Source organism: Larimichthys crocea, chromosome XVII (genome assembly GCF_000972845.2).
Source record: "Larimichthys crocea isolate SSNF chromosome XVII, L_crocea_2.0, whole genome shotgun sequence".
NCBI lineage: Eukaryota > Metazoa > Chordata > Actinopteri > Sciaenidae > Larimichthys > Larimichthys crocea.
Window position 1 is genome coordinate 19,017,412 of NC_040027.1, and position 144,179 is coordinate 19,161,590.

Genomic DNA, 144,179 nt, shown 5'->3' on the forward strand with positions numbered 1-144,179 from the left:
GTTCATATATTCAAGAATTCAACACCCACTTTCACTGAAATGAATTACAATGTGTTGTTTCTAAAACTGTTTGTGTAGAGACTTACCATATACAAAAAGTGTGTAAGAGTAATTCTTAAAACCATTCATAACAGTTTAGAAATAATATGTTAACCACAAACATTTACGGCATGAATTTCTACTCGTAAATACAACGTAATATTGAGTTTGTACCTGTGATACTGCGCCTGGAGGAACTGGAATTCCTCCTTGATACGGTCCAGAGTTTCCAGGACTGTAAACTTGAAAGACTGGCCAGGCTGCAAGGGGACCTGCGCGGGAAAAAGAGAAAGAGAATAAGAGAAAGGCAGGATGAAAAACAGATACTGAGGTGTGTGTGTGCGTGTATGTTTGCGTGTGTGCATGTGCGTGCGTGCGCGCACCTGCTCAAGAACAGAGATTGTACGCATTGTGCCTGTAATGTATTTGTGTAGGCACATGTGCACCTATATGCACCATATAAGTTTAAGTGTGTGTGCATGCAAGCACGTGTGTGAGTGCGTGTGTGTGTGTGAGAACCTGTGCGTGTGAGAGTGTGTGTGTCAGGGAGCAAGGCAAGGGGAGAAAAAAAGCCAAGATGAAAGTGAGAGGGAAGGTCACTTCCCCTTCCCACACATCATAAAGCCGTGTCCTCTCTCTCTCTCTGTTCTCCTCCTCCTCTAATGACTCTGCCTCCTTCCCTCCACTGCCTCTATCCTTTCTTCCTCTCCTCTCCCTCTCCCTCGCTTCCACATTAGCATCCTCTCCACTCTGCCAGGTTGCTAATGTATTCCAGCCTACAAAGAGCTGAGAAGGGAGGAAACGTCAAATGAATAACTTATAGGGAATCACGGCACCGTCTCTCACCTGCTAAAAGCTAAAGAAAGCCCAACAAAACAAGCATCTCCCGGGGGTCCACCCACCACCACCACGTACACCCCTCCATGTCTGTCTAAAGCGCTTTCGACAGCCTCCTTCTGCCATGGTCTTCATGAAGTTTAGGAAACAAGGGCATTGTAGATGTTTTTGGTTGGGGGAGGCGGCTTAGTTTGTAGTCAGGCAAATTTAGAGTAGTATCTAAAAAGACACCGATGTTTTTGCATTCATAACTCTTTTTCTACTAAAAAAATATATAATTGGACTGGCTGATTTTCCCTGCACTGCTATTATCCTGGGGAAGGCACAGTCTAGATGTCTCCGCCACTTCTTATCACCTGTCAGTGATCTGCCTCAACAGTATGGAGTATTGAGGATCACACTATCCCGCCTAGATACCACCTTCCTGTGGTGCTCTGACGCCGCTGGTGCAGAGACAAGGACACCTCATCAGCCTCATCCCACCCTGCAAATGTTGCCCACTGTGTAGATAAGTGCACCCAGCCGTACCTGAAGCACCACAGCTGGGGACTGAACCCAGATCTTCACAGTGGCAGGCGAGTGATTCTTCCTCTGTGCCACCTGCATAACCTATACCAGGATGGAGGAAAAGGCGCCGGCCAGGACGTAACATCTGACACTGATTTCAGCTGATGAAATGTTAAAACATTTCTTTTATTCAGTGTGTAATGGCTAGAATTAGAGAATGTTAGAATCACTTTAGGCCTACAACAATGATACGTAATACATTAAATAAAAGACCATTATTTATCTCCATATAAGCCACTGGAGAGGGGCTAAAGAGTTACATGTGGTGCTGGAGCCGCAGGTTGCTTCCCCCTGACCTACACCCATCTTTTTATACTAAATTAGAAAACTGATGCAGCGAGCAGAGAAAACGGAGCTAATCTAAACCTTTAAAATTTACTGATATCATGTTACATTGGCTACTGTGGTCCGCAAACTATACCTTAGATTTTCTTTCAGTTTAATGTGTCCTGTCTATGTCCTTCACATGTTTTGGTTGGCATGGATGCACTCTTACAGTTTTATAATACCTCTGATGATACTGTGACCTTTAGTCCAGTACCTAAAGTCATAAAACATATGGAGTGTGTCTTATTTTAACCATAAATCCATCCATCCAGCCATTTGTTCATCTGTTAACATATCCATCCATCCGTTAGTCCATCCAAACTGAACAACACGGTGCAGTCACTACAGCTGGGTGGTTATCGGCCTGTAGCTACGGCTAAAAGATTGGCGGTTTCAGTGGCGGGGCTTCATTAGTCTAGACAAGCACAATTCAATTAGATTTCAATTAGTCCGACGATGGAGGTCAGAGACGCGGTGGGTTCCCCAGTAATTAATCCACGGAGTCGAGCTGAGCTGAGCTAAACTGAGCTGAGGCAGGCATAGCAGGGACATCTAGATGGCTGGATGGGCAAAACACACACAACCCCTCTGGGTGTGCGTGTGTGTGTGTGGGAGGGAGGCGTGGAGGGGGTGGGTGGGATAGATGGGAAGGGGGGTGCCTGCCAACAGATCCCCACTGACCTTGATTCACACCACACACACACTCAGCAGGGAAGGGGAGGAAGGGGTTTGATAGTGATCTGGCACACACAAAAAAAAACCCACAAACACACACTACTGCACATGCAGATTCACATGGGCACGCAGACAAACACACAAACCCACTGTGGGATAGGATGGAGGGATGGATTGACGAGCGGGAAAAGAGGTGGAGGAGAGATGGATACTCATCTGACAGACAGAGGGATGGATGGACTGAGGGATGGAGGGAGTGATAGACTGGTCTGACAACCTTACAGAGGAATGAAAGAACGAACAGAAAGACAGATGATGAAAGAGCAACGTGGCTGCTGACTGAGAGAGATAGCCAGCCATTCATCCATCTGACACCAAGGGGATGGGAAGAAAACGAAGAGACAGCGAGAGAGAACTGATAGAGGAGGAGGAGAGAGAGCTGCTGTCTTTGCTGTAGTCAAAAGAGACGAGTCGCTCTATCCTGTGCACTGTCCATCGGTCTGTGGTAATACTGCTCCGACCATCTGCTGCCATAAACACATGAACACACAGACACACACTCATGCGGATGCACACAGACAAAGTGCTGCTGGAGGGTTACATCAGCACCACTAAGTCGTATAACAAAGCCCATAGTCACAGATCAGACTTCTACAAGAGATCCGCGAGAGACAACCGCCACCGTCAGTGTCAACATGGCGTCCTCAGTGGCACGCTGATGAGAGCGATTTGACTTTTTTTTTTCATCTGGTGGACAAAAAGTCCAAAATGTCTTCCTTTTGAATTGCCAGTTGCACATTTTTGAATGAATTTCATGGACCCCAGAGCTATAAAACTTCTTATGAGCAAAAAGGAAATGAAAAATACACACACCAAAAAAAAAAAGAAGAGAGAAACGTTCTTAAGGTCCTCAGGCAAGAGGAGAAATATTCTCTGCATGTGCTGAGCTCTGCCTGTCAGGATAAAGAGACAAGCATGGATGGAAAGCTGGTTATCAAATGAGTTCATGCTTATTATTAATAATAGGAGACTTAATGTGATGCTCAAGGACACTTCAGCAGGTAAAAGCAGCACTGAGCTATATACAGGTGCATCTTTTACAGAGATGGAGGCATCATCAAGTCATGCTGTATGTACACCAGAGCAAAAATTTGTTGTTCAAGTGTGAGTGTGTGTATGTGTGTTTGGTCTCTCCTGTATTGTGACAGATGGCGGCCCAGACTGTTAGGGGTCCAATAGCGCGTCATGAAGGGCCGAAAAACAGCCTACTGCCTGTGTTTTCATGTGTATGTATGTGTGTGTGTGTGTGTGTGTGTGTGTGTGTGTGTGTGTGTGTGTGTGTGTGTGTGTGTCTGAGCAGCCAGCATAGGGGATCCTGAAACCCAAAACTGATCCGGTTAATCTAGGAGGTGGAGGTGGAGGTGGAGGGGTGGGGTTGGAGGAGGGGTGGGGTGGGATTCAGTTGCGCGCAAACAAACACTCCGCACACACAGACACCATGTGGGACAGCAGTCAATCACAATTTGGTCAAGCTGGCACGGGCAAGCAGAGAATTAGGAGGGATTATCTATGGTGGTGGAGGGAGAGAGAGGTGGGGAGTCGGAGGGTGAAGCCGAACGCGCTGTATCACATAACAGGGCGGAGGTGGGACCCACTGGTCTTAACTATCGCCTGTCTGTCAGTGTCTGTCTGCCTGTGTGTTCAACTGGCTGTCAGTCTGTCAAGAGTTTGATTGTACGACTTGATTAAGTAGCAGTACAGAGGGATGTGATAACATGCAAACACATTGATATGATAATACGATGAAATGACAACAGATATCAGATGACCAAAAGAAAACAACCTTTTTTTGGCTTTTGCGTCATCGTTATGGCCACTTCAGACACAACGCGACAACCACAACATTGCGCTCTGAAGCCCATTATTTCCAATGGCTTGCACAGTTTTGTTTTTTTTCTACTTGAGTAATGCGTTGCAACACAACACAGAGTTCAATCAAGTTGAACTTTGGGCAAAGAGTTTACTGAACCAGCAGTGAACGCACCATGAATCACCATTATGTCTGAAAGGGTCGCAGCTATGTAGGACAAAGCAAACTAGTCAGTACAATGTGTTATAGCTCGACTGATCTCAAACATATCCCTTGGCATTTTTTCGTGAATTATCAGCCAACATACACTCCCTATTGTTAGGACACCCAGTTAGCTCAGTAGAGGTAGAGAAAGGTCAGTCCTTGCCGCATCGGCCCAGGGTTTAAATCTGACCTGCTGCCCTTTGCTGCATGTCATTCTCCCACTCTCCTCTTTCACGTCACTCTTCAACTGTCTCTATCCAATAAATATCCTACGAAGCATGAAAAGCCTGAAAAAGTATCTTTAAAAAAAAAAAAGTACACTCAGTTGCCAGTTGATTAGAGACAGCTAAAACTACTGATGTCTAGTACAAAAGTCTTGCAATACTTCATGAACACCGATATATCTGTGATGCGATCCGATGAACCTTATTTCTGGTATCAATATAAGACGTTGCAGGTGGAAGTGCTCAGACAGCACTCTGCTTGAAATTAACTTGTTTATCCCAAATTTCTAACAAAACATTTTAACCTGGAGAATCGCTTCCTTGCTCCAATTAGCACCAGTAAATGACGTGGGAACAATCTTGCTGTTTGACTTCATCTAGTTATTTCCAGTCACACTTCAGTTTCTCTCCCTATTCTGTCTGAATATCAGGTCAGTCTGGTTCTATCTGTCTCTGTGTCAGTCTCTCTGTCTGTTTGTCTGGCTGTCCGTCACATGGAAGTCTTCTGTTCAAGCAGCTGCTTGTTTTTTCACCACTGGCAGCAACTGTATGAGAGAGACAGCGACTGCAAAACAGATGCAGGTCTGGGAGTGATTGGAAAGGGAGTGATTCTATCTGTCTTCTCCGTCTATCTGTTTAGCCCCTGGCACACTTTGTACCAACGCATGAGTATTCAGACAGTATAAGCAGGCATGCCTATGCATGGATGCATTCATTCAAACAAAAACACCCACAAACAAAACATTTTCTCTTTCTTGAGCCCTTTCCCTTGCTGCTCCATCTCATTCATCCCTCCCTTTTCTCTCTCTTCGTTCTTTACTTCTCCTCCTTAGACCCTTTGTTCTTCTTTTTGCCAGTGCGTCTCTGAGACAAGCAGAGACACATTCAGATAGCGCATGAAATAATAATTGGCTGGTGAAATATTTAGGAAAAAGGCACATGAATAGATGAGAAATACCAAGTGTGGCAGAGGAGTGTCAGTGCCCCTTGTGTACATCTGTGTGTGCGTGTGTGTGTGTGTGTGTCTGCTGAAGTGAGCATTAGTGAACATAAGCAACAGCTCATTGGTTTGGACTGTGTGTGGATGAAAGACTGGAGAAGAGCTTCAGGGAAGAATGGAAATAAAACGTACATATCAGCCATCTTTTTTACGGCACCCTCACATTTACCTCTTTCTTTCTTTCTGACACCACTGCCTGCACCACTCAAAGGTTTTGATTACTTACAGAGAGCCACGCTGCTGGCTTCCCAACAAAAGAGAGCTCATTTAGAATTAGTGATCCTCTAGTTGTGCTGCAAACCAGTGAATCTTTACCACTCACTCATTCAGTCTGCAAGCCAGTCAGTCATTCAGTCAATTAACAAGCCACCACTCAGTCAGTCAGTCATCCAGCTAGCCAAACAAAAGTAACATCAGTCAGTCAGTCCGGTGGTTAACAAGTCATAGAGTTAGTCAGTCAATGCAGAAGCTCACCAGTCAGCCACAAAGCCAGCGGTGGATTACAAATCAGGGAAAGACTGGCAGCCAAAAGAGTCTCTGGACTCCATCCAAGCTTCGCTCTGATCATTTCTTTTAATGACAAAGAGAAGAACACAGAACACAGGATTTGAGGATAGGAAATGGCCCGTTTTCCTTTTCAAATGAAAGAGCAGACTTAATCTGGGTGGCTGATGATGAAGTTGTTGGTAGCTTGTATGAATTGCTGCTTGTGCTGTGGGGCGTCTCACTGCAGCCGTATTGTTGTTACTTGACTTTTTGCCATTTTACGGGGTTGACTTTGAAATGCTGTAGGAAATTAAATGTAAACAAGATGAAGACAAAAGGAAAGGAGGGGAGAATGTCATCTGTGGGAGGTGACAGCAATCCGCTGTGCTGTTTACCATACATGCCTTTCATTACAGCCACAAATGTTGGGGAAAAACAAACTGTCTGACACAGCTAGATGCCCCAAAAAAAAAGGTTCCAGTGTGCCAGAAAGCAAACAGTCTCCACATCCACATTAGCAAGCACACAATCCAACACCTAATAATAAGTAGTTAAGCATGTCCTGCCACTGCAGCTACAAAATTAACTCACAAATTCCATCTCATGCACATCAAAATCCAACTTTGGGTCACACAAACACTCTTATTGTGGCTCTGCCCTCATTAATGGAGCATATGTGATTTCTGTGGCCACATATTTGGCACTGGTTTATTTACTTGGCTGTAAAAATAAAGTGTTACCCTACTCACGGCCAAAGGAGAAGGAAGCCTCCCCATGCACACACACAATTATACATTTTCCTACTCAGAATGTACCACACACACACACACACACACACACACACACACACGGATACACTTGTGTCGTCAGTTCTTCTTCAGCATTTCTTTTCCTCTTCATTCCTCAATGCACTCACACACACACACACAGCTGATAATAATTCAAAAGAAGCTCTATGGTCATGAGAATTGCCATGAAAAGTGACTGAATCATGTCCACTTATGATTTAATAATAATAATAATCACAGCAGATTTGATATAAGACTGCTGCAACTGAGGGATAACAATCGACACCTTCAGTGGAGCCAAGTTCAACTTCCCCTCCTTTTCTCTTTCACACACTTGCTGGATAAACTCTGTCTGATCTTCATCCTCTAGACATCAGCCACCATAACTCTTCAGTCTGGGGAAAATTTTATAGTACACACACACACACAAACTCACACAGTGCGACAGCTTTAAGAGTAGACTCACACAACGGCCAGACCTTTCTAGACTCTGGAGTTTTAAGTAAACATGAGAGAGTGCGACAGAAACCTGCACGATTGTTTGTAAGGGTGAATGTACTGTGTGTGTAGAATTTAGTTAAATACACATGTGTGTGCATGTGAGTGTGAGTCTAATCAGTCCTGTTTGCAGGCTTGCAGCTATAGACATCTTTCTTAACCATGAAAACACAGTAAATCTTCTCTCTCGCTCTCACTCTCTCTCACTGGGGTGTGGCAGCCAATCAAGGTCTTGTACATTCACAGCAACAGTCGAGGTCGAACTGGAACATTATTTATTGTTATTGTTGTTGGCACACAGTGCACACAGTGTGCACACACACACACACACACACACACACAGACATGCACAAACCAACACTGCTCCCCTTTCCCATTCCTCCAAACACACACACACAAACACTTTTACAGGAACACAAGGACAAATACAAACACCTACATGGTACACACACACACACACACACACACACACCAACATATACATGTAATTACACACAAAGACTCTTAACACTAAAGAGCAAAAGGTACACATAAAACAAAAGCTGAAGCTCATGCACGAGGTGCACACACATATAAGTCAACAAACATGGCACCACACACACACACACACACACACACACACACACTGTTAATACAAAAAATGCGTAAGCTCACAAAGCACTAAAGAGACACACATAAAGAGTCAAACACATGGCAAATGCACACATTAAGCAAAAACACACAATGACACATCTCAAATATATCCACGCACACACGCACACAAACACATTCACACAGTTGTGATAACGCTTGCCACAAAAATCCAGTGGAACCAATTACAGCTTTGCTCGCCTGGCAAAGCAGCCCTCGGTTTTAACCTTTTCCTGCCAGAGAGCGACGAGAACAAAGTCGGATTCTCGGATAAAAAAAATAAATAAATAAAAACACCGCCCGAGTCTTGGATGCACCTTTTATCTATTTATACTGAAGACACCTTCTTTATCGTTTCTAAAAGCGACACAAGGTGGGGTTGAGAGGAGCGGCATTCAAGACGTCTCTGTCCTGTCTGACAGGAAGTAGATCATCATGTTTGACTGACACCAGTAAGGGTACAGCATGCACGCTGAGTGACCAGAGGCAAGCCCGTTCACTGGGAAGCCACTTAAGTAACAGATGCGTATTCAAAGTTTAGATTTTGACTACACATCACATCTATGTTACATTACTGCTTACTATTTTAACTCAAATTATTATATTCAAGCTGGTTTCCTTAATTTTAAAGTAGCCAGTCAACTTAATTATGGTATGAAAATTAAATTCTATGTTTGCTTCACTAACGGTGAACAATTCATCACTCCTACTTTTCTGTCAGTTACATTTTTTATCTCGCTGTAATGCAGTTGCAAGAGGAGACTTAAAAAAAAGAAAAAGAAACCTGTCACTGTTGGTGCAATCAAGAATGAGCTGACATCTGAGGTTTGACTGCTGAAACGCACAATGCACCAAAGCTCATATTGCCCTTCTCACATCATCCAAGTGTGCTTACGGTTTGGCTTCTGATTCTGTTTTCTGGCAACATACATCAGCTCTTTAAGGCAATGCTTTCTAGCAGCCAACTATGATTTTGGAAATATTGGATCTTCCTTGAATGCACAAGAAAGGAGAGTTTTTTTTTACAGGGGTTATATTCCAGCTGTGTGTGTGTGGGGGGGGAAAGAAAGTGTTCTGAGTGTATCAGGACATACACACATGTATGTAAATGTACATGCAGATCTACGCAGAAACACAGTCTGTAACCACAAACACACACACGCACGCACACACAACTGTTCTTTGCGCCCTCACACCTCTCCACAGATCACATTTCATAGCAACACCAGAAATAAAAGTTCCACTGGCAAAGGAGGGCTGCAGAGGAAGGAGAGAGGAAAAAGACAGAGGGGGAGAAAAACAGAGGAGAGACAGAAGGAGAGAGACAGAGGCTATCGATCGGTTGGAGTTGGCTCAATCTGGGATTGAACTTTATCACAAACGCAGAGCTTCGCAGCAGGAAGCTCTCTGATACGCCTCTAAAGGAGAGAGCAGAGAAATGTTCACACTCTATTTTTCCTTTGCATCTCTCATTCATTTTCATTTCTCTTTCCACCCCCGGCCGTGCCTTTTTAAAGAATTCTTTCTCACTTCTTTTTTCCTCCTTTCTTGGCTCTTACATCTTTCACTTTCTCCCTTTGTTTTTCACTTCTCTTTTTCTTTCTCTTTCTCTCTCTCTCTCTCTCCCCTTCTATTCCAGCGGCTGGCTTATTAGCATTCTCTCTGTACATATAATTGATTCCTCATGCCTTCCTCTTGTGAAAATGTCATTCATAATTCTGTGTGATAGCTAGCTGGCTGGCTTGCTGGCTGACTGAGTGGTTGGCTGTCTGTCTGGCTGGCTGGTTGGCTGCGAGGCAAAGTGGCCACTGACCCATTTGTACCAGATACAAAGAAACCGACAACCAAATCTGATTATAGCAACCGGACCGGGGCCACGGTGAAACGAATGGCCTAAGCCAGACTGAGCCTAAGCTGTCATTCATCCTTCTGTGCTTTTTACTCTATGTATTTAACCTTTATTTTAGCCTGGCAGGTGAATTAGCAGCACATTCTCACTGCTGATGAAGGGTGAAACTGAAAGAGGGAAGGAACTTTAAGGAGGCATTAAAGGGGAAGTGCTTATGCACTCATGACCTTTCTTAGTAGTAATGGAAATCAATTAAGTAGAATTTAACTATCAATTAAATGGTGTGTGTGTGTGTGTGTGTGTGTGTGTGTGTGTGTGTGTGTGTGTGTGTGTGCACACAAGTGTTTGCTTAGCAACAAAAATGAGCAAATGAACAGCTGATCGTTGAACTGACCAATTTACACACACAAACACACACATCAATATAGACAGATCTACTCTCTCACACACACACACACACGTCGCCACACATGCACAGACCTAAAGACACACTAATGGGCAGCACACATACATAGACACGCGTACGTTCACACAAGCTGACAAGTGCAGATTCACTTATATGCCACCTACACAGCTAACCATCAACAAGATCTCAAAGGCACCTGGTTGTAGCTGACAGAGAGGGTGTGTGTCTGACTTTGTGTGTGTGTGTGTGTGTGTGTGTAGGTGTGTGTGTGTGTGTGCATAACAGGGAATCTCTTAGCCCAGACACCCCCTCCCGCCCCACATGTCTCACTCCTCATGTTACAGTACAGTCCCTATAACTAAACAAGAGAAAGGGACAACAGAGAGCAGCTGAAAAAAAGACAGACAGATAAAGACAAGAAGAGACCAAGAAGAAGCGGTAAGACATAAGGAGGGACACACGAGGAGACAAGAGGACAGAGGCAGATAGAAGTGACAAGGCAAATCTGAGGCATAAAAAAAGCGACAGAGAGAGAGAGAGACTGGAGTTGAGAGACAAGACATAGAGAGATGATAGAGAAAGAGTCCGACAGACAGGAGAAAGAGACATAAGGAGGTACTTACCGGATGCCTGCCCTGAGGGTACATGATCCCAGGAGAGGAGAGGCTGCCAGTCCGTTTGATGGCCAGGTTAGTCCCCTGGCCCTCCACTCCTCTGCCCTCCACCGGTTACTCAGCCACACACACACAAACACACAAAACACCCCCCAACACACACACACACTCTTACACTCTCACACACTCACTAAGTCCAGTCCCTGCTCCTTAGCTGGGTTGAGCACAGCAGTCTTTACTCTTCCAGAGTCTCCTGGTTTTCTTCGTGGCTCTTCTTCTTCTCTCCGGTCTTCTAGGGCGAATTCCTGTTGACACACAACTGAAGAGCACTCAATCCGTCGGTTGGTTTATCCAACGATGTCATGATAAAACGAAGCGCCAGACTTTACCTCCTCCTCCTCCTCCTCCTCCTTCTTCTTCTTCTTTTCCCAGTGTAACCAAAGTCTCAGTTTTTCCTCCTCTCCTATTCTCTCCACCTCCTCGTCTTCTTCTCAGTGTCTTTTCCTCACCCTGTGATCAGTCAAGGTCCACACATAGTGACATGACACAGAGCATTTCATCCAGGCAGGCTCCTTCTCCTTCTTCTCCTCCACCACCTCCTCCTCTTCCTCCTCCTCCTCCTACTCCAACTCCACCTCTCCCCGTGCCCCCTTCACCCGGCCGTCCAATGGCGAAACACACAAACATAAACACACACTCAGCCTGCGTCCAAACAGTCTTCTCCTCTGCTTTTTTCCTCCTTTTCACCCTCTCTCTCTCTGACACACTGGAGCCTCTGCCTTGACTGCTGCTGCCGCAGAAAAGAAAAAACAGGGATAAGAAGGAGGAGAAGAAGAAGAAGAAGAAGAAGGAGGAGAGAGGGAGGGGGGATGAGAGAGAGAGAGAGAGAGAGAGAGAGAGAGAAAGAGAGAGAGAGAGAGAGCTTTGTTTTTAATCTAAATGTGGAAAAAAACGCAAGAGGAAAGCAGGAAAGAACAGCAGGTCAGTGGAGGATCCAGCGGGCTTTTCAGCAGCAAGCCCTAGACTGTAATATATTGTGCCTGTTGGCTTCAACACAAACACGACAGGCTGCTAAAGCTCCTCTTAAGGTGGAACTGAGTAGATAGAGACACAGAGTCACACAGATAGAGGCAGAGGGAGGAGAGAGAGGCAAAGAGAGAGATGGATTCCTTTTCAGTTGTGGTCAGACAGACAAAGCAATCAGTCATGCACAAAGACTCAGGCTCAAACTGATATGAATCGAGATTCACACACACAAACACTCCGGCACTCATACACAAATTCATGACAGCTATGTGGACACACTTGTTAGGCAGCACACACACACACACACACCATAGTTGCACATACACACACATAACAGTTACTCTGAGTGATAAGTTTATTACTCAGTTTACACGTTGCATTAAAAAGTGTCTCGGATGATTGGACAGCTATCCAGTCATGCTTAATCGCGTATAAATCCAGGTGTAAACAACACACACACACTGACGTTAGCCACTGATCCGATTGCCTGGGCGTCCTCAGGAAGTGGTGTCACAGACGCATTGCATCCAGATGTTTGCCAAGTGTAAATACATCACCATGTTCAACCACATGCATCAACTCATAGCTCCTTCAAAAACAGAAAAACTTCAGGAAAGGAACATCACCCCCAGTTACTCCGATTGATGTCCGGTCCAAGTCTACAGTACATGACACATCATCACCACAAAGTAGGAGAAAGAAAACTTGTATGTGTGTTTTGTTTGCATGGATTTTAGCATAGATTGTTTTAGTTTAAAACCACATCAAACAGCTGTTTATGTATAAAAACGCCACAATGTATCCTGGTCGTCGTAACAACTCAGCTACACAGAGAGCAATTATTACAAACATTAACAAGTAACCGTGATCTGGTAATCAAGTAACTTCAGCTCATATCAACCAGCAATGAAATCTCAGTTGCAATAACCAGATTGGTTAATTAGTAATTAACACACAGGCTGCATAATTTCCCATTTTTACAGTGGCATAATTACATTACACATACCTACACATAAGCGTGTGCAGTGTAGCCTTGAGGTTACATGTGCCAAAGAAACGAAGGGTGATTTCTCTGACATTGTTATGCATATCTACAATGACTGTGATGAAGCGTCTCGCTCAGAAAGACTCGACAGTCTCTGTAAACAGTAGGCTCGTCGCCATCAGACATATATTAATAACCATAACGCTTTATTTTACTTTTCTCTTAGTAGCTTCAGTGGTTTGTTTTTAATAAACAGAAAAAACCTGCAAAAAAAATAATCAATAGCCAAGAAGGAAGCGTGCCACCTTCAACAGAAATCCCCTGGAAATGGACATTAAAGACAGGGCTGCGCATTGTGTAATGATATCTGGCAAAAGTGCAGTGCACAAACACCACAGCGACGTCCACTTACTGCCAAAGATTTCATCAAAATCAATAAGTAGAGTATCTTGAGGATTACCACTGTAACACCCCACAAATATCCCCGCTACAGTGAGATAAAAATGTCTGCCTGTCTACTTTTGACTGCTGGCTTTGGTGCAAATGTTATTTACAGGACTGGCCAGAATGGATCTGGACCAACTAAGACCTAGTATTTAAACGGCTGTCTATGTACAGTACACCAGTCTGGCCCAGCCGTCTTTTGGCGCTGTTTATAATGAGTTTATCCAGGGCAACTCTGCCTTTGAACTTGATCAAACAGCCATTAATCCGACACTGTAAAATCGGACACAGTCAGTCTTGGCATTCATGGAGGGATTCCAGTAAGACAGAAACTGCATTTGATAACAAGTAGGTTAGCCAAAGGGCAGCCCCAAAGCCTCAATTAAGGTCACATACAGACATCCAATGCAGTCTATTACCAAACGCTATAGGGGAAACCTAATGCTAACTTTGAATTTGCAATGTGACAAATTTGGCATTTTTCCCCAGAGTATCTCATCTGACTCTAAGAAACCATTGTGCTATTTTGAGTGGGAAACTACATATGTAACAACTGGAACTAGAGGAAAAGGGCGTGGAGGAGTAACTTTGGTTGATTTATACAGTACTATATTAAGTTGAGGTCATGATACAAACACTAATGAAGGCCTTCTATTAACAAGACCATGAGATCACCGCTACTAAGTAGGCTGAGACAGTGAGCAGGTTTTAAGAATCCATTTCCACAAAACTATACATTCATTTGGTGGGGCAGTGTTGATTTGATCAGTGTTTATTATAACTAACTAACTTTGTTAATTAATCAATAACAACCAATATTTTTAGAGTAATTCATATTAAATGAGTGATTATACACTAAGTTATGCATAATATTTTCCATTTCTGTCATGTCAGAGAAACACACTTTAAATTTTAAACTTTGGACCTTTAACTTAGAAAAAGTTGTAATGAAACATACATCTGTTTACAAAATAAAATTTTAACTTATAAGAAATGACACACAGCCTTAATTGGTTTGGTTTGATCAAGAGCTTGCGGTGGCTAATTGGCAAATGTTTAAATTATATTGCTGAGTAAAACATGTTACTAAATCAGATCACTCACTTTAAAGTTGGACATACACTAAAGTTTCTGAAAGCACTATGGGGACACAATGTGTCATGTTTTTACTACTTGTAATCTCTTTCCACTCGCTGTTATTCATGTCACCTAATGATGACGTCTCTAAAGCTACTAGTGTAGAAGAATCCTAGAAAATGTGTGAAAATTCAACGCCCCACTATCCTACAATTATCACTTGTGGCCACAGCGATGGCTGTTTAGCAAAAGTTAAACCTAATCTACAATAAATTTCAGTCTTGCGGCATCAACAGGCTTATATCAAACTTGAGAAATTGTTTTAAAAAAACATGTGTGGAGTCAGAAGCCAACAGCTGGCTAAAAAATGTGTAAAACATAACACAGCCATCTGCCTAAAACTTCCATTTGTAAGCATCGATCAATCCAAATCATTGACATCCAAGCCGTTTGTTTCTAGGTTACCTGACTTCGGTGTATTTAGTGACAAGGAGCGAACATAGCAACTTCACAAAGGAAGTCACAAGCTGCCCAAGATTCAAACCCAGGGACTTCACTTGCTGACAGTCACTTGCTGAAAAGAGCCATTACAGTCCAACGGGTAGATTGACCATGAAATCTAGTGAGGAAATGTGTGTTTCCCAGAGGATGAATTTTTTCAATCTTGGACACTCTGAAAGCTTTTTTGTACATACTTTTCACTTCCCATCTGCTTTCATTCAAATCTTTCTTTCAGCTCACATTCTCACACAAACACAGACAGACTGTAAACTGTCATTCAATAGTGCTCCCACCACCATCACCATTCCCCATGTAAGCCCATTGTACTAATTTAGCATTATCTAATTGTCTTGAATGGATTATGCAGGTAATTATTCCCCCGACTCCTCACACTGGGTTTTATAGAGACAGATGGGCAGGCATACAAACAGACAAACACAGACGCAAACATCAACAGAGTACAGAAGTTACATAAGTTCAAAGCTTGCCGTTCTATCTACTACTAGCACTCAATCCTGCATTGATCTATAGCATGTTTCCACAGCAACACAGTATGTGCTGAGCCTATTTGTCAGGTTCCACCTGCCTATGTTGACAGTGTGAATGCCAACCAACTTCCACATTTATTGGTATAGTTTGAAAGTGCAAGACGATACAGTTTCCAGGTGTAAAGTCTAAAGTGTGCATGATGCATCTGGATTTTGGGTTGGATACAGTACAAAGAAAAACAGCAAAGCAAATATTCACGTTTGCCCTCAGTCCCTGCATTTTATCCAAAAATATTTCTACTGTAAACGTTTCCTAAACAAGAGATGATCAAAATGAGCAAATATACTGAACTCTATGTATAGATTGTAAATGCATCAAGGAGAGTTTCTTTCACTGACCTTCACCTTTGTAATGCAGGAGTGAGTTCCAGGATAAAGGCTGACAGGATCCACGGAGGAGAGTCAGCATCTTCAGAGTGATGGTCAGCATCTAAAACACAGGGGAACAGACACGGGTACAGTAAAGACACTGTAATCTCAGCTCTCAAAGCCCTGAACAACAGTACCAGATGATATTAGCTGACTACTAACACATAACAGCAGTATGAAAACATTTCTAGTAGAGGAACAGCACTTACATACATAGCATTTAGGCAAAATAACAACAACTAGTCTTCATCAGGCCTATAAATGACAAGAGCCGTATTATATCTAAGCAACACTCAGGATTGAGGCCTATAGTGAAGAATCCAGGAGGTCCCCGAAATCAAACTACATTGGACAGTTTCATTATAGTTTAAGTGGTATCTTGCTGTGAGGCTTCAGACTGCAACCAACTGAATAGCCATCACCTCATCCTCCCCTTCCAAACAATGGCCACAAAACTTACAAAAAATATGAAGCAGAGCCAGTGTTCAGTTTATCTGTTCTGGGCTACTGTAGAAACATGAGGGCGGACTCCATTGAAGAGTGAAGCCAATGCAGAGGTGCCAATAACTTCAAATTCCTCAAACAACCACTTGAGGCTGGCTACAGAACGAGTCAGTCTCCATAAGCCCCCATATTAAAAGGTCCAACTTCACAGCAGAAATAAACATGTTTACAGCCTAAAACAGTTTTGGTCTCTATAGCTGATTTCCCCAATCATGACAACTGTACTGTTCAAATTATATTAAGGCTTAAAGTTATGCATGAATAACAGCATGGCTGCTTTGACTGACAGGTGGGTGCCGTTACAGATGGTTTGTTGGAGCACCAAGACTTCTTTAAGCCTTCCTCAGGTCCATCGACTAACCACGTCTTTGCCGGTTTTTAGATTAGATGGAGGAGGACTATAGATACGCCTGCACAACAGACTGGACTGGAGATGCAACACTGAGTTTGTCTACAGGAAGGGACAGAGCAGACTCTACTTCTTGAGGAAGCTTAGGTCCTTTACCATGGACAGCAAGATGTTGCAGATGTTTAACCAGTCTGTTGTTGCAAGTGCAATTTTCTTTGCTGAACTGAAACTGAATAAACTGATCAAGAAGGCTGGCTCTCTGACTGCTCTGGAGCCTCTGGAGCTGGTTGTTGACCAGGATGTTCCACGAACTTCTCAGCATCATGGACAATAACTCACATCCACTACATGACCTGATCAAACAACAGATCAGATTCAGGCTCCTGCAGCTCAACTGTAAAAATGACCACTACGGGAAGTCACCCCTGCCCAGTGCCACCAAACTTTATAATGACTCCTCTCTGTGCAGCAGTGTCACAGCTGGTATTAAACATGAATGCACAATGTACATTTTTGCACAAGTTAAAATAACAGAGTTTAGAGAACAATATGTTCTTCCATCCCTTGTCCCATCCTTGTTCTTCCCTCGTGTCTTTTCATACACACTGTATGCCTGTGTTGTGTTTGTAATGCTTGTATATATTTAGTCCATTCTTTATACTGTCAATAAATCTGACACTGGATGTTTTAGATAATATTAAAAACATTTGAATGTGTATAAAAGTGATACTTTTGCTGATACTGTAGGATAATACAAAAAACTTCAGGTCTTGTGTTTGTCCTTAAGTGACAGAAGGTCATCATAATTAAGTAACTTTGTGTTGTTTATACCAAACTGTGCAACAAAACCACTACAGTAAAGTAAACTTAGCCTACCTACGTTAAAGACTTTTAAACTAGTTGACAGACTAAAGACTATCAGCACCAGAGAAGCACCTTTTTTTTTTTTTTTTTTACATTACCTTGAGTTACAAAATCAGAAAAAAACGGTCGTCTGAGACGATGTGACTTACATTCAAACGGTAACCTGTCAGTTAGGTAACTTGTATTTTTTCTAACATCGACAATATTCAGTAAAAACGAAGAGAAACTCAAGTTTAATGCGTGCACGTCTCAATTTAGACTGAGGGGAAATGATGCCAGCAACTCTCCGGTTCCACCTTAAACGCCCTTCCTTGTATGAGGGCTGCCTCTGCGTTCTGATTGGCCGAAACGATGCCTCAGTCTAACCAATCGTTCTGAGGGTACCCCACGTTGGGTCCTGATGTCATGAGACAATCGGACCAATCGTAAGGCGACCCGAGCGTTGAATGGGTGTGGGCGGCCGGCGGGGGACGGAGGGGAGCTGAGGAGTCTGTGGGGATTGTGGGCATTGAAGTCCCAATTATTCTGCGCACACACACACACGCACAAACACGCGCAAGGCCACGCACGCTGTCAGTCACGCTACATAAACGCTCAGTAAATTCCGCCGTTAATTTCAATCTATTTCTACTGCGCACACACACACACACACACACACACAATGGGTAAACACCTAACTTGTGAGTGAAGTCCGGTTCGAAATTAAAGGTTTTTTTTTTTCTTGCCAATTTTCTTTATTCCACTTCAAACACTGAAGTAAATGGGTGGCCTTCACATGCCTAAATTAAAATAATGAGGCATATGGAAGAACATAAATCATAACCTGCAGGGATATGAGAAGTCAGCTGTGCATGCATGCAACCTGCAGTGATTCTGCTTTGAAATACCCGTTTTATTTCTTTCTTTCTCCATATCAGGGAAAGTAGCTCTATGGTTTCAAATACTAAATTGCACACAGTCAGAAACACACGAGCAAACAGGCTGCTCTGAAGTCCTATACCTCATAGTAAACACACACTCCCTCTCTGAGCTCCTTGCATGTTCCATGCATCTCATTCCAGGGTGATATTGTGATATGTGGTGTGTCTCAACACGTTTCACCATGCTAACTTTTTCTTTTTCACATCACCGCTGCTGCAAGAATAGAAATAAAAAAACCCACTGACTCCTACTTTACTCGCTGTCTTGTCTTTTCTTGTGTGGAAAGCCTGATGTTAAGCTTTATGGAAGGGGTACATGCATTTCTCTCAAAGAGGATACTGTCATATTCATGAATGTATGGCTGTGGGATGCAATATGCATGGGTGGGGAGAAACAGGTCCTGACTGTTGGCTACCTACTTAGCAAAGGAAACATCCATGCTGAGGGCCGCGGTGAGATCATCGCAGACTGCAATGCTCAGCACATGAATATGTAATTGGCATATTCTGTGTACCTACTCCTCCTCAACCTGCCTCATGCACAAGCACAGCTTCACTTAGTGATTTTGAGTGTCCCTTCATGACGGTGATTGTATGCAAGAGTGTTTTTGACCCGATATGAAATCAGTCTCTCAGTATGCTTTTAAACCGCATGTGTGGCGGCGTGGTCTGCATGCTCTGTTGAGGCCGCTGTTAATGGAGAAACTGGCGTCTCCATTTCTTCTGCTGAAGGTCTATCCCCGATTGTTGTCTGGAAACAATCACTTGTTCTTTGACTGTAAAAGTCTGGCACCAGAATCATCTGACATTCACCATTGTTGTTTTAGATTATTAGAATTGAGACGCACGTGATATCAAACTGCTTTGTAGCTTTGCGTGACATCTCTATTTGATTTTTTTCAGTTGTATTATATGCTCATTAACTTTTCTTTATGTTATTTTCTCCTGCTATTTTATTCTATTCAATTGACTGTGAAAGTTACTTTCAACCGCATTTCACCAACCTCATCAGCAGATGGAGTTTGTCCAGTTGTCATCACTGATTAAGTGGTAAGGCTCAAAAGAAAGATCAAGGACGCCAAGCACATGTGCTGATGAAGACTATGAGGTGCAATGAACAGCTAACTGAGTTAAGTTAGTCGATATCGCTGTTCTGCTCTTTTATAAAAGGATATATACGGGCATGAAATGAAAGATGAGGACAGAAATCCATCACCAACTGACCTCAGACACACACACACATACACACACACACACACAGTTGTCACTCATGTGGTCAGTCAGTGAAATGGTCTGCAGATCTGCAATGACTAATCCATGCAGTAATAGGAAACGGCAGAGAGGGAAACCCCATCCCTATGATGTGGGACTCTGGATAAACTCTGGTCTGGTTTGATGGAGGATAAATAGACGCCTATTCACAGACTGGCAAACACACGTACAGGCAAACACACACACACACACACATAAAACTGCCATGTGTGTGTACCTGCAGTGTGTTACAGGTCCCTGAGCGCCTGCAAACACATGTGATCTCCTGACCTTGTAGTGCAAACATTTGGCTATTCTGTGTATGTATATATGTGCCTGTGTGTGTTTTCTTTTGTATGTCTGCTTGTGCGTGCTTTGACTTGCCTGGGTGTGATTGTGTATGTTTTTGCAAGATCAGTGTGACTTCCTGGCTGCGTGCATAGCAGGTCCGTATGTGTAGAACATGTGCAGTAACACTCTGCGCCATAATTAGCTTCATCCAACTTATTTCCTGCTCCTGGCTTGCAGGAAAATAACTGTGTCAGTCTTGTGCTTGTGTGTGTGTGTGTGTGCATGTGTGTGGACAGTGACATACTTCTGTTGTTTCAGCTCTGCATTCAGACACACTGTGTGTTAGTGTAATGCTGTGTTTCTGTATATGTTTTAATACAGTTCACCAGTTTTAGGACAATGATCCTGAACAGGAAACTAAAGCAGCTCTTCCTGGACAAACACTGTGATGTTTGGAGCTCAGTCTAACTGATTACATGATGCATTCAAATCCAACCAGACACAAATGTTGATATTGGACAATTTAGCACAAGAGAAAAAAAGTTGTAATTGTTCTATTACAACACAAAAAAAATTCTCCAGTATCTGCACATGGCACCTACACCATGATTTATATAACAGAGAGACTGATGTTATGGCAAAGGAAATAGGGTTAGACTGAAGCAGCTAGCTATTTCTTCTATTGCTAATGAACATTTGCATTCGGCATAATAATCAGAGAGGTGCAGAACCATCCAAAAAAAACGAAGACGTAATTCTTCTACTGAGCTGGATATATTTGTTGAAGAGCAGACTGAAGGCAAAAAGCTCAGACAGGAAATTAAGCTGGCTTCGGTTCAGATCAGACAAAGGATCACTAAAGAAGATACAAAGTGTCTGCTGATGTGTTCAGGTCAGAGACTTCAGGCAGCAATTGTATCTTATATCTGTATATTTCTTTAATTAAACTGCAAATAATTTAATTGTGATACAAACTAGTGGTGCAGCAAACACACAATACTTCTATCTTATTGTTAACTTGTCCAGTTAAGTTTGGCACCTTAAAATCTTCAGTGTGTCTACTAAAAGGGTAATTCCTCGATTTACCGGATGTGAATATGAATAACCTTGAATTAAAGCTAATAGATAACATTATTACCTCATGGTCATATTGTTTGATTTCAAGTCTAATGTGCGAGCCAAACACCAGGAAATGTGTTCCCATCCTGCTATTAATGAACTGTGACACATCAAGATCGAATCTCCAGAAAATGAGGCAACTCAGCCTAATGATGTCAGTGTCAGTCACTGTCTTACTCTGACGTACGTGGACGGTAAGAGAGGGAGCTGCATGATGATTGGTACATGTGCATCCCGGGAGACTTGCTCTATGAATCAAGTTAGCTCTATGGCATTTCTATGTATGTGCATACGTGTGTATGTTTTTATATATGTGAGGCCATGCTCTTGCGTACATCAATTCTGTAATGTTTGTGTTTGCCTGTGTGCACTAAATTTAGTCAGAAGTGAATGAGTGTGAATGCATGTGGACACTGTAAAATATATTATTGTACATTTACAGTAAGCTACTGACTGATAATTGCAGTAAATTCACAGTAATATATAGTCATTATTTTACAGTTATATATGTGAAAAATTCAGTATTGTACTGTGTTTCTACAGTAATTAGAGACAATGTTACTATAAAAGTAACAGTAACAGCATTTCAATGTAAAATTACAACATGGTATTGTAATAACAACAGTGTACAGTAACATTACATGTATGTACTGTGTTTCTACAGCAATTCAGATGCAATGTTAATGTAAAAAGACAGTATATCAATGTAAAATTACAATACTGTAATAATCATCTGTAGTTACTAGATCACAACAACTTACATTAACATCACAGCAATGTACTATGTTTCTGCAGTAATCAGAGACAATATTGCTATAAAAAAAAATACAGTATTTCAACGAAAAATTACAATATGACACGTAACCACACAACAACATTACTGTACAACATTACTTCATTGCTAAATTACAGTATGGTGCTGTACCTAATCACAGTACTACAGTACTTTACTATAATAATATTTAGTATTTACCATTTCAGTGTGCATCTCAGTAGGCAGTAAATCCACATTAAAACACTGTTCCTGTGGTTGCTTCAGAAAGCCACTTTGATTTGAATTCAAGAATTTTAACAACTGTCTGTAATATTCCAATTAATTACCCATTATGCATTACAAAAGTGTCATTACAGTAGTCATTGTGAGAATTTATTGTGATTTTGGTGATAATCAACAGTGAATATATGTATGCAAAGTATTCGTGGGTGAAGTATATTTTTAGACTTTGAATGTTGTGTGAATCATACATGTGCCATGTGAGGAGGGTCGGGGCGTTAGTCTGTTTCTTTATGTGTGTGTGTGCGGTGTATTCTTGTGTCTGTACAACATATGCTTGTGTGAGTCAGTTGGCGTGTGCGTGTCTGAAAGTATGAGCTATTCTAAGAGTAGTTACACATGTAAGCGTGTGTATCTGCAGTAGTTTGTGTGTGTGTGTGTGTGCGTGTGTGTGTGCATTTTTCATGCATAATTTATGTGTGTTTGTGTGTAAAGTCCCTCCAGGCTGTAGTTGACTGTGCTGTGATCAGCCTGCTTGGCACAAGACAATTGTGTGACTAATAGAGACTGAGGCAGATTGCAGTGAATAAAATACCTCCTCCTCTTCAGTCATCATCATCATCACCTCTCTCTTTCTCTGCTTGTATCGCTCCTGAATGCATATAACAAACATACACATTCAAAAAATCCCCAAAACACACAAAGATGCATTTTTTTTCATTTACTAATACTGCTGTGTTTTCAAAGTCAACAGCATAAAACAGGATCCTACTGTGATAATACTTTCAGTGGAACAACGACATTTGTGTGTGTGTGTGTGTGTGTGTGTGAGACCTCATGCTACTTCATTTGTGCCTTTGCGTTTATTCTTTTCTTGATCATTTCCACTGGCACCGGGCAAATAAATCCATACAGCTCTTTATTTTGCGATAGCTGCTCATTTATCCAGCAGCAGCAGCAGCACAGCAGAGTCACTGTGTTTTGTTTCCCGTCTCTGCATGTTGCTCTATACATCCTGCATACCAAATACACTTTCCCTCGATTTCTCACACTCACACTCTAAATGTTTCTAAAAGTCGATATGCCTTATCGGACCAGAAAAAAAGAGCTTTATCAATATTACTAATCAACCTTTCGCTTTCTTTTTTCTGTCTTTTCCTTCCACCTCCCTCTACCTGTCTCTCATTTTAAACATTTTGACAGTAGAATGCATTATGTAAGTGTAAAATGTACTGGCAGAGGTTCTTGCGACCAGATGCAGAGTGTTCGGAAACACACACAGAGGAAGAGAGAGAGGTGAGGCAGCCTGAAAGAGAGCAGATGCATGTATGCGTGTGAGGAATGCTGGATTGGTGTGTGTGTATGTGAGTGTGTGTGTGTGTGTGTGTGTGTGTGTGTGCGTGTGCGTGTGTGTGTATTGGCCAAGGTGCAGATGGCGGATGTCAGTGCTGAAAAATTCATGATGCCATGTTTGGAGATTCCTGGGGGATATCTTCTTGTTCAACTGGCCTTACAGAAAAGACATGCACTATACACACTCACACAAACATACACACACTGGACCTATGAGGCCTGTGCCTCATGCGTGCATGTGTGTGTGTGTGTGTGTGTGTGTGTGTGTGTGTGTGTGTGTGCTAAAAGATACAGAATCAAAGAGTTGGCTACTAGATAGATATTGAGAAACCAATACAGACACAAAGAAATAAAACATCTTTTTGTTATTTTGATTTTTCCTCTTCTCTTTCTGGTTTTTCCTTTTTGGAAAACATTTTGTGAGCCTCTCAGGAATTTCTTTGTTTCACAAAGTTGCCAGATCCATCTAACTGTCAAGTGAATATTTCACAGATAATAACATCTTATCTTCCAATAAATAAAATACAAATGCACTGACTTCAAACTAAATCTATTGCCACAAAAGTCTATTAGTTAATACTATGGGGCAGTTTGATAGTTACATTTCACATTTGATGATACATACAGCTAGAGTGTATCACTGTTTATTATGTTAGTATAATTATTAATTGGCAAATCAAGCAATAAGGTTAAAAAAAATTCTTAGTTACTTAGTTAAATTATTATAAAAAAGAAAATTGAAATTTTGACGTGTTGATGGCACTAGATGAAAAAACCAGAGGATCACAAAAGTTCATCCTGAGAAGAACATGAATGTCTGTTCAAAAACGTCTTGGCAATCCACCCGCTAGTTGTTATATTTCAGTCTGGACCAAAGTGTATATTGAAGGATGTTGAGGGCAATCACTACAGCTAACGTGGCTGAAAAGCTGCAAACAAATGAGTGCAGAGGAACAGGAACCTGGAGATGGTTTTCTTGCATAATGTAGAAGCTCTGCAATTTCTCAATATTAGCACTTTTATTCCTCGTGATGTTTGTATTTGTATGCACGTAAAAGATAGAGATCCAGTGAGAAAGAGCAAGGGAAGATGGGAGAAAAGTATACATGCTTTCCTATGCGTGTACGAACAAAGTCATCTGAACTCCCCATTACACACATTACTCCATGGCTGCTCCCTTGACACAGTGTTTGTTGAGTGAGGTGTGCTACACATTAGCGTGCCAAGACCATTTGAGCAAACAGAGCACTCAAAGCCCAAGTGGAGCGGGTTCGGACTCTGTACTAGGTAATGGAAACTGGCAGCGACTGGCGTGACAAACCCAGAGCCTCACACAGAGCTGAATATGAACCTGAGTTCTCATTACAGCCCCATTTTCTACTCTATTCCTACTTTTTTCAGTCAGCCACTGCAGCTTTGTGTGTTTAGACGGAGCTGTTTACAACACATTGGCTCAGTAGTACCATACTTTTCTTTGGCTATATTTATCAGTCTTCTTGACTTCTTTATCTTGCTTCTCAGTGCACAGATCATGACATGACAGAGGTTACATTTTATTGTTGTTTTACTTGGTTTAAGTCTAGCGCTTTGCCAGCTTTGTTATTTTTCAAACATAAAAAGGTTTGAGGTTCGGCAAGATGTTTTGTTTCAGTGATGAATCTATTAAAAAGACGTTTTTTAGGATAATGTTTTGAGGCTGGAATACACCAGCATGTTTACAGACATTAGCACATGACAATGAGTTTTCAGCTGACTTACATACTGTGATACCTCCGACCACAAAATCTGCTGTTTCTGTTCCCAATCATCACAGTTCATGTCATCTGCATTGCAGATGTGAATATAGCCCAGTGTCAGCCCCACTTTTAAGTGTTCAAATGGCATCCTGGAAAGTTGAGTTTGACTCTTAAGATGGAGATATGCTTTGGAAAATACACATAAACGTTTGTGTGAACCAAAGCAGAGAAGGCTGACCTATGGCTACCCATAGCGCTCTTCTCTGCAGACGCTTGAAGAGCAACCGGCATGAACACCTGCAAACCTCAACAGCACTTTATGCAGATTGTCCTGGTGAACCGAATTCTGGAAGAAGGCGGTTTGTTGCAGAGAAGATAAAAAGCATAAACATAAACATAAGTATTAAAAGAAAACAGCTATGTGAAGATCTCCAACATGGCTTTGAACTGACTGCTGCCAGAGATAGAGACATTAGATATTTTTCTACTTGTGGCGTCTAATGTCTTAATATATATCTTGTCATGCGTCTCTGCGTCCGCTTGACAATAATATATTATATATATCATAGATATTAATATCTATTATAATATATATATCTATCTATAGTGAATTAGCATACCCACACACACATGTATAAATATAGACAAACGTATATCTACAAATGGAAGCACAACCATGTACGCGCACACACACATGTGGAAATGAGTGCACGTTTGTCACTGCAGGCAAATGTGCACACACATATTAAAACAGGTGCACATATCATTGAACACACACACACACACACACACACACACACACACACACACACGTACACACACTTGGCAAATTGCCAGGGGTGTGTCACACCAATTAAGTTCAGAAACTAAAAGCGTTCCACATGGGATTTTCACCCCAACCCACATTATTAACCCTGTCCTGAACTGAGACCAAACACACAGACACAAATACACACACACAAACACACACACACAAACATACCTTGCTGCATACCCTCCTTCACACACAGTTGAAGCCGCCAACAGAGTGACCTTAGTAACATTAACCATCTGAGAGACAGATCCACACCGAGCCAACCAGCCATTAAACTCACCCAATTTACCTCCTCACACATTAACCTAGTTTTCTCTCCTGCCTTCGCTCCAACATTCCTGTTTGCCGCAGCAACCATATCTGTGAAGGGATAAAACGAAAAAGGAGGAAACGGTATCATCGGGAGCTAAGAGATATAAACTGAAAAGAACATGAATGTAGAGGAGGAGGCTGCTGGAGGAGGTGAGAGGTGAGCTCAGGAGTTGTGAGGAAACACGCAATTTTCAGTAGACAGTTCAGGATGTGGATTATCTGGAGTAAGTGGGAATTTGCTTGTGGAAAAACACCTGCATGTTTTCAAATGTACATTTCCCATAGCTTTGAGGAATAACTTGTATAATTTGGGTGAAGTGACCATTTAAATAACTTGTTAGGCTAGACATTTCTGCAGGCGAGTGGAGCAGAGTAACCTTGTCAGGCCAAATGACACCATCTGGCAGGAAGCTGGGACACCATGGTCAGCCAGGGAATGTTTGTGTGTGTATGTGTGTGTGTATGTGTGGGTGTGTCTGCATTATAGAGATTATGTTGAAAGGTGCATGTACACGTGTGTCTGCAAGAAAAATAAGGTTAAGACAGAGAGAGAAAGGGGCAGGGGGGTCATGTGTTATTTTTTATGTAAATATAGGCGTATTTGTGTGTGTGTGTGTGTGTATAAGTGTGTGTGTGTGTGTATGAGTGTGTGTGCATGTGACAGAAAGCGATGCTGTGTGTGTCTGGCTGGATGAGCTTCTGGCAGCAGACACGGGACCTCCAACTAAAACAGTTGTGTAATATGTTCCACATCCATCACTTTGAAAAGGGAAACTATTAACAGATCTTAAAAGACACGTAAACTTTGACTTACAGACAGACTGAAACTCACTTAATTCAATCCGCAGATTAAACAGTATACAACATAGCTGCTTTTTATTGCATTACTGTGTATGTGTACACACTATGAGTAAAAATTTGCCTTCATTTTATGACACATCGTCCTCAGTGACAGCAGAGTTCCCTGAGAGAGTAAATGTCAAAGTGACACTGAGCGAGCATCAAGCCAGTCTGGGCTCTGTGTGTGTGTGTGTGTGTGTGTGTGTGTGTGTGTGTGTGTGTGTGTGTGTGTGTGTGTGTGTGTGTGTGTGTGACCTAGTCTGAGTGTCCCTTGGGACTGGAGCTGGCTGGCTGACTGTTCCCAAGCTGTCACCAGACATTGACTCAGAACGCTACACTCACCATCGACACACTGACTCACCGAGCTCCATCCATCCATCTATCCATCAAAAAAAAAAAAAAAAAAAAACAGTAAACACATTCGGTGGAACTTTGAATCCCACACTGAACTGAATTAAATTGGTTTCCCTCAACTGAGTTATGTTAGAAAGCAATATTTTTCAAATCTCTTACTTGTTACGCCTGGAATTGGATTTGTTTTCAGGAAATATTTGCTTATTGAACTCTCTACCAAGAAGCATTTGGTCCTATTAAGGCTTCAGTGATTTCACTGCCAACATTGTGCATTCAAGCCACAAGCAACCACACGGCTGCATCGCTGTTCTCTCCGCCTGTGTCTGCTAAAAGATTGGCTTTTGTGTTCATGGCGTTTCATGGGTAGAAGATATTGTGTAACACATAGATATTGACTGGCTGTTAACTGCACTACAAACACTCATCATTAACTTTTTTAAGCCTCCTGTTCTGAGTTTTGTTTTAGGGCCCTCGCTATGCTTCAAATAAAGTGCTTGTTAGATTGTCTGAGGGGTTGAAACAAGCAACGCACAGCTACATCTATAAAGCAAAACAGCCACACTCAAAGGTGGAGTGAAAAGTCAGGTGTCATCAGCGTCTTCCTCTTCTCTGCGATTAAGGAAAATAAGGACAAAGGTGCACATAGACTGTTTTTCATGGTAGTTTCTCACTTCCAGGCACCTGGCCAATTGTAAAAAAATGCTGAAAAGTTTGAGAAATTGTCAGCCTCCCAGTTCCAACGACAGAAAGGTATTGAGGGAGGAGATTTCAGACAGTGTTAGGGCCATTTTAGGCTTCAAACGAAGTGCTTGTCGGATCGTTTAACAGCATACAACGAACACCTTTGGGGACAGATTGTCTGAGAGGATGCACCATTATCCCCATTTGAACAATTCACTGTGTCAAGAAAATAAAGACATGCAAAAGACACAAAGGAGGCAGTGTGATGCAGTGAGGAGGAGGCTATGACGACAGTGCGGATTTTCAGGACATTTTGGTGGGATGACACATATGGACTGGTTTATTGTTGATAATTTGACTTTGTTTGAAGGATAGTACAGCCTTTACAGTCACTCAACAGCAACAGGAGGTGGAACTGGTACTACTGCTGCACAATGAGCTCATCAAGGCAAGTCCCTAACAACATTTTTATCATGGTAAGAGAATAAGCTCAGTGAGCTCAAACTCAACCAAAGGGCTGAGATAGACAGCCAAGTTACAATGAAAGGTGCATGATGGCAGAACTGAATAAAGGCTCTACCAGTGCAGAGACTAAATATGAACTGACCTCTATATGTGTGCTGTGAACATGATAAACCAACTGTAACAGAAGATCAGATGTGATCTTTCCTGGCAGCATCCTACATCGAGGATCAGCACAAAACATCCCTAGCTACCACGTGATTAATAATGGGATTCATAACAGAGATGAATTCAAATTAAAGTGATTTTGTGTTTTTGGTGGATTGACATACACTGTAAAAACATCAGACATTTTTTACAGTAGTTTTCTGTTTTTTAAAGTTGTATACAAAACTCTCTGTAAAATTACGGACATTATCGGTAAAATAACCAAACTGTTTTAAGTATTATGATGTCTCCGCACAACTATTAGTATCATCACTTTATTGAATTATAGTTATATAGTTAAATAATAATACATTTTAGTAAATTTATAGTTTTTGACATTTATTTCAATTCCAATGTTTTGCTTTAATATTAGTTATTAGTTTTGTTGGTCACAAACAGTCTTGTTTGCTCCTGAGCTCCATGCTAAGACTTAACTATCATCTTAAACTGTTGTTTATCTTTCATATTGATGTTATTTTGTGTATTCTGATATGTTTTACTGTATCTGTACGATGGCTTCATTGGCATGCTGTGCTGAATGTTGTCTTTTTCCTAACTTTTAGTTAAATGGAAACAAAGTTTTTACCTTGAACCTTTAACCCTCTGCTTGGTGATTTTTTTACCCATCTACACTATCACTAATGTTATCATAATAATTGAAAAATACTTTGTGTAAATCACTGTACTGGACACTAAATGTATTTTTGAGCTGCTTCAAGTTCTTATTTTCACAGTTAGGTCATGCTAGTTATCTCTTCGTACGTCATAGTAAATATCTCAGTGTGGGCCCGAGCAAAGGAGCAAACTAAGGACACGTGGATTAATTTGGTATCAGTGGCAATGGATAAACCATAAAACTGACAAACAGGGCTAATCTCCACAGAACTTGGTGTATCTTTTTTTAAAAGTGCTTTTCAGAGCCTTAATCCCAGGCCTCCCATTCTCCCAGAGATCTGTGTCGGTTGTTAAAACTCAGCAGACAGCACTGTACAAATATAGCTGAGTAACTAGGCCTACTGCAAATAGAACAGAACTGAATTTAATCAAATCAACACAGCATGCTCTATGTTCCAACATCCACCCTCTGGCAGCACCCCTCCTCCTGCTTCCTCTCTCCCTCTCTGTCTGCTCTCTGTCTGACTCTCTTGCCTCCTCGCAGACGATGAAACACGCATACACAAACACACATTTAAGCTTAAAAAGTACAACCTTATTACCGCACCTTCCCCCTATGCCTTACCCCAAAACCTCGTACACTAACTTTCTCTCTTTCAGAATATAATTTCTTTGCTCCTTCTCTGTTCATCTCCTTTCCTTTTGTTCATTTACAACTTCACCGTATGCAGAGCTACCTTTCTGACAGCTTCGCTCTCACCCACATACAGATACAGTCTGCACCTTCTGCCTCTCACAAATATATCATTATTCCCATCAGCCGGACTAACACATAAAGTACCATGAGTCATCGTGTTAATCATTCTCAGCTTTATCACTGACCAGCTTTCTGCAGGTTGCAATTATAGGATGATAAATGGTGTTTGGTGGTATTGTCAGAGTATTTAGACAACAGGGAACATTGAGCTGGGAACAGAGCAGCAACGGGACACTGACGGCTGGTCTGTGTTTCCAGTGACACAGGAGGATAGTTTATGGCAGGCTTGTGGTAGTGGTAGTGTGTGCATGTGAGTGTGCAAGCATTTGTGCTACCACCTCAATTACGCAGTAGTCAGTCAGTCAACCATCCACCCGGCCAGCCAGGCAGCCAGCCGGGTCCAGACAGGGTGAAGCAGCAGGCTGGTAAGCATAATGAACCGCAGTGGCAGTGCAAACAGACCACAGTCAGACCACATCACAACCACACAAGCACACTGCCATTTACAACCCTGCATATGGCTGTCTGCAGGGTGGGAGGTAGCAAAGAGAGATGGAAAGAAAGCAAGGAAGAAATTGCACGATGGAAGGGAGGGAGGACTGGTGAGATGACAAGGAGGGTGAAGTCTTAAGGAGGAGGAGTGAAAAAAAGAAAGGACACAAAGTAGGAAGAAGAAAGTTAGGGAGGAAGGACAAGAGAAGGAGAGCCGGCGAGAGGGATGAAGTGCTGTTGAGAAGACTGTCAAGAGAGAAAAAGGGGAGGAAAGACAAGCAGAGACGCAAAGTCCAAGGAGGTAGACGGTTACACCGACCAAGAGCCCAATTTAAGTATTTTCAAAAAATGTAGTCTTCTGTCTTCATCCCGTCTGTGTAAAACCTGCTATACTTATGACTGACAACTGAGTAATTCAAGTGACAGAGGATTCACTGTGGAGAAACGATTTACTTTAATAGCCACCTAAACGCAATACTTACTGTTATATTGCACAGGTAACCAGAGGTAGCGAGCTAAACGCACATACATTTTTAGGATCCTGTTTCACGTTTAAACAGCCATGAAAATCTGACAAAAACACAAAATAAGTGGTTTAGATTTGACTTTCGTACCTCTCATTCATACCTTTTTAACATCTCTCTTTTTGTTGACTTTATCATTCTCACCTCTGTATATAAGTGAATCTGGAGCTCATAAGAAAACCTCATTTGAAATTTAAAATCACATTCACAGCAACACAAATTATTCATTAATTCATTTTCCATAACCCCTTATCCTCATCAGGGTCATGGAGGGCTAGAGCTGTTCCCAGCTGACACTGGGTCAGAGGCGGGCTATGCCCTGAACAGGTCACCAGTTCATCATTACAGGGGCGCTGTCACGGTGGTGGTTGTGGTGGGGTGACTTACTGGTCAGGAGATGAACACAAAACAAACCGAAAGGCGGCTGAAGGTCCAGGCAAAAATACAAACACGATCCAGGACTAAGAACAAAAAGAGACACAGACACATGCAGAATAATCAGACACATAACGGACAGACAAAGAAACTAAGGAAACAGAGGAACTAAATAACCGTAGAGGACACCAGATGAAACAAATGGGGGGCAGGTGCATAACCAAAAACAGGTGGAAAAAAACAAGGCCAGAAGTAGAAATGCAAGACACAGACAGGGGAGAACTACAAAATAAAACAGGAAACACAAAATAAACTGTATCAGCCTGGAGGTAGGTGGTAGAGCGGGTCGTCCACTAATCAGATGATCGATGGTTCGATCCCTGGCTCCTGCAGACTGCATGTCAAAGTGTCCCTTGGCAAGAAACTGAACCCCAAATTGCTCCCGAAGGCTCTACCATCGATGTGTCGCTTTGAGTGCTTGGAAGACTAGAAAGGCGCTACATAAGTACAGTCCATTTACCATTTATCACAGAGCTGACACAGAGAGACATTCACGCTCACACCTATGGGCAATTGGACTGTAGGAGAAACATGAAACATGAACATGAAAACTCCTCAGAAAGGCCAAAACATGCTTTGAGAGAGACTGAGGCTGGCTACCGAATGAGTCCATGCAATAAGCTCCATATCAAAGTGCCCAACTTTACAGGGGAAATAAATATGTTTACAACTGAGTTTTGGTCTATATAGCTTAAGTGTACTGAGTCTGAATTTTTTCAGATTATATTAAAGCTTAAAGTTATGGATAATTGACAGCATGGCTGCTTTGACTTACAGGAAGGTGTTGTTACAGGTGACTCAGGTCCATCCACGCTCCACGGCTTTCTTCTTCTTTTGGAAGAATCCACATTGCATGGGTGACGCTACGGACATGACATCCATATTTTACACTGATTAACTTTGAACGCAAAGTAAAACTGAGGGTGATGAGAATGTCATAATCCAAAGTCTTGGACCATTTATTGGCATCATTCAATTGTCACACATAATCATACAGTCATAGGGAAATATATTAATTGGACAACAGTCCTGTGGTTGTGCCGCATGCCCACACCAAGCCGCATGAAACTTGACCTGATGATGGCACTCAATGAAAAGTCAGCGGCTTACAATTCACCGTGATGGCAAAATGAATTTATGTACCAAATTTCACATCCAATCAATAGTTGTCAAGACACATAATATTTCATTTTGAATTAATGCCGTGGATCAACTGTCCAACCAAAAGACAGGCATTGACATGCTGCTAGTACGGATTAAAAAGTGTGGACAGACTGAAATGGATTTCTAACTATGAGGATGCGGGATGGAAAGCTAACACTAGGTAGCATATCACAGATGACAGCTGGAAACACGTGTATCACAAAAGAATCAGCATTCCAGCAAACCTAATATTTTACAGGCCATAAAAAAAAAGACTTTGAATGCTTCCCGTAATGGACAAAACAAAAAATGACTCTTTCAAAAAAAAAAAAAAAAAATCCAAACGAGGATAAACACCTTCTGCCAAATGAGCAGCAGTTCACACTGTTCGCAACCTTGATCAGTGTGCAACAGTGCTGCAGAGCAGTCATATAAATTTTTAATATGAACAACAAAGGACAAAATAGAAAACCAACAAAATTAGAATTCTGAAGTACATGTTGGCAGGAATATATTTGTGAAGCGCAAAGAGGGGCTGAGAGGATCTAACATTAGCATTACTGTGTTTAGGAGAGTAACTACAAACAGACCATTATCTTGTCATTGGCACTCACTGTAATGCTTTTAGGGGCAAGCTCGGATAAATGCAGCCAGAAAAAGAAAAGCAGAGAGGGGAAAAAACGAAGCAAAAAAAAAAGAAAAGGAGAATATACAAAGAATACAAGAGGCAGAAAAAAGGCAGACAGAAACAGAGAGGCAGATGATGAAAAGGAATTGAAGAAAAAAAGGTGAGATAGAGATTTTTTTTTTTTTTAGGTCTATCAAAGGAAAAAGAAAAGAAGCAGAGTGTGTTTCGTGGCAAGAGGAGGAAGCCAGGCCACTATTGTAGTGAGTTAGCCTGAGGTGTTTTCATACTTGAGCTAGCGCTGATGGATGGAGGTCGTAAGAGGATGAATTAGTGATGAGGATCAGGATGAAAGTGCTTTCCAGAAACTACAGGGCCGACCAGACAGAAGCCAGGACACGTGGGATAGGGAGGTATGCCTGAGGTGTGAGGCTGGAGTGATAGACGGGACAGGCCCGGCCATGAACCCATGAACTGTCAGCACATATCATACATGGTAACAACACTTCAATACAATCTGTAGACCTGTCAGTGTGAATGCTACCTCATTTTAACACTATCTGTATTTCAGCTGCAGGTTTTTTCACAGTTTTTCAATTTTTATATTGTGAAATATAAATTGAAGTTATTTTAGGAAGGTTTTCAGCTTTGTGTTGACAGTTTGGTACTAATGACAGAAGAGAAGCCAACAAATTAACCACACTCTAATGAATTAGTTGTTGCTGTGGTTGCACTTTTTTAAGCTTAAAATAGACAACACAAGAACAGAGGGAATATACCGTAGACGTAATGCAGAAAAGATGAAATCAAATGAAGGTAAAAAGACGAAAGAAAGATGCAAATGTTAAAATAAAAACCTTTTTTAAGTAAGTCTAAAAAGCCCAGACAATGGCCTCTGGTTTTTAATCTTCAGTTTGGTGCTGACCGTGTGGCTCCATTGTATTCTGGTATTTGAGGTGGCTCCTGATGAATTCTTACTGTATGATTGTTAAATACTGGCATCAACTGATGAGCTTTGACCTCACTCATTGTTTAAACTCAACAAAGCATCAAAGTCGGACGTTTACTGTTGACATTTTAGGCAGCTGAAAAGAAATATGCTGTCAGACACTGGAGCCACACTGGAAATATGTAAAGGGTAAGTGTTGTTGCCTGCACTTCGACAGTAAAACAGAGGAGAAATGGCATATTTTCAAAAAAAAATTTTTACACATTTGAAACATGTATTTATTGCAGCAACAAGACATAATAGGTTACTTCAAAGAATAAAAGGATAATTAAAGAAACATTGTTGAACTTTTCTACTATAAAATACATTTTTTTAAAGACTATTTTTTTGGCCTTTTATGATAGTACAGCTGAAGATAGACAGGAAGCTGCCAGCTGCAGCAAGGACTATAGCCTCTACACATGGGGCGGCTGCTTAACCCACTACGCTACCGACTGCCCTGGGCACAGGCTGTTTGACCAAGCATCACTCTTAAAGTTTGGAGCTTTTGTCAGTCAGGCTGCTGTGTTTGTACAACAGGTGTTTTGGACCACCGGAAAAATTAGGTTCTCAGGCCCAGGGCACGAGTAAATGAAGAGCCAGTGTTGTGCCAGAACAGGAGCTGAGCAAAAGTTAGACAGAGGAAGATAAGAAGAGAAAAGGAGAGAGACTGTCCAAGAAGCTGCTGGACAAGAATAAATCTAGGACTGACTTTTAGTTGTCGGTCAGCGCTTCATGGAATAAAAGACTGGAAAAGAGATGCCGAGCCTCCTTACTGTTGGACTAGTAAGTAAAAGTCTTGTGTTGTTGTGTTAGCTTGACTGATGTTTGGCTCTTAGCAAAGTTGTAACTTGCTGGCTTTAGATCATACGTATTATAATCATAACAAATACACATGTACAACTGCTGCACTCTGAAACTTCTAAGGAATGTTGCTTTAAAAAGAGAGCAGTTTGTACAAAAATGCTCATTTCAAAACTCACAAAACATGTGGAAAGGTGGAAATATGTGAATGAAAGACAGCAACCAAGCAAAAAAAAAAAAAAAAAAAAAAAATGAATGAATAATTAATCCCAGCATTATTAAATACTCTCTGGTTGTATTTGTAGTAGCGAAATCTACTGAGACACATTTAAAAACAACACAAATTGATCAAAGCAGATCACAGCGTTAAAGGGAAGGTTAGAAATCAGCTGTGTAAGAACATACAGCACAGATACAGAACACACACTGGGACATAACATGGAGTTTTGCAGCTCCACAAGCCAAAGAATAAAAATGGTTTTCACTGTGTGGGGGCGACTCCTAATATTAAGACGGAGGGAGCCACAGCAGCACAGGCTTGAACCCCCCTTTATGTTTCTGTTTCAGTGTCGACCACAGAGCAGCCAACAGCCTCAGGGGACTGAACTACCTGAATGAAACGTTTTCACAAATGAGGAGGAGTTCATATTATAACAATACATGGCATGCAAGAGCATAAATATATGTGTATTTTAAAAAAATATCTTAACTCAAGGTGCACTTGAAGAGTTTTTGTTCATATGCAAAAGACAAAGAGTCTCCATGACAAACTCCATCTGTCGAGGACGACCACGAAACGCAGCTGATAAACAGTATATGTTTGTGTTTCAGCGCTGCTCCACATAACTGTGAGAAATAAAGGAATAAGACAGGGAGAGGGAAAAAAAATGTGAAAACAAAATTAGAAAAACAGAAGATAGAAGAAGAGAAAAAGAAGAGCCGGTTTCTCCTCTGGCAGCCAGGAGACGGAGAGGAGGAGGAGGAGGAGGAGGAGGAGGAGATGTGTGGCAAGCTGCAAATAGAGCTGGAGAGAGGAGAGGGGAGAGAGCAAGGGCACTTGCTAAATGAATTTGGCTTTCAGCGATGGGGAGTCTACTCCACTGCTGGGCTGGTAATGTGTGTGTCTGTGTGTGTGTGTGTGTGTGTCAGGCATATTTATATATGTATATGTATATGTATGTATGTGCATATCCTCCATATATATACACATATATGTATATTTGTTGGTGTGTGTGTGTGTGTGTCTCCCTGCACGTGTGCATCTGCAACTGAATGTGTGCCTCTGTATGTGTGTGTTTGTGTGTGTATCTTATTACACAAATGGTTTTGCAAGTATGTGTGTGAAAAACATTAGCATGCGTGTTTATGCATATCTTTTGGACAGGCGACTGCATAATGTTCCTAAATGATGGTGTGTCGGAAAAAGACAAGGTGAGTGTGTGTGTGTGTGTGTGTGTGTGTGTGTGTGTGTGTGTGTTTTAGGCACACTGTCACCATGATTGGAAGTGACAGGCAGGAAGTATCAGAGGCAGCTGGGTAACAGCCCACTAACCACACAGGGGAGGGCTCTACACTGAACAACATTACCAGTGGGGGTAGAGAGACTAGAGAGAGAGAGAGAGAGAGAGAGTGTAGTGGGATATAAAAAAAAAAAATCAAGAAGAAAATGAAATAGAAAGAAAAAAGAAATGTGTTTTGCTGTTATAAAACCAAGAAACTTCAGAGCATCTCTACTTTAAATGAGTGTTATGTAACGTTAAAAGAGCAGCTCAAGTTTTTGAGAAGTTTGTTGGCTTTGCTTCCAAGAATTATACGAAAAGAGTGATATCAACGTCCCCTGAGGTGTCTTCGGTCACTAGTAGCACTGCAGATGTTTGCAATGTTTCAATGAGGAGGTTTTTGTGCTAAGCTAAACATCTGCTGCTTTAGCTTGATGTTGCTGCATTCATCTTCAGGGCACAGACTGTTCTGGTTTTTTTTTAGATTATTTTTTTGGCCTTTTAATGATAGTACAGCTGAAGATGGACAGGAAGGAGGAGTGACACGCAGTAAATGGCCGCCCGATTCGAACCGGGGCCAGCTGCAGTGAAGACTATAGCCTCCACACACGGGGCGGCCGCTTTACCCACTACGCTACCGACCGCCCCGGGCACAGACTGTTTGACCAAGCGTCACTCTTAAAGTTTGGAGCTGGGGTAAAGATGTGTTTAGCCTAGCTTAGCATAAACTTTTTTTTTTCTAAAGCTTTTTTTTTTTTTTTGACAGAGACAGCTGAAGAAGTGACAGGGATGTGGGGAGAGAGAGAGACGGGGAATGACAGCTCGACAGCAAAGGGCCACGGGTCGGATTCGAATCCTGAGCTGCTGCAGCAAGGACTGAGCCTTTGTACGTGGGGCGGATGCTCGACCAACTGAGCTAAACAATTAAGCCTTTAAGTCAGACTAAGCCAGGCTAATGATGTCCTTGCTATACATAAAGCACAGATGTAAGAGAAAACAAACAAAGCGCACGTCTGGGAGAGTTGATAATTTATTTAGCCAAGAAGAAAGAAAGAAAGAAAGAAAGAAAGAAAGAAAGAAAGAAAGAAAGAAAAAGAATGAGGGCTTGGTTGAAGAAAGCAAAGTCATTAGGCAGCAGAACAAGAAAGATTCATAGACGGAAACAGGCGACAGAGATAGATGGTGAGTAATGGAGATAGGGCGAGAGCTGTTATGAGTCAACATGAAGACGGGATGAGAGATAAAAAAGACGAAACCGAAAAGGAGGAGTGAGAGAAAAAAGGGGGGATGAGATGATGAAGGGAATAAAAAATGAGCGAGGAGACAGAAGGTTAGAGTGAATTTTAAACAAAGATGAAATTATCAGAGGAAGGGAGGAGAAAGAGGGAGAGGAGGAAGGTCAGCGAAGGAGAGGAGGAGGAGGAGGAGGACAGACAGAGAGGGTGAAGAAGGGAGAGAGGGGTTGTTTGTATCTCATATGACTCCATTAAAGTTTGAATAGTTCTCATCTCGCTTTCTGTTTCCTGCTGCTGGAGAAAACCAGCTGCTACACACACACACACACACACACACGTTACAGTAAAGCACACAGTTTTCACACACATGTGCACACAGCAAACATGCATAAACACACACACACACACATCTCACGAACACATAAACAAACACACACCGAGGAATATGTGTGTGTGTGTGTGTGTGTGTGTGTGTGTGTGTGTGTGTGTTCAATGGGGAACTGCACAAAGAGAAGACAAGATTAGAAAAGCAGGCCAAGAGACGGTTTCCCATGGTGCATCTCTGGAAGCATCTGTATTAGACCGGGTTGTGTCAACACTGACTGCTCCTCCAGCTGAGGCCGAGAGAGGGAGAGAGAGGCAGCAAAATGAGAAGTAAAAAACTGTGTGTTTGCTTTTTTTTTTTTCCATTTCTGTGAGTGTGCATGACAAACAGTGAGAACGACTGAACGCAGAGGAGGAGGTGGGCAAAAAAAAAAAAGGAGGGCGAAGATGAATAGAGGGTGCCTTTGAACAGAGAAAGAGAGAACATTTATATAAAAGAGAGTCTGAAAGTGGCATGAATGAGCGAGACAGAGAGAGGAAAAGAGGAACGAGAGTGAAAAGAGTGACAGTGATGGATGGGAGAGATAGATGGATGGATGGAGGGATAGATGAAGGGATGTGTGGCGGGTTAGAGGATGGAGAGGCGGCAGACGGAGATTGACAGCCTCCTTTCCTGGGGACGGATGAATAAACCGTCACACGGGGGGGGGATGAGGAGGAGGTGGGGCGATGGATGGAAAGAGTGAGAGAGAGAGAGAGAGCGAGAGAGAGAGAGAGAGAGAGGATGGGGGACAGGGGTGAGGGATGGAGGAGGGGAGGTAATGAAAGAGTACGTCTCTCCGTAATCAAGCCATAAAGGAGAGCGGGAGTGAGGGAGCGAGGGGAAAAAGACAAGTGGGCTCTGAATGAGTCAATCATGATTAATCAAGACGCTTCTCGCTCTCCGTCTCTCTGTCTTTTTGCTCAGGCTCATCATCATCATCATCATCATCAGCAGCAGCAGCAGCAGCAGCAGCACACAAAATCTTGTTTCCTAGTGTAGCCCCCCCTCCCTCCCTTATAGTCCTATCAGGACTGTGTACACATACTCAGATTACATGCATTCATGTATTTTCAGGCCTGCAGACTGTCTTTAAAGAAAAGATTGGTTGGCTCGTGATCCTTCAAAATGAAGTTCAATCAGCCAACTCACACTGAGAAGGTTATAAAACAACAGTGTGAATATGTGCAGCGCTGATATGCGGCGTCTAGGGTCTGACCTCATCGCTCCCCGCGAGGAGAGCAGCAGGCTCAGCACAGCAGGAAGTGGGAAGTGACATTAATACTCAGAGCCTACAGGTGGGTGGACGGATGGATGGAGGCCGACAGCACAGCTTTCAGGTGAGTGGTGTGAAGTGCGTGGTGGGAAAAGAGTGAGCAGGGCACCGACTGTTTGAGTACACCGCCATTATTCAGAGAGGGAGGGGGGTACTGGATATATGTTACAGTGAGAAGAATAAGCTGTGTGGGGATCGAGGTGGAATTAGCTCAAAGTTTTGGTTATTTGTGACCGCTCATCTCAGGTTGCAGACATGTAAGCAACATTGTGCAACATGTATACCATACAATAAAATAATTTTGATGCAACTCTGATGTGTAGAGGTGAAAGATGTCTTTTTTTTTTTTTTTACTGATTTTGGTGAAACTGGATCATATTTTATGGAGAAAATGCCTCAACTCTCTGTGATTTATAGTTTCATGGTGGACAGTAAAGTAAACTGCTGTCAACTGTAGCTGCTGTTAGCTCCGTTTGTAAGCTGGGATGACTGCAAGCTCAAAGCACTGGGGGAGTGTTAGTGTTTGTACCACAGGCATGCATGCTGATGGGGAATGGAGCCGGTGTCATGCCAGAATCTGAGCTTAAAGGATAAAAACATGGAAATTACAGTGCTGCCATCCTGATCCTGATCAATAAAAGTTGGTTACCAAAACATAGGAAATAAATACCCTTAAAATGACACCATAGCTATAAACAACATAACAACAATTATGACCAAAAAGATGTCAGTCCATGTCTTTTAAAATATTGTGACTAAAGATAGACTTCTTTTCTTTTTGGGTTTTAGCAAATGTTACTCACACTGGGTTTAATAGTACATTAAGGACTATTTTCAGATGCGGATTAACACACATTTGGTACTTTAGTATTTATCATGGCAGGTTGGTGTGAATGGTGTTCAAAATAAACCACAGGACTCGTGTTTTTTTCAATGAAGGGACATGTCCCAGTTTTTTTGTTTTTGTTTTTTTGGACAACAGTGGATGTCTATGGCACAGAAGAATATCAGGCAATAAATATTAGTAGAATAGATTCATTGTCTCAGGCCTTTTCACTGGATTTGTTGAAAAATACACAATATCATCAGTGTCATGCTTAAAGGTGCCACTAATTAAACAACTTGAGTGTAATTGTGGCACTTTATCTTTTTTCCACAGGCTCTGATATGCTCTATAGAAAAAGACCGGATGAGAGAAAACCTCCACTCTGCTGCCTCTGCGTCGCTCCTTGTGAGGAGTGTGTGAATCCTCAGACAGAAAGAGAAAAAAAATAGGCCACTTTCATATTCATTCAAGTGTCAGATCCAGAGCTGTCTATAGGGAGAGAGAAAGAGAGAGGAAGGGAGGAAAGAGAAGAAGGAGGGCTGCAACCACAGGAACTCTGAGGTTTCACAAGCCTTCCTCTTTCTCCCCTCTCTCTCTGAACACACATACAGACACACACACACTCCTGCATGAAGAAAAAGAAAGTTAGAAGATAGATGAGGCAGTGAAAAAGGATGTGCTGTCATTCACACACAGGAAAACAAACAAAAAAAACACATCTACTGCCCGTGCATCAATCAGTGTGCATGTGAGTGAATGAGGTGTGAATGCAACAAAGCAAGTTATGTCTCAGGTCTTAATAGACAGAGCATCTAAATGAGGATTATGTGCTCGTGCCAAACAAGCCGTGATCCGCAGTCTCCGAGATGTCACATCAATTCTGGGTACATGCGGCACTGAATAGATAAACGTTCATCAACGCAGCCAAAAGAACAGGAAGCTCCCTGTCCAATGTGACACAAACACTGAACGCATACGTGAGAATACCTCAGAGCAATTACCTGCTGGTTTCACCTCAGCTGGTAAACGTAAATCAACACTTCCTCCTGGTGGATCTGCTGTGAACTACAGGGACCCTCGGGAAGTCAGAAGGCTGCACAACCTCTTCGAAATTCTGCATTTATTTATCTAATATGTGAAGTAGTGTTTAGCACCGTCACCTGACAGTAGTTTGTGTGTGGAGTTCGACTTCCACAGTCTAATGTCATGCCAAATGACAGTGTGAGTGTGAATGGTTGTTTGTCTCTACGTGCCCTGTAATGAGCTGCCGACTTGTCCAGGGTGTACCCGGCCTCTTGCCCAATGCCAGCTGGGATAGGCTCCAGCCCTTGTGACCCTGATAAGGACAAGTAGTTAGAGAAAACGGATGGATGGATCAGTAAAACCATCTGAGAACGCTCTCATTTATACCTTGATGTTAGGAAGATGCATACACTCAAGTTAGCATCAATCTAAGTTTGAAACACTCTTGTGCTCTCATGTTGATCACTAATCCAGAGAAAATACTGTATGTAAAGTACTGAGATGTTCTGTAACTAAACAGGCTTTCTTACAGAAGGTTTCTGTTTTTCTGAAAAGTGGTACAAGAACAGTTCAATAGCAGCACGAGCTGTGAAGGGACAATTTTAATGTCTGTTTCAGTGGTTTTGCATGTTTTACCTCATTAACTACAAATGTTATACTATTTTCCAAATGGTTGAGATTGAAGTAAATAATTAAAAGTTTAAACAACGTACATTAGTAAAAACTTCCAACGATTCTTTCAACTCAGCAGCTTCCCCTGCTGAGGAAGGTGTGTGATGATCAAAAGCTAATCATAGACGCTAAATGATAAATATTTTGCACTTTTTTTTCTGATTTCCCAGACAGTCTTGTTTCCCAGTCATTTTCAGATTTCAGATTCCTCGTCAAAGCTGATCCTGCAAAGGGCGAGAGTGTGTTTAACACTTTAAAACATCCAAGTAGAGTCACAGAAGAGCAGAAAAGTGTCTTTATGATTTGATTGACTTTATTTGTAAGGCACCAGAAGTCCTTCCTTACTGCAGAACATTTCATATTATTTATAGTAAATGTTTGTTGTACTTTTTTTTATAGTTTCTTTTTTTTGTTGTTTCAATGAAGCTATGATTTCAGACACAAAACATTTTTTTTTTTTGCCAAAGTACACACTTTCAGGTTTTACATTATGCACAAAATAAGTATTTAAAAAAAGACCTTTACAAAGCTCAAAACGCTTACAATGCTTCACACTATGGGGGCAAAAAGTTGGGAAGGTAGGATGTGGGGGACTAAAGGGGATTGGGGGTAGGGGGGTTCAGAGAAGAAGAAAAGGGACAAAGGGCAAGAAGGTCAATGTACTGCAGTTTCCCCCCTGGTGTCACATCAGTTTTGTAACACAATAGCACAAGAATCATCCAGGACAGACAAGAAAAGATGCAGCTATATACACATAAAGCTTTCTATGTATAACTGTATACAGAGGCGAGCGCCTCCAACTACTTTAACAAATACATAGAATTTCATTTGTATGTTTATAACGTCAGCTTTGTAATTCTCGTTCTAGTTCATATTGATTAATATTTCAAAACAAAGAAGAGAGAGGGAAAAAAAAACAAGTGCATTGATCACAGAAAGTTTGGACCAAACATTCTTTGAGGAAAAAAAAAAAAAGAGAAAGAAATCAATCTCGGTTCCCCCGCAGACATGCATTGATGTATATGTGTGTGTGTTTGTGTGTCACTTTGTCTACACGCTCTGCATAACACTACGACAAGTACAGTATGTAGCTAGATACATACGGTATGTGGCTAGATGGGAGACAATGTGCTGCGAGCTTATTTCACAAGCAGAGTAGCATGATAGCTTTAGCTGGAGTAAGAACGGGAACGCATTTTATCTCTGTGGTTTATAAACGACGGCCAAACCTGTACATCTGTTTATACACACCTTGTTTATGTATTCGCATACACACATACACACACAGCAACAGGTATCCCACCAACATCGGCAACAGTAGGTCTAGTATCTTTTCTGAATGACTTCGACGACCGAATGTGCTTCATCATCATCATGCCAAAGATCGTTCTGGGTTGCGTCATTCCAACTTATTTTAGAATGAAACTCTTCATAGCCATCGCGTAGCCATTGAAACAGAGAGGAGGATACGAAAGGGTGTGTGTCTGCGTCTGTCCATATGTGTGTGTTGTGTTTTGAGGGGGGGGTTATATAAAACAAGTTCATACACAGGCTGACTTCAAATCAACACTCACACAGGCTGCCACCGTCGACTCACAGTCGATCAAACAATCTTTGTGCCACTGAGGGTACCTTTGCTGCTACTACCCTCGTTAGAGCCCCCACACATACCCATACTCCACCCACACGGGTATTTTCACTCATGTTGCCTGATTAGACTTCTTAGCACTCTTTGGGTGTTTTAACAGACATCTCCCACACACACACACACTTCGATTGGTAATTAGGACTGATTTTGATATATCTGACTTGGCCCCTTAATTATACAGAAAGTGCCTGAAAGCCAAACGAACATGGATGCCTCATGTCAGCCAAAGTTCATCGTTAAGTAATTAAACCCGGGTAATTAAATGGGGCATTAGCAACTGCAACAAAGTTCTCCTGCTGGGATCAAACTAGGGATTCTGTCGTTATTTGGTGTGTGTGTTTTAAAGTAGTGGTACAGTAGGATTCCCCTTTGAATGAGGCAATTTGGTGACAGATTTTAAAACACAGTCAGAGTTTTGTGACGCCGCAATACTTCCAGCATCGCTTCTCCAACTTCCACCTGACTAGAGGCCTAATCGAACAAGATAATTGAAAACAGCTAAGTAGGTGTGCGGGGCCTTGTGAGGCTGAGAGGGAGTTTGGTTTTATTACTCATCAGAGCAGCTGTGGAGGATGCTTGTGCTTCAGCTATGTGATCTGCACTGATTTAGGTAGGTGTTCAATCATCTGTATAATGTGGTGTTGTGACAGACCTGTATATGTACAGTGAATCAAAATGTACAGTATTTAAATCTGAATGTACAGACGGATCAAAAGCACGGGTCCGGTTGTGTGTTACAGTTACACGCTAAGACGTTCTTTAAAATAGACCAAAGACTATTTCTCAAGAACTGGATCACGAGAGAGACCGGGACTGACCGCATGCAGAGATTAATGTCACCAGTCTAGCCTCTGCATATTAACTTTGTACACAGAGAGCGGATAAATAAGTCATTCCCCTTTGACACAGCCTGTACTCTGTCATTGTCCTGTCCTTGTTTTGCTCGGGCCTGAACGCAGCGGTGAGGACTGCTCAAAGACACACACTGCCCTCTGCTGTCAAACGCACAACATGCACACTCTCTCCCCCCCTGTGCCTGCTCTATTATTAGTGCATATTTAAGAAGAAAAAGGTGGTGGGAGGGTGCAGGAGTCAAGTGCCATCTCTGTTCATTTAACTACTAATGAAAATGTTGCCTTTCAGTTAAGGTGCTGGGTGGATTTATCTGACGTATCTCACAGGGTCAGGCTGGGATCGTAAGTAGTAGGAGGGGATTAGTTACTAAAGTGGGTTTGTTATCTAGTTTGACAGCTCTCAGCATGAAGATTGCTCTAAGAAGGTGCTTTTCCTTTTCAATATAAATTTAGGATTACACACAAAGTCTCTAGTTTGTCAACTGGAGATGTCTTCTCATCACAACAATTCTGCTCTAAAAGCAGTTTTCGGTCAGGGAGTGTGTCTCTAACTATGGCATGATGGCACTATTTAAACACTTGATCGGATCTGATCCATAAAAATCCACAGTTTAAACTCAAAGCCAACTTTTAGCTCGGAATGAACGCATGCAATGTAAACTGCCAAAAAAATATCGACACTACTGATCTCTGTAAGACCTCTTAAGGAAAGTGAAGTTTGTAGGAATCCTGTGTTGTGTCTGACAAGTTTTACGGCTTGCCAAAGAATCCCTGTGTTTAACATTTAGCCTGTTTTTACACCTCCAGTACGGTGTGTTCAGTCTCGCAGATCAGTCCTGTGTAACAAGGACATGTTTGGAACAGAGGCAAGAGGAGAGGAGGAGAGACATGGAGGGGGAAAAAATGTTTAAAAAATCAGAAACTAAACAGGAATAAAAACTGAGAGGCAGAGCGACAGGAAGGCAGGAAGGAACAGAAATAGAAAGTAGTCCTGATAAAAAAAAATAAACCCCAACAAAACCCAGAAGCTTAATCACATACAAAAAGGAGAGGCTGTGTCTGGAAGAAAAGACACAGAAAGGAAAGATAAAGAAACAATCCAAGTATGGGTAAATATGAAGAGATCTGGACTAATCTGACATGAGGAGCAGGTGCCAAAGCTCTCCCAATAATGGGAGGTGGTTAGGGGTCTGTAGCTGGAACTGTGGTGATGGGATTGAAGCCCATGTTAGCTAAGGTCAGAGAGAGGGAGACCAGGGGAGAGGCTGTAGGCCAAAGGGGGCTCAGATCTGGGGATTCAGGGCTCTGGATCAAAACAGAGCTGAATGGGGACACAATCTAATCGGACTTGTCTCCGTCCTCCTCGCGGTGGCTGTCAACTCCGTCACGTGACGCTTTCTCCTCCTTGGCCAGCTGGGCTTGGGAGGCCAGCAGGGAGGAGAGGGAGAAGAGACCGGAGGAGGTGGTAACGGCAGGGAGGGTTGGCTGGCTCAGGCCCAACGGCAGAGGGGTCATGGGCAGGGCCAGACCCTGGAGCTGAGACAGCTGGTGAGCCTGGAGCTGCTGCTGCATGGAAGACAACCAGACACAACTTAGACACAGCAGGACAGATCCAGCACACAAATCACTGCAAAACACTGAGGGAAATGTAAAATCTGCAATGCACAGACCTATTATACATCACAAATTATGTTTAATATATAACCCCTGAGGCACAGCACTAATAGCTCAGGCACAATAGGATAGATGGAAGGCTGAAATACATGCTCGGTAGGAGATGGAAAATCTGCAGCGCACACATAACTTATTTATAAAATGCAATTTTCAATACATGCAACCGAAGAAAACAAACACAAAAAAACTGAGAAAAAGGACAGAGATGGTCTAAAATAAAAACAGAAAAATATACATGTAAGAAAAAAAAACACACACACATACACACACTATATATTTCATCTTAATGTAGAGGGAAAAAAATTGTTACTGCCAAGCCTGTGCATTTTTATCACTCCCTGTTGAACACACACTCACATCAGTGGGTTGATTTTATGACAATCCTGACTGACTTCTCATAAACAGTATCTAACAGCCCCAGTTTGCACAGACTGCACCTACAAAGTCGACGGCTCTGCTTAACATTCACAACCACAGCTCAAATTCTCTATGCCCTTCAGGTACTGTAAAAAAAAAATAAAAAAATAAAAAAATGTGTGTGTATGTATCGTACTTATACATACATACATACATACATACACACACACACACACACACACACACACACACACACACACACACACACACACACACACACACACACACACACACACACACACACACACACACATGTATATATGTATGTGTATGTGTATGTGTATGTGTATGTATGTATGTATGTATGTATGTATGTATGTATGTATGTATGTATGTATGTATGTATGTATGTATGTATAAGTACGATATTGACGATATTATCAAAGTAAGATATTGTTACGCATAAGAAAATTGACCAAATTGTACTGTGGAGAACAGGTCCAGTCCAGAAAATGGCCTAAGGAGACCACGCTCTGTATCTAAAGCAGCGGGCACAAAGACAAAGGCAAGGCACCTCTTTGAATCATACATCACAGTGATAGAGTGGGTAAGCTAGCTAACACTAGACCCATAGTGAAATGATGGAGTGGCTCGGCTAGCTAATGCTAAACCTCTGGTAAAATGATGGAGTAGCTAAGATAGTGGTACAAGTCTTATAATGATAAAGTGCAGCTGGCTAACATTAAAGCCACACAGATGAAGGATTGCAGTACCGTGTGTATTGATTTAGTATTTTAGCTAGCTAAACTTTATACTCTAATTATCAAAATTGTGCCCATGTAGTGGAGGATCGAGGGTATCGTCCCATTTATCCTGTGAATAGGACTAACAACTACACCGACACCCAAGAAAATAAATGTAAAAAAACAAACAAAATAAACTTTCAGCCAAAAATGTGTCTTAAATCTGAGGAAACAACCCTGATGATGTCATTGTGATGTCATCAGGGTCACCTCAGCTTAGGTTCAGAGACTACAAATCTATAAAGAGGAAGCCTGCGCAAAAAAACTTTAGGTATGGAGTTTGAAAGATGCGTGCATTTATCAAGAGAGGCTTGACCTGTGCTGGAGACTAAAGGTCAGAATATCTCTGCTGCTTTTTTATTTTTTTTCATTTGTCTCTCACCAGTTCCCAGATTTATTGAAAAGTGCGACACTAAATCAGTGCAGCACTTCTTCTTAAAATTAACAAACCTTCAGTAGAATTTATAAATCTGGTGTTTATTATAGTCCTGTTCAATTGGTCACTTTATGTACTGTATACTGTATTTTATTTATGAGAATGATGACCAATACTAATGTTTTTTTTCCCCACATTGAGAGAATAAACTGTCCAACTCGTGTCACAAAGAATAATCCAATAACTAAAAAGGTCATTACAGTAAACTATAGCATTAGTGATAATGATCAGTAATTGTGTTTTTCATCACAAGACTGTGACGCGAGGCTGGGGGCTGGAACATCATACCCTTATGATGGAGTTCATCTCTGGGGGGGTGACCTGCTTGGCCCTCTCTATGGCCGCCAGGACCTGCTGCTGGTGCTGGAGATGGTGGGTGAGGGGTGGGGGGGTGGGGGAGGGGTGGGGGGGTGAGACCCGAGGGAAGGAAAGTGAGAGAGACAATAAAAGCGAGACACAAACAAGGGGAGGAGAGTTTAGGGAGGTGGGGCGGGGTGGGAGGGGGTGGAGAGGTTAGATCAATATCAATAGACCGAACAGAGACCCGACAACCCTCTCTGGTGATGCATCCCCCCCCTCCGGGCATTCAGCTATTCATCCAGTCATATATACACACCCACACACCGACACGCACGCACAAAAGCCTGGTGTGACACCCGTGAATGGATGGTTGGCGGGTGTGCTGTAATGGGTGGAGGTCAACGCCCTGGTGGGCAGATAAGAGCATGGCTTATCTGAATCACACAACCATTTATTATGCTGCCACACACACACACACACACACACACACACACACGTATAAAAAGGAAAAGAGGAGTAGGATGGAGGAGGTGGCGGTGCAGGAGATGGAGGAGGAGAAAGGGAAGAAAGGGAGTGGAGGAGGAGGAGGAGGTCAAAAAGGGAGGGGGGAAGGAAGGCTGGGGAGGACAGATTGAATATGACACAGGAGAGTGGGGGAGGGAGGAATAAAGCCAAAGTGAGGTGGAAAGGAACACGGGAAGCGAGCGATGATCAATGACGGGAGGAGAGAGGTGGAGAGGAGAGAAGAGGAGGGAGGGATGCTGAGCGAGGGGTCATGGAGGTGGGGAGGTAATGAGGCAGGAATGAGGGTGATCTCATTCCAGGATGTAAGGAATAGGACGGAGGGTCAGAGGGTTAGTGACGTCCTCGCGTCGGTGTATGTGTGCGCTTACCTCCTGAGACAGGTAGGGGAGGACTTGGGCGCAGATCCCGTTCAATCTCTTCACGATCTCAGCCTGTGGAAAGAGAGCGTCTTTAGTTTAAAGGAGAAAACTGGCGTTATTGTACATTTTTGGTTTTGTCAACAAATCTCGTGATAGGGTTAGACAGTCTCCATGATTTCCAACATCTGTGGCACGATTCCTGTTCAGGATAAATTGGTCACGGATATATAATTTTAGTTCCTTGGCTAACTACTTGGCTAAAAAAGCAGGGCATTGTAGTCTTAAGAAAACATTGCACAAACTGGAGCAATTAGTGTATTTGTTGGGAACTATTTTCACATGTGGATGAATACACATTTGGTGCTCTAGTGAGAATTCACAACAATGGAACGACGTACGTGGGACTGATTCAAAATAAACTACAATGCCCACGTTCGTTGCAGTGTAGGAACATGTCAGCTGTTGAACAGTGTAGCTCGCTGATGTGTTAAAACATACACACAGCTCACCCACACAGGTGGACTACGTGGGCGTGTTTGATTGACAGCTCTGTGATTCTTGTTAGATTTGTTGCATTATCAATGACTTCATTTGGCCGTGCCAGCACGGCTGGGGAAAACCAAAACTGTGCTGTTCGGGGTTTGAAGCTCATCCATTGGAGGACATTTTCGAGATGTCACAGGAGCAAAAACACAAATAAATAATGAAACAAATTTAGCTGCTATGACCTCCATAAACTAGGGCACACGTATCTTGCAGCACAAACTCACGCATCATACATATCAGCCTCCTTTTATTCACCTCATTAATTAAGTTGCTTGTACTTAATACTCTTTCTCAAAAACTCTTGGACAAACACACACACACACACACACACACAGACACAGAGAAAGATTCACCCACACACGCACACACACAACCGTTCCTTGTCATGCATATTCCCTATCTTTCTCACATACAGGTCTAGGCTATTATCACATTTGGTTGGTAATCATCCAATCCTTCTGAGATATGCAAAGCAGCAGTAATTGTGTTAGAGCGTAATTCGTGGCGCAATGAGGAGAGATGGGCCCTCCTAACAGTCATTAGGCATGCAGAGCACAGTTCCCCATCAAGCGCTTCACTCCTATCCGCTCATCATTACACATACACACTCCCTGACATATCTAAAATGTCTCTCTAAAATGTCTCTGCGGGACTCGCTCCATGCTAACTATGGCTCTTCCTCTTTTTCAGTGCCCTTTACGCTGTCTCTCTATCTTTTTTTTTCCCCCAACCCAGCTTCTGTCTCTTCTTTTATCTCTGCTCTCTATTATCCTCTGTGTCTTTTCCTTCAGCTTTTTTCTACCAGAACATGTCTTTCTCTCTTTTGTCCTCTCTTTACATTTTACTCTGCTTCTTTCTAGCTTTCCTCAAGTGCCACTGGAACACAGATGAGTGTTGAAACCTAAAATAAAACTGGGCGAGGACACTGGGCAAATACGTCCAGGATCTGCAACAGACTAAAATCGTTGTTGTTGGATATGTCTTTGCTGATTTATGCCAATTTAAATAAGCTTTATCTTATTTAATTTGAAAATGTAGACTCGAAAGGGAAAGCAAGCGCAGAGACAAAAATGTGTTCCAGTTGATTTAAAATGTGTGTCAAGGAAGCGTGGAAGGCAGCCTAAACAAACCTAACATTTCACAGACTTCCTCTGGGTGTCCTGCTTTTGTCCCTGAATCAGCTTTAATATTTGAGTGTCTTGGTTTGCTGCTTCGCTCCAAGAATACAACAGGACATGATACTTCATACTTCAATTTTTCACATTCCACAACATTTCTTCCTTGCACTTTCAAATGCCACAAGTGGATCTGAACCACACGCATGTTGTGCACACTTACAAAATCTGACACATAGTCAAAGAAATTTCACTGTATGCTGGACTTGTAATGAATCTGTCCGATTATCTTCGAAGTATTTGTCTGGTCTCAAAGAAGTCATCAAATAGTGAAAAATGGCTATCAAACCTTCCTATAAAGTCCAAAACCAACTGATATTCAGCTTACGATCACATAATACAGAGAAAAGCAGCTCACCTGGGGGGAAAACAAGCTTTAATTTTTGCTTTAAAATTACTTAAATTATAGTGAATTATTAAAATAGTTGCTGATTTCTGTACATTGATTAACTGTACACAAGTCATCTCAGCGTAGATGAATACGTTTATACAGTATGTGTGATGACAACCACTTGACAAGAGAAGCGCACGGTGAAAGCGTCTACATAATATACTACGTGAACAAAACATAGGTGCAAGAGTTGCGTTGTCAGGTGGGACACGACGTAGAGATTAAACGCCGGGGGAAGAAAAACATGGTGAGAACACAGAACAATAGAAAGACAAAGAAGACCCCGCAACAATGCTGCTTCTCTCAACATATTCCCAGTTCAATCCACAACTCAACCTTGCTTCTCCTCACCAAGACAAAAGCAGAGAGAAAACAGAGAGGGGGGGGGGAGACAAGAGACTGGAAAGAGAGAGAGGGAGAGAGTGGAGAGGCATTTTTTGAATTGAGTAGGACAGAGTGATCAAGAGGGAGCAATTGAATGTGTGAGAGTGCGAGAGAGAAAAAAAGAGGGAAATAGAGACAGAGGTGGAGAGGGAGGAGGATGAGGAGGAGGAGGAGCAGAAGAGCAGGAGGAGGAGGAGGAGAGGGGGACTGCTTGTGCACAATAGGCCTAGACATGAATGCTCCTCGACACTCGTTTCCACACATCCCCTTCAATTTCAACTCTCTAATAGAACTAGCGACTCCCCGCACCCACTCATGCTGTGCACAAAGAGAGCACACACACACACACACACACACACACACACACACGCGCAGCACAACAAGAGCACACATGAACAGAAACACACAACTTCTTACCAACGCACACACATACAAAAATATGAGCATATGCCCTAACACATGAGGACACATGCATGCACATACACGCATGCAGTCTCAACCCCCCCTCACCACACACACACACAAAAAAAAAAAAAATTGCAGACAGCCAATCGGAAAGCACATGAGAACATGTACAATATCACATACACACACGAAGAAGAAAAAAAAAACCCACACACACAAGCTCACACTCGTGACTGTGAATTTCATCCCTGTCAGATAAAGGGTGCGATGAGCTGCACACACACAGCTCAGTGTTTGTGTGTGTCTGTAACAGTTTGTGTGTGTGTGTTTGTGTGTGTGTGTGTTTTCACAGCATCACAGTGCTCATCTTGTGCTTCCTACCGCAGAGTTTGTGTGGGTGCATATATGTGAAGGTCTTTAAATCACGGAAGCTGCTACTTCTGTGTTCGTGTGTGTGTGTGCGTCCATTTGTCAAAGCATATTCGGTTCTCCCAATATGGCTGTCAGTGTGCGCCGTCAATCATAAGACAGGGTGCGTGTGTTTGTGTGGACGGGCAGCGCCAGACGAGGTCACAGATAAGGGCTGGCCCTTTGGAGGCCCATCACTCTCTCCCTCCTACAGGCTGAGCATAAATTACTCCCCCAGCTTCAGCCACACAAACTGATGTATGGATATCGGCTTCCCACCCCTCCCCTGCCTGATTGAGGGCTTCCTCTTCTTTTCTTTTTCTAAAATGGCCATCTGATTCCAACTGCACCATCTTCACTGGACTTCAGGGAGATTTAAGGAGAGGCTGCACCTATGATTTTCTGCTGATTCATAATGGAGCTGTTGCAAAAGTTATCACTATGAAACTTTCTTTTTTTTGTTGCCGCATCGATATTCACAATGTATGAGGTCGGAACTTTCCAAAACTTGGAAATAATAAAATTCACACATTTCTGTGCTCACCATCACCATGGAATACGCTGTACAGAGTGAGGTGAAACTGATTTGGCGAGACCCCTCGGCGCCTGCATTTTAACACACCCTCAGGTGACATCATTCAAATGTCTCAGAACACTCCCAAAGTGATGGGAGATTATCTCTGCAATTCACACCTGCCAATCAACGAGCTGCAGGTGCACAGCGGGGGAACGGCGTTGGGAATGCACAGCTGTGTCCGCATCAACAGAATAACAAAGCGTGAGGAGTTATTTTGGACGTTCAAGGTTCTGGTATTAAAAAGTCTTCTTTCTTTTTTTCCTCCAACGTTTGCTGACTGACAGCTGGAACACCTCCAAGGTCTAGATGGCCATGAAACTCTCCCCAGTTGTACCATCAGTACGAACAACAAACAACTGCAATGACAGACTGCAATGAGGGACTCCTAGGCCTTGAGACTTTGTCCAATTACCAAGATTAAAATGTTGTTTGCACCGCTAATGGTGGGCAGAAGTAAAAAAACAACAAAAAACAAATAGAAAAACTCACTTCTTTACTCTAAATTAATGTTAGATTACACGATGCTTTTTCTCCTGATTGCAACCATAAATTGTTTGTTTCTCCTTTTCCCATAAGCACAACTAGAGGACAGGTGCGTAGGAGCATGAAGTTATGCAAAACAAAGTAGTAAATATCTTCTGACTGTCAGCACCAAGTTTAGTGAAAAAAGCAATGTTTCACTCAGACTTCCCTTCCCTAGCAACAGTGTCATGGCCACTGTAGTATTCAAAGCCATTTTCCACAGCAAAATGTTCCCTCAGAAGTATTTCTGATGGCCATAACATAACCCCAGTGTGTAGTTACATGATCCAGGAGATCAATAGGAATGATAGGAATGTACCATCACTTAATGCACTGCACACACAAATGTACACGAGCACACAGAGTACGAGGACAACAGAGCATCAGCTATTATCAACTACAGCAACATAACCACTATAAACACGCCAGAAGACTGCGGTGCAATTTGCAGGCAGACAACAGTTTTTATATGTAATGTGATGAAAACATTAAAAAAAGAAAGAATGGGGGCTGTCGGTAGCGTAGTGGGTTAAGCGGCCGCCCCGTGTGTGGAGGCTATAGTCCTCGCTGCAGCTGGCCCCGGTTCGAATCCCGCATCGGACGGCTAATTTACTGCGTGTCAGTCCCCCTTTCTCTGCCCCCTGCTTCCTGTCTATCTTCAGCTGTACTATCAATAAAGGCATAAAAGGCCAAAAAAATAATCTTTAAAAAAAAGAAAGAATGTAGACTCACCTGTTTGTGCATCTCAATATTGAGCCCATAGGACATCTCGTAGTACTGGAAAGGGAGAGAGGAAAACGTTACAACACAGCATCAAAAAGCTGTAACTGTTCCCAGAAAATCCTCCACACAGGAGCTCGTCGCTGACATTGCAGTAAGCACCATTTGTGTGAACTGTGTGTGTGATGTGCATTTGGATAACACTGTAATTGGAAATTTGACTCTTTTTTTTTTCCATTCTTAACAGAATAAAAGATTGAATTAGCGATTGCTTAGAGTTGTTAAAGACAACAAAAGTGTGCGTCATGCACGGTGCTCGCTACAAACTAGGTGGATAAATATGAGGCACAGTGTTCAAGATTTAAAATCATGAAGCTAAAATGTAGTTATGAAAACCCAGGTTGACAATTAAAATTGTCAATGTAATGTAGACGCTAAACCTAACTTGATACATAATGACAAACAAACCTATTTCTACTACAAACACGCCTGCATGCACACACAAAGAGCAGAACAGACACACGGCAACAAATAGGAAAAGGAACTGAGAGAGAAAAGGAGACAGTAGAGAAAGAGCCTCTGTTGTAAGTGTGTGGTGTGTGTGTGTGTGTGTGTGTGTGTGTGTGTGTTCAGTGTTAATGAGAGGGCCACCCTCTAGGCGTCAACCCTGTTAATCACCCACTCTGTCTGCAGGGGGACTGGCTCTGTCACTGGAAAACAAACAACACACACACACACACACACACACACGCACACACACACACTTCTGTCTCACGCTTGGTCTCACTCACACACGCACACCACACACACACCACTGTCGTTTTCTGTTCGATCTCACACTGACACTACCTTGCACGTGAATGCACATGCACATGCGTGCACGCACACACACACACACACACACACACACCAAACAAACACATACACACACACACACTCCTTTTTTCTGTAGCTGCTCGGGCCCACGCGGAAGCTCCCTAAAGTAATTACAGCGCTGGGGAAATGGAGGTGCTGCCGCTGGCCGGGGGAGTGGGGCAACCTGATATGCTATTAGAGGAGTTTGTGTGTGAGGGGTGGGTGTGTGTGTTTGGGTGTGTGTGTTTGTGTGTGTGTGTGTGTGGGAGGGGGGGGGGGGATACAAAGGTGGGCCTGCCACTGATGGAGTGGAAGTGCAATTGAAAGCGTGCGCGTGTATGTGCACAGTGTGTGTCTGTATGTGCGAAAGCGAGCGAAGGCCATATTGCATTCATAGTTAATTTTATCGCACCATTTTCAGTTGAAGACTGTTTCGACTAAAAAAAAAAAAAATAATCTCTTTTAGATGAAAATATAAAAAACACTTTTGCTCATCTGCCCCATGTACAAAAGCTTAGTCCCTTGCCGCTGTGGCCAAGGGTTCTTCTGATTTGATTACCTGATTTGATTACACTTAGAGCAATACCTGTCTTATACTGATGCGTCACAGTATTTCATTCTCATTTTTGTGCAACAGAAATATGTAGCAGAACTGATGTTCCAGTTGTGTTGCCTCTGTTGCCTCACTGACTGACATCCTGACAGGTGACACCAGATTTGTTGTCACCGGAGATAATCATGCTGTAGACAGTTGCGGTGCCACCTTGATTTGGGATTTTTTCCATCTGTGGTTTTAAATCCAAAATGCTTCGAAACATTAGCGCTCAGGTGGTTGGGTACCATGATTGTTCATTTAGCATAGCTTCATTTTATGTTTATTAAGGCCAGTTAAGCCTTTGCCTCCACTGGAGTAGGCAGCATGGACTGTTCAGATCATGACAGATTGAATATTTAATTTTACACTCATTCAAACAGTTTGAATTTCTAATAAAAAGTGACAGTAGCTTTTGTGTGTCTCCTTGTAATGTAATGTAATGACAGCCACTCAGCAGGATATGTGACTGGTCTGCTTGGACCGCTTTGTGTTTTCTCTTACACATTTCCTGTGCCAGTAATGTTTGCCAATAGGTAACACGTCGAGGAGCAGGCTGATGAAAAAGCCTGGGCTTTGACAAAGTGGTGCTACAACATTTAAAAGGGATTTAAGTTAAATCCTACAGCTTGAACCACCCATCAAACTTTCAATAAATCAATGTTTGCATCATTGTCTGGTTTCTTTCAGTGTCTTAATTTGGCACATGCACGCACTGACTCATCGAGTAGAAGCAAAGCCGTGTTCTTTAAAAAGCTAAATGTCGATAGCTCGGGGAGCAAAATCAAAACAGCTGAATGCCCTTAATTTCCCTTTCCTTACATTGTCACGATAATATCAGCCCGTAAGCTACCACGCATCCTGCCGGTCATTTACCCAACCATCAAAGAAATCACGTAAACTTTGATAGTTGGGGAACATAATTAAAGTGGATTATTTACAGCAACTAACTTAGATAATTTCTGAACAATGTCAGATTTTTTTTTTATTACATCTGTTTGTATGATTGTTCTTTCTGTCATAATACGTGTGTTTATGTGTGTGTGCGGCTGCTATCAGGCTGACAATGCCTGCGTGTGTGTGTGTGTGTTTGTGTGTGTGTGATTGTAAGCACTCACGCCTGCCTGAAATAAACGGGTGGGGGGGAAGTGTATGTGAGTGTGTGCATATGTGTGTGTGTGCCTCCTGGCTGGCTGATGGTGGAGAGAGCAGTGCGGCGGCACAGATTAGATGAGATTAAAGCCAGTCAGAGGATCAATTAGAGGCAAAACATCAGACGGCTACACAGCCACGGCCAGCAACAATGAGATTAGCCCCGAGGTGGAGCAGAGAGTTGGCGAGCACATCTGTGTGTGCGTGTGAATGTGAATGTGTATGTGTGGAGAGACTGGGAGAGAGGTGGGGGGGGAAAGAGAGGAAATGATGGGGGTTGGTGAGAGAAAAATCGCACATATAGCTCCTCCAGAAACACAATGGAAGTGGACAATCAAGGACAATTCCAGTTTATTTCACTTGTAGCTTCGGCTGTGCGATTCACATAAAATAAACAACTCTGAATCGACTCACACAATCCAAAAATCGATTTTTACGTGACGATTATCACATTATAGTTTCTCTTGCTATGTTGATGGAATGGAAAAAGGTTTTGCCAAAGAGTCCCTCGAACCAAATTGCAAAATACATCATTTGTAACTACGCCAGAGGAATCCTCTGATGTGACGTCCCTTTCAATGGGATGACAGCACTTTGGAGTGCCTTCCAAAACTGTTTCTAAACGCTGTCGGGGAAAAAAAATTATTCTGTTTTATGATCCTACAGCGCTGTTGTTGAGGGTTTGGTTTGAGCACAAAAATGATGGTTAAGGGCAGGGAACGATTGTGGTCATGGTTAAAAGAAACCAACATTGCCACAGGAGACTGCTATTCGTTTCCTCCTGACAGTCAAAATCTTCCCTCTGTGGACTTTGTGGCTCTGTAATAACATCACCCGACTTCCTTCTATACTCCTGATGGACAAACCCTCTATCGCTAGAGGGTTTTGTGACTGAACGCAGACAAAAATTGTTTTAGAGCATTTTGATAAACTGACTGTCCTTTTTCTTGGGTGGACGGTCTCAGTCAGGTTGCTAGATCACAATGCAGCATTTATCTAGAGTTAATCGTCAATTAAGGAAATTGTTTAGGGGCGTAATGTCAGTAACAACAGAGTTGAGGTCATGTAGTCTTCTAAACAAAAGAACTGAGATATAAATGCACCCCTTTTTCTACTTAGTGAATCAAAGCTCAGCAATGTTCGTGTGTACAATTTTTGCAAACACATAAGAGAGAAATTTTGAAATGAGCAGCAACAAAAGAGACATGAGAGAACAACTGCACTGCAAAGGAAGGTGATGGAGATACACAGAAAGAACAAATACATGTGAACAACAGTAAGTCATACCTACTCCAAATATTACATTGGTCAAACACACAGCGGAAAAAATAATATTAAAAGATAGACAAACCATCATCTCTGGTGCACAACACACACACACACTCACCATGATATAATGGCGCTGCATCTCTGACTTCTCACTGGCCAACTTGTCACACTCAAGCTTCAAACTGCGGAGAGAGGGAGAAGAGAGAGCACTGAGTCAGACCTTGTTAGTCAACTCGACAGTCTTCCTTCTAAAGTGCTGACACCAGGTGACTTCTGTCCCCTTCATCATCGTTACCTCCACTTTCACCAATGGCACTGTCATCGCTTTCATCATCACTTCAACCCTCATCACTGCCTTCACCTCCATTGTCATCATCTCGAGCACCATTACAATCTTTATCATCATCATTACCATGATGATACCTGCATCATCATCCTCATTTTACCAAGTCAGTGGTGCCCCCCCCCCCCTTCCCGAGCTTGACAAGGTGTCAATTGACAGGAGGAGGTCAAACTCATTCTGACCTCCAGAGATGTGTCTAGTCAAAATGTCTGCTTTCTAAATCAGACACGAGGCAGAGGAGCACAAAGTCTAAATATAGTGTTGGAGCGTTTCCTGCGACCCAGTCCCTGCGACAGCCATTAGCTGTAATCATGTCAGTGCTGATGTCACACGAGGCGACAGGACAAAGGAGGACGCGTCAACAAGTCACCCTCATCGCCAAATGAAAAAGACAGAGGGGGGGAAAAAAGGGAAAAGAATTCCCCTCGATGCCTTTGATTGAAGCAGCCAGTTACAACGTGCCAGCCTCAGAAGGCATCATCCGATGTGAGAACTGGATAAGACTCAGATCAAATAAAGATATGCGCAGGCACACGGTGGATAGTTTCAGATTTAGGATAAGTCTGAATCCTGTTTGATGGTGTCTGTGTATTTATGCTGGGATGTTCTTTTCAGCTGTCTGCACGAATGACAGCTCGATTACAGCGAGCGCTGTCGGAATCTTCACCGCTGTCTTAACTGGGACACTGAACACAGTGTGTAACACGGCCAATAATGTGAGCTTACTCGTACACACAGTATTGCGCTTCTTCTATAATTATCGCAGCAGCTGCAGCATTAACTTGAACTTCAGTTTTGGCTGGGTGTTCATTCTTGTTTGACTTCAAAGTCTTTGTTTCTGATGGACATTATGGTACTGAAACATACATACATTAAGCTCCAGGCTGAGTTGGTGTTTTTTGACGTGATATAATTGCAGGTTTTTACTTTATCTCCTTTGTTCTTCTGCGCAGACTGAAATCCATCTTTTTTTATAATCACCACAGGGTAAAGGGAATATAATTCAGCATGGAATGGACAAAAGAGAGGGAACACCTTTGAGGTTGCCAGTTCATTGTCAAGCTAAAGAAGGCAAACATTCACATCACAGGAAGATCTAGTGACAGTGCCACCATGCTGACCAGTTTAGAAACGAATGCTTGACATATTTATTAAAAAAAGTGTAACCGTCTCAAATCATGCTGTATTTATTTTGCGAGGCAAAATCCTTTTTTTTTTTTAAAGCGGTGACATCATTGTTTTTAAGATGTTATTGCTGTGACGTTTCTGCACCACACTGGCTAGAGATTACTTGGCAATAATGGAATGTAAGCAATATCCCCTCTGAGGCATGAGCGATGTTTCCTAAGATACACCTCATGCTTCATGCATCAAGAATCTGAATTACTGGAAGGACCTCGCTGGAAAGCAAAAACACCATTTTATGTTAAAGATATAAAGTTGACAGACAGAAGCCATTATTAAGGTGCGGATGTCTTCTGCTGTACATAAACAGAGACGCAGGATGATCATGGTTGCATATGCCAAGGCACGCAACAGATATCCAACCTGATCAACAGCCATGGGGGGGATGGGTTGATGTTTCTTTGTTGGGGGTGATGGGCAGGTTTAGTCTGCCACCTATTCCTGTGTGTGCATGAGCAGCCTCCACTTATCCAAAACGCTCCCCTTCCCTCCTACATAAAAGCCTTCCTGCTATCCCTGTGTACATGCGTAGGCTGTGTGGTGGGTTGTCATGACGACAGGCCTCCCTGCTGCCAGCCTACCTGGGATTGGCTTTGTGCCTCCTCTGATTGGTGCTCAGCAGCCCCCAGGCCTGCACCGCTGCTCTCAAACGACACTTTGATGGAGTTTTATTGCCGATTCTTCCGTCTCTAAATCGCTCCTGCTGTCATCTTTATTTTGATTTATGTATTCCCTGATCTATTTATGCATGTGAACGAGGGGAGGGGAGAAGAGGTGGGAGAAGTGGAGGTGCGGGGGGGTAGAGAGAGGAAGACAGCGACAGCTACAATGCTTGCTACTATACCCAGGGGAACGCCTGCGGTACATTTGCCTTTTAAAGGCTTCAGCAACAGACAGGCACAGCACAGCAGCAGAGTGCTACAAAGCCTCGTCTGTGGATCCCGAGCCCCCCACCACTTCCCAGCCCCCCTCCTGAGTCAATAGGCACTGTATGCATGTTCTGTACGCTCAGACAAAAACGGTATTCTTTCAACTGCGCCCTGGCTCTCTGAAGAGGGTTAAACGGTGCTGCTCACCGTTGAGGGAATTACAAAAACCAAAGGCGAGGAAAAAGACACGCAGGGTGTTATTGCTGCTTCAGAGTCCTCCGCAAACAAGAGCGATCCGACCAGAGAAGGGATTCTGCACACAATTTGCCAGGCTTTCATCTGCCTTCGTCTGTGTCTGAAACCGGCAGAGGCAGGCCTCTGGAAGGTTCTGGGAGAACAGGTACAGAGGAACAAACCAACCTCCTCAGGAAGGAAGGCGGGCTTCAAAGACTCCACTCTCACAAAGAGAGGATCTCTCGCTGAGATGCAGACCCCGTGGCGTCCCCCCTCTTTATAACTGCTATCAAACAGATCAGATGAGGTCGAACCAGGCACTTTGGATGTGCCTCAGACTTCTGGCACTGTAGCGGTATTTAAGCAGTAAAGCGAGATCAATAGCCTAGGGTAAACGAGATTGATTTAGGTATGAGTCAATAAAGGATGTTTCCTCAGTGAGCAATGTGGTGGTGGAATTGAGGGATAGCGGAAGAAAGGCAGACATCTTTATTTTATCAGAGCTGATTACAGACACGTCCCCCAAGTCTAAGCTATGCTTTTCTGATTCCAAATAATTCTGATTTCCCAATAATTTCCAAACAATTGTAAGTAATATTAAAGTCTTTTGGATCTAACACACTTCATTTTAGGAAAATAGAGACTGTTACATAAGATATTTAGTTGTGTTGAGTTTAAAAGCCTTGAATAAACTGCTCCATTTAAAGATTCAGGCATTATTAATTTATTATTATGAACTTTATTCTTCAAATAAGTTGAATTCTGTGCTTGTCTATGGACAATTTCCCCATTTTGGATGCACGTTCATCTGTGCTGCTGTGCACTGACCAAAAAGTTGCAGCCATTAGCTTAGTATCTAAAAGGAGCGTATTAATTGGAAGTGCACCAACTGAACATTGCCTGTCTAATTAATGCCAAATGATATATTTAGTTCCAGGCAAGTTCACAGGAAATTCAAAGACCTGTCATATAAAAAGTGGGCTAGTTTCCAAGGGTAACATGTGACAACTTGGATGTAATATTAGGTGGGGGAAAAAAGGGCCATACATTCACATCAAAACCCATTTTGTCCAAAATATAAGTCTTGCAGCCATATTGCAGCTCAGTTCTACAGTTTAACATTGTAGCTACCATTACAAATGTGTTCAATAAAGAAAAACACTAAGTGATACATGTACAGCCTGGGGATATACTCCTTATTACAAAGAGCTGCAATTATCAGGCTGGGGATTGCTACCTTTTATTGTAGTGTGTGTTTGTGTGCATGTGTTTGCACCTGTGGTATTGTGCTTGGAGGAACTGGAACTCATCCTTGATCCTGTCACAGGAGTCAGAGGTTGTGAATTTCAGCTGCTGCGATGAAGCCTGGCAAAGAGAAAAGCACAAGAGAAGACGGGGTAAGAAAACGTGTGGAAAAAAACCCAAAGAGTAAGACAGATAAGGAGGGGCAAACCACAGAGAAAGAGAGCAGAGGGAGAGAACTAATCAAAAACATGAAATCAAGCAGTTTTCAATTTGATGCAGTCCAACTGGTACGACATTACGAAACTGTTTGCCAAGTAATGTTTCCACACACGAGGGGCCAAATGCATAAAACTTTGTGGAGACTAAATCGGCATTCACAAAAGCAGAAACATTGTTTCTGCCAGATTTTTAAACCTGTGCACTGTTCTGTTATGGATCTCAATCACTGAGAAATTATGCGCCTGCCCCTGAGCCTAAACCACACACAGCCACAATTAGCCATAAATGGATATCGACACACCCCTATTTAACCTTCTATAGACATAACCCAGACGCTTTCTGTCCTTGGTCTGGTACCGGCAGCTTCTTTACAGTGCTGAAGCAACCTTAAGGAGTTATTACCCGTGGCCAATAAGAAAAATAGCATGTGTTGTGAGCCATAACAGCCTATTGATTGATGACACATGACTGAGTCCAACTTACAGTCTAATGTGTGTTATTATTTCAGCACTTATGGTTATTCCAACATTCAATTTGGGTGACAATACATAAACCTACTTACTCAAGCTAGAATAAATCTTGCCAGTATAAATAATAGCGGCAACACACATTTATAAATATTATTATAAAGAACTGAGTTGAGACTGTGTTGAGACTTCAGGGTGTTGAAAAGATTGAGCTCCAAATAAAAAGTCTCTTAAATTCTTTCACCGACGTCATCTTTCTCTTTGGCAGCATGTTCAAATCATTGTGGAGTAGAGGTGATGTGATTAAAATCTTCTATCACAATACACTGATACAATTATTGCCACAAGATTTATGGACAACACTGCTCAGGACAACCAGCTAAATTCAAGTTTCACAAGAAGGAGGACTACAACAAACACAACGCCTGGTTTGTTGTACAAATTTGGATATTACCGACAGCCAAACTCAAAAAAATGAAAAGAAAAGTTGGAACAAAATGAAAGGAAAAATAAATGCCTACAATGTGCGTAATGGAGTGGGTTGAAACAGAGTATCTTTGGGTTTTGGACTGTTGGTTCAACAAAACAACACATCTGAAAACATTATCCTGGACTATGGGAAAGTGTGGAGAGCAATTTTCCCGGTTTTGTAACATTTTATTGACTATTGATTTAAAAAAAAAAAACTATCTTTATAAAATGATTTTTTTATCAACTTGTGGGATTGAATCATCTTAAATGTTAAAGAAAAGTAACAATATCAACTTTTGTTATCCAACATTTGCTTGTGATATTAGTCCCACTGTTGATTCATCATTTCACACACATGTTACAATTTAACTTACCATTGAATGCAGTGAAAACACAGAAAGCACCAAACACCAAAGCTTTACTAGATTACTCGAAGGTTCGTGTTATGGGAAGTTGCTAAATTCCGGCAGCAAAAAAGCCAACATATGGTCTTACCCCATAGATTGTGTAACCGAGCACTAACCTAGTCAGGGTTTGTGGTTCATTTCATAATATGGCCTACCATACTATAAATGTTCACTGAAAGGCACTTTGGATAAAACTGTGTTTGGGCCTCATATAGCAAGCTACATCATCGTTCTTTCGCCTAGCCTGGATGTTGCTATTAGCCCTTATTGTAATTCTGTCCACGCTACATTCCCCAGGCAGCGGTGGATGGCCTGGTTGTGTGTTAGAGCACAGCAAGCATCAAACCCAAATAGGGACAAAATCTCATTATTTCTCAGCAGGCCGCATAATGGTCAGGTTGGGGGGGGTGGGTTCGACATTTTTCCACTACGATTGAGCAGACATAAAAAACCATCAGAAATGTGATTGCAGCACTTACGGGAAGCTAGCTTGCTGCTGTTGGGAATGACCTGACGCTTTGCAGCCTGCTCCCAATGGCAAGACGCTCAGCTTCATGTTTAACTACAAAATAAGCTACCTTGTATTCACAGAACCGTGGCCTGAGAATATGTTAAGCAACAGGGCTGCTTCAGGTTGTAAGAACAGACCTCCTAGCTTCAAAGGCTGACTTTTTTTTTTTCTTTGTAGCTCAGTAGGCAGTGTTTTCAGATGGTTACGTGTCGGGGATGAATTCCTAATACAACCTCCCATGTGCTATCATATCAGTTTGGAAGTTAGTTAAATATTTTAGATTATGGACACAAAAACTGTTAACACCTTCAAAAAGGACATACTTAAAAGGGTTGGGGTTGGAAAGATGTGGTTAGGTCATTCAAAAAAAACAAAAAAAACCCCCCAAAAAACAGCACTGTCCTGCAAAACAGTGAAGAGCAAAGTGACCCAAGCCATTACACTTTCAAATGTCATGAGAAGTGCTGACATTATCATGCTGCTGCCGCCACACACAGAAACCCCCAATCCACACAAACCAAGCCGCTGCTCAGAGACAGAGGCTCAGACTGTAAAGCAGAATAACCTTTTCCCATTATCTCTCCAGCCAGTATGGCATGGACCAAACTCGGCAAACAACAGCTCGGCTATATGGGTCTGTGCCATACAGAGCCTGTGTCAACACAAGGCACTTAGCTACAGGCAGCCATGCAACTCACACTGCAATAACTGTTCCCTGCACTGGCACGGTTTCTGAACACTGCTTGTTTGTGTGAGTGTGTGTGTGTGTGCCTACAGGTTAGCCCTTGTGCCTGAGGGTAGAGCTGTTGCCCTAGATCTGATTTCCTCTCTGTGTAGCGTGGTACGCAAACGTTTAAAATACCAAAGTTTCGCTCAGTCAACAGCCCCAGGTAGGGCATTCGGTTCCACAGGGGAATATAGAGGGAGACAGAAAAGACAGACAGAAGAAAGCAAAGACAAGGGAAAAGAAAACAGGAAAAGGAGAGCAACAACATCATAACACCAAACAAACATAAGGCCAGGAGGGACATTTTAGGAGTTTTTTGGCTTAGTTTTATAACTTTATCCGAGTAACTTCCTCAACTCTGTGTAGGTCAGGTTCAATATTTAAGTAATTTTGGATGTGTCGTCAGCTCTGAGAGGATATACTTCAGGTACTGTGGTCCTTCAGCTAACATCAGCATGTTACCATACTTGTATAGCACGTCGCTGTTTAGCTGGTATAGTTTACTATGTGTGTTAGTATGCTAACAACAGCTAATTGGTACTTAACACAGTCCAGCTAGGGCTTAAATAATTTCCCCCTGGGATTATTAAAGTATTTCTGATTCTCATTCTGTTTCTGATGGGAATCTCATTAGTTCTGCAGGTCACAAACTAAAGTAACGGATTAATAGATATTTTGACATGATGGTGGCACAACTGAAATGTCAGGAGATAAAATCATCAGTCATCCCAAGGGCAACATGAGTGTCTGAACCAAATTTAATGGCAGTCAGTCAAAAAGTTGTTGAGATAAATTTGAATAAAAAAAAAAAAAACTGCCATGTCGTGGCACGAACATGGCCAAAAAACTCTTTAACAGATCAAATTTAAATTAGATCGGATCACTGGTCATCATAACAGTGGGGACTCGTAATCAACAATTCTGTCTTAAAGATTGTTGTGATCTTAATATGCATCATTAGAGCTGGAAGGAATTGTAGAAACTATTAAGCAGGGCTTGTGGCCATCAGCTTTTGGTTGGCTAAGGTGACAGACAGAATGGTTGAAAAACGTTTTTGTAATGTTAGAAATATAGACTGTACACGTAAGTTAAATGTTATTTAGATTTTGTAAAATTTGCATAGTAACATGTTAGTGGCGTGAATTACATTTCAAATTATATTTAACTTTGCCAGCCTAACCAGGAATGTGTCATCAGAGCTGTCTACATGTTTGATATGGAGATGCAGTGAACAAATAAAAAATTTAAAGTCATCTTTTGTTTGAGAATACAGTACACTTGTTTCTTCAGGAGCATGAATTGTTCCATTTATTTATTTTCACAGACATGTTGCCCATTGTTCGCCTCCTGCTCATCGCCCCTTTTTGACTCCAAACCTTTGATGATGTTTCTAAATGTCGTTTTCTACGGTTACGCTTATTTGGTGTTGGTAGTTCTGTCTCGTGGATTATTAATGCTCATCAGTTGTCATTTGGTCTTTCTCTACGCTTCAGTTTTACTCTGCACTTCCATTCTGGAGTAAATCATTGTGACAGGCACATTCACATTCATGCAGGCGATTCTACACTAAGGGCAATGGACACGTGGGATTTTTTAATGCGGGAATCGTTGCCAACAGCGGCAATCAGTCTTGAAAAAGTGGTTGAGTGGTCAACATCTGGCTGCCTGGGGAGGATAACTGTCACACTTCACCTTCTACTTGAAATGTTTCACAGATTTCTAACATAGATCAGAACTCTGCAGCTAAAAAGGATGTATTAACTGACCCCAGATCAAATGTTACCATATTCGGCTGATGGCTGGCAACAATTTGAAAGCAGCTTGTGATGCTGCAAACATGTCTGGAAGGGAAACGGGACAATTTAAGCCATGGGTTTGTTAGACCACATCAAATATGAAATCCCGGCACCCAGGAAACATGCACCATGAAATCTTGTCTAATGTGGAACACACACAACTCGTGGAACAAGTCTTATGAAATGTTTTGGTTTGTTTAATGATGTAAAATGTTAAAATGTGCCAGTAATTTTCAAATCAAGGCCATCGCGAAAAAGCCTAAACCCTGGATAAAAACATCCAGCAAATTAGAGGAGTTTCAAGGACGGCTCTCACCGCGCTGCCCTGATACTTTTGCCACCGCACAACCAGACAATGCAGGTTTTTCCCCACTCCATGCAATATACACAGCTAACAATGTTTATTATCTCTCTCTCTCTGTCACTGACCAAAACAAGGTGCTCTATGGGGGCCTGAGAGCCCACAACAGATGGATGCCCATAATGTTAATGAAATACTGCCGTAATATTGTGACACATGCCATCTGCTGTGACAAAAAAAGGTACCTACACGCTGTGAGTGAAAATGTGTTTGTGCAAGACAGCGGCTAGGCTAACACGTGTACGTGAGAGTGTGTGTGTGTGTGTGTGTGTGTGTGTGTGTGTGTGTGTGTGTGCGCGCATGCGTGCACGTTTCCGTTTGTGTTACGGAGAAATAGCCTAGACAGTGTGAATGTGACAGAGTAAGATATGTGTGCAAAACAGAGAGCCTCAGCACTGAATAGGTGTGTGTGAGCGACAGATTTTGCGTGTGTGCATCTGTGTGTGGGGTGTGATAAGCCTCTATGCATGATGCTTGGCTGCCAGAGGAACAAATATTCCCTGCCATGAATCATACACAAGGAGACAACAGCGCCCACACACACACACACACACACACACACACACTCCCTCACATGCAAAATTTGCATAGCACACACACACGCACATGCACAGCACCTAAATGTAGGACAATCTCTAATTTGATTCTGCCCTGCTCCTTTGAGACGTAATTAAAGCATTAAAAAGCTTTGTGCGCTGGTGAGGCAATTGAGACAGTCTTCAGCGAATAAATGGGATTCATCGTTTCAGGAAATTGCTGCCCCACCCCCACCCACCCACAAATCCAAATCCCACTCATCGTCACTCCCCGCACACCCACCCTTCCTGGCCTCATCATCTGGTCCAATCCATGTGAAATCTACTGTGAACCATAATGTCTATTTTAAATAAGAATCAGGCTAAGGCTGTTTCTGCTCCATAGAGACGGTGGGAAGCGATGGAGATTACAGGGGAGGGCGCTTGGTTTCACACACACACAGGCCACACTACAGTGATTATACACACCGACAATACATGAATACAGTACATATATGCAGTGGAGTATTTAGACACACAGGCAGAGCACATACACAATGCACACAGGCACACACACACACAATAACAGCAGGATACATTGGAAAACATCATCCACAGTATAAATCCTGCCTGAGGGTAGCGGCAGTAGGGGGATTGTATTTCCTGGAGCACTGCCTGACTGTTTACATCTCAGTTGGAGTGTGTTTGCGTGCGGTACGCGTACGTGTGTGTGTGTGTTGGGGGTAGGGATGGAGCCTTGGCATTGTAATCACTCACTAATGACTGGATGTTATCTCACTCCCACTTTTAAATGAATGCAGAAGATCTACACTGACGAGCAGTTGGCCTATTTCTCGACGGCAGGCTGTCTTTTTGCTCCATAGCAACAGTCCCAAGGATGCCATTTGAGCCAGCCACCTCCGCTGTCCATCACAGACTCCCGTTGCTTAGTTTGAGTGCGGCGGTAGACACGGATACATTTTTTATTATTCAAAAAGATAACAGAAGGGAAAGTAAAGTTCCTGTTGAAAGCAGAATAATCATTTGCGCCTGTCAGTTGAGTTTGGTGAAAAGATTAGAAATTGTAGGGGTCTAAATTAAAGCCTAGATGTGAGTCAGTACGTGCGTGATTTAGAAAAATGCCTTTGTGAAAAAAAAAAAAAGTGCTGAGAGTGGTGTTTAGATGTGATGCATTATTGTGATACATTAGGAGTAATTCAACACAACTCTGCAATGGGAGCTGTCAACGCTCCCATTTTCTGGGCCCATTTCCTCTAAAATATAAGTTTCTAGATTCACCCTATTGAAGAGGATAATTATGTCCTGCTGTGTACACTCAACACAACACGTGAGGTATGTGTTTAACATGTAGGCAAAACTCATGACATGATTCACTGAGCCAGACTTTTAGGGCTTAAGCCTTTTGCTAATACACCAGCACCAAACAAGATCACATCCTCCATCTAAGAATAGCTCCAACCAAACAATTCCATCTAAATATCCCAGATTAGTGTTTGGACTAAAGCGTATGTGCCCAGTGATCTGAGAGAAGGACACAGCTAACTGGCCCGCATCCAAGCTCACCCCCAGCCAACGCTGTCTGGGCTAAGCGAGCCTCACTATGTTAGCTGCTCAGTGTGTGTGTTTAGTGTGTGTGTGTGTGTGTGTGTGTAAGAGAGAGAGAGACGAAGCTGAGGAATAGGATTGTGTCTTCAGCCGCTCTGGACAGGGGCTTTAGAGCGCGGGGAGAGCCTAATCCTGTTTGGGCCAGGAATTTGATTTTGATTATTATCTCTCACGAACCAAGCCAAAGCTTACCCCCATTTCTGCAGCGTTATCCCCACAACACACAGACACACACACATAAACACACACCAACCCCCTTGCAGCCCAACAGATTTGACCTCGTTAAGACGCTTTAAAGGGGATTATTCCACTTTTATCACTTCGAGTGAAGTGCCCTTGCTAACATAGGCTTGGCATGGCTCGGCCTCCCTCCATACTCTCCAGAACTATCTTGACCCAAGCGCACAGTACGTACACACACACACACACACACACACACACACACACACACACACACACACACACACACACACACACACACACACACACACACACACACTTAAAGCAAACTGCCCTGCAATGTGCGCAGATACACAAAAATGTAGTACGCTTCACCCACACCCACACACAGGCATATACGCCAACATAGCAGACACAAGGTGGGGACAGGCATACTAAAACACAACACACGTGCACAAAAACACACACACACACACAGGAAAATAGTGCAGAGATTGCAAAGCCAAGGGAAATGGGCAATTTGTCAAGAGCGGGGAAAGTGGTGAGGCCGACAGGGCTGTGGGTTTGGAGACCATGGCTGAGATTAAAGCCAGCCTCGCAGAAGGGGGGCTTTAAGATTACACCCAGTACGGTTGTACAGATGATTGATGCCTGCTTGTAAAAACCAAGGTTATTACTTACAACAGCGAGCAAAAGGAGGGAAGACGGGGAGGGAGAAAAGGAAGATTAGTCCCAAAGTTCACAACAAATAAGTGGACAATGAAAGCAAAGCTGAAGTGCCGGCATGTTGCCGACACCAGGGAACTCCTGCTTCATCTGCTCCAGTGAGGAACCGGGAGTAAAGGTCTGATGTGTGCTCATTATATGTTTAAAAAGGTAGAGCTAAATTTTCCCCCTTGACTCCAAGACATTTCATTTTGTTTAGCGACTAATGAGTCCCAACATAAGCTTTATATCATGCTACATTATAACAAAATTTAAGCATCTTTGCCCCCTCCTCATGCACACCGGTGCATTGCCAGTGAGCTCACTGTGCGTTAAGGCTTCAGTTTACTTCAACCTAAGTGCTTGTCAGATGGTTCAGACACTTTCAGGCAACTTCAAGCAGCAAATGGCCAGCAGTGCACAGAAGAGAAAGCACACAGGATTTGAACTGATATTCTTTTTTGTTTTACTTCTGACACAACTACCTCTGTCGTTTTAAGCATGTACAAACAGGTGCATCTTTATGAATGCCTTGATAAAAAAATAAAGTCTCAAAGTGTGTGCAGTTATCCCTATATGAACCTGTCTCACCCCTCTCAATGACCTCCCTCCTACAAGTTTGGCAATTTGGAACAACTATAAGACATGGTTGGGCAATACATCGAAGAAACTTTTAATTTATTTCAAGTCTTTAGCATCAGACTCTTCTGTTTGTGTCAACACTGATGCTGAACAGCCCAGCCAGAAAAATACAAGATCATCTGACAAAACAGTAACTTTCCAATCTGGACTTCCAGGATACATTATGTGTTCTCGCTGATACATGTGGTAAGAGTCCCACACCAGTGCAGCCACCAAGTGGTTTTTACCAGGCTCCATTTTTAGTCTTACCTGCTTAACACTAACAAAATTTCATTAGTCTGTGTGACACAATAGAATAGTCCTGTTGCAAATATCAAGTATGTTTAATAAGGATGGGACTGGTTGCACTCATGACTAGCGAGGCGCTGACCCCACAGCAGGGTGGTGACAATACCTGCCAACATGAATACAACGCAGCTTAAAAAACAGTCCTGTCTCTTAGGGGACGTCTGTCCTCACCAAATCCCCCCCTCCTGGACAAACAGAATGAACGAGGGAGGTTTTCATTGCCTTGGTGTGAATCCGCATGGTGTGTGAATGAGATCTCTGTGGAGATGAGGTGGCATATTGTTCCAGTCCGGGCGTTATTGCTGTTAGGCACGCAAATAGAGCAGCTAATTCTCTTGTCTGAACTGGTGCAGTGCTTTGAGTTTTGGCAGGTCTTGGGGCCCTGGCTGGGCCGGGCCAATCAAGCAGCCCCCCGTCGTGCCGCTTTGTTCCAGCCCATCGCACTGTTCTGCTCTGAGGAAGGGCTGCCCCGCCCACCACCACCACCACCATCCCTCCCTCCCTCCTTCCCACCTCCCACACACTCCTCACAGGGAGCCACTGCTGAATACTGATGCAGCCGCTCCACTCCACACCACCCCCCCACTTCCACTCCCACACAAAAACACACACACACACACCACCCGATGAGCTCTCGACTGTGTGTGTGTGTGCATGTGAACGTGCATGTAAATGCACAAGCACAAACTCATTACCATTCTACTTTTTTCTCTTCACGTACAGCATCCTTCAGTGCATGCATGGGCTGCCACGCTCACACAAATCAGCACACACGTCCATATGCGTCGCAGAAATACACGCACACACACACATCGGTGAATCCACATAGCTCCTGCAGACTTGAGCAAAACCAAAAACATGGTACGACTCAGTTGACATCTGTTTTTATTTATATTCATGTTCTTCCCGGTGAATTTGCTGCGGTACTTTATGTAAGGCAAAGCGGCCCGAGCAGACAAAGAGGTACAGATACAATTCAGCTAGTGAATCTTATTTAATTTATTTTTTTTCAGCGGAAAAACCTAGATGTTAAATCAAATATTTTTAATTTTAACAATGCATGGCAAGTTCAAATGCAAGCATATTTTGTATTCTTAACCCTTGATTTCTTGTTTCTGTCCAAAAATATCAATTTAAACAAAAGCACAGTTCTTTATAGCATATTTTATATAGTGACTGTGATCAACTGTCTTGTATTCTCATCACTTTGCCTGTACACTATAAATATACCACTGCTTGTTCAGTGGGTGCATTTAGATTCTTCTTCAGTTTTTTTTTCAGTTAAAGTAACTGACTGACCTAGCAGGGGACTGCATCATTCATAAAGTGATGACATCTTGTCTGTCGCTTTGATTCAGTATTTCCATCGAGCCAGAGGCTACTCTGGTGTACGCTGTGAACTCCAAAAGAATATTATTCACACTACTGTGAACGCAGTAAAAAAAGAAGACACATGACTGTCATATATATGGCATCACAGACTCTGAGAATCGTTCACTTTCCAACATCTCATCTTACCGTGTTTGCTTTGTACAACAATTAATTACATTCTGAAAAGTGTAAACACCCACTTGACAGAATTTTTTATAAAAGAATCATGTTCACACTCATGTTTCCAGATAATGTACTATATCACAATATATCTTCATACTAGGCTTTAAAAGTACATATACTGTATGTAATTGAATCTATATTTCAAACTCCTATTTGGTGTTCTTTGAGTCACATAATTGTATTCTATCGATTTTTTGGTGTATGGGCCAAATACTCAATCTAGTGTAATCGCATATTACTGTCTAATTTGGACCTTATCTGGCACTTTAAAAGAAAGGGAGGTACTTTAACAGGAGATTTTTTTTTTTAAATGAGTGGAAAGACAAAAAGCAAAAAAAGTTTTACGCTGAAGTAGAAATAGTGCAAAGTGGATGGAAACGACCATGATGTAACCGTGACTCAAACATCCACTGATGCTTCTACAGAAGAAACTTAAAACACAACTGTAACTTTCCTCCAATTAATACATGAAACAGACACAAATCACTATTTCGATCAGATAATATTTGCAAAATTCGCATAATGGTAGTGAATGGAAACACATAAAGTGGCATTGTCTTCTTTGGCTACATTTTGTGCAAAGTTTGGCTCAGGTTGAGGTTGAGTTTCAGGGTTAAGATGCAGACAATGAACCACAACATCCCCTGTTTGAGGCAGAATACCTCTGCTGCGTTTCCTGTCATCTCTCTACTGGCACTATGTAATAAAAGACTTAAAATGGGCCAAAGGTTATGTAAAAAGAAAGCATGCTAGCTTGCACAGATCTTCTGTGTAAAGGGGGTGTAAGTGTAGAATGTGTATTCACATGTATCTTCTCTGCCTACTTGATTCAAATCAGTGTGTGTGTGTGTGTGTGTGTGTTCAAGACTAGAAGGGCTGCACCAGTCTACACCCCTCCCTTTCAGCCAACCCCAAAGCATTTTGACAATCATCCACTGTGGCCCTTCACAAAAATCAACATCACCTGTGACCCATGGCCTCAACTCGGCCACTTAAAAAGGAGGGCCTCCTGCAGTGTGGGGGAGATTTGGAGGTGGGGGCTGCGGAGCTCTGTTTGTCATGCTAATCAGCTGGCCTAACCTTAACGACCCAGACATCTGCTGCCCTGCATGTGTCAAGCCCCACATTCAATTTGTTCCCCAGATACAAAAAGCAGGTAAGACCCTTGAGGCTGGTAAGAATGTCTGCGTGTGTGTGTGTGTGTGTGTCTGTATGGGAGAAAGGAGAAAAATCCATTTATTTCTATGCATCCACTAGAGCAAAGATTACCAGCAGAGAACAGAGCTAAAGTGTTTGTTCTGTGCTGTACTTTTTTTTTTTCTGTGTATGCACGCTTTAATGTCCGATACCCCCCACCAACACGCAGACAGAGCCAGGCTTGTTGCACGCGCGCGCGCACACACACTCAAACACACGTGTTCGTGTGTGTGTGTGTGTGTGCAGCAGAGCGACGGAGCAGGGGTGGGCGGGTGTATTGGGGGGGGAGTTTGTTTAATGGGCGAGACAGGGGACCATGGGGATTAAGCTCCCCCCAGCTGGAGGCTTTAGAGGAAAGGCTGGGGGCTGTCCTGTTAATTCAAGTGGGCTTAATAATGCCTGTGCACCCTCTGCCCCTGACCCTCCCACCACTACATAAGATCTGGGAGGAAACGCATGATAAAGGGAGACAAGCACGAGGAGGAGGAGGGAGTGTGTCTGTGTATGTGTGTGTGTGTGTGTGTGTCTGTGTGTGCGTATACAACCTGTGGCCATTGAGCATGTGCTCAGGGGACTTGAGAGATTTCGCCTCCATATTACTTGCGCTACTCTCCAGCTTTTGGGACCAGGCCTTTCTGTTGCTCCACTTTCACGCCACAGCCAGCTTTGTTGAAGCTGCATTAGGATTAATCAACACCCAAACAATATGGCAAATGCTATCAACTGGGTCAGGCACTGTGCCACTATCAAATAAGACTCCCCCCCCCTCTTAAACCAATGAACTGTGGCCTTAACCTGTGACAGTGGATTAAAATGCAATCATTGACATAAAAAAGACACTCGACTCCCTGTTAAACCTTTGTATTGTAAGTGGGACAACTATCAAAAACAAATCACTGCTTGTCGTTTTTGTTTTCCAGATAAAGTAATAGTAAATCTAGGAAGTTAAGCACCAAAAGTAACCACATGTGAACTGTGGAAGACGGTGGAGTATCTCTGGAAAGACAACCACCCAAATGTGGAAAAAACAAAAAACGAACAGGAAGTTCTTTTTCTTGTGTCTAAAAAAATGAAGCAGCTAAAAGCTGATTATCTGCTGCCATATGACCCTTTCACATACACTTTACTTAACATTCAAGTGTCCAGGCAGAGGCATCTCTTCTGCAACATACACAGGAAATGCCTTTAACATTATTTTAATGCAACGTGACCGCACATCATCTCCACTACCGCTGCCGATATATAGCTTCCTCTGCAAGTCCCCGCGCAGCTTTAATTTAGACACATTATACATGAGGCGCGCCTTGATTGTGCGTATCCAGAAGTGGAAGGCTTTTGTTCACATTATATGCCCGTATGGAAAGCGAACGCTAATGTTACTACAGAGTCAACAAAGGAAAAAAAAAAAAAGGGGAAAGCAGATTCGGTGGTGAGCTAGTCACTTTGAGAGATCCATCATCTGTCATTATGAGGCAGTGCTGTTACTCTCTCATCCTCCAGCTCCTTATCTCTGACACTCATATCTATATGGGTGTCACACATTCTTCCCTTCCTCGGGCCCCTGTGACAGCAGCAGCAGCAGCTGAGGAGAGAGAGAGGATTTGAAGAAGGGAGGATGTGTGTGTGTGTGTGTGTGTGTGCACGTACACACAGTATATTTATGTTTAAAGCGGAGGGTGCGGGGGGGTCAGTACGCAGGTGTATTTGTGTGTGTGTGTGTGTGTGTGTGGGGGGCGGCTTGAAAGTGGCTTGTTGTAGCAGGTTAAGACGGAAACAGCTGCAGCACGGATGAAGATGCGTGCTATATTCCCAAACCCCCGTTTTTAATCCTGTGTGTCGGGGTTTTAATAGTCCAAACAAGCAGCATAAGGGCACTCAACTGGATTAGAAAAATAACCTCCTATCAGACAGGCAGGAGTGGAGTGGCCCAGCTGCTCTCACCTTGGATAAGGTGACTGAGTTCTCACCCCATCAGGACGTGACTCCATCACCACTTCACCCAAAGGAAGAAAAGGTTGGGGAGGTGAAAGCACGGCTCTTAAGTGACACCTCGTCCCAGTAATTCCCTAAAAAAAAAAAATCTTAATGGGCATTAAGAACTGGTACACCTACTTTAAAGCTGAATAACAGTGTATAAAAACAGAAATCACAGCTACACTCATGACCCGCTGGAAGTGCACTAATTGCACGACTTCACCTCCGCCACTTTGCGCTCATTAATGTGGGTGTGTCGACGCCGACAAGCTAGCTAGCGGCTTGCTCGTTAGGAGCGTTTGCGTAAATGAGCAACCTACGACTCTTTCCGATAATTAACGCAACACTGTGACAAGCAGCGCTTTGTTTTTGTTTGCGTCTGTAATCAAAAGGAGTGATGCCACAAAGGAGGGATTTCCACCGCCGCCTTTTTTCTACAAAGCTTCCAGATTTTTCCGCCTGCTTATCCCACAGTGCTTTGCGTCAGATACAAAATGAAACGGGATGAACCCGATTCACCAGGTAAATACTCCACTTTTACAATCAAAACATTGAGAAAAGTGATCTTGACTTTAAAAGAAAGACAGACAAAAACACTGTTAAACCACAAAAAAAAGAAAATGGTTACTGTTGAAGGAGCAGACTTATGAAAAGCACAGAATGGAGTCCCTGAAGTCTTTTTGTATTCAAACTGTGTGTTTTCTCTTCTCTTTTAAAAAGCAGCCATGATAAGATTTTATTTAATACAATGCCAGATATCTGATTGAGGATACATTGACAAAGATCACATCTTTCTAGATCAAACTTTTTATACCATGTACCACCTCAGAAAATATTCATCTCTCCAGGTATCACTATTTTGACAGGCTGTTCAACTATGGACAGTTCATGCAGGAGGCAGGTTTATTACTAAGAAGATGATTATTTTTGTTTACTGGGGTTCTCCTGATCCAAATTTCTAATATTTCCTGTTTGGAGCCACTTTTTTTGGAGTTGTTGAACCATTCATTTCACTTAAGCTTACTATCTTATGTCAGATTTGAAGTAATCATGGATGTAATCGGCAGTATGTGAATTAACATACATAGGCTGCAATTGAAGCAGGAAATCAGGAAATGCGAAACTTTCTTATTTTAAATGACATTCCAGCGATCCCCTAGTTTCAGTTTGTTTTTAATTGTTGTAGATGGTTTCAGAGAGTCCTCCAAGTACCGCTACAGGACATCAAGTACTACCAGTGGTACTCGTACCACAGTTTGAGAACCATCACTGTCAGAGCACGTAAGCTGAACTTAGTGGGACTCCCCGCTTACACGGGATTTCGCTCATTTGACAAGCCAGGCTACGACCAGAGGTTCCCAAATCCTCACATCCTGCTACCTAGTCTGAGAACACACATCAGCTGGCTCACATCAGCAGCAGCAGCAGCAGCACAGCATAGCACAATCAGGCTGCCACACAGACTGCCAAAGGGCAAACCATTCATGTCACAAAAAGACATTCAGGTTCTAGCTTCAGCAAACAACACTTCGCCTTTCAGCAGTAAAAGAACCACTGGTGGCGACAAGACGTTGCCAGGGAGAAGCAGAGGGCACAATCCCTGGCAACATGACAGTCTTCTTGCTGACGTGTTTACCTGTGCTGGACTTATACAAGTGATTTTTTTTTTTTGTTGTTGTTGTTGTATTTGCCCTTGCGAGGACAAGGTGAAATGGCAACCAAAAATAGGAGGTGAAAAATACAGCTAGGCCATCAAATTTCAGGCAGCTTTCTTATGGCACTCTGAGAAGCCAATTGAGATTGCTTTAATTTGCAATTTGAGTCTGGGTCCCATCCAAGAGCACAATTCTTTAATTCGAGTCCTCGGCTGAGAGAATGACTCGGTCCAAAGCGGTGCTGACACTACTGTATATTTCCACAGTGACAAGTAACAAAATTCAGCCAGTCACTTAACATAAATGTTTGACCAATGGGCTCCGAGCCCTCATCACTGATGAATGCAATGCCCTGAGTTTCTGTTACCATGGAAACTTGAGATTTGGGGAGGACACACAGAGGAGATGTGTGCTTCTTTTTTTTTTTTTTTCATTGTCAGTCATAAAAAACACAACACCCACCTGCGCACGATAGTGAATTTTGAACGGTTCAGTAGCCATACCATTAAAACGAAGCAAGACCAATCCTATTATGTCTCCCTCTGTGGAAAATAACAGGACTACAAGCCTAATAAATGCAGGCAAAAAAAAAAAAAAAAAACACACTAACTAAACTGACACAAGGGTGCAAAAACAGTCATGTGGCTGTGAAATATGACAGCATTCGTTAGAGATGTTTGATTTGGAGGGTGCACATCTGGAAAAAGTTTTTTTTTTTAAATACAAGATACAAAAAAAAAAAAAAAGGGTTTTATACTTTTCTCAAAAAAAAAAAAAAAAATCACAGCAGAACTTACTAGAACTAAACACCGCAGTTATAAATCCCACACCTGTCAAAAAAAAACAAGTTACATGCACAATTTCTACAACTACGCATAAATCACGCTTTAAAAAAAACGCCAAAACAAATGTCAAATAAAATAATACTAATAATAAAACACTTACTGAGTGTCTTGATTGTGGAAACATCATGTCAATTCCTTGTTTGTTGCCGTCTTTTCCCCCCAAACACGACCAACCGAGTGCCCCGTGTTTATATTTCTCCTTGCGTTGGTCCTTTGTCCAAAGCTAGCCCAGCCTTTAACGGGAGCTGTCCAGCGTTAGCACGGATGACTAGCTAACGGTAGCTAGCGGGACCCCCCCTCCCCCTGAAGCCGAACGTGAGTAACACTTTTCCGCCGTTAGCGACGTGAAACAGTCGGTGTCTTGTCTTGTGTCGACACAAGATCATTCAGCTGTTACCTGTCCCGGTATTTCACTGCGTCCGCGAACAGGAAGCCACCATCGGCGCTATAAAAAAAAAAAAGCTAGCTAATTCTTCAAAAGCTTGTCAGTCAAAAATGATCCATCGCTGTGGCGAAGAAGAAGCTTTCCGCCTCGACGCACAAGCGGCAGCGGCGGCGTGAATTAATAACGTGAGGAGGACACGGCGGTGGATGTAGCTAAGAGCGGGGGAGAGAGAGAGAGAGAGCGGCAGGCAGGCAAGCGGACGGTGGGGGTAATGGTTTCTTTCCTTCGCCTTGTGGTGGTCCTTTTCCTCTCTTCTTCAAACCAGCTGCGACTACACTGGTGAGAAAAAAAAGTAAGAAGAGAGAGAGAGGAGGAGAAAAAACTGAAATAACAAAATGTCTGCGGGTTCGTTTAAGTTGAATCCCGTCTCGTCCAACGGCTACAAATAAGTCTCGCGAGTGAGAAGGGGGGGAGAAAAAAAATAAATCTGCGTTGTCGCCTAAAAAAAATGACAAATCAACTTTAAAAAAAGAAAGAAAGAAAGAGCCCAGGCTTGAGTTAAACTCGTTTGTCCCTTGAACACCGAAGAGCGGTGGAGAAACAGTGGATTTGTCTGTGGTGGTGAAGCTAGAAAGTCAGTCCATTCCTGGAGCTGGTAGGTAGACGCGACGCTGCCGAGCTGTACGCCCCACACAGAAACACAGCGGCTAGAGGAGGAGGAGGAGAGCGGTGCGGCGCGGATCTACACCCCGAAGATCTACCTCACCAGCCGGCTCATGTCTGAGCAACTAGCGCCCCGTGTGGACACGTCCCAAAACATAGTCCCCACACTGTATCATAGGAGGGATCGTGTGTGTATCAGTGCAGTGCAGTGCAGGGGTGCCCACAACTTCAAACACAACCTCTCACCCTACAAGAAACCACAAATATAAAAAACACACATAAATCTATACATGAGGCGGTACCGCTTAACATTTTCTGATTACCTTCCTGAACACACCACATTAACTTTAAAAAAAACAAGTTTTCCCACCTTAGGCATCAAATTCCTATCAATATTATTATTATTGATATTAGTCATTATATTATGATATGGGCACTATTAATCTTCAATCCCATTATGGACACTAATGGAAGTGTCTGAATATGATTATGTTGCTCATGTCAAATAAGAATCAGTTCATTATTTGTATAGGGGGTAAATGATTTGTGGTTACAGAGGTATATAATGCAATTTTAATTTAATTTATGTGAAAACCTACTGAAAATATACGGCCTTTCTTCAAATTTTATTAGTTATATCTCAAGAACATAATTTCTGACATATAGATATAAGTAATGTAATGCTTTTTTCACTTTATTGAAAGGAGACATTTCAAATTATATAAAAAGCTTTTAAAAATAGGTTTTGTTCACGCTTGACAAGGTCACAGGGACTCAAATAGTACCAATTTTGTGGAATGCTCACATAACCTGTAGCTCTTCACAGTTCAAGTGTATAGTTATGCACCTTTGTAGGAATGTGAAACAATAAGTTATTTTGTGTTTCAAGTTGTTTCAGAGTTGACATTTCTATGTCAATGATGACAAGTACATAGACTCCAGTGTCTTGTCCAGTGACTGTCAATATTAGCAACTGTAGCAGAAAACTGACCTCCATCATCCAATGTACTTGTGCACTGTGTATATTACAGCTGCCAGTTTCCATAGCATGCTGCAGTTCTTCAGACTTCTTCAATAAATGCTAAAAGTCTGTGTGAGTTACAGAGGTCTATGAACATCACATTTGTCTGCTGATATTGTTGCATAATTATCTGAATATTGTTTTGAAATTAATGGAAACTAACAGCCAGCTGGAGGGCAGGTGGTTTGAAAAGTCGTGGCAGCTATGTAAAGTTTGTAGGTTATACAAAAAGTGATATGGTCCTTTAATCACAATGTGTAAGACAACAATTCAACAAAAGGAAATGTACAAGGATGCAATAAGAGAGTATAGGAACATATTTTATTCCAATTTAAAACATTTAAAAGGAGAAGGCTATGAAAATCATTTTCATGTTTGAATGAGGTTCAGGCAACAGTGGTTGAAATGAAACATACAAAAGAGAAATATGGCTAAAATACTGTAAATCAATAACCATTAGGACCCTTTTCATGAGGGTGTTGCATGAATACAGTATCTCACCCACCCACTCCCTCCCCAACCTGACAAACACATGCAATTAAAATGACATTTATCTTAAAAACAGCAGTTCATCATTAATCTTAAATATAGAATAAAATTGTCCTTTTTCTAGTTAATTAATCACATACTTAAGTGTTTATTTGTTTTAAAAACTGGACCATGAAATTCACAGGCCCTCTGATTTTTCACAACATTGGCACTTGTTAAGAATCTGGCTTTACAAAGAAAGGGGATTGGCACACTCATTGTACATAATTTACATTTGGTATACTTAAAAAAAAAAAAGAAGAAAAAAAATCAAACAAAAATACATTACTTTCAATTTGTACACCACTACACAAAGTTTATTTTAACTCTTTAAAAAAAGTCTGTCATCTTAAGTGGTCCTAAATACATGTGTTAAGGTGTGTCAACCTTACAAAACAAACAAAAACAAAAAAAGATGCAAAGATAGCTTTTAATATCACTGTATCTCCATCCCTCTAATCAGAATGGATCTCAAGCATAAGCAATAGCCAACAAAAGTGTACACATACACACACACACCTCAGAGTACCAACGAGCGCGCTTGAACGGACATCTAAGTTGCATGAATGCAGGCCCATTGCAGTGGTGCAGTTTCAGTGCCTTCGACCCAGGGAAAGAATACACAGTCCAATCAAGTAGAGGGGTTTGGGAAGGAAAAAAAAACGAGTGCGGAGAATGGCGGACATGTAAACACACAGCATATTCATTCACTCACTTGCTATTATAACCACCAAAATATTATAATGGCCATTTCAGTACCTTCACTTGGCAAGTCTTTCAATAAATACATTAATACTGAGGCTTAACACACAAGCTTCATTTGGGAAAAAAAGAAACCATCATGTAAAAGTGGAGTAAGAACAAGTTTTACCACAAAGATCTGGGTCAGGTTACTACAGATTACTAATTTCAATATCTTTTCTGGGATTGATTTCGTTTGGCACAGTGTTTTGTACTGGATTGTCGTACAAACCTCCAAAAAGCATTCAGAATACAGAATAAAGCAAATCAAAAGGAAAGGACTTTGATTAACCGACCCAGCTGTTGGCTCTAATCACTGGTAGTGTTGCCATGCAACTTTTTCTGTGTTGGTTCTACAGCTGCTAAGGAGACGAGGCATGAAGTATACGTATTGTCAGCATGTGAAAACGGATCCGTTATCATGCCAACACTGGTCCCTGGAGTGGTCACCTTCATTTTGTTTATCATCATCATCCTCCTCATTCTTATTCAAGTCTATTTGCTGCTCAACATCTCACCTAACAGAGAATGAAATGTAAGAGGCCACATGCCTGCCCTTAAGGTGGTAAGCCATAGTTCAGAATGTGTTTCCTGAAGGCTAAGCTCAGAAGTTTAAAAACACAAATAGACCCATGGTATCCCAGCAGTGAAGTGGAGCAATATTCCTTTCCAAGCTCATCTAAACGTATTCATCCACACATCAAACTACATAAACTTATATATTTAAAAAAAAAGAAATGTGTGCTGAATTCTGGCACCCACGAAATGAACTTCTATTATCAAGTGAATGCGAAAAGCACTGTCCTTTACATGGGACAAACTAGTCAAGAAAAGGCCTTTAAATGTTGGTTAAAGCACCAAAGATTAACCCATTACCAGTACAGGCTGGAAAAACAAGAAATCAATCAGAAAATGTGGCACTTCGCATAAATATACATGTCCCTTCTTCATTAAGTGACTAAATGTACAAGATAATGGCTTTATCAACACATGGTACACATTTGCACAAGAGGTGATTGCTCTCGGTGGGTGCATGTGACGAAGGCTAAGTAATACACCCTACAAGTACCAGAGAATACCACTTTTATGTAAAAAATCTCAAGAAATGTTGACTTGTTTACCTTCTGGCAAACAATTTAAGGTACAGAGGGAGTGCAACAGGATCTGTAATACTTTCTTTGATGTTTAATCTAACCCTACCATCTTTCAATGTGCACAAAAAGGTCAAAACGTCCTGAGCACTCCTCTTTTTTTTTATTATTCACTCCAACACAAATGCAAAAAGCGAATGCCAAAGTCAAACATGGAAACACTACCAATGAGAAGATAAGCCAAATATGCATAACCACATAGTGGAAAATATTATAAAGCCAAGAAGATCAGCACATAAATTCATTGGAGTAAAAAGGACGGATAGATGCAACAGCTAGGACGCAAAAAAAGAGAAAAGAAAAATAGAAGTGCTATTGCACCTTGGGAAACCCCACTTCTTTTGACGCTAGCCATTCTCCTCCCCTAAAAGGCAAAAAGATGCACAAAGAGCCAAACAGTCACTGGAATGTCATGTAGGCATCTGTGGACTGTTGCATTCCTCCCTCACTGAACCTGCGGCCATCACCCTCAACAGGATGTCAACACACTCTTGATTCATAGCCCACCCTCATTAATTAATTGCACCTTTTGCTATATGCCATCCCTAGAGTCCTTTCATTTCTATCAAAGCTGCTATTAGTAGCCCTTGTGATGAAAAAGTTATGAAAAACTTACCTGAATTACATTGTGAAGACGAAAATAGCCATCTATCAACTTTCAGCTTAATGGAATATTTAAACAACTATCAGGCAAGAGACACGATATGGGATTGGTACCAATAGCCGACACATATCCTCAAAAATTACAAAAAAATGCAAGCATCCTTTAACAGGAAATATTCAACCACTAAAGTTTTTTGTCTGTTTTCATTTTCCTATTTGCATAAAGCACGAACCTGACATGGAAACAGTGTTGTCCATTGTCAAGCATTTCAAAACAGAACTGCAACGACTAAATATATGAAGTATCATTAGAAAGATAGAACACTTGTCCATAAAATAGTTTTGATATATTTTACAGCAGTATAAAATCTCCTCCTGTCTCCTCAGTTGGAAAAACGTTTGAGCTGAAACTACGGAGGAAGTCTCATTTACTGTATCATCAATACGTAGATCTGATTGATAAATTAGACATACAAAAAAAGAACCATTTACTCTCTTGCTATCCATTACAGTTTATCAAATGTTGGCCGAATAATATGGCAAAATTAAGATTAAGATTACAGAGAGAAGCCATATGGATGATCAAGACCAACGTGTGACTTGTGAGCTAACGGGCAGCGCAAAAGCTTTATTTCACCTACAACGGACTATTGCACTGTACTAATCTGGTATCGTAATTCGCACATTGTGCACAGGAAGATTTTCTCACCATCAAAAGGAAACAAAAGAAAATAAATCACAGTACTAATACATGTGTGATTCAGACAACAGTCGACATGAAAAAATGCCACACAAAGTGAGTTGTTATGCCACTGACATCTGAATGATCCATCATGAGGAAAAAAAAAAAAAACGTGCACTTAATTTTGGCAATACCAGTTTCCAAATGTGTTTCGTTAGTATCTGAACCACTTAATGGATGAACAGGATACTGGCAACATATATTTACAGAAAAAAAACTAGGTGGTTTTAATATGGCAATGTGATAAAATAACAGGGGAGCTGATATACAATATGTAAATACTAGTAGTGTTGTCTCATATTTTTGTTTCATAATGTTTGAAACTTGAGGGGCAGCTTAAAAAGGAACATACTGTGATTCTTTCTGGAGCGTTGCCTTCCTTTGAGTAGTCATCTTCAATTTTAACTGGAGAACAATAGCAGTAATAATATAACCAAGAAGTTAGAGAACATAGCTGAAAATATTTAAAGTCTACAGAGAACGTGTAGTTATCTCTGCGTAGCCCTCACACTGGGTGAGCAGCATGAAAACTTTATTTACATTCAACAGAGCTTCTGAGCTCTGATTTGGGGCAGGGTTAACAAAAAAAAGTAAAGAAAAAGAAAATACACAATTCAAGACCCAGGGGAACCAAGTACCTCACTGCACCCCAGCACTGCCTGATAATATATTCCTATCATCATAATTAGTTACCCTTCGCAGGTGAGCAGAGCCCAGGGTTTGCAGCCTGGCCTCATGCCCTCATGCTGTAGTGTATCGCATGCATGGGTTAAATAAGAAGACGGGGAGAGAGCCCTTTGTCCATAAAAGCTTACCCAGAGAAGGCCCTCTACCCACCTCGAACACACAAGCACTGGTGATAATGAAGTGTAAAGAAAGGAAGAAAAAATAAAAAGTGAGCCACGCCCAGGGCCATATGAGGGGGAGACAAACAGAGGGAGTGTTATATTTGAGTGTGTTTCATGTGTGTTTGTACAAGAGGAGCAATTAGGACCACAAAACAGATAACCATTCTTTTTTAAAAATGGGCAAACCAACAACCAAGGAGCTGGAGTTGTAGGAGCGGAACATGGATAGTGTTGGTCTGGTAAAGTATAAAGCAATGCTTAATTTTTTGAGCTGCAGTATGTTTCATGCAGACGTGTGTTTGTAGAAGTGGAATCTGCATTCTGTACGTGTATGTATACATATATTGTGTGTTTATGTGTGTGTCTGTGTGTGTGGGGCTGCAGGCCTCTTTCTTGCACTCTCTCTCACTCTCTTTCTCATTCCCTCCCTCTCGCTCTCTCTCTCTCTCTCTCTTTCCATCTCACTCTTCACACCAGGTTGTATTCTTTGAGGTTGAGCTGCAGGATGGTGTCTTTGACGGCCGCAAAGACGAAGCGGATGTTCTCCGTGTCAGTGGCGCATGTGAAATGCGAGTAGATGATCTTGTCACTGTCTGGGTTCAAGTCCACAAACATCTTCAAGATGAACTCCCGACCTGCTTGGGCATCCCTCTGGGGACCTGGGAGAGGAGCACATTTCAACCTTTATTGATCATTGTTGCTATTTTATCATGATTTCATTTGAGCATTTCTCAGTATGGGTTAAAATATGAGCATCCTTATACTGACAAACGTGTAAGTGATTACACAGTGCACTGTTTAGCCAAAAGAAAGGAGTATGGCTTTGCACTGTAGTACAGCATTATAACCACAGGGTGTCACTGCAAAATCAAAAATATAAGCCAAAGGTTCCTGCCTAGATAAAGTTATAGATTAAGGGTGAAAAAATTGATAATGACACTGTTGAGCTACAGCCAGTTTCACAGTTAAGACAGCAAGCAGCTACTCCGATGTTCATTATTGTAAAGGCCTTGAAACTGTTATTGACTAAAGGTAGACTGAAACTAATTCATGATGTAGTTAAGATGTAATAAAATAAAATTTAAAAAAGTCACCATCAAACTCTGGGAAGTAGTCAACCAGGTGAGAATACATGATCTTCTCCTCCAGCAGGTCCTTCTTGTTGAGGAAGAGGATGACAGAGGAGTTTTGGAACCAGGGATATGTGATGATGGTCCTGAACAGAGCTTTACTCTCCTCCATACGGTTCTAATGAGAGACGAGCAGGACAGAGAGAGAGAGCACATGAAAACAAGCACAAGATCAGGATATATTCAAAATGCTTAATGATATATTCAAAATGCTTAATGCAACTATTAAACTGACGTTTTATTATATCTGGTCTATGCATTGATGCTACAGCTCAAATCAATCACTTTAGGTACACATTTAATTTTCAGGATTATCTCTTAAAGCTTTTGGACTAACAATTAGCAGCCGCCATTAGTGTCTGCGTTTATGTCTGCCAAAGCTGTGCAGGACAATGCCTGCCACTTTAATTAACTTTTTGATGACTAGTGAATGTAGCAGCCACTCAATAGATCACTACTGATAGATCGCTAGTGAGTAAAGCAAATCTTTTACCTTTAGTCTGACCTATATATTACCATCAGGGATAATAAAAACATGTAGCCAAAAACAAATGCATCAAGGAACAAGTAGTAGTTATCAAGAGAACTAAGTAACTCAACCTCCAATAATGTATAGTATGACTGTTGTTAGCATAGATTAACTGTGATCAGTATTCAGTTAACAACTCGAGTGTGCTCATTGTTTCATCTGATCCTTTGCACAAAGTTATAAAAATATAAAAGTTGTTATACTTGGACACCATGGGTTTACATTTGTCAAGTGCTTTTTCTGACACGAAATGTTCGCTTGCTAATAGTGTTGGACTGTATTATATATTGTTCCAATATTAGTGATGCTCCTCAAAAGAAAACTGTCTAGTAAACATAAAAAGTGGAGCAAGTGGTGTTGGAAACAGGCTCGAGTAAACTAAAGGGGTGCTCTCAAACATGACTGTTCTCCCCCTTTCTGATCTAAAGCTCTTGCTAGCATCACTCCCACAGTTTAGTCTTGGCAAGGCATAACACAATCCTGGCCAGACTTGTTGAAATTTAAAAGATGTTTGAAAACAATGTCGTCAGGCTCTGACTGGTATGGAGGGTCAAAGTCTCGGTCTTGATCCTGTCAACACCACAGGATAAACTCTGTAGACTGTGGTCCCTCAACGCTGCCCTGCCTTGTCGCAGCCGTCGATCATTTAGAAACAGAGCTCAGTAACAGCATCAAAATTGTTGAGTGTGGCCTACCACCTGTGACTATGTACACACTGCAAGCAGGAAAATAAAAAATAAACAGAAACCTCCAAAAATGAAAACATATTCCTGTCCTTGTGTGTTCAATAAGGCCCGCACCTGAGCAGACTCCGTGACAAAACACAGTGTATGTGTACAGTTAAACTGTTGCCAGAGTGCGCCCTGTAAACTATCGGCCATGAAGCTGTAGCGATGTACAGCCGATATTAGTGAAGTCAAGCTGGCAGCTGGGTCTGGTTTATAAAACCCAGCTGTCATATGATCAGGTCAGAGAAAGGGTTCGTTGTCAGGAGAGGAGCAGAGGGCATACAGCGGCTGATAACATTAGCTTTATTAGCGATAATTCTATCTGAACAGAAGAGAGTCAGAGGAGACGGAGCCGACAACATGGACAAACAAATTATCTGCAGAATAAAGAGATAGAAGACCTCTTTTCAGTTTGTTGTGAGAAATACATCAATAATCAAGACTGTTTTTATGTGTGTTGGGGGAAACATTTCCTTTTTGTCCCATCTACGAAAAACTTTCTGTATGTATGGTAGTTCAATAGAATGCATAATTATTGCATTTTAACAGAGCTTTAGACTCTCGCTTTAAACCTGAATTAATTGGGGTTTTTTTAACCACACAGGAAGCTGGGGACAAAAACATTGCCATATTATGACCTTATAAAGTCGGCAAATGGTTGCTTTACATTGCTATTTACACATCTAACAAACACAGACCAACGTTAGCACCCATAGTGTTTCTGTCAAAGTCAAATATTGCTTTTGGCTCCATTTTGGTCACCACCAATGCCTAAAAGCAGTATCTGTCTCCTTAGGAGCCAAAAGCTTGACTATGCTCACTAGCAAGTCGACAACTCTGTCAGCTGTTTGGTACCAGGCAGGTACAACACTTCATAGAGCTGAAGGGAATTGCAAAGTCAGATCATTCTCTGAAGGTTTGCCACTATGTCATATGATCCATTGTCAGTATAGAAATATTGAGTAGTGAAACTTTAAGACTGTGAGTGTGTTCAGCTGTAGGAGATTCAACAGGCTATTTAAAATTCAAGTTATAGAAGTAAAATAATTGAAAACCTGCAAAAATCTTATGATGGCAAGTTAAAATTCAAGTCATGAAGCCTCATTTTGAATAAAGTGTGACAACCTGTTTCTGTGTCTCACCTCGTTGTCTGACTCCACCAGGACCTGGTCGTACTCGCTGAGTGCCACCAGAAACATGATGGAAGTGACGTTTTCAAAGCAGTGGATCCACTTCCTTCTCTCGGATCTCTGACCCCCAACATCTACCATCCTGATTGGCACATGATGAGGATGAGGATAAAAGGGCCACCAAAGCGGGGGCAGAAAGGAAATTACAATTAGCTGTGCGTCTATAGTCTTCAGTGTTAGGGAAGCATGCATTTCAATCATTTAACTTTTGTTTAATCTTTGGAACTACCAGGGGTGACGAACAAATCAAACTTGAACTACAGAAAATCAGAATACACAAGTCCCTAATTAAAAAACAAATTACATTTAATTTCAATTATTTCAAATGAGGAAACGCTCAACTGAACTCAATTTGGCTGAGGACAGGCAATCAGCCAAGGATCTGAGTCCCTTCAGGACACAGGCATTTATCTTGTAAAATGTTTCCATCATTTTTCACTTTAGTTTACACCACACTTTGTATCCAGTCGTGGCCAATTCATATATTACAAGGTCAATGTGGTCTGACCAATACAACTACTTTAACTTAATAATTTAATTACTCTAGTGTAGTTCAAGCCAAACACCCCTTTTGCACCAAGAATATAAACAGAAGAAATGTGAAAAGAGAATCTACAGCATGAATCATAGAGTGGACAGAGCAAACCTTCCCTATGGTGAACCAAAATAACTACAAGAAGTGCGTGTGTGTGTGTGTGTGTGTGTGTGTGTGTGTGTGTGTGTGTGTGTGTGTGTGTGTGTGTGTGTGCAAACAATGTCAGCCTTCTCTCTTTTCTCTGCAAAGTAAATGCAGGAGAGTCCGAGTTCAGAAGTGCTGATGAAAGATGCTACATGTGTGGAATATGAGAGGAGCAACAGAGGGGCGTGTTTGAAGGAAAGGAGATGAGGAAAAATGGAATATTAAAGAATTGGGAAATTAAAGGAAGCACTGAAGGTGAGAAAATTGAAACACGGACTTGCAAGGCATGATATAAATGGATTTTGATTCCTTTACGAGACATTGATCGACAAACTGGTTTTTAGTTTTCCCCAATCTAGTTTTCTACACAATTATTTTAAATTGTATTAAAACCAAGTAAAGGCAAATTAATTAAATCAACTTATACTGGAGAACAAAAGTCTGTGAACTTAAACTAACTAAACTGCAACTGAAGAAACACAGCCAGATAATGAATTAAACTCTGACTCTACTCGTCAGTCTCTATTTCAGAAAATGTCACCAAATATCATTCAAAAGCTGAACGGTCAAACTGATCACACATCACAAATCACAAAGGTGAGTTCAATTAGTGAGTCTGCCAGATGGAGGGATGGCATTGATAAATGGAGTCCTCCAGAAGAGCGAGCCTAAAATAAAATTCCTTCACAGCGGACGACCTCCTTTTTTCCTTTAGTAAGGATGAGTGACCTACTTAGTACGATAAGATCTCTTATGTTGGATAAGCCAAGTAAAATGACATTTTCTGTGACTTCAAAAACCAATTAAAAGAGAAGGAAGCAAGCCTAATGGAGATGTTTGTCTATGAAAGGCTTCCTTGTTGCAGCTCACGGCCCTGTCAACTGCAAGCCTAGGCAGTATAGTCCCACATGTGCTTGTTACTATACACGAGTTTCAGGCTGTGGAACTCCGGCATCACGTATACTCCACATCTACACACAAGAAAATGACAACGCAATCCCATAAATCACTGGAGAAACCTCAACAATCACACATTTTTTCCAATAAAACCTGACACCTTACACTTATTCCCACTTTATATTTGTATTTTCATTCTGTTAAGACAAAACTGATGTCACTGACAGCATGTAGTGATTCACCAGCAGCAGCACAGCCGAGTAAAGCCTATTGGCTAGCTGCAGCAAGGCTGCTGGGAACCTCTTCAGCACAACCTCATTGCAAGCAGAGTTATTTCTAGCCTTGCCAAGCGTAGGAGGGGGCTGACATGATGGCTTCCTATCGATTTGCACTCTTCTGTAATCGCTCTTGTTCCCTGGGTCCATCTCCATTTCCTCATCTTCTCTCTTCTTTTTTTTTTTTTCCTTTTTTTTGCAACAGAAGGAGGAAGGGGGAAGGGAAGCTGCTCTACGAATTGGTGGCGGGTCCTAAGACCGCCTCTGTGCCAAGTCCTGGAGGCCGTGTCTCTGGGCTATGCAGATAAACTAGACAGGAGTAATATGTAAAAATACTGCCTTTATGAGCCTTTCAGAGTACAGCTCGTCATAAAACATCCATATACGTACAATTATCTACAAAACTTTGTTTTACAGTTGCTCTTTCACCCTGTTTTTGGTGCCAAACTAAGTGATAATATAGATATACATGTAGGAGACAGATTCTGACATTTAACTGTTTGCTCTATCAATTGTCAGGAAATACTGAAAAAAAAAGTCCATCACAATTTCCCCAAATTAAGTTTTGTCCTACTAACGATTCAAAACCCCAAACTAAGACAAAAAGAAGTAAATTCTGATACCGGAGCCGTAACTCAGGAACATTTGGTATTTTTGCTTGAAAATCGTTACAAACCTCTTCTTTGACACTATGGTCTGCATTTTCCTGCAGTACCCATTCACGTTACATTTATATTCAGTAACTGCCTCTCAGTTTAGTAGTTTGTCTCAGTGGCGAATTGTGCCATTTCCAAACTGGAGTCAGATTTCCTTTCTGCATACATTGGATTCACAAGAAATTGTGCATGCATGAAATCTAGCCCAATTTTTCATTGTTTACTGTTCACTCTCTTCACACTGTATTTGAGCTTATACTACTTTAATGTGAACTGAATATAAACTGAACATCTAACTAGTTTTGTTTTACATTAAAGTGGCAAAACAAATTGTGCCTTTTATTGTGGAGCAGCCACAGAGCATGCATCCATTTGTCACCAAGGTCAGTGCTAACTGGGATTATTCATAAAAAATAGAAAAACAAAAAACAAAAAGTTTTTGTTTTTGGTGTTGTTTTTCAGCAGATGATTTTTAATTTTCGCAAAAATGAACAAGAGCAGCCACAGTGAGCTGTTAGATGAAAACAGGCTGCACACAACCAACTCCTCAGCAAGGTAACAGGCTCCTTTTTACTGTGTCCTGCTGTTGTCTGGAGAAATACTCACACCGGACACAGCATGAAATCAGATTGCTCATAGCGTGAAGGAAAACGCCCAATTATTGACTGACTTCTTTATGAGAACAACGCTAGTTTGTTTGGTTGCAACGTAAACAGACACACCATTTGGTCGTCTGTCGCATTTCGCACTAGTAGCTGCTCAAGGAATGTTTGCGGTAGTATTAAACCGCACTAGCTGTTACCGTGGTAACCACGGGTGTCCCAAAAATCAACCAGGACTGAAATCTTAAGCATTACAACTTTAAACAATGTTTCTGTTCATCAACTGACTGACTGACCTACTATTTGTTTTAGCTCTAGTATTTTAATGTTGCACAGAATGGGCTGGGGACATGAAACATGTTGTAGGTGACTTACGATGGTCTTTCGGATTTTCAAATGAAAACAGACCACTAGTAGGGTACAAAAGTGGGGTTAGTAAAAGCAGTATAGTTCTTCTTCTACCTGAAAATGATGCTTTGCAAGTCGAATGGGTATTCTATGATCCCAGTGGTTGGGATTCGAACCCTAAGCACATCCTGTTGGGTTGGCAGATAGGACGATTCAGCAATACGATCCAGATCACTTAGATAGCTGGAGACAGGAAGGACAACAAAAGACAGAGAGGGAGGAAAGAGAAAGTGAAGCATAACAGCAGATACAGCACCCCCCCTCCAAAAGCAAGGGATCAGTCCAGATGTAACCACAGAAAACCATTCCCAAGAGTTATGAGGGGATTGGGTGACATTTTGTACCTCTACCCCCAAATTTTCTCTTAGAAACATAGCTTCATCCTTGATAGCAACTCCCAAAGACAAAACATTCCTCAATTTTATACTCTTCTCCCCCGCAAAGTGCTCACTGTGAAGGTTTAGGGAAGCAGGAACTTTTAACTTGAGTCCAAAAAGATGATTTAGCACTCAAGCGGCCAGCTTTGACTGCCGGGGTGAAAATAAAAAATGCCTGCCTTTTTAACGAGCCTTGACAGGAGGGCTGGGGCCTGTTCTTAAGGCTAGTCTTTGAGAGTGTACCATCAGGGATGTGTTAAAGTGCTGAGCCCTGCTGTGCAGCACAGGGGAAACGGAGATAGCGGCATCGACGGTTTCCAACTGGCTGGCCAACTGTCGAGCAGCTAGCCAGCCAGCGACATCATCGTCAGCACTTGACACCAGTACCTGAAGATAATATTCTCCAGGTCAAATGGGTACTCAATGATGCCGGTGGTAGGCACTCGAACCCGCAGCACATCCTGCTGAGTGGGCACGTACCCCGCTGTTCCTATTCGATCTAAATCATTAAGGTAACTGTGGAAGGGGAGGGAACATATGACAGAGATGCACATATAGACAAACACCAGTCTCAACAGTCAGAGACCACATGCACATTATATATTTAGTATATACAAAAAAACAACTGCTTTCTGTCAGAACACATAAAATTTGAAAACACTCAAAAAAATATGCTTATAGCTTTTTAAAAAAACCCCCACTAAGCATACACTAATACATCTGCAGAAGGTTTCATTTCTCTCCAATCCTCAGCGTTTTAAAAAAGGACTCATGTTAGTCTGAAATAGATTAATGCAGGTTGGAATTAGCCCTGATAATATTAGCAGTCGTTTATAAACCTGCCAACATTTCTTCCTTTTTCCCCCAACTCTCCCCATCTGCCCGAACCTTCTTAACTTCCTCCGGTGGAGTGCACGTTAATACCGGTAGAAAACTGCTGAAAAAGGTCTATTAACATTACTAATGCATCTGTGATCTCATTACTCATGTCTATACTATGGAGACGGTCATTTCATCACGTTGAATTAGAAATTGTGGCACAGTGATACTACTTCTCTACTTGTACACACAAAATAATTCCAGTAGATTCATAGATCGTAGACGTACTATTTGGTTGAGTCGGAGAGCTGGTACTCTCTTCTGCGATCATAGGCCTCCTGGATGCCAGGGTCAGCCCACAGCATCTTTATGGCACCGATGTACGGCTGATCGAATGATGAAATCTTCTCCACGTCCACCTCGCGCACCAACTGGGCATTATTCTAGGAGAACAAACAATGCACAAAAGCAGACATTTAAAATCGACGTGTGAATTTAGTAACTGTGGATTTCATGCATGATTAAATAAATTGTCAATATCATGTCTTTCTTTATTGTCCATATTTATGACCTCTGTAGGGTTTTATTCCTTAAAGCATAAATACTAAACTACACTTTTCTAGAACAAACTTTAGGTAGCCTAGATTAAGTCCTAGTCCAGTGATAAGTTGTTAAAGGGGCACAGCTCACTCTAGAAGAGGAGTTTATTCTACATCTTATCATCTCACTGCCAGATTTATGAGCCCTTTGAATGTGATTTGCATAAGATCACTGCACTGAGCAATCAGTCGGCTGGATATCCACTCATAAAACAATCACCATAATAATATTTTCATCGCAATACGCACCTTGTTCTGTTCGTACTTGAACGGGATTTTGAGGGTCTCAGTTGCACGGATCATGGCCTGCATTGAGGTGAAGATGTTCTGGTACACCAGTTTGGTAAAGCCCTTCTTATCCTCATCTGTGTAGCCTGAACCATGAATTATTCTCATCTGCTTGATGAAGGTGCTCTTGCCGCTCTCTCCAGTACCTTAAAATAAGAAGACAAGAAGATGCAGGAGGTTAGTTTACAACTGAAAATTGTCATAAATGGATGGCATGACCCAAAATTAAAATAATGTAGTAACCCTTTAACGTGAATGCATTTAGCAAATGTATTTATGCTCCTCTAAGAGCAAACTAACCCATAAAATAAAAATGATCTGTGGGTGCTAAGCTGTTTTTAACAGTGAAAAAAACACAACTCTAACGTGGTCAAATTGTAGCCTTTTTATATAGCTCATATTTCTGTGGTAATTTACTGGACGATCTTTGCAACAACTGACCTTGTCTGTCCACCTACACCCTGGTGCTTATACACAGGGCTGTGAAGGAATAAGCACCATCATGCCCCCCAGGCAGTGGTCAAGACCTCAATACCAACTGAGTGTTTTTTATCAATACAGGCCGTTTAGCTGAGCTTCCACATGGTTCACTCTTTATTCCATTAAAGCGACATCATGCAACTTTTAAAACCATGAAGGTTGGACTGTCAATCAGGTGAATAAAACCTCTGTCATTCGCTCACTACACATCTGTTCTTGTGCTTAACTCTGTGCTCCAGACACGATCGCCCAGGAGAACTGTTTAACACTTTACAGCACTACGTCACACATCAAAATGTCACTGATTTTGCTGAAACTGGAACATATTTTATGGGAGAAATGTGTTCTGGTTTTCCCTCTGATGTCGTCTACCTGTTCAGTCTCAACACTCCTGGGTAAACTGTTCCCAGCTGTAGCTGCTGTTAGCTAATGTTAGCTCGGTTCACTGGGCCGCCCTGACTGTGAGATCTGAGTACCAGAGGAGTGTTAGTACGACAGGAGCTTTGGACCAATAGGAAAAAGAAGAGGAGGTTTTCAGGCCCGGGGCATGGAGAAATGGGAGGCAGATGGGAAACAAATAGGCACCACAATGAGAGCTGGACAAGCAGGCAACATAACTGTGCTCAGCAGAGGCAGAGGCATTTATATATATATTTTCAAGCACATGAGAAATGTGAGTTTGTAAGTCTAGTCTAGTCTTGTAACTCTCGATAAGAATTTAAACAAAGTCTAAAATGGACAAATGTTTCTAACCCCAACCCTAATTGTTGTCTAGCCATTGTCTTTTGTCATCTTGGTTCTAGTGTCCGGAGATGTGCAATGCAACAATGCAATGTAATCACTGTTTTGGCTGTGGTTACCACAGAGGCTCCACTGACAGTCTGGCTAAGTGGAGCAGCCCAGAGTAACCACATGAGGGCTGCATGGCTCACCTCAGTTCAACAAAAAGCTGGGTAAACTGAGTTCACTCCTCCAGTTTTGTTATCACAGTGACCATGCAAATGCACATGTGCATAAACACACAGAAAGACCTAAGTCAGAAGAAAAGGAAACTTGCTTGCACATGCAGAAAAAAAGAAATACACAGAACCCCCACAGTCTACTTTCACATGCATCGGCTTCTCCACGAGAGTTTCTGCAGCAGGTTCTGTATCTTTATATGGATATATTCAGCGAGCAAACTACCACTCAAGGCTTAGGAGACGCCAGAGGCGGGATGAAAGCATCAAGAGTTTTGTATACTGTGGTCATCAACCAAAGAGCAATATTCAAAAGACAAGGCAGGTAGCGGTCCAACCAAAACTCAACCTCTAGTTCCACTATGTAGCTGTCTCTCCAGAGTAATCCTCCTCTCTTCCACCCCCATTCCACCACATATTTTCTTCCTCTACAACACTGCTCGAGCTCTCTACCACTCATCTCTCCATCTCACTTCTCCCAACGTTCAAGTCTGAGTCACTGCAGTTTCAGCTACATGTACAGTGTACTCTCTGGTCTCTACCTCTCACTCTTGTCTTTGATGTAGTGATCTCAGCTGGTGCACTGACAATCATTTTAATTATGGATAAATCTACGAATTAACTTTCAGACTGCTGACAGTGTGCGGTTTAATTTACATTTGACAAGCTTGTTTAACGTTGCACATCACACAGCGTGGATATAAACACCAAAATAAAAATGTCTATGATGCCATAATCATGCATAATAATTAGCTTTCTTTGCTAAAGTGACAATGAACTGACACACAGAGGTTAAAAGGCTGCAGCGTGCAGAAAGAATGTTTATTCTGAAACTATTCATGCAAATGATGAGTACTCCGTATGTACACACTACATTGCTGCATTTGCATAGATGTGACTCACTGTGCTAATTCTGTATTACACCTTGTCTACACAGGAGGCATAGCACGATAGAACAACAGCAGCTTCCTGAAGTTCATTTGAACAATTTGTAACATTAAAGCAACATTGTGTAACATAAAATAACAAATTTTGAAAACATGTTGATGCTACACTGACTAATGGTCAGGTCAAAGATGCGTCTGCCATTCCCACTCTGTGTTCCCGTACACGTGTGTAACACTTTACAGCACTGGATCATATTTAATGGAGAAAATGTTTTCTGCTATCCGTCCGATGTCCTCCGTTTGCTCCGCCTCAACTCTCACTTATTTACAGTTTCCTGATGGACAGTACAGCAAACTGTGAACTAACGCTGCTGTTAGCTAATGCTAGCTCAGTTTGTTAGCTGGGCTGCCTGGACAGTGAGCTCAGTGCACTGGGAGGAGGTTCAGGCCCACGGCATGGCGTAGGGGCAAACGGGAGGCAACGCTAGGCAAGCAGGCAATGTAACCGGGCTCAGCAGCTTCCATGAACATTGCTAATAGTAAAGAGAATAAAGAGGACGTTGACGGAAGAAGCCAAGAAGATAAAAAGCTGAGTCAAATTCCCCCGTTTTTGTGCACGTATCTGGCCAATGAAAGTGATTCTGAGAGCGTGACCGAGCAAGAAGACGCTGAACAAAAGTAAATTTAGGCCTGAATTTCAGTTGCTGGCGAGCCAGAGCTTTATGAAATAAAAAAGGCACAAAAACATGAAGTGGCAGCTGTTGTAATAGCTTTAGCGGCTGTGGGTAGGGACAGTGGTGTGACAGAAATATGCGATAGAAATAGAAATAGTGGACCCGCTGACATTGCCATCCATAGAGCAACACTGACAGCATGGCCAAACAAGTGATACTGAAAGAGACACATAGCAGTCTATAGCCTGCACGGACTAATAGAAGTTACCAGGGAAAAGAAAGTTGCACAGCGGGAATTAAAAATACCAAATTTAAGGGGGGAGGAAACAGTAACATGGACACAGGCACAACCACATTACAGTGGTTTGTTAGATAACTAAATGTGCTCTGTGTTATAAAAGTACAGCTAGTATTCCCAAGGCAAAGCTGAAATGTCTTCGAAGGATGATGAGAGTCAAGTTTGACTGTCGCTGACTGAAGAGCACAGTTGAGTGTACAGTGAAGGAGTGCCCTGAGCCCTGCCTGCCCTCTAACCAGACAGGATCTTTCACTGTGGAAAGCAGGTCAGGCAACATTGGAGTTTCCCCTTCAGACAGAGTATGTCTTTGAGAGAGGGACATAAATAGCAATTGTCAAGACACAGCACCAGAGTTCACTTTCTCATTGACTAAATAACTGAACAGAAGGGAGAGGAGTGTTACTCGGATGTGAAGAAGTAAGAAAAGGAAAATACAGAGAACATTTTCTCTGCTTTGCATTTCTTTACTCTGTTACTTTACTCTACTTTGAATTTTCCAGAGGAGAGACACATGTCTTGCAGACATGATCAGCTTAATTCAACAGATCTCATTGTTCTCATGCCGAACTGGAAAACCCAGCAGAAGCATTTCTCATGGACAAGCTACTGTACATTCGCTGGAGCTACTCCTGAGGGGTAATGCTAGTTCCCATGGCAACTCTTGTGTTGGACTCATAAATACATGGCACAAAACACCAGCTGATAGGCCCAGCTGATAGGCTTCAGTACGTCTCCACAGAGCCCAGTCAAACATGCAACTTTAGTGCGCATTTCTAAATCCCACAATGGCCTCCGTCAGCTACTCTCAACCTATGATGGGAATTTAAAAGTTATGGAAGCAAATAATGGACAATCTTATCAACATCCTATTCTCCTCAGTTGACAATCGCAAAATATTTCAGTGCTTTAAATTCAGACATGTTCAGCGGTGATTAAATTTCACAGTTGCTTATAAGATTAAAATCTTTATTTGCTTCCATGTCCAATCCATATAAAATTAAGCTGTAAAACATACCATTCTTACTTCACATGAACATCAAGTTGATATGCATTTTATTTAGTAGTTTATAAAAAAGTATATACACTGTCTAATATAACAGCAGTGAAATAAATCCTACCTTCTGTCCATCTTCTCTGATAGACATGGGATGGATTAAGTATTAGACACAACTCTTATTATGGTTTTATCTAGATGTTAGCCTTAGCTCTGCACAACTCTCACAAGATTTGTTCGTGTTGTTTCTGCACATGGGAGAAGTTTGTTTTCAGGGCAGTCTGCCAGAAAGCCTTTCTACCAGAAAGTCACTGTTCGTGTTTGTATGAAACCAAAAGTCAACGTTGACTTATTGTTTTAATCCAAACAATAATCTTTTTCTAAAACTGACCAAGTAGTTTTGTTGGCGAAACCTAACCAAACTGTAATTGAGAAGTGAAATTTCTACGAGACAAACAGGACTTGAACGCTTGTTCCCTGTATGAAGTCCTACGTTTGACCAATTTATCCACAAGAAACTGACCTGTCATTTTACACGACGCTACACGACTTCATAAAAGTTTTGTCAAACATCTTACCAAACTCCGTGTGACTGCAGATGTACTTCTTTTAATTCCATTTGAAGATTGCAAATCTAGGGTTACCATCAAGACACAAACCCTTAATATTAAGATTTATTGATCTATTGCAAGATTTCGTGGTGGTGCCCAGAAGCACATGGAGGTTCAGCCTCTTGCTCAAAGTCACCTCAGTAGTGCCCAGAAGTTTCAGTTTAACTGGAACCTCTACAGCTCCCAGTCTGGATACTATACTCTATACTGTGGCCCATGCTGGACTTGAACCAGCCACCTAAACCAACCATACAGGCTTACCAGAGACCTTAAGCAAATGTGAAACCCCCAACGCAGCAAAGCTGGAGGGGGCAGGGTTAGGACAAGCACAATAATCACACGGCCGTGACTATTAACCAAGGCAGAACCGTGTCACTCTGCCCCCATCAGGCACTGACCAAGGTATTAGTCATTCTGCTAAATAACCATTAACTACAAAGAACAGGAAAAAATAGTTGAAACGGATCCATTTCATTGGGTCGTGCCAGCTGGAGGCCACAACAAGACATTTCAGCTACGGTTTACATGAAGATTAATAACTTGAAGCAGAGTTTGAAAGGGAAAGAACAAAAGAGAGTCAAGGAGACAGGAGGAAAAGGAAGGAGGTGCAAAGTGTGACAGAGTGAAGGAGAAGGGCGCTCCAGGTAAATGATTCCTTAAAACTTCCCCAAGCACATCAAACAGGAAGCTATGTCCACTTCAGCTCAGTGTTGGGAAAGGCTGTGCTGAAGGCCTGTCTGACTGTACAGGAACTGAATGACTGAATGACTGTCAAGTGGCCAGCAGGAACTCCTCCAGGAACATTTTTAGGAACTTAATGTGCATTTTGAACGGAGAAGAATTCTGGTTTGATTCCTGGGTCATAGTTACCGTATCCCAAAAAGTCCCTGCTCCCTACCCCGTTCTGTTGGACCAGGAACTATTGGGGGTCAACTTTGACATACCAAGCATCAACTGAAAAACAGATGTGTTAAAAATGCTGCTACTTGTTTATAGCATTTATCGAGACCACAAGAGAGCGCAAACTATCAATATTAGGCAGTAGTGAAAAGTAACACGTATTTTGATTTTGTTACTATGAATTAATTTGGGTGTTAATACTTCTGTAATACTTAAGATTTCGAACGCAAGGCGAGAGCGAGTCTGTGACAGAAGGGAAACTAAAATGGGTGCCAAATTAAATACAAAGCGTCTTCAAAAAGGTGTTTGACCACTACAAAAACTACGAACAGCTTTAATATTCCTTCACGTAGATTTAATCTGTTACCTGTCTGCATGTTTTATTCAAAGTTGTTCAATATAGTGAGAAATAACTGGTAAAAAGTGAACTAATAATAAAGCCACTGCATCAATCATTTGGTTGAAACACAAATTTACTTTTATGACTTTATTTGAAACTATTTCATCAAAAACTGACTGACTTAAACTGTCAACCTGTCTGTGCATGGACTGGCAGTTACACAGGGGAATTAATAGATACCGATTCCTGATCTTTTTTTTTTTTTTCACAGCTATTTTATTACCTCTGAACACTTTGTAGTTCTAATAGTAGAAAAATGGCATGCAAGTGACTCAGGTGTGCAAACACTCCACTGTCTTAGTTAAAGAAAAAAAAAATCTGCTCAGCCTGCCCGGCGCAAATGTTATTAGAACAGGATATTTACCCTTTACGTTACGGACGTCAAACTGGCCCACACAGCCTGAAATGTCACTGTAACAAAGTATTATCCAACCTATATTCTGTTTATTTCGTGTAACCAGCTTTAATGGCTGTGTCTGGCTCTTGGTCTATGCTGCAAAACATACACCAAGAAGCATTGTTTGTTTTGAGAAATAAATAATAAATAAAATATATAAAATAAAAAGTTATTTCATTGCAGTTTCATAGCAATTACGTTCATCACAAATAAAACACTCCCAACACCATTGCTCAGCCCTGCGGTTAAGCATCTCAGCAGCAGAGACGCACAAGTTTGACATAATTGTTTTTACAATGCTCATGCGCAGCCGTCAGAAAAAGAAAACTGACTAGTACAGACGCGTATAATTCAAATGTCTGACTGAACAATTTGGAGGTGGTTCTCAACTGAAACTGGTCTTGATTCCCGTCCCTACTGACAGTCACTTGGATTACCATATTGGCAGATGCTACAGTGTACAGCTGCTATGGATACAACTCTTGCTTCCTTGAGAAGAGGGTGTGTGTGTTAGAGAGATAAAAAAAAATGTTTCGTATCCATTTCCCATGTCACTGTTCCCTGTCACGAGATAGAACCACTCCACCCCCCCATTCCTCCTCCCATTATATGTATCGCTACAAGACAGCAGAGACCACATGGGACAAATTAAAGAAAAGGAAATTAGTAATAGGTGGAAAGCATGAATTTTATCAGAAAAGAATGAGAGAAAAAGTAAAAATGCACAGTATTTTACAACATATCTGCTACAGAAGTACTTCAATATTATTGCCTGATTAACAGCCGAAACTGACTGATATCCATAGATATGTGTATATGAGATTATGATGGGTCATCATTGTATAAAATGATGACAATCAAAATCATTTGTTCTATAAGAAGGTAGAAAATTTGAGAAATGTCGATCATCCAAACATCCTTCCTAGAGTCTAAGGACCAACAGTCAAAACCGTCATTTTCTGTTGATCAACTAATCACTTGAGTTCAATTTAATGTTTAATTTTTGAACAGGGTGATATTTCAACACTGGTAGTTTGTGGTTCTGTTGTATTAGACCGCATTATATTTTCAGGACTTCCTAGATTGAATTACCCTGTAAGGTGCTTCTGCAATTTTGTCCCATCTGTGCATCTTGCAATGTACTAACAAAATCCAATATAACAAGACTAAAACATGATTATAAATATCTTCACAAGCAGGAATTTATTGTACTGGTCTTTTTTCTTGTTTTGCAGGCTTCTTATTTTTAGCCGTCCATTTCTCCAGCTAAGAAAAACTCATTGTTTGTTTACAATAATTTGCAGAATGTGAGACGCAGGAGCAAAATAAAACACCTGAGCAAATGTTGGTATATTGATATATACTACAACTGTAAAAAAAAAAAAAAAAGTTCATATATTCTTTAGAAAATGACCTTAAAATTAATAATAATGAAAAAAAAAATCCAGTTCAAAATGCAGCAGATGGACTAGTGGGTGCAGACTAGACACCTACCAGGCCCGGCCATTCATCAAACTAACCGTTCATGGCATTTACAGCTACATCTTCATCTTCTCACGTCAAAGACGGAATGAATGAATTACAAGAATCTCTGCTGTCCTGCACATGGATATTTGAACTGTGTCTGCGTGAAGTCGACTCTGAGAGCCAACTACATCTCTGCTGCGAGAGGACAGACAGTACAGCATCTCTATTCCAGTTTTGAGAAAATTACTGGCATATTTTGCCTTCTAAAAAGGTCTTTGATGTAAATGAATGAATAAATGCTTTGCCTTTCTGATTGTACTGGAACAGCAGCATTTCCCACTAGACAGAGATTTGGCAGTTTGCAACCCCTCAATTAATTGTGATACATCCTCAACTTCACTTCCTACTTCCTAGTCCAAGACATAGTTGGGAACTTGCCCACTTGCTTGTGTGATGCTGTGTCAATGTAGAAAAGAGCTTTTTGTGTGTGTGTGTGTGTGTGTGTGTGTGTTTTTTTTTTAATAAAAAAGGTATTCACACCTGTTTGATTTCCTCTCTCTCTTACACATATACTTATAGCAAATGCAACAACTTATAGATATCATTTATATGGGAGTCAAACTGGTTAATTTGACAATTCAGTCTTTTGTAACTGTACAAAGTCATCATTTGTTGTAACACTTATAATTTAATATTTGTTTAAAGTGTCCAAATCCTCAGACATAAATCAAGACATTAAGCTATACAAGAAGGCTTAATGGTGCTGTACATACATGGGCGGTGACATGAGAAGCACTGGGCAGTCTTTCACAGGCTTGACTGCCACATAACTGCCGAAACTCTGGGCGTGTCATCAGTTTGCTCAACCAACAGAGCCGCCAGACAAACAGACAGAACTACGAACACCTACCTGTCTTGCCTTCATACCACACTGTGAAATCATATTTTTCATCTACCAGGCACAGAGGCGTAGGACTGCATACGTATGCCTCTGAAAAGAAAAATGTTTTGGACAGCTGATCCAGTTACACCACACATACGCAAAGTGGACTAACAAGTCCTTCTTATATGTCAGAGCCTTCATGGATTATTGATTTTATTCTGGCTGGCTAAGACATGAGGCTACAGTCACAACTAAAGAAAGAAATTCTTTGCAATGCAATGATTTTCAAATCCTTTTAAGATGAATACAGTATAAAGTCAACATGTTTAACTTTCAACACCTGTTTGTGACAGGTTAATTGGTAACAGGTGACAGTATCATTACTGAAAAAAGGGATATCCTCAAAAGACTCAGGATGAGGTGAAATCAACTGCTCTGTGTAAAAAGAACAACGTTTTTCCACACACAATTGCAAGAAATTTAGGGATTTCACTGTCTACGATCTATAACATAAATAAAACAAATCAGAAATCTGCATATAAAAAGGGACAGAAGCCAAAAACAATGAATGTCATCAAAAAACACATTTTGTTGCTGCAACTACAAGTAAAAACAAATTACAACCTCCAGAAACTGAGCCTGACAAAGCGTGGAGCAATGGGCTGCCTGGGTGCGAGCTTTCGGTTGGGGCTCAGGGGTTCGTTGCACTGCTCAGGGTGCCTGACTGTGACCAGCAAGTTCAAGAGCAAGCATCTGTGATGATATGGGGAAGCGTTCATGCCCACTGCATGGGTAACATGTAAATGTGTGAAGGTACCATTAATGCTGAAAGGTTTTGGGGCAATGTCTTCTTCAGAGACATCCCTGCTTATTCTAGAAAGACAATGTCAAGCCACATTCTGCACTTGTTACAACAGTATGGCTTCGTAATAAAAGCCTGCAGGTATTAGACTGGTCTGTCTGAAGGGTCTCCCGTTAAAAATGTGTGACGCATTATACAGTAGGGTTGTCAGAAGAATGAATACTTTAATACTATTTGGACACCATATGTTTAAAATGATACAATCTATTTTAAAAAAATACAATTTTACATTCTACAATCAGAACGACGCCATCCACAATCGATTAACTCGTGGACAATTTCCAACTCGATCTCCTGCTCCAGTACAGTCCACTGACAATCACACATGCTCTGCTGCAGACAGACGCACGCATACACACACACACACTATCTGGTATTATGTTGAAGACAGACACAGTGTTTATTTTACAAGCACAGAACAGGTAATGCAAACACGGTTGGTTGGTGCAGATGTCATTCAGTACCATGTTAGTTTCAATCGTTTTGCTACATTAACAAGATGTCTCCTCCACACGGGACTCACCTAAATATTCAGAATGCAAATTGTTCTTTTGGGGTGATTTCATAAGCCATGCTGCTGTGCCTGTATGACACGGTGAGAGAGAGAGAAACAGAAAAGGGCCAGGCGGGGCTAGTGGGAAAAGTATTTCACTTTCAAAACTTTGATTACGGTCTTCAGTTTGAGAAACGTGCATGTGACTTTTGGGTTGGTTAGCAAACTATTTCAATACAAACCATTTGGCTAAACTAACTGGCAGTTAGCTGGCACAGTCACACCAGAGAGTGCCAGTTTAAGGCTGTATGAGTCTAGCAATTTGAGATTTCTGGGAAATAAGCTCACGTGGGTGATGATTAGCATTATCAACCTTGGCTGAGAGTCAGCCGGTGCTCTTAGACATACAGTTGTGGGAGTAAGGATGCAGGGAGGCATCTGCCAACTCTGCCTTCAGCCGTGCTATCGTGCCTATGAGGATAGCTGGGATACCACAAGCAACCCTATGATGGCCCATCGTGCTATTGTACATACACACACACTCTTAACAAATCTCTTTTGGGTCATTTTATCCTCTTTGTGTGTGGGTTGTTCATCGGTACTGTCTGGAGTTTTGTTATTTCTACAAAACCCTGCCATGCATGGTGTTACCTTGGCAGCAGCTAACAGGGATCCAAATAAATATGGCTAACACTGGGCTTATCTGCTTGGCTTACTGTAAGACTTACTAAGAGAAACCATAATAGGCGTAGGTAGGCTCCATGCATGAGACATCCTTGGGTGTTGCCAAAAAACAAACACTCATTAACCCAGATACTACCAACCTGTTTGAGCGGTGTGCACATTGACAGATGAAGTGTGTGCTCAGTGTGTGTGTGTCTATGTATATATACAGTGTCCTGACTCCCATTTTAGTTGTGAGTACAGGTAAATATCCTGTGCCGTCTGGGGCCTTCACTCGTTCAGGTATACAGAATGTGGTCCTGATGTCGATGACTTGAATCTAGTCCTCTCGTTCTTTGTCGTTCTTCATGGGGAGATTTAACATGACAAGTATAGGCAGGAAAAACTAGATCAAAGGTCAAACTACTTTAACTCTTGTTTTTTTCCCCCCCAGGGGTAGTTCCCTACTAGTAGTGTTGGGAGGTTCGTCTTTTTACTGAATCGGATCGCTTACTCTCGGACAGTAAATTAAACTAATCTTTTTTTTGAGTCATTTCGTTAATTCTGTTCATTCACTAGTGCTGTAGCCCTCGTGGGCGTAAATGTGACAAATGAATGAAAGACTGATCTGTATGAACGAACCGCTGTGCGTACCGTCACACAGGCCTGTGGCTGAGATGCCTGTCATGTGACAAATGAACGAATCACTCACTGAGACCACTCATTACTCCCGAGTCATATAAAAGATTAGTTAAAATTGAATAAAACGTTCACGACCGACACCCCACTACCTACTAGACATAGTCCTGCTGCTGAGTCATGCATTAACATCCTCTCCTTAAACATAAATATAGCATAGATGTGATGGGCCCAAAAACACACAAGTTATAGACTGAAATGAGTGGTGTATTTTTTTAAGCTAATTTACAACATCCTATTTTTATTTTTTTTTTCCACTTTAATCACTTTATTATTGTTATCATGTATTGATGCAGCTATAACATAATATTTTCATGGACCACATGACTTGTATGTGACAAGGATCACTCATTAGATGAACCTCCAGCAGTTTCCCTCTCCTCTACGGTGATTTGTATCTCTTGGTGTCTTTCAGCTCGTTGTTTTGGTTTTGCTGGCTTAAAACTTTACAGTTTTGTTTCAGTGAAAAAAAGCTCTACAAACACACAGCAAACGACCTGGTCAGCGACAAACAAATGACAGACGCAGTTAGCGACTAGCTGGAGAGCACAGTGGAGCATTTAACGGCTAATGAGACAGATATTTCCAGAAAGACGACTCCTGTCCTGTATGCAAATGTTGCTCTGTATCTGGAGGGACGTGTAAATTGGCAATTGTTTGCGGCCAAGGACATCAAAAGTGTTTTATGGTGAGACATATTGGTAACTTTTTTTAAACTTCTATTATACTGTTTTCAACTGCAGTGAACAGTTTGACGCTTTGAGGATGTTCTCCGTCATAAGAATGAGGAAGGATTTATAGTAGGTTTAATTTTAACATTTCGGATAAAGTTACGCCTGGACACCAACACGCAAGGCTAAATCATGTTGTGGTCATGACGCTGTTTTGGTCTGTTTCCCATGTGGCTTCAAACCCCACCAGGAGCGTTTCAGTAGTGTAGTGCCCATTAGTATAGGCTACATAGTTAAATAGTTTCTCTTTTGGTTGTTTTAAACAAATGGGTGTTTTACTTTGAAAATCCACCAGGTTCTCTGCAGTTTCTGTGTCAGACTTCAGGCCAGCTCAATCTGCTCTGACAGGACCTCCAGGAAAAATCGATCAGCCACAAATTCTTCTGCTTTTGGTAGGATCACAATCATTAAATATATAAATCTTTAAAAGGGGCTTTGATCAGCTCTGTGGAGTCATCAGTAAACTGTCACCCAACCAGGCACCACAAATGAGTCAAAAGTAGTTATTTGTATATTAGGCTAGGTGGGATGTGTTAATATTTATTCAAACATATTAACTGTTTAACTTATTTAATCTTCAGTTCACATGTATTTGTTTTAAAGAAGTCAATAGTTCAAGTGTACATGCTCACACGGTAAAGAATGGAAATGCATGTATCATTTTTCAGTCTCATTTTACCCAATCAGAACTAAAAATATATCGGTATGTATCCATAATGGAGTCATACACTCTCTAACTGTGACTGCGCTATTCGTCGATACTTTTAGGGTACCAATGTGCCAAAATGTGAAGAGATATCATGGGCAGTCTTAAAATCAGGCAAGGTGACAAATGTCCGCTATGATACTCTGCTGAAAACCTTGGATTTGTCCGGGGGTCTACTGTGTTTCCTAAAAGCTCTGGATGACCGTGATCAGAATACAATATTTGTCCATTAAGGTTATAAAACAACAATTAATTTGTCAGACATAAAGAATGCTGACTTGATTTTAGACTCAGTAAGAAGAAAAGAGTGATGATCGCTCAGAAAACCCATTAATCAAGATTATTTTAAAATAATTAAGTGACGTAATATTATTTTTAAAAAGGGCCAGTGTGTCACATTTGAGGGGCTCTGTTTACAGAAACAGAATTTAATACATCAATTTAATTTGTGTAAAAAAACAAAAAAAAAAACCCTAATGTAATCTTTGTGTTTTTGTTACCTTAGAACGAGCTTTTATATCTGCAGACGCTGCAGATCCTCTTCCAGAGTGTTTCTACACTGGCTCAAAACACACAACACTGGCTGTAGATAGGGCCTTATATGTTTTTCGTGCATTTGGCTGCCACTGAAGGTTGTGCTACATGCTTGGAAGAGGATGGGTGAGTGGACCCCTACTGACTTCTTGACTTGACTGGTTTGTATAATATCAATACACTTCCATAGAAGAAGAGAGAATACATAACATTTGTTCAGTACTGCATTAGTACACGTTTTACAGGTTTTTCATCCATATGGCTGACTTAACCTTCAATCAACAGTGGATCCACATCGGAAAAATGAAAGTCCCTGTCTTGAGACTCTTGACTCACTGTTTAAACATTGCCTCATTGCGCAACTTTTTCTAACACTACCTTTTTTTTCTCTCACATTATAACAGGATGCTTTTATGTTACGACATATCTTTCTGTGTTATTACAATATCCTCTAGTCACTGTGTTTGATACGTGGTTACATTTCTTGACATCACAAGAATATGAATATATTAACTGATTACAAGAAAACAGGTTTTTTTAGAATGTATCAAATTTGAGATCAAGAGGAAACAAGCAGGCCTCTTACTGAGAACTGTCAGACCTTTGTGGTTTCACAGGAACCTCACTTATCATCAGATCCCCTGTACACTATAAGTACAAGTATGACTCTGACAATTTCAGTTCTTAAAGATCCCAATGTGAAAATCGATATCAGCAGTTTGACGCTGCACTGGCAAACATTTCAACATTTGGAAAAAAAGGTTGTATTTACTGAAGAAAGCTCACAAACTGGTGTTGTTACTGCAGCTCCCTGAGCTCCGGCTGTACACATTTAATTACTTGTGACTTTCATTAGCTACAGAGCACAGCAGAGCACTCTTCTGACCATGGCTCTTCCTCATCCTTCATGTCTACCATGCACTTACTAACCACACCACTGAGAAAGAAAGCCAGTCTGTTGCTGATAAACAGTCTGTTTAAGACAAAGCCCAATAATGCACCTTATAGGAGGCGAGTAAGTATTTCACACTGCATCGAACAACACTTCATTTAAAAAGCAGCATAATCAACAAATGCGAGTAAGGGAAGGTTGAATATTTCCAGCTGCAATGTTTCTGCTCTGCCAAATCACCAAAACTTTATTAAAGTTTGTTATTTGTTTCGCCTAATCAGTGAACTTAACAAGTCACAAGCCACTGTAGATAAAAGATTCAAGACATAATATATGTGCAGCCAAGAACATGACAAAAAGCTACACTATGTGTGAAAGTCTATAAAAAAGGATCAAAGAGGTCCATAATAGGTTCCAAATGAAGTGAGACAACCAGAGTGCACTTTAAATCACATTGTAGCTAGATAGTGCTTAGATCCTTTTCACACAAGCTTAAATAATGTGACAGCACACTCCCACCACAAGCTAAAAACAAAAATGGCTCCTGTAATTTCTACTTTTAACATTTTCATCAAAAAACAAGGGTGAAGGGGCGGCTGCAAGGACGGAAAAAGGATGTCTTCCAAATCAATCTTTTTGAATGAGTCACCAGCGCAGCATCTCATAACAATATGTTTCTGCGCCAGCAACACTTTAACATTTCTAATCAACGTTCAGCAATATGTTGACCAACTGAACCAACAGAGGCCTTTTGTGTGTTGCCAATCATGAACTCACAAGCAAGGCCATTTTACAAGTAGAGAAGTACAAAGCACTGACACGTCATGTTACGCCAAATATCAACAGACTCCAGTAGTTTGCTGCCTCTTTGTTATATTAGTTCTGTGCCTTAATGTAGATATATCTGGTTTATTATACACAACAACTGAGATCTTAGTGACATTGCTGATTTACGTATGATTAGTGGTATCTAGAGCACAACTTATAAGTCAGTATCTTAGAGCTTCATTTCTCAAATATCATTATTGGTATCGGCCAGGCTGTAACAGTATCTAATGACCCTCCACTCAAAGGCCCCATTAATCTTTTGGTTTGATGCTTGTTTCCACCCCAGATGTGTGTCGGGGTTAGCAATATCACAAATCCATGTGCATCTGTCATGGTTTTTCCACGCTACACACAAATCATGGTTGGTCTTACACCAACACGTCTCACAGATAAAAGTCAAACATAAAACTGAATAAACACACAAGTCATCACAAATTATGTAAAGACACGCACTGAACACAAACAAACAAAAACTACACAGCTCCCATTCTCACATTTTAAGCGCAACAATAACAGTTCTGCTAAACATTAAACAACTATTGTTACACTAAAAAAATACTGATACAGGAATCAGCTTGCTGTACACTCTGCACGATCGCTGAGGAGACTTTCTTCCTGACGCTTTAACAGGAGAATTTCTGTTTCATTTCAGCTCCCACGCACCGCTTACTGATGCAGTTAAAGTTGAAAGGCGTAAAGATTACGTATGTGTTTTGGACAGACGGATGGATTTACACCTTCTCAACATCTGGCTAGGCAGCTCAAACCACCTCCTGAGCTAATCTGTGAAGAGGCCAAGTGTAAAAGGGGTTAAAGGCCAGTTTAGGAGATCTTGTCCTGTCCTGTCCTGTCCCACCTCCAGACTAGTCATCGTTTCACTGGCCTCCATTTAACAAAGGTTACTGTCAATAGAAGGTTTCTTAATAGATCTATCCACAAAGCTATTATGGCTATGGTCTCCAATAACAATGATTATTTTGTCCAACATTCAACGAGCGCAGCTCACTTGACGTCCTGACAGTGATACGACATGTCGCCAACGCAAATTGCTTCGAGAAGGAAACAGTTATTGCTTATGAGCGCACAATCCTTCCGTGCTGGAAGTTGTTGCAGCTCTCAGTGTCCTTACAGTGTGATATCGTATCCCTGCTGTTCTGTAGCTGACCCTAAACAGCTTTCGCCATCAATATAACGTTACAACAAAACTGCACAATGGTTCTGCTAGTCCTCTTTAAAAATGAAAATTAATCTGTGCGTGGCACGGCCTATTCTCTGGAGAACAGTTACATCCAAGGGAGGGCCACCTCAGTGAAGGCCTTTTCTGGTGCAGACACCAGGAGAATGCTGTCTCCCTTGGAGCAGACTTAATTAAAACCAACTCTTTTTTCAGTATTTAAACCATGTTTTACAGGCTGATAAAAAAAAAGCATGGTAAATGTGGAGGGCGACTACAGGAAGGGTATTAATAAGGAGGGAACTGTTGACAGCTGGTTGTGACAAGCTTTGCTCGGGCCAAACGAGCTGAACGGCAGAAATTCAGAAGATAGTGTAGATGACGACGACGACGATGATGATGATTTTTTACAGCAAAATGAAGCCTGAAAGAAACACAGCAAGAGGAGGGCCAACAGTGAACCTCCTGCCTCTGTTATCTTGTGAGTGGTTGTCTCGTCTTTTCCTGTGAACTCATGTGATCTAAGATGGTAACTATAGATTTCATTCACTTAATAATAAAAAAAAAAAGAGTCCCGTAAGCTGTCCCACTACTCGCCTGTTAGAAAAACTATGTAAACCACATTTGAATTTGCATATCACCACACAGACAAATTGTGCGGTGATCTGACTTAAGCGTTTTGCATACCAAACCCCTTTTATGATACAGTCAAATCGCTCAGCTCAGTCAGGTTTGTGTGTCAAGAGGTTGGATGTGTTGACACCATGCCAACGTGAGACAGTAAGTCTTGTGAAACCTTTAACCAGATGATGCAGAGGCTTACCCAGCAGCAGCAGCTTCAGCTCCCTCCTCGCGTCTCTCTTGTCTCGCCGGAGTTGTTTCTCGATCTCTGCGTTGATTCGTTTGGACTCCTTCGCCTCCTCACTCAGGCAACAAGCCATCATGGAGTCTAAAGTCATCACCGCATGAGCTGAAAAGTCCGTCTGACAAGGGGGGTCGCCGGGCTATACACCTCACACAAACTAATAAAATAAATAAAATAAAAAACCCTCCTCTGAGAAACAGTACCCCCCCACACACACACACCCCTTCCTCGCTTTCAACAAGTTGTATCCACACGTTTTTTTTTGTGGATGATGGCTACAAAACAACAACAACAAAAAACTGTCAAGTGTCAAATATTTGACAGCAGGGTCTTGTGTAAATCCTAAAGGCTACAGAGGCTGACAGCTGATCAGAGACAATTTGCAATGCAACATGTCCGCAAACATCTTATATGTCTGCAAATAACCATTTTTTAAAAAAAATTATATTTGACACACAATTAGCTCGTGAGCTAAACCAAGCTAACCTGACAAGTTGATGGATTTTTTTTTTTCAAACACTTTCTAATCCCCCCTTCTTTCTTTCTTTTTTTTTGTCCACCCCCTCCTCTCCGCTTTAGCTGCTTAACCCGACAGCTTTAATAATCCAAAACTACCAACTTCAGCAGTCCCAGACACAGTGGGACACTAACAGGTTGCCACATTTGTACAATCCGTCTCTGCTGCTGGTTGCCCGGCCCCGAGTACGAGCCTCCTTTAGCCGCCCCGAAACCAGCACTGTGTCCGCCCGCGCAGCGACAATGAGCGCCCGACACAAACAGTCACACAAAAAAAAACACACAACCGTCTCAAGCTAGTCGATAAAAGAGGCTTGGGTTTAAACTACAAAAAAAAAGAAAGAAATAAAGAAAAAGCAACGCGCTCCGTGCGGTGATCCTCCCGCACACCGAGGAGGCTCCCAGTGACCAGTGTAGCTAAACGGGCAGGCTAGTCGTTAGCTCGCTAGGTTAGCTCAGCTCAGCTAGCCATCCCTGTAAAATTGCAGCCAACTGGCTAAAAACCAGAAAGCTCGGCCTGACTGAGGACCTTCATTGTTTCCACACACACACAAAAACAACAAAACACGCCAGGAACAAACCCCTCCAAAATGCGGAAAAAAAACGTCTAACAGACAGTCAAATGGACCCTTGTAAGTCCGTGCATTTTATCGCTCCTGGTATTTTTTTTTTTTTTTCCTCCTCCTGGTGGTGGTGGTGATTGCTCTTCGTCACCCACTCCTTTAGCCCCGGTGTGGCGCTGGTGCTGACGTCGCTTGGGATATAATTGCTTGACAGGCGGCAGAGCGAATCTAAACACAGCTTGTGGGCGTTCAAGGGGTGGGTCTTTCCTGGAGGGTTAAACTTCCCAAGTTTGCTTGAGAGGAAGTCTTCCTCTCGGAGGCGTGTCAGGGAAAAAGCGACTGACATTTGGCGGAGGCGGGCAACGCCCATCTCCTGTCAGAGAGCTGCACATCCACACGGTGTGTGCAACAAAGGTGACTGTCAGAGCTGTTTGTTCATGGCGAGCTTCGCAGTTCACCTCTAAGAAATACTCACACGTCTGTCTGCAAACAACTGGGGGCAAGGAAACTTAAGTCGATTAGATTTAACTTTATTGTCATTGCACAAAGTAACAAATACAACTGAATGCAGTTCAGCATCTAACCAGAAGTGCAGAGTAAATGAACCTTCATCCCTGCTGCTGTGAGACTTTACAACACCTGCACCTGATCATGTTGTAGTCTCCTGTACATGTCTGTTTCTGTTTTGTTTCTGTAACGCTTATGTTACACATTCTTAAAACTGCACATTATACTCTAGTACTTTTTGTACATATGTACACTTGTGTTTCCCTCCTTTGTTTCTATTTTTCGCTGCTGTAATAAGTGAATTTCCCCGTTAAAGTATTAAAATAAAGTATTATCTTATCTTATCTTATCTTATCTTATCTTATCTTATCGAACAGGATATATAAACATAGTGCAGGTATAAATGTGAATATGCCATGGGATATATACAGTATACAAATGTTATAGAATATATTAGTAGTATGGACAAGTTGAGATGAATATACTAACTAATATGTATGTATATATACAGTTTGGTAGTAGCAGGTAGAGAAGTGTGTGAAAGACTTATTAAGTTGGTTAGTATTATCAAAAATAAACAGATCTGAAGTAAATATAGGCATGAATGTACAGTATAAATGGTGGCATAGGATACACTAAATATACATGATATATACAGTAATAACTTAATGCTAAAGCACTAAAGTAGCCTGCTGTTTTCCATGGTATGCTACTTCTTCTCCACACTATAGTGGTAAATATTAGTTTTTAAAGCAAATATTATGGGGAAATCCTTAAAATGAATACACAATTGTGCAGCAGAAATTATTTTTACTACTCAAATAATCATCTCATGACCCCTCAAGTGTATCCCCAAGTTTAATAACCACTGAACCTAACCTTAACCAGCTTCAGCTATATGTATCCATATTAACAATCTAATAATGTAATATATAATTTGATGTCATGTTTCTTATTCACTGATTACACATCTGTTTTACTTAGGATTGTGAATGCAGAAGTATCTTCCACCACACCATTTCTTGCACCACACAGCTTGATTCAGCATTTCGTATCATGTCATGCACGAATGGAACCAAAATGACCACACACACAAAAAAAATGCATAAATGTCAAAAAGTATATACTTCTACTACTACTACTACTACTTCAATATTAACTCTGGTCTAAGCTTTGTCAACAAACAAAACAGGTAGTAAAACCATGTCATATTTACTTTGTAATGTTACACATATGACACAGGACCAAGTCAAAGAAACAGTATATCAATTACAAATTAGCAGGATGATTTCACAATTGTTTTCCTTTTAACACATGCTCATGACCATGAGTCAGTTCACACAGTAGCTGGTTTTGATGGTATGATATTTGTCCTTATATGTCCAGTTTTAAACTTCATTTTAGGGGGGTTATATATCTTATTACAAATGATACAAATGATTCATTATTATGTAACAAAAATAATAATAATCTGTTACAAACTATTGTATATTATCGTAAAATCTTACTAATCTACTATAGCTGTCAAGTAAATGTACTGTATTGTAGTAAAAAGTACACTTAAGGACACTGCATAAGTAAATGTCCTTAGGTACTTTTCATTTGCATAGCAGGCTCTAGAATATCCTGTTGTGGTGTCTGCATTTCAATTAGTTTGTCATTCACATTTCAAGCTAAAGTATAGAAGCATTATCAGTAAAGCATATTAGGCCAATCCAACAGGGTGGCTAGAAGGAAATTTGATTGGCCTCCTCAGATGCCACCTCAAAATTTCTGGATTTTCTCCAGTTGGTCCAAAATGCGACCACTAGGCTTCTGCCTTACACATGTCGTAGGTCACATATTACACCTGTGTTGGCTAATCTACATTGGTTACTAGCTGAATGTAGAATTCATTTTAAAATTATTTTAAAATCACTTATAAAGCACTACACTGACTGGCCACACTTTATATTTTGGAAATATTGTGTCTCCCCTGACCTTGTGAGTCCTCTGAGGTCTGCTGACTAAAGCCTTAAAATCTAGACCTAAAACCAAAGGTGACTGGGCACTTACAGTTGTGGCTCCCACCCTCTGGAGAAGCTTTCACCAAACTACAAGATGCAGAGTCAGTTTTTTTGTTGTTATTTAAACTTTTTACTCAGTTAGTGTCACTGTTTAGTGTTTTATATTATTTTATTGTTTTATCATTCTAAAGTTTGCATTACACAGCACCTTGTAACACATTGGAAAGGTGCTTTAAAAATAAAGCTTACTTGCATACTTACAGTTGTGTTTGTATGGATATAACAAAGCTGGAACAAAAATCAAGATGCAGTGTAGTAACTGTTCTATGTGCAAAGTTGCCTCCCTCATGAAACACTTATGTCGCCCTTAAATGGTCACGTAATATCTTTAATACATTCCCATAGAAATAGTTGGTGTGTTGGTCCACTCCAATTATAGTCCACTGCTAGTTTAGAGAAACACTCAACAGAAGTGAGTGATGACTTTACAATACAAATCTTTGAGAAGCATGAAGTCTGGGGCAACTGGACTTGGTTGTAGATCCATGAAGATGTTTCATCTCTTATCCAAGATGCTTCTTCAGTTCTGTGAACGGTGAAATGTCTTCATGCATCTGCACTTTCCATGAGGCTGAACTACAGCTACTGTGCCTGGCTGTGATGTCTGGAGTGTGGTTGTGGATATGGTAGTAGTACTGTATCTACTGTGTACTGCATTGTTAAGCCACACAGAATTTGAACCTGTTCTCACATAAGGCAGATGTGTTACACCACAAGAGTTCAAGAATATCGCAGCTTCAGTAGTGTTTAGTATTACACTAGTTCTTAAAAATGAATGTTTGACAGCCATAACAACATATGCCCAGCCATAGTTTCAGCCACAATTACAACGACAGCACCGTCCACAGATATGTCATTGCCTGGCAGTAGTAATCACAATCACAGCTACAGTCTGTCTCAATCAGCCTGCAGCAGTCAGCAAGACAGCTAGATTATCTATCCAGCTGCAATGATAAAGACACAGCTGAGAGCGTGCCCACTACAACCAGCAGCGGCCTCCTACATAATAAGTGCTATGTCAGAATACAGCTCTGTCTTTCTCTGCTCCTCTTCTCTCTTTCTTCTAACTGAATACCCCTCACCTCACACTCTCATTTCAAGTACTTAGGAAAAACTGTAGTGGGTACAAAACTTGCAAGACCATATTTAGAGCCAGAGTTTAGTTTGTCCGTTCTGTCTTACTGTAAAAACATGTCGGTTCAACATGAACAGGATAGAAACGCTCATTATAAGTAATGAAAACTGAACCATTCTTGTTTATTGGTGATCATACACTAATGAAAACATAGTTCAAGTTCAAGTTCAAGTTCAAGTCGGCTTTATTGTCAATACTGCAATATGTACAAGACATACAGAGACTTGAAATTGAAATTCTTTCTGTCCAGACAGCACTAAACATGAAATATAAAATACAAAATATAAGTGAAGATGTAACAATATAAAATAGAAATATATACAAGCTAAAAGACATCGGAGAATAGAAAAGTCTGGAGATATAAATAGTATAAACCGTATAAGCAGAATTATCAATATAAATATAAGTATGGCAGTATGATATAAATATAAATAAAGTAGTATGGTGGAATTTTTAAATTGACAGAATTTTCAGTTTGAACAGGTCTATAAAAATGAAATATGTAAACAGGTGTACACAGTGCAAATTTGCTTTTCAAGTATTTTTGAGTCTGAGTCTTGAGTCAGTTATGCATATTGTATTTAATTTTAGCCATATTCTGATAATATAATAATCTTACACACAGGAATTTTCTAAATAATATTAAGCTGCACTATTGTTTTAAAATGATCTTGATTAATGGATTTGCCGAGCTAAATAACATAGTGCCATCGCTTCTTTCTCCTTACTAAAGCTGAAATCAAGTCAGCATTCTGTATTCTCATTATATTTAATTACTGTCATATTCTGCTTCAATAGGTCCCTGTAAATTTTCTGACATAATGCAGTATTTGAATGTTGTGGCTGGTGGAAGTGAAGCTAATCTTAACCACTTTATATCTTGTTTAATCATATTTTGTGTATAAAACCTTGATAGTAACTATAGTTGTCAGATAAATATAGTGGAGTAACAAGTGCAGTATTATCAGAAAAGTACCTCAAACTTGTACGCAAGTACAACATAGTCAGTTACTTTCCACTCCTACAGAACAAAGTTGTTTAACTGTGAATGCAGATATACTTTTCTTTGATAATTTCAGTCAAGCTTGAGGAGCTACTCTTCTTTCAAGCGTCTATTCATCCTGTCGATCGTTTAGTCTTCTCTTACGGTGAGTGTGACAGGAGCAAAGGTTAAATATTTGTTAGCTGTTCACCACCGTCATCATCCCAACTGTTTAAATACAACTCTGTCACCCTGGATCTAAATCCTGAGCTGAAATATTATTGAGCCAAGTGACATCTTGTGGACATGTGATGTAGTTGCAGGAATGAGGGTCAATAAAACCAAAAAATCAGGAATCTAGTAAACCTGTTTAAAAGTGCTCTCTTTGTTTGACCTATCAGAACTGCTTTATGTTTTTAAAAAGCTTAATTAATGATCTAACTTAAGTATCTGTAATCTTCTGAGGAGACGGAGAATCCAAATCAATGCAGTGAGGCTCAAATCACATTCTACACACATCCCAATCTACTTTTGGAAACTATAGGAACCACAAGGAACCCAGCACCCTGAGAGCTCAGTATTCTAGAGGGGTACTATGAGCTCTTTTAGATATGATGGTGCCTGACCATGAAGAAAATTGTATGTAAGGAGAAAAATTGTATATTCTATTCTAGATTTAACAGGTAGCCAGTGATCTTGGTTCCTTCATTCTGAATTAACTGCAAAGTCCTAAGAAACTTATTGGAGCAGCCTGATAACAAAGAGTTACAATAGTCCAGCCTAGACGTAACACATGTGTGGACTAGTTTTTCTGCATCTACCTGAGACACGATGCGTCAGATTTTGGCGATGTTACGTAAGTGGAAGAATGCAGTCCTCGAAATTTGTTTTATGTGGATGTTAAAGGACAAATCCTGGTAAAAAAAACAAAACAAAAAAAAAACTCCAAGATTCTTTACAGTGGAGCTGGAGGCCAGGGTGATCCAGTCTAAAGTAACTAAGTCTCAAAAAAGAGTTTCTGAGGTGTTTGGGTCCAATTACAAGAACTTCAGTTTTGTCTGAATTTAACATCAGAAAATTGTAGGTCATCCAACTGTTTATATCCTTAAGGCATGTTTGGAATTTAGTTAACTGATTGGTTTCATCAGGCTTGACCTATAAATATAATTGGGTGTTCGTCAGCATAACAATAAAAAATGAATGGAGTGATTCCAAATAACGTTCCCTAGAGGAAGCATATATAAACTGAACGGAAGTGGTACTAGTACAGAACCTTGTGGGACTTTGTGAGATGACAAACTTTGGTATGCATGGAGGATTCATTATTGATGTGAACAAACTGAGATCGATCTGAGAAATACGACTTAAGCCAGCTTAGGGGGGTTCCTTTGATGCCAGTTTGATGTTCCAGTCTCTGTAAAAGAATTTGATGGTCAATGGTGTCAAATGCGGCACTAAGAACTAACAGGACAAGTACAGAGATGACTCATTTGTCTGACCATTAGGAGGTCATTTGTAACTTTGACTAGTGTGGTCTCTGTGCTGTGATGCACTCTAAATCCTGACCGAAAATTGACTGAAAATGGAGAAAGTCACACAGCTGATTAGCTACAGCTTTCCCAAGTATCTTAGAGAGAAAGGGAAAGTTTGATATCGGTCTGTAATTGGCTAAAATCTCTGGATCTAGAGTGGGTTTTTTAAGAAGAGGTTTAATTACAGCTACTTTAAAGGACTGTGGTACATATCCCTATAATAAAGACAGATTAATCATATCCATTAAAGAAGGGCTAACTAGAGGTAAAACATCCTTGCGCAGCCTGGTTGGGATGGGGTCTAAGAGACAGGTTGACGGCTTAGATTTACAGATGTTTCCAAACTTGCTGTATCACTGGAAGTGACGGAATATGCTTACCGTAAAGCACGTTGAGCATGACTCATATCAAAAGAAATGAAATGAAGTGTGCAACAAAAAACTCGTACTTGGTATGTTTGGTATGGTCATGAAACTCTTTAGTAATGACTCATGAGATTACAGCCTGACCTGCTCACATCTCAATGGGATTCATTTCGGGCTGCAACTCATGCCACAAGCCCACACAAATGATTTGCAACTTTATTCTCCCACTTTGAACTGAATCTGCCTCATCACTCAACAAACAGACGCTTACTTTTTTATAGTTTGTAGACAGTGTTCACATATTTTTCTTGTTTTCTTGGGCATACAAATATCTCTGAGTGTTCACCTCAATAAAAACGGGACTGATCATACAACACAGATGTTAGAAAATGAAAGTCGTCTTCACTTGCTGATGAGACTGAAGTTTTATTTGTAGTGTGCAGGACTGTTTTAAACTTTGACACTGTCCTGGCATCTGCTATATTCTATACAGCCATCTGCTGCCTGGAGCTTGGAGAAGGACAGGAAAAGACTCAACAAACTGGTCTAGAGGGCCAGCTCCGTCCTGGACTCCATAGAGGAAGTGGGAGAGGATTATGTTAGTAAAGCTGACATCCATCATAAGCAACTCCTCTCACCTCCTACACGAGACTGTGGTGGCCTTTAACAGCTCCTTCAGCAACAGACTGCTACTCCCACCATGTAAGGAGGAGCGCTATCACAGGTCCTTCATTCCAACAGCTGTCACAGTCTTTAACCAGCATTCATTCATGTGTCTGTAAAAAGATCGTTCATTCAGAATATCCTCACTTTATGTTTCAGTGTTGATGTAAAATAAAATAAACTCTACATTTGCAAGTAATTATAGGAAAAAGAGCACAGAAGTAGTTTAAGATGAAATAATAATAGAAAATGTTGCTCTGCAACACAAATTCATATTCACTTTTTCAGATTTTTTTCTCTTTGTTTGTTTGTTTGTTGTGATTTTTGTCTCTCAAAATTCATGTAGTAAACATATATGATATAACCTGAGGCGAAACACTTATGTAAAGATGTCACAAGCCAAAATGGTTGTGAACCATTAGTATAATAATTAGTTATTATTATTATATATGTTATATATACATATCTTTCTTTTAAATGAATAAATCAAAAGTGATTTTGTGGTGGATATTTAAAGGTGATCTCATGATAGTTAAACCTTTGGAAAGCTGTCACTAACAAACATAATTGAATTCATTGTTTGAAGTGAAGTTAACATGAAACGAAACAGACTGCGGTTCTCTATCGTCACACTGTTTGATGTCAGTGGCCAGATTAATCATTGGTCATCCATAGTTTCCTCTGCTCACGCTTCTTCTTCCTGCTGCTCTGTATGGATTCATCCACAACATCATACAAAGACATATGATGTAATCATTAAATGTGTCGTCTCATTCCTGGAGTTAGATTCACTTCTTGTCATCGAGTGAACACCATACACAAATCCAACTTCCTGTAAGTAGAAAGATGAGGCAGGTACTTTCCTACCATTAGTTACCATTAGTCCACACCCACTTGTTATGCAGGACACCCCTCCACCCTCCCTTTTTTCTTTCCCGAAGCCTCTCTTCTTCTTTTCCTAACATCAATTTCATCCTGTCATATTGTTATTTAAAACAACTCTGATTTCAGTGCCAAGAGGATAAAATCCCATAAAAATACAATACAATACAAACATACAAATATACACTTTTTTTCATGAAAAACTGTAAAAACTGTTTTTATAAGTATCTTTTTTAGTATCATTTATCCTCATAAAACTCTGTACTCACACATATTTTAAAATGATATGTATTATTCATATAAACTGACTTTCTAAGAACCGAATGACCTCAACAAAAACAGAAGATATGTGTCCTTACACTTATCTAACTTCTTGTACTGTCAAGCTTATCTCAAAATATCAAACACACGTACATGCAAATACTCCATAACCTACAAAATACATTACAAGTATCTCAAAGGGCCTTTTTTCCAGCAGTAAGCTCATCATGTGTAGCACAATATGAATGTACTAGGTTTGTATTACACCTTTCCACACCTTTCCATAATATAACACTAACAAGACTCCTCCATACACACCTCTCTTGTTTTTTCACCTCACTTTGTTCCCATGGCAATGCAGAGCTCAGGCGATCTCAATATCTGAGACCATGAAAGCCTGGACCAACCGGTTCTGCTGGCTCAAACAAAAGATTGACATCCAAATAGCTGGAGAGGAGGAGTGACAAAATACCTGCTGTACACTTCATCTCTCAGAAAACACTTGCGAGGTGATTCATAACCTGTTGTATGATTCCTACAGGCACCTGTGATGTGTTTGTTGTCCAGTAATGTGTTTATACAGACTTTGATGTGTTTACTTGAATGGTGTGTCATATTGTATAGTGTGCTTTAGGTGTTACTGAGTTCATGTGGTTATATATTTTCCTATTCTGATAAAGATTTGTAGATTAACCTGTTAAATTTCCAAATATAGACTAAGAATAAAATATAATAGCTGAATTAATTTGTTGCTTTCAGCATTTAATTAACTATAATTCATTAAACTTGTGTGTGTGAGTGCGTGATTTCACTCCAGCTCAGCTGAAACATGAAGCAGGGGAGCTTCTGCAGCAGCCGAAACTTTATCCGCAGCGCAGCGCACTCATTCATACTGCTGTCCAACCACACGCAACACGACGACACCGACTTCCGCCAGCGCCTTTTCAAAATAATGCTGTTTACTCACCAACCCCCCACAAAATACTTCAGAATTCAACACCAAAGTTATACAAGTCTACAGAGATAATACATATATTTTAAATAAGTATTAAAATAACGTTTTATGACTCATGAGTGCTGCCTCCCTTATACAATTTTTTTTAAATGTATTTATTTCAACCTTTTTCTGTCTTTGTGCTGCTATAACATCCTTCTCCCCTGGTGGATCATTAAAGGTTGTAATGAGCTGTATATTCTGGCTGGTGTGGTGGTCAGCTCACAGTAAAAAAAAAAAAAAAGTCCCTGGTTCAAGCCTTCCAGTCGACTGGGCCTTTGCTTGTAGTGTTTGCATATTCTCCCCATGTCCAAAGACGTGCACTCAATTAGTAACTCTAAATTGTGAAATGTGAATTTGAGCCTTAATGGTTATTTGTTTCTATCTATCAGCCCTGTGATGCACGGGCAACATGTCCAGGGTGTACCTTGCCTCTCGCCCAGTGCCAGCTTGAATTGGCTCCAGCCCCCGTGACCCTGACAAGGATAAGCAGTTACAGAAAATGGATCAATGGATGGATGGGGATGAATTCTGTTCAACCAATAATCATATAATAAATTTAAAATGCTAAATGTGTTTGACATCTTTTCACAGGTAACTATTTTCTTTCTTCTTTCTTTTTTTATTATACTTGCAAAGACATACACACATAACAAACGAAACTAAATAAATCAAATATTTAGCATCTGCTTTTCTTCTTGTTTGTTGACTTTTTGCCCTTTTGAGGTCAACCCTCTATCAATAATCTAAAGAACAGACTCTAACTACATCCTAAGGGTTCCAGTTTCCACAATACATGATTCAGCAAAACAAAACATCATCACAGTCAGAACTCCATCATCCGTGTTTGTTATGTAAGTCAGAAATAAAACCACAACCCAGCAAAACAAAATGAAATAAAAGACAACATGAAAGTATCAAACATCAAAGACAGCAGGAACCAGGCCTTAGGTCAAATAACATCTTGCAGCACTAGACAGCTGCAAACATAAGCTATTCCATCAAAGTTCCTGTCAACTGCAGTGGTTTTGGCTGCATGTAGAGCATCGTCATATCTGTTCATGTCATGCATGAACCGTAAGACTCGTGATCAGTTTATTTACTTTGGAACAATATGTAACCGAGGAGTGGTCTGTATCAACAATGAATCACATGCTGTAGAGTAGAAGTCCTGCTGTATGGATTCAACCTCTTAAGCATGTCACACCTTTGCAACAGTGATGTTATAGCAGGTGTCTTTTTACAGCTGATGGAAAATTTCACTTTTACCATGCTTGATTTGATGTGTAACATACAGCTGTAACATGTTTAAGATGAAACATTAGGAATATCCTTCAATGCAGACATAAATTCTCTTTCAGTCAGTGTCAGGTCAATGTGAAAACACACTTAATAATTGCATCATATTTTACAAATCGATCTAATGTTTTGCATGTGAAATCTTAATCTGTTATCTGTTGTACTGGTATAAGAGGCACACACTTTGAGATCATGCAAAAGTGAAATTATAAAGTAGTATAAACTGTGTTTAAGTACAAGTTTAAGTACCTCCTAGGAACTGTCGAGGTTTCCTTTAGCAAGGCACTAAATCCCTAACAGCTCCTGAAGGTGCACCTCTATAGCTCCTCTCCCTACTGACAGAGTCACTCCATGTGTGTATGTGTGGTTGTACTACAGTCTATATGTGTAAAAAAAAAAAAGAAGAAGTAATTTTCCCCATTGTTGAATTAATACAAGTAAAATATAGTTATCATTTATAATTAAGCTATATTATACTACTACTTATGTGATGCTTTTAAAGGTCCTGTGTGTAAGATTGGAACTACTGACAGAAATGGAATACAGTATAATATTTATAACTATGTTTTCACGAGAGTATAATCACCTGAAAATAAGAATTGTTATGTTTATGTTACCTTTTATATCTACAGAGGGAGCAGTAGCAGAATGTTGAACCACTATGTTTCTACACAGGACCTTTCGTCTTTCAAGGCCACTGTATTTTCCCCTTTATGCTTGAAACAAGAGAAGGAGGTGAGGGGTATTCAGTCAGTTGCAATCTGCAACTTCACCACTAGATGTCACTAAATTCTACACACTGGACCTTTAACTACATTCCACATTGAACTATTAGTCCCATTAGTACAGCTCAGTTTCATCATCTAAATGTTTCTTTCAGTCCAAACTAAAGAAAAAACTACAGAAATATTAGGTGGCAACACCGTGCTCTTATTTTTCTAGACACGGTGACCTAACTTCCCGCACAGCTGCGGATGTTTGCCGCACTCTGTGCCGCAGCGCGTCGCCCTGAGCGCATTCCAGTTGCGGAGTGTTTTGAGCGGACTCAGAGTCTTCACATTCCTCTGTAGGCGCGGTAGACTTTCCCGAGCTGCTGGTTGTTTCGTGTGGGCTGTTAAAATAAACTGTTTTTACACCTTGTCGGTGGGATTATGACGCCGTCTGTGCGTCGTCGGCGACAGTAAGCTGCGAGCTGTAAGTCAGCCGCAGGTGGAGTGGACGGGACTCACTGTGGGAAATGGACCATGAGCAGCAATCAGAGTGTGTACCTGCGTGTTTCCAAGCAGTGTGACGGACTGATTGGAGGTAAGGAGCTGTGTTATTTTCTATATGCAACTTTTTTAAACTCCCTTTTGAGCTGATCAGCCGGAATTGATTTAAATATTACTCAACCAGGTGATCAAAGATACTGAAGGCTGTGCCTGCTGTGTACTCTGATAACAGATCTCCTGCTGCTGGGAAACACCATTTAAAGTTCACCTCTGACCTATTATGATCTCAAAGCTGTGTGTTTTTAGAATAAAACAAGCCCATTGACTAGAAAGTAAAATGAATAGGCATTAAATGTACATTGGGGGACCTGATAAGGAGTTTATTATCAGCCCTTCTGGTGTCATTACAGCTGATTATTCATTAACAGTTTCATTTCAGTGTTTTTGTGGCCATGGCGGGTTGCTGGCAGTGGTGCCGCCGCACCTGTCTCTGCTGTCTGTCCGAGGAGGAGAAAAGGACCATCGCTGTGGACAAAGAGATCAAGAGGATCCTCAAGCAGCAGAAGAAGAAGGAGAGACGGGAAATTAAAGTCCTCCTGCTGGGTTAGTAACACACACACACACACACACACACTCACACACACCTGACACACCTGACACAAACATATTTTGGCAGTGTAAGAGCACAGTGATACCAAATCTATTTACCAAGCAAATCAAATAAAGTAAACTAACACCAGATGATTGAAATCCAAGAGGGAACACCCTGCATATAAATTAAAATCTGTTTGTCCTGTTTGGTAGCCCACAAATACAAAAGACAAAACTATGTAAAGTATGTGTCACCTTGTGACTATGTAAAGAATGGTTCTAGTTGGGATTGGCTATTTAACTAGAAACCACAAGGACTAGAGAAACCCACAGGCCTACTTTACAGCTGGTTTGATTACTTTAGCGCTGACTGGCAACAACAAAGCTTTGGCTTTGATATTGTAATGGAGGCATGTACACTTCAGCTTCCAGGCAGAGGGTAATGATAATGAGTGCTAAGATAAATTAAAAGGGCAAAATGCTGAAATTACAGCTGAAACTATGCGATGTTAAATCAGAAAAACTGATCTGCAACTAGTTTCATTATTTGTTGAAGGCATTTTACACACAAACAAGAAATTATCAAGTTTCATCTTTTTAATTGTGAGGATTTTACTTATCTTTTACTCACGGTGTATCTAACTGAACATCTGGACCGTTGGTCAGATAAAAGTGAGGTTATTTGAAGACATCACCTTTGGAAACTGTAACGGCCAAAAAATGCTGATTTGATTTACTGATAAACCAGTCCAGATATAAATCTCACAGGAGGTACTGAAAAATGTATTTATTGTGAAATAAATATTTCCATATAGTCTTATTTATATGGATTATAGGTTAAGTTGATTTACTATTGATTATCAGTTTCTCAATACTGAAATATTTCAAATCGTGTGATAAAACACTGAACTAATGTTCATCATGTTGAATACATTTTTTGTGTGTTAAAATGGAACAAAATCCTAATTTTCTTTTAAATAGAACTGCGAAGTAGGCCTGCAACTTACATATTTTATTATTATTGATTGATCTGTTGATTATTTTTATGATTAGTTGTTTTTGTCTGAACAAAAGTCCAATATAAGAAGCTAATCCCCACATTTTAAAAGCCTGTGCCAGTTAATATTTTGCTTTTTCTTTTCAATCTTAAGTATCAAAAGTGTTAAGATTAATTGAGCAGCAGTATACTGTGAACCACAACAGCTTGATACAAGAACAGCTGGTTTACTGCAGAGTTTTATTGTTTTATTGTGAAGGTGGGCAACCTGGTCTAAAATAAAGACTGCATCATAAAAAGTAATACCCATACCTGAAATAAAACATTTGGTGTGAAACAGCAGAGCCACTTTTTCACACGTGTGTCAGCGCGTCTTTTGTTTGATCCATTATCAGCATGGACAACAGGATGAGATTAAGATCTCGGGGTTGTATCACCGCTGCTGAGTAATTTCCTGGGGGAAACCCTGAAATGAAATGGAGGGACAGTAAACAATAATATTGCCCAGTAGTATTATTATTTCCTCTACGACTGTGTAGACAAATGTTTGTGTGCAGGAACAGGACTGTCAATGAACACAAAGGATTATATGCTGTTCCTCGAAAGTGCTGAAAAATTTCTTGTTAAGTGTTTGTCACATTTACAAGCGAGTAGAGAGTTTTAGTTTCCTCTTTCAGATTTCATGACAGACATCCAAACAGACAAGCATCAGAGAACATATCTATATATTACATCTGTAACCAGGGCACTTCCTTTGAATTTAACTTGAAAATGTGCTTCTGTAAGAACACATCCGGTGTAAGAAAAGAAAACAAGGTGCTGTTTTTTTGTTGTGGTTTAATGTTTGAACCCTGAACTGCGCAAGAAGCTGAGAAACGATGGGGTCAACAAGACACAGCACTGTCATGTTGAAAGTCATCCTCCGTTTTAGAACTGATTTTAAACTTCTGTTGTTTGTTTTTAACGTCATTAATGGCTTGGCCCCCTCTTATTTGTCAGAGATTTTAACTTTTCGCAATTCTTCTGTTAGAGGTCCCTAGGACCACTACTGATCTCAGTCTTTTTAAATCGAAACTTTTTAGATTGGCGTTTCAATTCTGACTAAGGCAGTACTGTTTCTTAGGTGTACTTATTCTCTCTGCTCCGTTCTATGTATTTCTTGAAGGCTTTTAATACCCTGCAGCACTACAGCACTTTTAATTGTATTTATTGGTTATGTATCTGTTATGTATTGTTGTATGGCTTTGTTGTAAAGCACTTTGGGTGCTATTGTAAAAGGCTATACAAATAAACTTGATTTGATTTGATTTGATCCTCAACTTAAATTTTTCTGCTACTGTTTTTTACTAAAGATGAATCAAGTTAATTGATTGATTAATAGGAAAGGCAGTGTTTCAGACATAGTCTGACATTTTGCGTAACACTGAAGCTAAATCCATTCAATTTGTCAAAATGCCCCAAAAAAAGGCAGCAAAAGTGGATTTTAAATTTCATATTATCTTTACATCTTACATTACATTTTTTACATTAGGAGTTATTTATCTGCTACTTTAAAGCTGCATTATTGCTTTTTTTCTGGTCTGTAAAAACAGCTTTGGCCTTACAAAATTATTTCTTTTTTCTTTTTTCTTTTTTCTTTACACTTATAGAATAGACACTAACATTTACTTTTAGTCATGTTTCTGGTGCCCAATATTTACTCTCTGTTTTTGATCTCTACCTACCAACTCCTGATGGAAATATCTGTCTCTCAGCTGCTTAATGAAACAATTTTTAACATCAATGGTTAGTGTTCTAGTTAAGACTGATTGCAATCACTGAACTTCCGTTGTCTCAATTGTTTGAAATTGACTTAAAGACAATACATGTTAATGCTTTATGAGGTAAAATTAAATTTCAGAATTGTTACTGTCAAAATAAATCCATTAAAAGTGCTTCTTTTTGTGACTGAAAAATTCATATTGTTTTTATATATTATAAGTTTGTGACAGCACAACCCTATAGAGAGAGTTTCCCATTCCTTTCGCTTAATCCGCTTTGTGTCTAACACAGTCTCGCTCAAGTCTTGTCCTGTTCTGAAATCCTGGTAGAGGTAAGGTGACTGATCAACAGTGGAAATGCGAGCATAGTAATGCACTGGCAGGAAAGAGTTTCAGAGTACAGGAAGCGTAGCTTGATGTTTAAAATGTCATGGATTCATATTAATACAAAGAGCTTCAAGCACAAGAGTGAATGAGTAGAGAGAGATTGGGGTGAAGCAGCTGTTGCCGAGCGCAGGAGACTGGTGGTGTTCCTGTGACCTTCAACCTTAAGCAAAGGGTATAAAAAGCATTAAAATTTTCTGCAGAAAAAAACCCCATGTAGAGTCAGGGTGATAACTCTGTGTAGGTTCAAGGCTATGAGCTGAAACTAGTTATTATTTTAGACCATAAAACTGACTTTTTAAATCACCTCTCTCTATCTGTTAAACCACTTATCGAGAACAGAGTCTTGGAACAAACAGACCTTTGAGGTTTTTTTAGAGTTTTCTCCTAAAAACACAGGCAGGTTCAAACTGAACCCCTGAGCTACTTTCTCTAATAATGTTTGATAATTATTTTCTATCCTACTTGTTGCCTCAGGTACCGGAGAGAGCGGGAAAACCACCTTCATCCGACAGATGAGGATCATCCACGGACGGGGCTTCTCAGAGGAGGAGAGGAAGGCCTTTGCCAAATGCATCTTCCAGAACATTTTCACCGCTATGAAGGCCATGACGGGAGCCATGACCACACTCAAAATCCCCTACTCCAACCCAGAGAACGAGGTAGACCCGCACAAACACAGAGCTCTGCCAGCATGAACACACCCATTTACACATGAACACACTCACTCATAAACAAACACAAACGTGTACACTGACCTGCGGGCATCAGGGCAAGTGCGGTGACTGGACCTGTGGGATTATGTCCACATTAAACAAGAGTCATCAAACACAAGGGGACAGAAATAAACACAGCGTGTTGTAGGCTATAAGTAGAAGCAGGCGGTTTTACCATGAATACACACAATTCTCAAGTAAGGAAGATGTTGGAGGACTAATCACACAAAAAAACCCGTAACAGGATGTCGTCTGTCGGGTTTAATAAACATTAAAATGTCAAGTTTCAGTACAAAATCTCCTAATGGGCCAAATCTCTCACTGTCTTTCAGATCTACGCCAAGTGGCTGAGGGATGTAAACACAGTGCAGATCATCCAGCTGGAGCGGGGCTACGTTGACGCAATTCGCCGCCTCTGGGCAGACATGGGAATCCGGGTCTGTTACAGCCGTCGCTGTGAATATCAACTCCTGGACTCCACAGAGTAGTGAGTAACTGAAAGTCGGAGCTTAAGGCGCTGTGCCACACCCTGACTTATGATAAAACACTGTCACAGCAAGTTACCAACAACGATGACACGATACAGGAATCTATGTGTCTATGCATGTGTTCCTCTGCAAGACAGGACATCACAACGTCTGTGAAAATCATTAATTAATTCTGACATATCAGAGTCCAAGGCTATATCTTCAAATCGGTTGTTTTGGTTGACCTCAAGTTCATTACACAAATATATTTAATTTCCAAGAATATAAGACAAAGAAAAGAAGTATATTTTCACTTCCAGGGAATCGCTTCAAAATGGCTGAAGTTATTAAAAGATTATCAAAATATTAGACAATTACTGGCTAGATGTCACCAGGAATAAGACATTTGAACACAAACAGCAACACGTACTGCACATGTGTCATAGTTCTCATATAAAACCAGGATAATCCAAATATTTAGAAGAATGTCAGAGAAACTGTTCCAGAACTATATTTTTAGTGAAGTAATAATGTGACAATTTCTGTATCACAAGAGAACATGTGGCAACATGTTGTATTGTTTGTTTATGCCACATCTGACCTTTGTCCCAAACCCACAGGTGGACACAGTTAAAAAATGGCCATCTTGTTTTCAGCTTCGCTTACAGTTACAGTTTTTTTGATATGAAAATGAAGAGCTGGAGAAGCTGTTTAATTATTAGTTCCCATTTTTTGAGTGTTTTTATGTAGTTTTTATTTTATTTGTGTGATCTTATAAAAACAATCTTTTAATCATAAACTACCTTTTCTCTTGTTATAGCCACATTGGTATTAGAAACTTTGTTTTTTTTGTTGTTGTTGTTGGATTTGTTTCTGTATTTCAGCTCCATGTTTGCTATTGTAGAATAAGTTTTACTCTTTTTTTTGTGACTGACACCACTAGAGGGGGCTGGTTCTTTACCGACTGTACTGTATATCCAGATGTTTTTCAGCCATGTTGAAAGCTCCACTTGATTAAAGAGTATTTCAGGAAAACTGCCAACTGTCTTGTGAGACGTTAATCATCTTTTTAACCGAGAACTTAATGAGTAACTGCACTCAGTTACCATCAGACAACATAAAAAAGATTTAACGTGCAGTAGGTGTGAGCCTCACGCTCCAAGTATCTGATGTGTCACAAAACAAAGGCTTGACTCAGCCTGCCTCTGTTTTCTCTCTTTTCTATTGCTGTTCTGTTCTGTGTTTACCCAGCAGCTCAATCATCATGGTGTGTGCATGATAAGAGACAGGCAGTCAACATTAGCTAATGACAGCTTGTATCAACACGAGCCATAAAGCCATCGTCTGTACATGGCTGATACGGACTCACTCCACTCCCTTCTTGTTTTTTAATTTCAGATTTTTTTTTTATCATCACTAGTTCATCATATATCGAACACGGTCAATGTGATATAAACACAGGCGGTGTTAACTTACTAACTAACTAACTTAAATTCTTCTTCTTCTTCTTCTTTCTTTTAGCTACATGACTAATCTCGACCGCATCTCCGCCCCAGACTACATCCCCACAGAACAGGATGTGCTGCGAGTTCGATTCCCCACCACAGGCATCCACGACTATGCCTTCACCATCAAGACCATCACACTAAGGTGACTAGTCCTCTGTCATTGGCATATACCTAATACTGACAGCATTCTCTGCGGTAAACATACTATTGACACTTGCTGAGGCACACCTGTTTGTGTGCATGTGCGTGTGTGTGTGCACGATCACATTTCCAATTGTGTCTGTACAAAGCCTCTGCCGGGAAGTAAAGTGTCGCTCTCAGTGTTGGTGTTGTTTCTTTCCAAGAGCAGAGTGGCGGCTCTGACTGCAGCTAAACAAAGATCAACATCCACTTCAGGGGAACATTGTGTTCCCAGATTAAATGACACCTGTGTTTATATCATGAATCAAGGTTTATATTTATCCTTGGATCACAAAAAAATAAAAGCACCTCTTCAAATTTGATATTATTACGGTTTAAAAGAGGAAAAAAATCACAATCAGTCCTGTTGTTAGTCGAGACGGGAAACAGGAATCAATTTGGAACCGGTTCTCAACCCGTATGACTCAGAGCCTGTCAATTCCTGGCATTTGCACATTGCAAAGCAAAGCAACGCTGCTGGAAGCTTAAACTTGAGTCGTGATAGAGAGGAAGAAACTGTCCAAACGGTAGCTTCATTTTAACGAAGAGAGATGAGAACAGTGCTAGTTAATGTCTGTAAAATGATCATTTTGAATAATGAAGGAAACACCGTATTTCCACACTGTACCACTTCTTTTCCAACTGAGCAGCATGTCTGTTAACGGAGGGGAAATGTCCTGTTAGAATAATATTAGCACTTCACAGGGAGGCTCGGCAGATTCTTTCTTTGACTAAGAAAAACTAAATCAAGCACATTACAAAAAGTCTCTCATTTGATCCATTTCACATGATGACAGTCAGATTCGCCCACCCGCTCCCCTTTTTTTTACCAATCTGTTTCTACACTGTGTTCAGTTTTATATACAGTCAGTGATAAAAAAAACAGCTGCATTGACGCTGAAACCCTGTGTAGGCTGACTATTTTCTTCACGGATTGCTCAGGAATTAATAAGTGATTCGATAAAGAATCAGACAGATAAGAAGAATCAATAACAGCATTTGTACTAATAAAATCAGTTACCAACATTTTTTTTTCCAGATTTCACAGTGAGCTGTGGAAAATGTTTTTTCCGGTGTGAAAGCATGTCACGTTAGAAAGGTGACACGCTGTAAGTGTTTGGTACAGTCCACTTCACCATCAGGCAGCCGCAGCTCATTAGCAGCTGTGTGAAAGCCGCATGTGGCTGTGAGAGGAGAAGCTTTTTGAACAGTTTTTTTCTTGCTTTTTGTCAACTCTAACTTTTTCTGCTCTGATCCCTGACAGGATTGTGGACGTGGGTGGTCAGAAGTCGGAGCGTCGGAAGTGGATTCACTGTTTTGAAAACGTCACTTCACTCATCTTCCTGGCCTCCCTCAGCGAGTATGACCAGGTCCTGGAGGAGAGAGAAACCATTGTAAGAGCACTATTTATATACCTATCAGAACTAAGTACAGTATTGCCAAGCTGAAAGTATCAGAAGTAGAAATACTCAACATGGAGAATGCTCCCCTGGAGTGTGTTCATTAGTATATATATGTATATTATGATTTCTTTCTTTAGTCGATTAAAATAAAGATCTTTTTACGACCCTTTATGATTAGATTATTATTATTACTACAGTGACATATATAGTATAGTCTGCTTTATAGTCAGCTCTGTCTTTATTAACTAGTAACTACAGCTGTTGGATGAATATAGTCAAAAGTAACATTTAAGTGGAGTAGTAAAAATACTAAAGTAAAGTCCCAGCACCATCTTTCTACATCCATCTATCATCTCATCTGTAATTGTCACACTCCCTGCAGTCATTTCATCCGTCCACCAGCAGGTTTCACTCTTGCACAAGAAGACCTCTATCTCCCTCTCTCCTCTCCCTCTCTCCTCATCCTCTGCAGCCCTCTGTCGCCTTCTGTCCATCCCCCTCCCTCCCATCCTAACACTAAGCCGTTTATCTCCCCCAGCCACTTTTTAGTCCGCCAACACATTCATTAACCTCGACTGTGGCCCATGTGCTTTAGACCCCCCAACCACCACCACCACCTCCTCTCTTTAGAGGGTTGCTTCCTCCCTGCTTCATCCTCAGCTATCCAAATCTGCCTTTGCCATCTCTGTGAATTTACATTTTTCTCTTTTCAAGTCAAAATCATCACTCAAAAACTCATTGAGATAATTTTCTATCCACTAACAAAATCTTATCTACTTAACAAAAATCAACCCCCCGTCTCTGTCTAATGAGATGAAGTGCTGCAGCCTCCAGTATGATATCTGACTGTGAGTCTTTTTCTTCAGAACCGTATGCATGAGAGCCTGGCTCTGTTCTACACCACCATCCATTCGCCGTGGTTTCTCAACACCTCCATCATCCTCTTCCTCAATAAGACGGACATCCTGGCTGACAAAGTCCAAACATCTGACCTGCAGAAATACTTCCCCGGCTTCACAGGTAACGCGTGTGTTTGTTTTCATTCATGGTGGAGGTTATAGTAAACTGAAAGCAATTCTTGGATGAATAAGCAGTGATATAATTAAATGAATGAATGGACCAACATTCTGATAATTGAATTAGTGACCTGAAGACTTCTGAGTTTTGGATTGTTGGTTGGACTGAACTGTGACTTTTCCAGATTGAAACATCTCAACAATTTTCTCCAGACATTCAATGTCCCCAGTGAATAAATAACTGATTTCAGTCATCCCTTGGCTTTTTCTCTCGGGAGTCACCATGAGGTTGAAATTTTTTTATTTTTTTTATTTAATGTCTCAATAAGTGTTTGATGGATTGCCATAATAATAAAAAAAAAATATATAATAATTTAGGTGATCCCTTAACTTTTCCTCTAGCTCCAAAAGAAGATACAATTATTAGTTTGTCTGATACGTTGGTTTATGACCAAATACCTGCCTTAGCTGTACTAGTTTTCATTTTGGGAACACTGACATAATTAGGTTTGAAATTTGTTGCAAACTCCACGCAGGGGTTCAAGTATCCAAATAAGAAATTACAACAGTACTTGAGGGAAAGTCTGGGGGCGGAGCCTCGTCAGCAGCAGATGTCACCGACATCAACAACCACAATTGCAGCTTCTTGTCTGCAGGTGTGTATTCTTGTCACACCGTGGTCAGAAGGTCGTCACCATCGCTGTTCTGGGGTTAGCAAAGCCAGCAGTCATTAGTTTAGATTTCTTAGTCTTTATACACACGCTCACACACACACACACACACACACACACACACACACACACACACACACACACACACACACACACAAACACACACAGAGAGTTGCAAATGAGTCACTTCCAGGTACTTGGTGTGCTTAATGATGTGGCTGCAGCCTGTAGCTCTGCTGGTGTGAAAGGCTGTAGAGCATTGCCCTAACAGTCCCCACCCCCCACGACCCTCCACCACCACCCCCCTCGCTCCCTCTGTTACCCATGGCAACCACGGACAGATACATGTGTGAGATGTCTGTGTGTGTGCAGGGTGGGAATTAGCAAATATTTGTGTGTATGTGTGTGTATCTTCAGTGTGCCCACTGTGTTTTACCATCAGCATTAGCGCGGTAAAATAATGACTCATACAGGGTCAAGTTCCTTGATGTCAATTTAACCTAAACGATAACTCCGAGTGGTTCCTGCCACTGGCTGCTTTTTGCTGTTAATGCTGCAGTGCTCCTGTGCGGAGACTGCGGCCCTTTTTACTGCTGCTGTAACCACTTTTGAAGGCTACCGTTGTTAAGTGGCCCTACAGTCCTATTCCATGTTGACACATACAGAAACTTGGCCATTTGAATTATTGGTCTAATCACTGCTTCCAAATTTTTAAATACTTTTTTCTGTTATTTTTAGGGCTTTTTTAATTTATTTTCAATTGTTTGTCTATAAAATGTCAGTAAAGAGTAAAATACAGCCTAAGATAATCTGTTTTAATCATCCATACCCCAATAACATGTCATGACAGAGGTAGGTTACTGGAAAAAAAAGCAAGAAAGAAAGAAAGAAAGAAAGAAAGAAAGAAAGAAAGAAAACTCACTAAAATGACCATCAGCCCTAACAATCGATTATTGTTTTGATTCATAGTTTGGTCCAAAAAAAATCTATGTCTGTGCCGTCAAATAGTGTTCTGACTATCAACAGTATTCAATTTCCAAACAAAGTTTTGGAAAAAAAATCTCCAAACAAACGTAGGATTTGCAGGTTGTAAACACAAGATTAAAAGCTGGTCAAGCTAAGTAGAGAGTGAATAAAGGGAGGGAGCGCTGTTGCGAACAAAGCAGTAAAATCAGTTATTCATTATTATTATTATTAAGTTATTTTTTGATTGTTTAGCATAGCATTTATTTTCTGAGGCACAAATAATGGACACACCTCTGCAAAACCCTCCAGGAAGAAGCCACATTTGGCCCACACTGACACATACAAACCTGAAGCAGCACAGGAGAGCGATGGAGTCAGTGATGTCACCAGGGTTGATACATTTTTTTAGTCCCTCAAGCTGCAGAAGGAATAGCTATGAAAAAAGAACAATTTAATAATGAATCAATTTTCTGTTGATGGGGTAACCAATTAAATACCGACAAATTCACCTTTTGCCTTCTTGTTATCAGGTAAGAGGCGAGACCCTGAAGATGCCAAGAACTATATTTACAAGTTGTACGAGCAGCAGACCATCAACCGCGATGCGAAGAAAGAGGAGTGGAAGACACTCTATCCGCATTTCACCTGCGCCACGGACACCAACAACATCCGCAGGGTCTTCAGCGACGTCAAGGACACGGTGCTGCTCAAGTCTCTGAGGGACTATGGAGTCATTTGAACTTGAACTCAGTGGGGTAAAAAAAAGTGGTGGGTCTTGTCTCTGTCTGGACCATTTACCTGTTCAAGTGAAGGACCTGATAAAGGCCAAAACGCTTATTTTTCAGGATTCTTTCTAAAGCCTGGAAAATCAGACAGTCACCCATCCTTCATGCTTCTAAGCAGATGGAGAAAGAAGGGACGAGTTTGTCCCCTTCTAACCTCGCTCACTCCTTCTCTTCCTCTCGAGGTCGAAAAACCTGGAGACGTTCAGGGATATTGTCTGACTTCTGATCAGGGATGGAGAACCAGTAATTATCCTCATTTCTCTAAGCTAACAGCCTTTTCGCCCTCCATTTAGATTTTTTTTCCCTCTTCTTCAAAAGACGAAGACGTGTCTGGGTCATGCAGTGACTGAATTGATCCATAATTGAAGCAGGAGCAGAGATGCTATGAAGTGCTGTGCTGCCATTAACGAAGTAATGACTTTTACAAGTGGAGATGGGGTATGCTTGGGTACACCACCCCGTCACACTCATTTTAAATGCTTTATTTGAGGTACATTCAGGTATAGTAGATGCACACGCGGACTGTAAAAACAAATAGTTTCCATTTTGTGTCATAAATGGCAATACGTGGGTTACAGCCTAATGCACCTGTTGTTGTTAGACATACCGAATGTTAGTCTTTGATTGTTCTACAAATATTGCACTCCTGTCAGTGCCAGACTCCCTATTGATTATCTTACACTGGCAATATTTCTTACATATTATCTTATTCGACACATCTGTTTCGGCACCGTCTTTATCGGTTATCGTGTGCTGACAGATGGTGTAACTGCCTCTCATTGAGTGGTGCCATAACAGCAGTATGTGATAACATCCCTACGTCAACCTCTAATCTGTTTTTCAGCGTACTCCACAACCTGTACAGGCAGTGAGTCACAAAAAAAGAAAAAACAAAGATGGCTGTGATGTGAAGTTCATGTAGTTTAATAATGCAGAAACCAAGTGCTTCAACAAATGAATATTTCTAGCCTCTCTTCAAGAGTTTTGCGTTAAAGTTAAAGCACAATTTAACGCGATTTAAAGTGTACTGTAAAGCAGCTGAGCACTTTGTAAGGAAGCAGGTGTAATGTTTTTAGTAGGTTGGTGATTAAGTTAGCATGCATCAGTTTTGCTGAAGTCACTGAAGTTTTAATTTAAACTTAACTTAATTTTGGATGCACCGTAAAGAGTCCTGACCATCAGATCTGTTAACAGTCTCCAAGATGGAGAACATTAAGCACACGAAGACTTTGAGATTTGGATGATTGAGGTCTATAACACTGGAAAAAAAGATCTGCCTATAATCAATATTTCCAGATTAACGTCAGCTCACATGTAAGTGACAGGAGGGACAGCTCACTGTTTTCGCTCAATCACAGCGTTGTTTCCAGGCTTCTGTTTTGACCGTTAAAGTTGTAATAAAACCGCTGCTGCTTGCTCAACAGTCAGAGCAGACAGATAAAATGTGACTAGCGAGAGCCAGATATTTCCATCGGGAGGTGGTGGAGACCAAAAACAGAGCTAAAAGGAGAGTGAACATTCACCAGGTCACAACAGAATCACAACTAAATGAGTGTAAACAGTTTGCTAAAAGTTGGCCATATTAAATTAAAAGGTGATAATGTCATTGTTGTGTTTAGATCCCCCCAAGTGCCTAAAAAAATCAGTTAAAGCTGGTTTCAATGATTAAATATCAATTATTCAGTGTAGTCTGTTTTGTAGCAGTAAAACCAACTGCAGCTTTCTAACTTGAAGTCCATTCATATAGCTGATTTTTAATGTCTTCATTGAAGATTCTGCTCCGCTGTCTTTACCGCAATTAATTCACTTCATTAAAACCTATACCGTAAATATGAGCACAAATCACAGTTGGCGGCTGACGAGTTTCAAAAGGTCAACGAGTGAAGGAACGAAGCCTTGTTTGTCCTGCGAGAGGAAAAACAGCTCGATGCAGACGCGCTGACAAGTTCAAATCAAGAATCCAACAGGCGATCTGCTGGGTAAAGACCTTTAATAAGAGGTGGCAGTGTTGAAGCCTCTGTGCGTCCTATTTATATCAGTGTGTGAGAGGGACAGGGGAATTTTATAATATTGATTAAGCCTGAGTTCTGCCCCCATTGAGTGTTGAGTGTGTTTGTGTTGAGTTGAAAATGACATTGAAGTTCATTAAACTCATTGACCTTGATGGGAAGCTCACATTAGCTCACGATGTGTCTGTTATGTGTGGTTTTGGCTGCTGCTTTGTTAAGTGTATATAAAGTGTTTTGATCTCTACACCTTGCATTTAGACGTGTTAGCTATATTGTTAAAACAATTTGATGCCTTCAAACATGAATGTATAGTTTTACTCTACATTTACTGATGACTACTGTACCTTTGGTTGATTTCTAACTGCTGTTGTTTTTTTATATTTTTGTTTACCAGCATCACAGAAACTGTGACTAGAGAGTGTGTTTGCCTAGTGAACTACTTTTCATGCCTTGGGAAACCTCTCATACGGTGACAGTGATTATTTTGTGTAGACACGGGTGAAGGACATGGGCAAAGAAATTTTTTTCTAGTGAATATTAAAAACAAACTTTTGAACACACAGTCATCTGCTTGCTTTTGTTTGTCTTTCCTGGCAGATATGACCAGAGAGAGTCTGGTCTTGTCTTCCAATGTGATGTGTTTTTCTCCTCACCGCACTGTGAGGCTCTGTCACCAAGACAAATATGGCCTCACAAGCTACAATCACACACTTACTATGACTGCTCACACAGCAGGATTACATAGGATTGATATTTTTCACACTGCATTCATTTCCATAAGCCAGCCTGTGTGTGTTTCCTCTGTAAAAACAACGATTAAAGAGTCTGAAAGGGAAGGTTTGACAGTTGAGGGCAGTTCATGCTTTACGCAGTCAGATGATAGTTGTTTAAGCTGTCTTGTTCCCACCATCCTTCTGGCAGACGCAAAGTAGTTCCTCATTAGTGAGTGACACATCGTTTCTCCAAACAAAATTTTTCTTCCAGTGGAAATCCTCGTCATTGTGACGATCCTCTGACACCGAAAGTGTGCTCTGCACACACCGCATGACACACGCTTACATAGCAAATATTATACAGATAGACAGATAGTGAGGCATGTCTCCGGGTAATTCCACTGAAATACACAGAAATGAACGTGCACGTACACACACTTTCACTGTGGCTGATAGTGGCTGTCAGAGCACTGCACCATGGGAGTGTGATCTGTGGTCCTGGTGACTGTCTGTCTCATCCAGATGACTTGACATCCTCAAGTGTGTGAGAGAGACGGAGTGGTGAGGTTGTGTCTGGGTGTATATGTGCATGCAAGAATGTAGGTGTGTGTGTGTAAGTGTGTGTGTGTGTGTGTGTCCCCAGACACTGACAGGGCCAGTCTCTTCTGTTTCAGGCTCACAGTTCTGTCAGCTATGAAGGTGCCTTGTTATTGTCGTGTCATCAGTCCAACTCATGAAAGGCCCTTCCGCCTTCAGGCATCATGTCTGCAGTCAATTTACCATGAAAGTACATTAAGAAAAACACAGATTTAAAAAAAAAAGACTACTATTTACAGACACAGAAAACACGGTTAAAATGAAATAAAATAAAATAGGACACTAATGATGCATTCATACAAACAATAGACTAGCTTTGCTCTGGATGGAAGTCACCATCCACTTGATGTCTGTCGCAGCTATGGAGTGAGGACATGAGAGTTGAAGCAGGTTTGTTTTGGTCTCTTGTCGTTCTTTGTTCATCTTACTTAGTTTGAAAAACAAAAAGATTAGTTATTTCCAAGAAGAAGCCACCATGACTGACTTAAATCCTCGGAATAAGCAAACAGCTCCAGTTTGGGACAGATCCAATTTTGCAAGGCTGACATTTAAAATGATTGATTCCTCCGTGATTGTTTGTGCAAGTCTCCCCAAAAAATTGTCTATGCTGAAGAAGATGAGGGGATTTGACAACAGGTGGGAAGCCGGAGCTTTGGTGGCCTTTCCTGATAATGAGGGATTTGTTTATGTAAATATTAAACGACATACCCACATACGACTATTCCATCAGCTGCCACCGTTGCTGCTGTTCTGATCAACACCCCGCATCTCGCCTGAACCCGAGCTTCCATGCGCTCAGCTTCCCTGGGTGCTGTGTGAGAGGTGAGAAGCCCAGCTTGTGTGATCTGAGATGAGGTGTGTAGCACAGGTTAGCCTCAGGTTAACTCATTTTTTGCTGCCTGGTTTGTTGCTATGGACTGCCTGTTGCTGATAACGGCTGTTCAAAGCTTCTTTTTTTTTCCATTCTTAACAATGTTCCTCAAAGCAGATACACACCTGCTGTGCACTTATCAAACATAGGCTCCACACATACACATAGACACAGCCATCCTACCGCAACCGCAATCACAACAATAACCTGTCGAGATTAAGGTGTAAAAATAGCTGCAATAATGTACACACCTGTGGAACACAACGAAAGCCAACACAAAGCCCCGCAGCAAAGTGAGGCAGAAAGACGCAGATTTGACTGCATGGTAATTGCTGTAGTTTGTGATGTTGAATTTGATTGCATCACTATACATTGTAAGATGTTGTTGTTTACCCACCCCTGTATCTTTTCACTGTGGCAAAGGAAGATGTGATTTTCAGCAGGTCTTTTCAAAACCATTGCAGCATATGTGCACAAAGAGAGAGAAAAAAGGTGCTTATCAGCCCAAGAAATGAATCAATTTGCCAGCATGAATCACCACTCGGTTTCCCAAAACAGCTCCAACATTTGCAGTGGCAGCTGGCCCTTTGTAGCCCGAATCTCCCTCGCTGTGTGCTGTCTCACACACGCTGCACAACTCAGAGGGGGCACGAGTCCGTCTGAACACTGTGCATCAATAAATCCAACAAGATCTTGACCTGGTCTAACAATTAGCCTCTGAGTGTCGATCAGGACTGAAAAAAAAAAGAAAAATTAATAGCACCATTGAAAAGAGTTTATTACTCAGTAATAAAAAATACAAAGTAATGTAATGTTATGTTTATGTGCTTATAATTTGTTGTTGTTTGGAGATATTGTCACCGTAATTCAGCTACAGAAAATATGCTGATGGGAAAAAACGATTGCAATGATGATGAGAACGGTGAAAAGGGACAAATAGATGCAGAGAAGAAGATGATGATGAAGAGTATCTTTTCAGATGTGTTCTCTGCTCAGCAACACCTGGCTCGGACTGCATCTTGTGCATTAATGAGTTTTTGAGAAACTGCTGTAGGGCTTTGGTTTATTAATGTAGAGGAGGGAGCAACACAAAATGTTCCCAATTAAAATGAAGATGAATTGCAGCAGTGGGTCCCCTTTTGTGGTTCTACTTTTGTCTTTAAATCTCTGCCATACAGACAGGTCATTAAGCACTAAAGGCTGGTCTGGTCCCACGGCATCACAGCACATCACATCCCTCCCTGAGAGCTCTGTGTACTGTACACACAGAGGCACAAAGCTGTGCAGGGAGGCAGTGGAGGAGGAGGAGGTGGAGGTCTTAGACGGACTGAACTCATCATAATGTGGTGAAATTACTTGACATGCATAATTCAAGACATGCTGCACTGTGAGAACTTGCATCCCCAAAGAACCTCATTTGTTTCATTTAGATTTTCATGAGACCAAAGAAGAGACATTTTCTTCATTTACAGAGGATTAAAAAATCTATTAAATTAAACTGAAAATCAAATCCCCAAAGGTCGAATTTCTCAGATTTCTGAAGGTGGTGATGCTGCTTAATGTCCTAATGGTTTCCAAGATGTTTCCAGGAAAGACTTATGTCATTTGTTATGAACTGCAAGGAAAAGAAAGATAGAAAGAAAAAAAGAAATAATCCGTTTTGGGAGGAAATATCGGAACATATGAGTAAATGGCTAGATGTGGCGGTACCTGGATCACCAAGACTGGGTCTGTTAGGGAACCAATCGGAAGTGCCAAATACTGTATATCTAAATATGAGAGGGCAGTTTTGAAGGTCAGGGTTGTCACAGCTGCTTGAACAGTGGTCGGATTAAGGACAGCCTCTCCAAATGTTAAAAATGGATGGAAGTGATCAGAAAGTGCATCATATGAACACAGACAGGTTGGCTAAAATTAACAATGAAGGGGAAACTTTTAGACGGCATGGGACTGTATTTATTTCTTGTATGTTGGACCTCTGGGACATGAAGATCTGGCGTTGAATGTTGAATGTTTGGTTGTTTTGAAAATGTTTTCACAATTTATCACAGGCCTTTGTATACATTCTTGTATCATGTGTTGGGTATACTGTCTGTTGATGTTTATGTTTAATTTCCAGTTTGTCTACAAGTGTGTCTACAGGCAAGCCTACAATTCAATATACTGTATATGAAGATTTCTAATAATAAATGAATATTTACTTGAATTTTAATTGAGTTATTCTTTCAAAGAAATTCATATTGTCTCTATAATATAGTCTTAAACTATGTGTTGTTCTTTCCAGAAATAAGGTTTACTGTGTGAGGTGTCAGGTATTATGATGGTATACAGAGGTTGCTCATCTGAACCAGCAAAGTCATTTGAAACGTAAGTAAACTCAATTTTATTTATATAACACCTCTATAGACGACAACATCAACCAGTAATAAGAGTGACCTTTATTTGCATTGCACTTTGCACAACAATGTTGCAAAGTGCTTCATAGAGGTAAAAAGAAGCAATATAAATCACAGAAATAATTTGGACAATGCAGAGTAAAAGTGTTTTGATCCAAACAAGTTGATCCTAGTCCCAAATTAATTAAATGACTCAAAAACAGAAATCCAAAGTGTGTGCGTCATGTCACCCACAGATTTCTGAAGAGTTGTTGTGAAGCTCACAGTGTGGTGGCTCTGGCCATGTTCGTAGTCCTCCTGCCTCTTCTGCCTTCACATAATCTAAAAATCGGCTATGTTGGTAGTCCAGTAACTTCCCGACTAATCTAGAAATCAGCAAAGACGTCGATCATTGCTGGACCTGAGGCGGTGCTCAAACAAGCCACTTGTAATGCTGTAAAAGCAGCCACACTGTTAATTATACACAATTTTAAGCCTCAATATAATGTGAACAGGTGAGTTTAAAAAAAAAAAACTCAGTACAGTAGTGGTTAACAGGGAAATTAGCTATAGAGACCATAACTGTTTTCCGTACCTGGCTGTAAACATGTTTATTTCTGCTGTGAAGTTGAACATTTTAACATGGGGGCTTATGGAGACTGACTTATTCTGTAGCCAGGCTCAAGTGGCCGCTTGAGGAACTGAGGTTTTTGTGCATTGGCTTCACTTCACAGCCACAGAGGTTGCCGATGTATGATTGCATGATCTGAAATCAAATCTCAAATCTTCTAAAACCGAAGAGAAGCTGATACAAAGAAGATCTAACCAGGTCACGATCAAGTGATTTTCTGCGTCAGTAGAATACTTTTCAGAGGCTTGAAGAGATAAAATGATTCTGTTAGTCTCATGAAATGAAAGGAGAAATAAGAGGAAAATCAGGAAGCACAATTTTGCATAGTGTGAATATTTCTTTCTTTAGTCCATTCAGTTCATTGTCTTGTCAGTTGTCTTGATCTTATAAACTCACACTGCGGCACATGAAGTGCTATTTCACTCGATTTAATGCTTGAATCGAGTGAATTATCTGAAGTGACAATCGGACGTGTGAAGTGATTTGATCGTCATCACTCAGCCATCAGTTGTTCCTAACAGCTCAAACATGTCCGATGTATTTTCACATAATGGACGGCAAAGTTTTGTTCTGCTGCCATTATGTCTTTGTGCATCACAAGAGTCTTTTGTGTGTTTTTCTTCTTTTCTTTGTCACTCTGCGTGGTGCCACTCTGATCACTTCATCTAATGGAGCACAAAGCCAAAGGAAGAGAGAGACTGACGATCATCCCCTCTTATCTCCCTTGGGGCTTAATGTTTCAGCATGACACACAGTCGCTCACTGTTATCCGTTCTGTATACACAGAAATGTATCTAAATTCTGCCTCATCTCCCCCTCCTCCCACACAAATACTTAACAGCAAAGTTTCAAAAAAAGTTTTACTTCCAGTTGGACAGACACTCAGTGAGCTATACTCTGTTTACCCCATTATCGTCCCTGACCGCTGACACCAAATCAAATGGAAAAGTACACACACATATATTTGTAGCCGGAGGAGACGCTGGCGAGATATGAGATCCACATCAGGTCAGCAGCTTGATGGCTCTAACTGGAGAGGTTTTGTC

At 41.2% G+C, this 144,179-nt stretch overlaps 4 protein-coding genes across 10 annotated transcripts in view; 1 reads left to right on the forward strand and 3 right to left on the reverse strand.

Moving 5' to 3' along the window:
- The window catches only part of tle2b (TLE family member 2, transcriptional corepressor b), a 73,061-nt gene extending 61,015 nt beyond the window's left edge, over nt 1–12,046 (reverse strand). For both annotated transcript variants that reach the window (XM_019274356.2, XM_019274355.2), the window contains exons 1-2: nt 11,024–12,046; nt 214–311 (exon numbers count right to left, since the gene is read on the reverse strand). In XM_019274356.2, coding sequence (XP_019129901.2) covers nt 214–311; nt 11,024–11,047 — 122 coding nt within the window. In that variant the 5' untranslated portion in view covers nt 11,048–12,046. The remainder of the gene's footprint in view (nt 1–213; nt 312–11,023) is intronic.
- A 30,542-nt stretch (nt 12,047–42,588) lies between these two features.
- On the reverse strand, nt 42,589–79,690 carry tle5 (TLE family member 5, transcriptional modulator). 4 transcript variants are annotated; one of them, XM_010736814.3, is made up of 7 exons: nt 78,362–79,687; nt 62,153–62,241; nt 58,364–58,427; nt 54,390–54,434; nt 49,259–49,321; nt 48,354–48,428; nt 42,589–46,358 (listed from the first exon to the last, which is right to left on the reverse strand). In XM_010736814.3, the coding sequence occupies exons 1-7, from the start codon at nt 78,386–78,388 to the stop codon at nt 46,134–46,136; spliced, it is 588 nt and encodes a 195-aa protein (XP_010735116.1). In that variant the 5' UTR covers nt 78,389–79,687; the 3' UTR covers nt 42,589–46,133. The 4 variants fall into 4 exon arrangements, with proteins under 4 accessions (XP_010735116.1, XP_010735115.1, XP_027145806.1 ...); XM_010736813.3 differs by having other exon boundaries at nt 42,589–46,361; nt 78,362–79,682; XM_027290005.1 differs by lacking the exon at nt 48,354–48,428 and having other exon boundaries at nt 78,362–79,690.
- Nucleotides 79,691–80,632: 942 nt separating this feature from the next.
- On the reverse strand, nt 80,633–111,611 carry LOC104923650 (guanine nucleotide-binding protein G(q) subunit alpha). Of its 2 annotated transcripts, none has more exons than XM_010736811.3 (7): nt 111,476–111,611; nt 94,082–94,266; nt 93,522–93,676; nt 92,092–92,220; nt 88,473–88,602; nt 86,038–86,191; nt 80,633–85,602 (listed from the first exon to the last, which is right to left on the reverse strand). In XM_010736811.3, the coding sequence occupies exons 1-7, from the start codon at nt 111,609–111,611 to the stop codon at nt 85,412–85,414; spliced, it is 1,080 nt and encodes a 359-aa protein (XP_010735113.1). In that variant the 3' UTR covers nt 80,633–85,411. The 2 variants fall into 2 exon arrangements, with proteins under 2 accessions (XP_010735113.1, XP_019129902.1); XM_019274357.2 differs by lacking the exon at nt 92,092–92,220 and adding an exon at nt 92,802–92,930 and having other exon boundaries at nt 85,412–85,602.
- A 12,629-nt stretch (nt 111,612–124,240) lies between these two features.
- On the forward strand, nt 124,241–138,506 carry LOC104923649 (guanine nucleotide-binding protein subunit alpha-11). 2 transcript variants are annotated; one of them, XM_010736809.3, is made up of 8 exons: nt 124,241–124,587; nt 124,922–125,096; nt 128,703–128,887; nt 129,274–129,428; nt 130,930–131,058; nt 132,361–132,490; nt 133,366–133,519; nt 135,683–138,506. In XM_010736809.3, the coding sequence occupies exons 2-8, from the start codon at nt 124,946–124,948 to the stop codon at nt 135,889–135,891; spliced, it is 1,113 nt and encodes a 370-aa protein (XP_010735111.1). In that variant the 5' UTR covers nt 124,241–124,587; nt 124,922–124,945; the 3' UTR covers nt 135,892–138,506. The 2 variants fall into 2 exon arrangements, with proteins under 2 accessions (XP_010735111.1, XP_010735112.1); XM_010736810.3 differs by having other exon boundaries at nt 124,933–125,096.
- The last annotated feature ends 5,673 nt before the right edge of the window (nt 138,507–144,179 follow it).

Coding starts and splice junctions, on each gene's coding strand:
- LOC104923650 (XM_010736811.3), bottom strand. CDS start 111,611: ATGACTTTAGACTCCATGATGGCTTGTTGCCTGAGTGAGGAGGCGAAG. Junction 92,221..93,521: donor CTCTCCGACTCAACCAAATA/GTACGTCTACGA, acceptor TCCTGTCTCCAG/CTATCTAAGTGATCTGGATC. Junction 88,603..92,091: donor TTGCAAAGCATCATTTTCAG/GTAGAAGAAGAA, acceptor TGTGCCAATCAG/GATGGTAGATGTTGGGGGTC.
- LOC104923649 (XM_010736809.3), top strand. CDS start 124,946: ATGGCGGGTTGCTGGCAGTGGTGCCGCCGCACCTGTCTCTGCTGTCTG. Junction 128,888..129,273: donor ACTCCAACCCAGAGAACGAG/GTAGACCCGCAC, acceptor ACTGTCTTTCAG/ATCTACGCCAAGTGGCTGAG. Junction 133,520..135,682: donor ATACTTCCCCGGCTTCACAG/GTAACGCGTGTG, acceptor TCTTGTTATCAG/GTAAGAGGCGAGACCCTGAA.
- tle5 (XM_010736813.3), bottom strand. CDS start 78,388: ATGATGTTTCCACAATCAAGACACTCA. Junction 58,428..62,152: donor CTCCAAGCACAATACCACAG/GTGCAAACACAT, acceptor CTCTCTCCGCAG/TTTGAAGCTTGAGTGTGACA. Junction 46,362..48,353: donor AGATGAACTCCATCATAAGG/GTATGATGTTCC, acceptor TCTTCCATGCAG/CAGCAGCTCCAGGCTCACCA.